This window comes from Cajanus cajan, chromosome 7 (assembly GCF_000230855.2).
Source record: "Cajanus cajan strain Asha chromosome 7, NIPB_CcT2T_4, whole genome shotgun sequence".
Classification (NCBI taxonomy): domain Eukaryota; kingdom Viridiplantae; phylum Streptophyta; class Magnoliopsida; order Fabales; family Fabaceae; genus Cajanus; species Cajanus cajan.
Window position 1 is genome coordinate 25,833,560 of NC_138523.1, and position 144,179 is coordinate 25,977,738.

At 38.1% G+C, this 144,179-nt stretch overlaps 1 protein-coding gene across 2 annotated transcripts; it reads left to right on the forward strand.

Moving 5' to 3' along the window:
* The first annotated feature begins 29,494 nt into the window (after positions 1 to 29,494).
* On the forward strand, positions 29,495 to 107,521 carry LOC109791815 (glycinol 4-dimethylallyltransferase). Of its 2 annotated transcripts, XM_083059463.1 has the most exons (13): positions 29,503 to 29,911; positions 30,102 to 30,140; positions 54,648 to 54,925; positions 55,076 to 55,159; positions 55,298 to 55,372; positions 55,712 to 55,795; positions 55,892 to 55,981; positions 84,438 to 84,539; positions 84,820 to 84,915; positions 85,022 to 85,093; positions 85,184 to 85,282; positions 86,006 to 86,110; positions 107,192 to 107,521. In XM_083059463.1, exons 1-13 carry the CDS (start codon positions 29,860 to 29,862, stop codon positions 107,231 to 107,233), a joined length of 1,218 nt encoding a protein of 405 aa, XP_082915589.1. In that variant the 5' UTR covers positions 29,503 to 29,859; the 3' UTR covers positions 107,234 to 107,521. The 2 variants fall into 2 exon arrangements, with proteins under 2 accessions (XP_082915590.1, XP_082915589.1); XM_083059464.1 differs by lacking the exon at positions 54,648 to 54,925 and having other exon boundaries at positions 29,495 to 29,911.
* The last annotated feature ends 36,658 nt before the right edge of the window (positions 107,522 to 144,179 follow it).

Below are 144,179 nucleotides of genomic sequence, written 5' to 3' on the forward strand. Positions count from 1 at the left end.
CTACATGATGACAGTTAAATATACACACAGAAAACAGTAAAAGGAAGGTCTTAAGAAGAAACCTTTGAAGCGTGCTTTTATATTCAAGTAAAACTGGGAAGCTTTTTGGCGTTCCCTCGCTCTACAAGCCCGCTCGCTCCCTCCTAGAAAATTTTAACTATGGAAATCCGGAGGATTTCCCTTCGACTCAGTTCGAGACTCAAGCAAAAAGCTCAGAACTCGAGAACTTTGTCGGATCAACTCTCCGAGTGATTTCTAGGTAGAGCACTGCTCAAAAAAACCCAGAATACTCAAGAAGAGGGTTAAAACTCAGTGTAAAAGTGTCAAATGACGTCCAATTGACGTCATATTTATAGGGATGAGGCACAGTACGGCCTCTGGGGGTCAATACGGCCCGTATTGAGTTTTTGAACTACAATACGGCCGTATTGAATTCAGTACGACCGTATTGAAGTTCAAGAAACCTCAATACAGCCGTATTGAGTTCAGTGCGGCCGTATTGAAGTTCAAGAAACCTCAATACGGCCGTATTGAGTTCAGTGCGGCCGTAGTGAACTTCAATCCGGTCGTATTGAGTTCAGTGCGGCCGTATTGTAGTTCAAAATGTTCAATACGGCCGTACTGAACTTTTGGGAGGCCGTATTGGGCTTCATTCCCTCCACTTCCTTATTTTGAGCTTATTACAAGACCTCTAGACCTACAGAGAATCCTCCTAGGGCCTTCCATGAGTCCTTCTGGCTGACTTTCCTTCAGTCCTCAAGAGTCTTCAAGCTTTATTTCCGACCCGGACAATTTTAGGGGTCTACATTGTTCTTTTAATTGGTTGGTTAATAACCTTTGGGCAATTAATAGATCACCTTCACATGGTGCTTCCTCACTAGAATTAAGAATTTCGTCTTCTTTATTTGAGAAGGATGAAGAAGATGAAGTGCTTTCTTCACTTAGGATTTCATTGCCCCTAATGATCATGGTTTTTTTGTGGGGCATTGGGAAGCTATGTGTCCCCTCTCTAAGCACTTAAAACACTTAATAGAACTAGTCCTAGTATCATTGGAAGGTTTTTCTTTTGGTTTTTCTTTTAGTGGACTTTCTTTTGAATAGGAGGGTTAACCCTCCTTCTTGAAGTCCTTTCTAGGGTATGAGGTAGATTCCTTCCTAAGGGTAGGCTTTCTCCTAAGTTGTTGTTCTACTCTCATACAAAGTTGAACTAATTCATTAATGTCTCTATGGAGTAGTAGTTCAACCTTGTCCCTAATCTCTAGGTTTAGGCCACTTTGAAACCTAGCAATGGTGGTTCTCTCCTCTTCCCTAATGCCAGCCCTCATCATAAGCAACTCCATTTGTTGCCTATATTCCTCCACAATAAGGCTTCTTTGTTAGAGTCTTTGGAGCTTGTCCATCAAATCTCTCTCAAAATAAGGAGGAATGTGCCTTCTCCTTAAGGCACTTCTAAGCTCATTCCAATATTGAATTGGAGGCTCATGATGAGTTCTTCTTTCCCTTTCAAGGGAAGTCCACAAATACATGGCATACCCTTGAAAGCTTAGTGATAGACTATGGCCAAGGCCAAGGAATCCAAGAGGTGATATCTTAAAAGAACCAAGAGGAATGGGATGATCTTAAAGACCTTTTCATTTGTTTGTACATATAGTAGTCTCTTGTATAGGTTATTTTGCCTTTGTATTTGTAAGGCACTTTACTTGCTTTTTCCTAGTGTTTGTATATTGATTTTGAGGTAGGTTACTTGGAGAGTTTAACTCCATTTAACCTCCCTAGTTGACACACTCATTCTTTATTTTTTCAGTAGGGAAAAGGGGGTGACATTTAGCAAAGCTTGGGGTGTGACAAGTAATTGGGCCAGAACTGGGCCTAGGCAAAATTTTACATATTGGACTCATTTTGCTCCTAATTTTTCATAGATTTGATTTAGCTAGGTCTCATCATCATATGATGAACCTAACTAAACCAAATCAAACATTTTTGAATTAATTCAAGGAGCAAATATGAACCAAGGCCGCCTAGCTCTCCTACTTGTTCTTTGGCCGAAATTCACTTGTTACTCTTCAAGGTTTGAAGCTTGCCTTGCAAGCTTCTAAACCTTGGAAGGTTAAGGCAACCTTACCATGGTTCTTAAGTGAACCATGGTCAAGGATGGCTTCTCCTACAAGCTTCCTAAACCGTGGGGGTTAAAGCTTACCCTACCATGGTTCCTAGTGAACCATGGTTTAGGATAGCTTCTCCTTGTCGCCACCGGCCCGAAACGGGCTTTCGGCATTCGCGAGGGATGGTTGGACTCTTTTGTTTGTTTAAAAATATGGATTGCTAGAATGACTTATTCTCAAACTGAGACCTCGTCAAACGAGCAATTTTATTAAAAGGCTCACCAATCCATGTTAATCCCAAGCGGGACCCTCCATGGATTAGCGGTTTTTATAAAAAGGAAGGGTTCATGGAGTCGCCACCAATGTTTTACTCAAAACATTGGAAAAAGAAGTTTAAGGCAATTGATTCAAAAATCGACTTCGGCCATTACAACCAGAGTCGGGTAAGGGAGTCGGTTACGCGTGGGGAAGGTGTTAGCACCCCACAGCGCCCCTTTCGGGTTCCCTATGACAGATTATTTAACAATAATAGTGCGAAATTACTAAATTACCCCTATTTATTCTAAGCAATTATACATTAACTATCTACATGATGACAGTTTAAATATGTACAATCAGAAAGCGGTAAAAGAAGGGATTTTTAGAAAAGAAACCTCTTGAAGCGTGCTTTTTATATATCAAGTAAAACTGGGAAGCTTTTTGGCGTTCCCTCGCTCTACAAGCCTGCTCACTCCTTCCTAGAAAATTTTAACTATGGAAATCCGGAGGATTTCCCTTCGACTAAGTTCGAATCTCCAAGCTAAATGCTCGGAATTCCAGAACTTCGTCGGATCGACTCCCAGAGAGATTTCTAGGGCAGAACACTGCTCAAAAACCCCAGAATACTCAAGGAGGGAGTCAAAACTCAGTCCAAAAGTGTGAAATGACGTCCAATTGACGTCATATTTATAGGGATGAGGCTCAATACGGTTTATGAGGGTCAATACGGTCTGTATTGAAGTTTTGAACTACAATACGGCCGTATTGAATTCAATACGGCCGTATTGAAGTTCAAAAACCTCAATACGGCCGTATTGAAGTTCAGTGCAGCCGTATTGAGTTCAATGCAGCCGTATTGAAGCTCAGAAACTTCAATACGGCCGTATTGAACTTCTGGGAGGCCGTATTGGGCTTCATTCCCTCCACTTTCTTATTTTTTGCTACTCTAAGACCTCTAAACCTACAGATTGTCATCCTAGGGTCTTCCAGGGTCTTCCAGGAGTCCTTCCGGGTGACTTTCCTTTGATCTTCGAGAGTCTTCGAGTCTTATTTCCGACCCGGACAATTTTAGGGGTCTACAGCTGCCCCCCCTTTACTTAGTCGGACGGCCTTTTGGTGTACCGGCTGACAAGTAAAGGAGTTGACCCAATTGTCCGGGTGATGTGCCAACCTTCTGACTTGTAGCGTCTTCCGGTGGAAAATTGTTGAGTAGCCTCTCCAGGTTGTTGCATACCTCGGCGCTTCTGACAACCTCGGTAGCTAAGTTTACCCTCTCCAGGGTCAACTTCACTCGACGCCCGAGCCGGAAGTTGAACACCAACGTGCCTCTGACGACGCTGATGGTTGAGTACCGCCTCTCCAGGCCTAGCCTCACTCGACGCCCGAGCCGGAAGCTAGACACCAGTGTTAACATCACCGATGATTGAGTACTGCCTCTCCAGGCTCTGCTTCGGTTGTTTCTGACGACCTAGGCAGCTAAGTTTACCCTCTCCAGGGTCAACTTCACTCGACGCCCGAGCTGGAAGTTGAACACCAACGTGCCTCTGACGACGCTGATGGTTGAGTACCGCCTCTCCAGGCCTAGCCTCACTCGACGCCCGAGCCGGAAGCTAGACACCAGTGTTAACATCATTGATGATTGAGTACCGCCTCTCCAGGCTCTGCTTCGGTTGTTTCTGACGACCTAGGCAGCTAAGTTTACCCTCTCCAGGGTCAACTTCACTCGACGCCCGAGCCGGAAGTTGAACACCAACGTGCCTTTGACGACGCTGATGGTTGAGTACCGCCTCTCCAGGCCCTGCCTCTTAACATGAGGTAGTTGAGTATCGCCTCTCCAGGCCCTGCCTCTTAACATTCAGCAGTTGAGTATTGCCTCTCCAGGCCCTGCCTCTTAACATTCAGCAGTTGAGTACCGCCTCTCCAGGCCCTGCCTCTTAACATTCGGCAGTTGAGTATCGCCTCTCCAGGCCCTACCTCTTAACATTCGGCAGTGTGAGTTTACCCTCTCCAGGGTTTTGAGATGATTTTTGTCTCCACAGTCCACGATGCTGCTTCGACGGTTTTTCTGATTTTGTGCCGCTGAGGGCTGGATAACGCAGGGATCCGTCTAGGGGATGTGCAGTCATTCATAGGTTCCTGTGCCCCAACTTGCATTGCATTGTTGGTACCCATGGGGAATTTCTGACTCCTTGGGGTGTAGACACAGATGCTCTCTCTCTGAGTTGAGCGATGCCTTATGTTTAGCTGACGTCCTTTGACGTTGTGGAGTATCCCGGTTATCTTTATTCGGGTGACTCTTTTGATTTTCTGATTTTTGTAGCCTCTGTATAGGCTATTATCCGCTAGGGGATTTTGTCGTGATGATTTTGTCTCCACAGTCCACGATGCTGCTTCGACAGTTGTTTTTGATTTTGATGCCGCTGAGGGCTGGATAACGCAGGGATCCGTCTAGGGGATGTGCAGTCATTCATAGGTTCCTGTGCCCCAACTTGCATTGCATTGTTGGTACCCATGGGGAATTTCTGACTCCTTGGGGTGTAGACACAGATGCTCTCTCTCTGAGTTGAGCGATGCCTTATGTTTGGCTGACGTCCTTTTGACATAGGTGGAGTATCCCGGTTGTCCTTATTCGGGTGTCTCTTTTCGATTTTTTTGATTTTTTGTAGCCTCTGTATAGGCTGTTTATCCACTGGGGATTTTGTCATTCATTTCTTGACTGGCCTCTTCTGTTAGGCAAATAATCTTGATGTTCGGTGCTTGGCTGGATGCCGCATTTCGCTTGGGGAATATTTATTGATATTTTTTGATTTTTTCCTTTTTGTAGGAATGCCTCTTGAGTAGGCGACTGGGGATTTGGGGATCTTATGTATCCCAGAGTATTATTTAGGAAGCCTCTACAGGCTTAGACTCAATCAACGCCTGAGTTGGAGAGCTATCTTCCACTGAGGAAGTTTTAAGTCCTTTGACTAGATATACTGCTTGGGCGATCGTGCTTCCATTGGGAATTTTGTCGATCTTGCTTTGATAGCTCTCGCTGGGGAATTTGGCCCGTGAGTGGGAGCTGAGATATCTCTGGGGAGTATTATTTCGGCGAGCCTCTCCAGGCTCAATTATTCTGAGAGAGTATTATTTCGGCAAGCCTCTCCAGGCTCAGTTATTCTGAAAGAGTATTATTTCAGCGAGCCTCTCCAGGCTCAATTATTCTGCGAGAGTATTATTTCAGCAAGCCTCTCCAGGCTCAATTATTCTGAGGAAGTATTTTTTCAGCAAGCCTCTCCAGGCTCAATTATTCTGAGAGTATTATTTCGGCGAGCCTCTCCAGGCTCAATTATTCTGTGGGAGTATTATTTCGGCAAGCCTCTCCAGGCTCAATTATTCTGTATAATTTGTTGGATTTTCTGTATTTTTCCTTTTTGTTGATTTTGGCTTTTTCTGTGTTTTTGCTTTTTGATTTTGGCTTTTTCTGTGTTTTTGCCTTTTTTGTTGGTTTTGGCTTTTTCTGTATTTTTTGTTGATTTTGGCTTTTTCTGTATTTTTGCCTTTTTGTTGGTTTTGGCTTTTTCTGTACAGAAATGTCTCTGAGGAGTATTATTTTGGCGAGCCTCTCCAGGCTCAATTATTCTGAGAGAGTATTATTTCGGCGAGCCTCTCCAGGCTCAATTATTCTGAGAGAGTATTATTTCGGCGAGCCTCTCCAGGCTCAATTATTCTGAGAGTATTATTTCGGCGAGCCTCTCCAGGCTCAATTATTCTGTATGATGCTGTTGATTTTCTGAATTTCTTCATTTTGTTTGCTGCTGTCATACACAAGCAATTTTCCCTATTTTTTCTATTTTATGCGACTGCCTCATGATGAGGTCTTTGAATGTGCAATTAATGTGCGTGATGCACAAATGCAAGTTTTATTATTTAATGTTTTGTTGTTTTTTAGAAAAAATGAATGGCTCCCCCTATCCTCTTCTTTTTGGAGGAATTTTGTCATCGACGTGAGGGAGGATTTCTGTTATTGCCAATACGGCCGTTATTCATTTCAGTATGCCCGTATTGAATTGAAAATTTGTTCATAACCCTAATTTTGGTACGGGCGTACTGAACATGATACGGGCGTATTGTTTTTCTGAAGTTTATATTTTTTTGTTTTTTTCAATAAACAGAGAATAAGTGATCTTCCATTACACCTATCATCTGTATGCATGTATGCAGTATGATGCACCTAATTCTATTTGATTCACTTTTCAAAAGAATTAACCGATGCGTTTCTCTGTTTGGATTTTTGCCATTCCTCTAGACGGGCTGTGCGCTGCCGATTTCTGTAACCGAGGAATGATGCATGTTATATTGAGATGGGTGTCATCAACCCAGTGATTTTTCCCTTCCTTTAGAAGACATGTCAACCCTCCTATTGACCACTATATCTCCATGTTTCCACTAGATTATTCAAAAATCGTTTGGGACAAGAGAGAAAAGAAGGAAAGGATATATTTTTTCGAAAGTTTGTGTTTTAGAGGGGATTATTTATTTTTTGAAAAATGGATTTTGTAAGAATGGCTTGGCCAATGGTAGGCTTAAGTGTTTAGGCTTGTTTGATTAAACACTTATGAAGTTAAGCACGTCTTGGTTATTAACATTTGTGATTTGACAACTTGGATAGCTTTTCTTGAGCCCCTTTGTTGAATTCAGTTGGTGGTACCATCATGGATTTATTCTGTTTTTCGATTGCCCTAACTTTTGCCTAAAACACCCATTTGTGGAGTTTTAGCGGGCTTTTGTTTTTGTTCATTATTTTGTAACCCTAATTTTTGCCTAGGTCACCCTCTTGTGGGATTCCTAGCGGGTCTTTTGCTCTTATTTTTGCGCAGTCCCCTTTTTGGGTTTCCTGCCGAGCTTTCTTTTATTTTTAGGATTTTTGTCCTGAATGGATTTCTTTTTATCCATGATGGCACTTATTGAGGCCAAGGAAAGGTGCTCCAAGTTGTCACACACTTCCACATAAAAAAGATGCGGGTTTATTTTTATTAAGACGATTTTAACCTCACTTATGTTCATTCAAACAGGGTTAAATAATGCGGTCTAGAATTTTATTGCAAGCAAGAAAAGAAGCAATAAAGAATTAATAAAGAATGATTTTATTATAATCATAATGGAAACATGTGCCCTATCGAGGCTCGGGGGTCGGGCTGTCCCCGAGGAGTAATCTCTAATAGTCATTAGGTCTATACATCCCTATCGGAAGGAGAAAAACACTTGACGACGACGACCGGCCTTAACGCTTGTGAACCGGCCTTCCTAAAGATCTGGCTTAAAGAACGTCGAGAAGGATCTTGGTTTCTCTTCGTCCTTTGATCTTTATAAGGGTTGTATCCTAACCCTTGTTTCCCTGGATTATCCTTGATAATGGGTAGCTCCGGGATTCCTTGGGAGTCCTTGCCTAATCCTTGTCCTGGCAAGTATCCGTTCTTGGTGAGCATGGAGGCTACCTTCTTCATTTCTCGGGGAAACGTTTCGACATTGGCGATTTCCAATGCTTGGAAGGCGGTTTCTAAAGCTTCCTCCGCTGCATCCACGTAAGGTATGGTGGATGGTTTGCTGATGAGTATGTCATCTTCAGCTTGTACAGTCACCAGTTTGTCACCCACTATGAACTTGACTTTCTGGTGGAGCGTAGAGGGTACAGCTTTCGCATCATGAATCCAAGGTCGGCCGAGGAGACAGCTGTATGCGGGAGTAATGTCCATCACTTGGAATTCGACATTAAAGATAGTAGGTCCAATTTGGATTGGAAGATTGATCTCTCCCACCACTTCTCTTTTAGAACCATCGAAGGCTCGAACGATCATGTTGCTCGGGCGCATTTGGACTCCCTTGATTGCCAATTGCTTGAGCGTTCTTTTTGGCATCACATTCAAGGAAGATCCATTATCCACCAAGACTTTTGCGATGTGATACTCCTTGCACTTTACAGAGATGTGCAAGGGCTTGTTATGATTCGGTCCCTCAGCGGGGATCTCTTCATCGGTGAAAGAGAGGTGATCACTAGCCGTGATGTGACTAACAATCCCCTCAAACTTGTCTTGGGAGATGGTATGCGACACATATGCCTCGTTCAAAACTTTCGACAGAGCTTGCCGATGCGGTTCGGAGCTTAGGATCAATGACAACAGCGTAATCTTTGCTGGTGTCCTATGAAGTTGATCCACAATGGAGTACTCGCTTTGTTTGATGAATTTTAACAGCTCATCAGTCTCCTCCTCGGATTCTCTATCTTCCTCGGTTTTCTCCTTTTCTTTTCCTTTATTCTTGGGAGCTTTGTCGTGCAAATCTTCGGGAGTGTAGATCCTGCCACTCCTAGTCATGCCCCCAAGTCCAGCGATGTTAGAGATATCGCTGTCGGCAGAAGAATGGATGTCGTATATCCACGGCACAGCCTTATTTGATTCGTAGGGGAAAGGTCTTGGAGCAGTGATCCTTAATGGTGTCGGACCTTCCCCTTTATTCGTCTTGATTACCAACAACGGAGTTGATGTGCGCTCGCTTGGCGCGGTTGTTGGCTTACACTTAATAACAAATGGCGTGCGATCCATCTTGAACATACGCATCGATTATTTCTTTCTTTTTATTAATATTTATTATTAAATTACCGAGAGAGATAAATGCAAATGAATGACTAATGAGATGCAAAGGCAATAAATCTCAAAAATACAATTTTTATTAATTGAAGAAAGTGTACAACTTTTATACAATGCTTTGAAGCAACTTTTTACAAAAAGAGAAAAGCCGGTAAAAACCCACAGGCGGGTTCATATGTCTTTGCCATTCATCTTCGGCTTCCTCCACATGACGGCCCATTGCTTCAATCTGAGTATGGACCGCTTGGCTCATATCATCACTGATTTTCTGAGCATCTTTCGCTTTTTGTATATGATAGTTGATCATAGCCTGCAGCTCATTAAGCTCATCCTCAACCCGATCTTTCTCCTCTTGGAGTTTGGCCATTTGTGCCAATCCTTCCCTTTCCTTTTTGCGGAAGTCGGAAAGGTTTGCGGCTTGTCGTTGAACAACTTCCCGCCATTGTTGCGCATCGGATCGAGTCAAAAGCAGATCGTCTTGCATATCCTTGATCAACTGTGCCTGCTTTGAATACTCAGCCTCAAGGTGTGCTATCTTCATGTTGACTTCTTGGAGTTGACTACTCGGTTCAACCTTTGGCATTTTGGGTGCCCGAGTAGCCTCCTCATTGAGGTTAGCACAATCATCCTTGAGCCGCTCTATCTCGTGGTCTTTCTTCTTGCATTGCCTTTGAAGACCATCAATAGTAAAACTGGATTCTTCATTTTTCTCTTCAAGAACTCTCATCTGAGCTCCCATGATTTCCAGTTTCTTGGTCAAGGCGTCGACTTGCTCTTGCAACACCTTCCTTGTTGCTGTGGTTGCACAAGAAGTGGATGGTTGAGGCACCCCCCTCTCGCTCTTCCATTCCTCATAATCAATGGAGACGGATACCCGAGGCTTTCCAAGCTCGAGATCTCCCTCATAGGTTGGTCTCTCCCACGCTCTCATGACAGCGTGCATGTCCTTCTGATGCTCGGAATCGAAGGAGAAACACAACCCTCCAAGCTCCTCTATAGTAGGAATGGTCTGAGTCCTCATCAGTTGCCTCATAACCAATCTAGGTGAGTAGGCTATGCAACCTCTGAGGCCCATCAATGGTATGCTTGGATAACTGCCGCATCTCATCAATACATGGCTTGGACGGAACCAAGGGCAAACCCACGTGAAGTGCTCGATACTCCACTGTTCCATCTCTTCCTTCCACTCAGAAGCATATCGGCGGCGTACGGGAATTTTCGAAAAACTCCTCAAAGGGTCGGGCAAGGTCCCCATATGACTAGAGGCATAGAAATGAGTGATGCTCCACACATACAGCAAGGAGGTGCAGCATCGGATGATTTTTCCTTGCTTCTGTTGAGACAGATGAACAGAGAGCAAGGTGTCGGCAAGAATAGCAGGCACGGGACTCTTCATGTGTACGTCCCAAGCGAAGAAAGCGTCCATCGCAGCATGGTCCACTGTGTTAGCGTGAAAGGGGAATAGGATCATCCCAAACACAGCTAACGCTAGAGTCTTGTTGAAAGCTAACCAATCTCCCTCACCAGCCAAGGAAGAAAGGTGGTCCTCAATCATAGCAAGCTTCCAACCTTTAATACTGCCGTTCCCCACTAAGGCAGCTGATCGTGATGGTAATTTGACCTGAGTGGCAACTCTCTCCACGGCCACATGGTTGTTATGAAAGATATAGACCCCGGCTGATTTGGGCCATCGTAGCATGAGCTCGTACTCCTCGAGAGTAGGAACTAGGTCAAACTGGGGGAACTCGAAGCAGTGCAAATCGAGACTCCAGAAGTGAACCAGTGCTCTCAGAAATGCTGGATCCACACAGATCTTCATCAAGTCGAGGACTCGTCCATATGATTTCTCAAACTTGACGCGAGCCTCTCTTGGCATCAAAGTACAGAGGTGATCCAACCTCTCAGCACGGTATAACAAGAAGTCTACTTTCTTCAATTGCCCATGCATCTCCTTAGACCTCTCCATATTCTACAATACAATGCATGATATGAGATGATGGAGATGAATATGCATGCATAGTGTTCATTCAACTAAGCATTATCATGTTTTGGGATTTTCCTAAGATGATGCATGATATTGCTTGGTTTGGATAAATATATATTTTTTTTCTTTTGGATATTTTGTATCTTTTTGTATTTTTTGGGTGAAAAGGGAAACTACCTATATGAATGCAATGAAGGTAGATGTTAACACCATGTACTAGAAGATCTTTATTTCTATTTATTCTTTTTATTTAAAAAGGAATGTTGTATGTTTAAAAGGTGCAATGTATGCTCATACAATGTCACATAAAAATGCACAAACAATTCACTCATCCACGAACAGTCACGAGCGAATCACGAGGTAGGGGTATCCTGCAGAAAAGTGCATATTCAAGGTGGTTCTAACTGTTCTCACCGGTCTGAGGCCCCCAAGGTGCCCCCATTATAGGGACCCAATTCCTGTCGTCGTAAGCCGATGGAAAGCTCCAACGCACTATCGGACTCGAGTTCATGGTTATCACCTTGAGTGATGCTTTCCGACAACGGTCTACGGGCACCTATAGACCCATTCGACAACCGGCCGTACTAACATCCACTCCCTATGGCTTACCACTCATGCCCCCGGGTATAGAGGGAACTGTTGTGTGCAAAGGTTTGTGTACAGTTTGTATTTCAAACAATTGCGGAAAATTAAACAAACAACAGTTATTAAAGCCAAATATATAAACATGTTATCATACAAACAAGGGGTAATGAAGTAATTTTAACTATTATTTGTTAAAAATAATCTATCACTAAATGGGACTGACTCTCGAGGCTTCCCCAGCGGAGTCGCCATCTGTCGCCACCGGCCCGAAACGGGCTTTCGGCATTCGCGAGGGATGGTTGGACTCTTTTGTTTGTTTAAAAATATGGATTGCTAGAATGACTTATTCTCAAACTGAGACCTCGTCAAACGAGCAATTTTATTAAAAGGCTCACCAATCCATGTTAATCCCAAGCGGGACCCTCCATGGATTAGCGGTTTTTATAAAAAGGAAGGGTTCATGGAGTCGCCACCAATGTTTTACTCAAAACATTGGAAAAAGAAGTTTAAGGCAATCGATTCAAAAATCGACTTCGGCCATTACAACCAGAGTCGGGTAAGGGAGTCGGTTACGCGTGGGGAAGGTGTTAGCACCCCACAGCGCCCCTTTCGGGTTCCCTATGACAGATTATTTAACAATAATAGTGCGAAATTACTAAATTACCCCTATTTATTCTAAGCAATTATACATTAACTATCTACATGATGACAGTTTAAATATGTACAATCAGAAAGCGGTAAAAGAAGGGATTTTTAGAAAAGAAACCTCTTGAAGCGTGCTTTTTATATATCAAGTAAAACTGGGAAGCTTTTTGGCGTTCCCTCGCTCTACAAGCCTGCTCACTCCTTCCTAGAAAATTTTAACTATGGAAATCCGGAGGATTTCCCTTCGACTAAGTTCGAATCTCCAAGCTAAATGCTCGGAATTCCAGAACTTCGTCGGATCGACTCCCAGAGAGATTTCTAGGGCAGAACACTGCTCAAAAACCCCAGAATACTCAAGGAGGGAGTCAAAACTCAGTCCAAAAGTGTGAAATGACGTCCAATTGACGTCATATTTATAGGGATGAGGCTCAATACGGTTTATGAGGGTCAATACGGTCCGTATTGAAGTTTTGAACTACAATACGGCCGTATTGAATTCAATACGGCCGTATTGAAGTTCAAAAACCTCAATACGGCCGTATTGAAGTTCAGTGCAGCCGTATTGAGTTCAAAAACCTCAATACGGCCGTATTGAAGTTCAGTGCAGCCGTATTGAGTTCAATGCAGCCGTATTGAGTTCAATGCAGCCGTATTGAAGCTCAGAAACTTCAATACGGCCGTATTGAACTTCTGGGAGGCCGTATTGGGCTTCATTCCCTCCACTTTCTTATTTTTTGCTACTCTAAGACCTCTAAACCTACAGATTGTCATCCTAGGGTCTTCCAGGGTCTTCCAGGAGTCCTTCCGGGTGACTTTCCTTTGATCTTCGAGAGTCTTCGAGTCTTATTTCCGACCCGGACAATTTTAGGGGTCTACACTCCTACAAGCTACCTTTCCCTATAAATTCCTAAACACTACATTTGTAATCACTTTTGAACATAAATGAGATTAAATCTTCAGATTTCTCTCAACTCAAGAGTCCTAAAAACCGTGAGGATTTTCTACTCTAAGAAATCCTCCAAAGTTCTTCAAACCTTAGCTTAGGTTCTTCAAGCTTCTCCATCCAAGAGAAGTAACCGAACCTTCTTCCAAGGCTTCACCTCCATTGAAGACTTCTTCATGGAGATTTCAAGATTCTTCTAAGGTCAACCTCAAGAGATTCGGTCCTAAGCATGGAGAAGTTGAAGTTCACCAATCTTCTTCAACTTAGCTCCATCACTTAGGGTAGCCATGTGAACCCTTCTCTCTTCACTTACATTGTGGCAAGTGAAGAGTTGTTCAACCTTCATCTCCCAATCTAGATAATCATCAACATTGTATTTTCCATGGAAGGGAGGAAGGTCAAACCTAGGTTCTCTAAGAGTAGTTGTTTCATGCCTAGGCCTATGTTGCCTAGGGGGTCTTTGATAGTAGTCATTGATTGAAGTCGTATCCGGTCAAATAATTGCAATTAAATGTAGTACTAGGAAGTGACTCCTAGGTCGTCTCCCAAGGACCGTCTTTTACTGTTAAAGGCTTAAACACACGAAGTGGGGGGTTTGGTTTAGATTTATTTTAGTTTGTAACACAATAAACGCAAATAACAAAGCAAGTAAAATAGATTAGCTCCTTGTTCGGATTGCAACTCTTTTATCCCTGATTCTCAAAAGATTACTCTATTTACCACTTAATCCTTGTTCCATCCGAGTTAGCCAACTAAGCGAAGATTAACTCAAGATTTCCCTACACGAATTAAGTAAACGTATACAACATCAACCTCTTCACAGATTAAGCAACTGTGGCACAGCCCATTAAGCATGGACACATTGATACAGAGGTTAAATGAAGAAGAACAAAGCAGAACAGAGATAAACACACATAACCGAACCTCAAACAGAGATTACAATCCACAACAAGAAGCTAACCTAGGGGTTTTTAGCCTTCCATTAAAATACAGAAACGAAACAGAAATGCTAGGCAGAGAAGGGAAACGAAAATGCAAGGCAGAGAAGGAAAACGAAATGAGATGAACAATCTGTATTCAAATTGAAAATGGAGTCTCACATTACAACCAGAAAAACTAAAGAAAACGTGAAGAAAAAATGGAGAGCAGCCAAAACGTAAAGGAAAGAGAACAGGGAAACCCAAAAACGTCCAGAACCTAAAGAGACCAAAACGTGAACTCTCTGGCTCCAGCAGCAAAGAAAAACGTGAATGCAATACAAAGAGAGGCTACTATTCACTTAGTCACATCAGACCCCTCATCTAGTGGCTGCCAAGTCAGCCCTACCCTAGGGTCCTATGAGCAAAAACGAATTGGGCCCAATAAAATACAAGTCTGACCCAAGTTCAATAAAATAGCCTAAAAAACTAAAAATGAATGCTGAGGTGGAAAATGGTGCAGCAGTGACATGGCAGATGACGTGGAAGCTCCACTTGAAGTCCAGAAATTAATTCCAAGCCCAAATAATTATTAAACTGCCCTGAAAATAAAATTTGGAATAATTAGATTTAGAAAATTCAAATTAGTTAAAATATGAATTACCGGTCCAATTAAAGCCCAAATAGAAAACAATGCAGAATATCAACAACTAAGCACAAATCGGAGATTAAAATAAGTACAGAAAGGTAAGAAAATAAGGGAAAATAATGACTCATCAGTCATCATCATGGTGACTACTATAAAACCCTTCACTTGTAGAATAGTGAGTGTGTGAATGTTGGCATTTGGGCCGTGATGGTTCTTCCTCATGTTTGTGTCTACGGGGCCTAGAAGGCCCATCACCATCATGTCTTTTGGGCCTAGAAGGCCCATGACGCTCATTGGCATGGGGTTTGCTAGTTTCACCCCCCACCACAAGTTTACTCAACAAATCTCTTACGGTTTCATTGTTTTTTTCATTTTCTATCTCTTTTTTTCTAATATAGTCCCCAAGTTCTTTAAGCTCATCTTTAGTACTCCTATGACTTCTAGGAGCATGATGACCATGCACACTACTTTCATGAGAATGATCACTCATTTTTGCAAGAGAAAGGTTTCCACAAATCTTAAATAATTTTGCAAATTGAGTGATAAATATTTTCACAAAAGGTTTTCTATTTTAGGTGTTAGACTAAGTACTTGGAGGTCTAAGTATACAAGTTGCACTACCAAGGGAGGTGAGCTACAAGGAGCCACTTAATAACCAAGCCTTTTCAAGTGGAAATTACTAAACCCCCTTATACTTTTCTCACAAAACAACTTTTTCACACAAGCAAGTCAAGTAGTTATGTGTGTGTGCATGCAACCCCTATTAGGCAAAGGAAGCATTCTAAACGAGCTTAGAATCAAAACAAGTTAAAGGAAAGCAAGTAAAGCATACACTAGTCCTATGGTCCTAGGGTGGAAGTCCAAGTGACACTTAGAATCCCTTGGAACACTTCCACAAGTACTAAACGGTTTATGAAAGCAAGTAAACTAGGTGTCTCCTAGTGGAAGCCCAAATGACACTTAAAGCCTTTTGGGGACCCTTCCACAAGTACTAAACGTATCTAGGAATCTTTATTTGAAACTATTTAGGAAATGGTGGGAATTAATCAAAAAAATTTCCCAAACAACCACTCTTAAATGTAAGTTTATTTTATCACAAAGAAATTAAAAAGTTAACCCAAGGTAGGGTTAAGGAGTTACAAACAATGGAAGCAACACAAATCAAGAATACTTGAAGAACTTCCACCAAGGGAGGTTGGTAACAAGCTTGGAACAACCTTGGAGTCAAGTTGAATGACCAATTTGAAGGTGGAAAATTGGTCTCCAAAAATCCGTCTCTAAGCTTCCAAATCCGTCACTAGTTCTTCAAATCCGTCTCCGAGTCCTTCCAAAATCCGTCTCTAATTTTGACCTAAAATTAATAACAAGTCTTGGCTGCAAAAAGGAACAAACAAGTGAGCCTTTCCAAGGTGTTTCACTTAAGTAATTTGTACCTCAATCTTCTTCAAGTGTTGACCCCTTTGAGATTAATCCAATGTGCCTCAATTAACTCATCCTTCCAAGTGTAATGGCTTGAAAAAAAGTTATATCCCACCAAGGCTTAACAATCAACAAGAGAGAGTAGAGCCAAAGAAATTAAAACTGAAAATGCAAAATTAGAATAGGCTACACTCTCATAGGAATTAATGTGACAAAACAAAGAAAGCCAAGAAGACACAAAGCAACAATTAAGGGTTTATTTCAAAGCTAGCACCCAAAAGTATAATCCTAGGAATGGCTCTAGAATTGATTATAAAAAGAAAAAAAAAATTGTGCTCTGATTTTGAGTATTTGAAAGTCTTTTTCCAACAACTGGACAGCAAGCAAACCTCAAGAAAATTCACACAAAAATTCAAGGCCAAGTGCTACCATTAGTGTTTTGTTTTCACATTTCTTTTTCTAGGTTTTTCTCTTTTGTTTTCTTTTCTTTTTCTTGTATTTTTGTCTCCTTCCTTTCTTTCTTTTCTTGGAATACAGAGAATAAGCACTTAAAACAGAGGCCAAACAATTAATAAAGAGGTTTCCAAGTGGTGGAGAAAAGAGAAGTAAAAAGAGTAAGAAGTGTAAGTGGACTAGTCAAAAATTTCAACCATAAAATGTTACTAGTTTTAATACTAGTTTGTTCTTATCTTTTGTACACTTTGATTTCGTTTTTAATACACTTCTAACTCTGTTTTCTTTTTAAAAACAAGCACAAGAAAACACAAGGAATTTCTGGCCACAAATTTCTAAGAAACTAATAGTAATTGAAGTTCACAAAAATTGACTCTAGAACATGTTAGGACTAATAACATGCATTCGAATAATTTTATGAGCACTCTAAGATTTATTCATGTTCAACCAGTAATGACACCATATATGAACAGAGATTAATGCATATAGATTCAAAAATAAAAAGGCAAACAAAGGATTTAATGACAAGCACAGCAACTACACATGACTTTAAGACAAAACTAGAAGATTAAGAAATGAAAAATGCTTGTATTCTTGTTTCTTTTTAGGAATTTCTTTTTGACCGAATATTATAGGAGTCCAATGAAAGATAAAAGCAATCCTAAAACATTAAAAGAACATACAAAGAATACCTAAAGGCACACCAAAGATTGATTCACAAGAAGTAGTGCATGAATAAAAAACAAGCAAGACAATGTGAGTTTGTTCTACAGATTTATAGATGTGACACAAGAACAACTCAAGGCACACAAACACAAGACAATAAAAGGAAATCCATGGAGGAACATTTTAGACACATTTTTATATGTTTTTGACCGAACAAAATTGGAAGACAAAAGCTCAAGAACAAATTTACCAAGGAGACCTAGCTCTTGATACCAAATGATGGAAACCTTGTGGAGAATCTGGATTGATGTGGAACTCCCATCAATTTCTTCCCTAGATCTTCAGCTCCTTGATTCTTCTTAAGCTTTCCTAAGGTCTCCAATGGAGAAAGAGACCTTAGAACCACCATGGTTTGGTGGAGAACTCTCCCAACAGACGCCACTCCTTGGTGAAGAGATAAGTCTCTTCAATTCTCACCACACTCTTCTAGGGAAGGGATAAGAGAATTGGATGAATATCAAAGAGGTTTGGGAATTTTAGAAGAGAGAAATCTGAACAATCCTCAAAAACAATTCTCAATATATGCCAAAAGTGTTTTACAATGAAGGAAAAACAAATATATAGGAGAAGGAAGCTTGGAGAGCAAGCTAGCCTTAACCATGGTTCACTAGGAACCATGGTAAGGTCTAGCTAACCGTCCATGGTCTAGAGGCTTGGAATGCAAGCTACTCACTTAGCTTGCTTGGTAAGAAAGCTAATGAGAAGCTTGTGCTTCAAGCTTCTAAGCTTGAGAAAGAACAAACAATCCAGCCATGTGAACACTAGGCAAGGTGGGCGGCTCATGGACTTAATTTTGCTCCAACCGGTTTTGAAAAATGTTGATTTGGTTTAGTTAGGTTCATCCAATTTGACTGGAACCTAGCTAAATCAAATCTATGAAAAATTAGGAGAAAAATGAGTCTAATATGTAAAATTTTTCCTAGGCCCATCTCTGGCCCAATTGCTAATAACTCTCTCTAGCTTGCTAGTCACACTCTCTAGCTTGCTAATGCCACTCCCAATCCTACTACTAGAAAAATAAGAAAATAGTGTATTTCTATATTAGGTTAAATGGAATCAAAGTGCCCAAGTAACCTACCCTAGAAACAATATACAATAGCTAATAAAAGGAAATAAAGTGTCTCACAAATACAAAGGAAAAAATACACCTATACAAGTATCTACTATATACAAGGTACAAGAAATCAAACTATACAATGTATGTACAATGGAAACTCAAGAGACTAATAAGAGGAATCACACTCAATACTAATATTGAGCATAGGTCTAAGAAGCACCTCCTTTGTAGAAGCCTCCTCTAGCCTCCTAACCATGGACCTAGTTAAAGGCCCAATGGTCTTCATGGGTGAGCCACCTTGGATCAACCTTCACCCTTCTTGGTCTTACCTCTTCCAAAGGGATCCTTGGGGATTAGATTTCCATCAACTATGTTTAATGAGACCAAACTACCTAAATACTTTTGGGCTGATGCAATTAACACAACATTCCATGTGTTAAATAAGGTACTAATTAGGCCTATTCTAAAAAGAGCACTGATGGAATCATGCCTAGGAAGGCAAGGGGTGACACAATGAAGGAGCCAAGAGGAGTTGGATAGACATGAAGGATTGGGCCAGTCAAGGCCCGATGGACCTGATGGGCTCAAAAGGCCCAAGTTGAGCTTTACATGGGCCTATCTTGTTATAGCCATTTTGTTCTTATGTTTTGTTAGTATCAGTTCCATATATTTTGGTCTTGTATTTTGGACCACATAGAGTAGCATTTTTTGGCCATAGGCTTATTGGGCCTAGTTTTGGGTTTCATGGGCCTTTGGGCTTTTGGTACCTAATATTGGGCATTTTAATCCTTGTAATTTTTCCTTTATATTGAATTTGATTGCCCATTGTATTTAGGCCATTAGATTAGGAATTTAGAAGGTTTTCAATATTAAGTCATTTAGGCTAAATCTAAGTTTCATTAAGATGTCATTTGGCATGAACTTAGGTCACATGTTTTAAGCTTGTATGAGCTGAACATGTGCACCGTAAAAGTCAATATTTAATGCATCTAGAACATCTCGTACTGAAATCAGAACGGGCCGTTCCAGATCAACAATTTACAAAACCAAAAATTTAAACAGAACGGTCCGTTCTGCTTGTAGAACGGCCCGTACTGCAAGTAGGACCGCCCGTTCTGCAAGCAGGACGGCCCGTACTACTTAAAGAAGGGCCGTTCCAGAGGAACAAATAGCAAAAAATAAACAAAAAAATTGAGTGGACAAGAAACTAACCTCAAACGAGCAACGTGCAGACACTTAGAGACTTGGAAACGTCCAATGTAGAAATAAACGCAGTGGGAGACTTAGAAAATAAGAGAAAAGCTAATAGATTTCGTATACACTGTGAGCGCGGGAATGGAAAATGAGACGTTGGCCAATTTAGTGGAATTTTTACGTCGGATGGGGTTGGTCCGACGTAAATTTACGTCAGACAAAAAGGGGGTCCGACGTAAATTTACGTCGGATATGGTTGGTCCGACGTAAATTTACTTCGGACAAAAGGTGTTCTGACGTAAATTTACGTCGGACGGTGTCATTTGCGACGTTAATTCCCAAATTTATGTCGGACCCCCTTTTGTCCGACGTAAATTAGTCTCCACATATTTATGAAACTGCCACCGCGTTTTTACAACGTCGGGGTTTCTAGTTTGCGACGTAAATTGGATGACGTAATAGCCCCTTTTTGCACTAGTGAAATTACCTCTTCTAGTAGATCCAGTTTGTGTATGTTTGTTTTGTGAAATTTTTGGTGTAAAAGGCATTTCATCTTCTCTGGAATTATATCTTGAATTCAAAAAAACAAAAGATTAAAAAAAAGAGAAAAAAAAACAAAACAAAGAAAAAGCCGAGAAGACCAAAAAATTGAGAATCAAAATTTCACTAAGTGTTTGGATCTACTATTTTGGTGATTGCTTCCAATTCTTTTTGGTTTTGTTAATCCACTCTAGTACTTATCTAGGAACATTCCTTTTAAGTGCTAGCTTTTCTTGAGAGTCTTAATTTTCATATTTGAATTCTTGGATATCTTTGAGTCTTGTCTAAATACACCATATTCTTTGATTTTTTGGTATAAGCTTGTTCTAATTGTGCTTTTGTTGCTAGTCCAAGTTGTCTTTTAAAAAATGATCCGTGCTAGAAGTGGCTTCAAATCCTTGCAAGATAATCAAACATTGACTCAACAAGATTAGGAGAGGAGTATTGCTAATTCTAAGACCTAAGGACTCAAAATTTGACCAAATTTGTGACCTAAAACTTCTAAATCTCCATTCACAAGAGTGAACCTTCCTAATCATTGTGAGCAGCCATTGTTTCTTCTATTTTTTTTTTTGTTTCACATTATGCAGGTTGCAAGGAGGAGAAAAGACTTCAAGAGGAGTGACGAATTAGAGCACAAAATTATTGTTGGGAAAATCCGTCACTAAAACTGTTGCCAATTCCGTCACTAAATTCTTTCTTAGTCTAGTTTAATTTCCTTTGCAATTTTATTTGATTTCATTCAAATTGTAAAAGCTTGGAGGGAGTATTAAGAAGCTAGTCAGGTATATCTAATCCCTTATAGTCACTCACGTGTAGTACTAATGGAAGTGGCTTGGAAATTTCATATCTTTCAAGCTTCCACTTAGGAAAAATCTGACTAGTTGCTTAACATTTTCTCCTTTGAATTTTGTTTTCCTTAGTGTGAATATTTTTCTTTGTTAATTCGACTAGAATGCGTAGATTTTAAATTGTTCACGTTTAGTTGCAATCAAAAACACTTGTGAAAATCATAAATCATTAAAAATTTTATGGAATCGAGAATACCACAAAGAAGTTTAGTGATTCCCACTTGAAAAGACTTGGTTATTAAGTGGCTCTTAGTAGCTCACCTCCCTTGATAGTGCAATTTGTACACTTAGACTTCCAAGTGTTAGTCTTGTTCCTAGAAAAGGCCAAAATATTTTCTTTTTGCATAGCATATAAAACTCTTTTTGTTTAATCATGAGAAAACATTCCTTAGGTATTAGTGACTGAAGCTCTTCAAAATATTTTTCACAACCTACTCAAGAGCTTAAGCCACTAACACTTTGGACAAAGCAAGAAGTGTTAAAAAGAGAAAAAGAAAAACTTGAAAGAGAAGCACAACTTGCAATTTTGGAGGAAGAAATTCTCATTCTTAAACAAAAGGAAGAAAAACTTTTAGCAAAAGAAAAATTGAGAAAAACAAGAGAAAAAGAAAGAAAAAAGGCATTTCTCTTAGGGAAGAGTAAGGAGGAAATTATCTCCTCTAAAGGACTTGTAAGTGAAAAGAGTTGTGCTATCATTAAAAACCATTTGCAAAATACTCTCTTTCCACATACAATCCTTAACTCTCACCCTTATGCTACCACTAGTCTTGAAGTAGAGATTCTAGAACAAAATATCTTAAAAGAAAAAGACTCTCAACTTCAAGATGTAGTGAAGAAGGAGTGGACTACATTTAGTTCTACTTCTTATACTACTTCCTTGGAGGTGCACAAGGAAGAAAGTATTTCTTTGGTCTTAATAAAGCACCCAATTTTTGGTTTATATTGTTTGATGGATACAAATTGTAGTGTTCTATATTCTCTGTTTGATCCTATGGGAAGTTCTTATTTCTTTGAACTTAATTAGATTCCTTCCCTACAAGACAAACATAGTTTATATGATCATGAATACCTAACAAACAATCAAATCCAAAATTGTCTAGGAAGTTTCCTAGTAGTCTTTTCTTTATATTAGGTTACCATTTAGGGTACTTTTGGCAAGATGTTTTAATTTGTAAAAATCATTCTTTCAATGGTATTAGTCTTAGTGTTATTACATTTTTAGGATTTCATTCTAGGTTATGCTTAGAAGAGGATCCTATCTTTACCTTTAGGGAGTTTAATTTCAATAGTTTAGTTTTCTTTGCTAGGCTAGATAGAAGGACTCCTCTTAGGATCCACATTCCATTTTCTTCCCATGAACGTGTCACCTCTTATACATGGTATGTTGTACATATAGGTGATGAATTTTCTCCCATGGATCCTCATGAATTGAGGACAAATCCTTTTCAAGAGGGAGGAGATGATGGAATCATGCCTAGGAAGGAAAGGGGTGACACATTGAAGGAGCCAAGAGGAGTTGGCTAGACATGAAGGATTGGGCCAGTCAAGGCCCGATGGGCCTGATGGGCTCAGAAGGCCTAAGTTGAGCTTTACATGGGCCTATCTTGTTATAGCCATTTTGTTCTTATGTTTTGTTAGTATAGGTTCCATATATTTTGGTCTTGTATTTTGGACCACATAAAGTAGCATTTTTGGGCCATAGGCTTATTGGGTCTAGTTTTGGGCTTCATGGGCCTTTGGGCTATTGGTACCCAATATTGGGCTCATTTTAATCCTTGTAATTTTTCCTTTATATTGTATTTGATTGGCCATTATATTTAGGCCATTAGATTAGGAATTTAGAAGGTTTTCAATATTAAGTCATTTAGGCTAAATCTAAGTTTCATTAAGATGTCATTTGGCATGAATTTAGGTCCCATGTTTTAAGCTTGTATGAGCTGAACATGTGCACCCTAAATACACATAAAATTAGTCTCAAATGCAACTTAGATGATGCTAGTTGCCATAAATTTCGGATGTGCACATGGTACACCAAACTTTGAAATTCAAATATTGGCGCCAAAGATGGACATTTGAATTTAGGCACCACTAGCTTGCTTATTTGGATTATATATTGACACCTTCACCCTTATGTAATCACTTTTAATGTTAATGAGAATTTTCTGAAATATCTTCAGCCAAGTTCTCTCTCAAAGTCACCAAGAAAGCCTAGTCTTAGCCTTAGGAAAATCACCTCTCCTAAGCTTAGTCCGTGAGCTTTCTCTTTGATTCTCTAGCTAGGATACTTCCTTCTTAGCTTAGGGAAACCATGTCATTCTCTTCTTAATTCCACCTTCAATCTGTGATCATCAATCAAGGAAGCAAGATCCGTGAGCTTGGAGGAGGCAAGGGAAGAACAAGCTTCACTTCACCTACCTACTTCCATCAAGCACCTTATGAGATTTATAAAGGAAGGAAGCCTAATACTCTAGAGTATTTGGTTGTAAATGTTTTGTGCTAAATAATGGTAAGGAACAACTTGGTAAATTTGATGCTAAAGCTGATGAAGCAATTTTCTTGGGTTATTCTACAAATAGCAAAGCTTATAAAGTATATAAAAGGGAACTCTAGTAGTTGAAGAATCAGTACATGTTGTATTTGATCAGACCAGCAAGCAAGAAACAAAGCAAACTGAAATAGAGGACTTAACTGATTTGCTTGATCAACCACCATTAGAAAATGAACAAAGAGAAATGCCTAAAGAGAGTGAATCAATTGAAACCATTGAAAAGACTAGTGAACAATTGCCTAAGGAATGGAAAACTTCTAAGGATTTTTCAATTGAAAATATAATTGGAAATATTGGTAAAGGAGTGTCAACTAGAAGATCCATCAAGAATATTTGTAACACTATGGCTTGTGTTTCACAAGTTGAACCCAAAACAATAGATGAAGCACTACATGATGAACATTGGTTAATGGCCATGCAAGAAAAACTAAACCAATTTGAAAGGAATGAAGTTTTGGATTTAGTGCCATTACCAAGTGATTATCCAATTATTGGAACTAAATGGGTTTCTAGGAATAAGCTTGATGAATCTGGAATCATTATAAGAAATAAGGCAAGGTTAGTGGCTAAGGGGTATAATCAAGAAGAAGGAATTGATTATGATGAGACTTTGCCCCTGTAGCAAGGATAGAAGCCATTAAATTGCTATTTGCTTATGCTTCAATAATGAACTTCAAGCTATACCAAATGGATGTAAATAGTGCTTTTCTAAATATAAGAAGAAGTTTATGTGGAGCAACCACCTAGTTTTGTTGATTTTAAATATTCAAATCATGTGTATAAACTTAAAAAGGCACTATATGGGTTGAAACAAGCTCCAAGATCATGGTATGATAGGCTGAGCAAATTTTTGATTGAGAATTACTATGTTAGAAGTAAAGTAGATAATACATTATTTGTAAAGAAATTTAAGAATAATTCAATGTATGTTCAAATCTATGTGGATGACATTGTCTTTGGATCTACTAATCTATCTCTATGTAAAGAATTTTCTAAGACCATGCAAGATGAATTTGAGATATCCATGATGGGAGAGCTTACATTTTTCTTGGGGTTGCAAATCAAGCAAAGAGTGATGGAATCTTTATAAGTCAAAGCAAGTATTGCAATGAACTATTGAAAAATTTTGGTATGGAAGGGTGTAAGGAGGTTGGAACACCAATATCAAACTCATGCAACCTTGACTTGGATGAGAAAGGGATAGTTGTTGATAACTCAAAATACAGAGGTATCATTGGATCACTTTTATATTTGATAGCTAGTAGACTTGATATAATGTTTGTTGTGTTCTTGTGTGCAAGATTTCAAGCAAATCCAAAAAAGTCTCATATGAAATCTATTAAAAGAATTCTTAAATATCTAAGAGGAACAACAAATGTAGGTCTATGGTATCCAAAAGGAGTCTCACTAAGTTTGATAAGATATTCAGATTCAGACTATGCTGGGTGTAGACTTGATAGGAAGAGTACCAGTGGTACTTGTCACCTACTTGGAAGTGCACTTATCTCATGGCATAACAAAAAGCAAGCATGTGTTTCTCTAAGTACAACTGAGGCTGAATACATAGTCATTGGAAGCTGTTATGCACAAATCTTCTGGATGAAACAACAACTAAAAGATTATGGAACTGATTTGAATAAAATTCCTTTAAGATGTGATATCACAAGTGCAATCAATCTCACAAAAAATCCAATCTTACACTCTAGGACAAAACATATAGAAATAAGACATCATTTTTTAAGAGATCATGTCCAAAAGAATGATTGTGTAGTAGAGTTTGTTGAAACAAATAAACAATTAGATGATATATTTGCAAAACCTCTACCAAAAGAAAGATTTAATCAATTGTGAATTGAACTTGGAATTATGAATGAGTCTTGTTTGAATTGATTGTGAATGTGCACTTGAGTGTGATTATTTGAATAAAACTTGATTGATGTGTGTATAAAACATTGAAGTGTGGTTTATAAAAGAGTGTTTTTAAGAGTTGAAATGGATGAGGAAAGTTTTATAAGGTTTAAAGTAGTGAAACAAAACTTTTCTGAAATAATCGATTATTGTAAAGTTTAATCAATTATTTTTAGTAAGACTAGGCAAATAATAGATTATTCTACAAATAATCGATTATCTGGGAAGAATTTGAATTCCAGAAGTCTATGGAATAATTAATTATTTGGAAAATAATCGATTATCTGGGAAGGTTAGAAAGAGTCAATCTCTGGAATAATCGATTATTCTAGAAATAATCGATTATCTAGAAGCAAAAATGAGACATGAGTCTTTGGAATAATCGATTATTCTGAAAATAATTGATTATTTAGTGCAGACAAGGTTTCCAAACTAATTTTACTTATACAAATAATCAATTATTTGTATAGATAATCAATTATTTACGTGACCCTTGGTTTTCTAGATGGTTTTTGAACGTTTTATTCGCGCCAACTTCCAACCTCCCACTTTCCTTCATAAGTGGCACCTCTTTTCTACCCAATCTGTGTCTAGGGTTTTAAAATCACTTAACCCTCTTATTTTCTACAAAACCCATTCATTCTCTCAAGATAAACACACAAACCCTAACCCTAAGCATTCATCTTCATCTTCTTCTCTTCTCTAAACCAAGAACCCGTCTTTAATCACAAAATGGCCTCATCTTCCAAGAGAACCAATAAGCTTGTAGTTCGGGGGAGCAAAAGACCTCTACCCATAGGAGCTGAGCAACTAATCTCCAAATGGTTTTCTGACAAAGAAATCCAAGACTACTACTTTGAGTGGTATACAAGTAGGAAAATCACTCCTCCAAAGACGTTGAAGTTGGAGTTGTTCAAGAGTGAGGGTTTCAGTTTTCCTCCTCTCTTGGAGCATCAAGAGCTTGGGAAGTTCTTAGAGTTGGAAGGTCCATATTACCCACAACTTATTAGACTATTTTTGTGCTTCGCCTCAAGCAACGAAGGAATAATGCAATCAATGGTGAAAGGAAAGCTCATAAAGCTTGATGGACCAACTTTGAAAGAAATGGCTGAGCTGAGTGGAACAGGAAGTATGAAGCCCCAACCTTTCAATTTTGGTGACTTGAAGAGATGACAACCTTTAGGGATTGTCAAAGAAACCCAGAGACCACAAATTACAACAAATTTTTGGTTGGAGGTATGAAGAAAAACTCTAGGTTGATTTCTTTTATAATTGCATGGATGCTTAAACCTAGGCTTCATAATCATGCTCAGATGTCTAGAAATGATATTTTGTTAATGCATGTAATTAAGAAAAAGGAAAAGATAGACTGGGTATCTGTTGTGAATGATTGTATCTGGAAGGCTAGGAGAAAGGAGGATGGTCCTATACCCTATGCTTTATTCTTGTCAAGAATATTTGAGAAGGCAGGAGTAGATCTTCAGGGGGAGAAAAAGATAATTCTCCATGCCTCAAACAAGATTGAAAAATCTTCTTTGCATCATATGGGGATGCTGAAACAAGAAGATAAATGGGTTTTCAAGGGTGATGTTCCTCCAACACCAGAACCGACAACGGATGAAGATGGAGTTCCATCTCATGATGAGGAACTTCCACCTCAAGTGGAGCCTGAACCAGAACAAGAGCAACAATTGGAGCCTAAGGAATTTTCTCCATTTGAACAAATTATGATAAATAAGCTAGATGCTGTCATGGGAATGACAAGGAAGCATGAATCATATTATTCTGACATTCTTGATTAGTTTGATAACCTTGATCATGAGATTGCGAGGATTAAGGCTCAACTTGGAATGCAAGATGATTCAGAGTGATGCGTTTAGGAGTTTTAATATTCTATTTTTAAGAGTTCTAGTTCAAATCTTAGTTTTAAATTTCTAGTTCAAAATTTCAATTGGGTTGTAATAGTTTTAAGGTCTGAACAATTTGGTTATTTTGGTTACTTTGGTTTGAACAATTTTATTTTCTGGAGCAATTTAAATTTGGTGATGTTTTTATATTGTGTTTGGTATGAATTCATCACGGTTACATTGATTTGAATTTTGATATTGCCATATTTTGATTTGAGCATTGGTATGCATTTTTGATTGAATTGATGGACATTTGTTAATGTTTGCTGGTGCATTAGAGATTATACTTATGAGAATGTGGTTGATGTATTGTGTTTGAAATACATATGTGTTGATGTTGTATCAAATTCTCTGATATAAAATCTGGTATTAATTTTGGATATATTGGAACAATGCCTATGAAAAAGATGCTTGACTGATTTCTTGTATTCAATTTATTCTTGTGGTATTGTTGGTATTTTTGAGAAAGTAACTCTTGTGCACATATCTATACATGTGCAATCTGCAAAAATTAATTCCCTATATCTGGACATATATATATACCTGTATGTTTTGTATGTTGTCCAAAGGGGGAGAAAGGTTTGAGTTATTTTACAGGTCTAAATATTAAACAAGGCATAATAAGCTACTGATATCTAACAATGTGGAATGCTGGTTTGCAAAACATATTGATTTGTCATCATCAAAAAGGGGGAGATTGTTGAGATTCATGGGGTAGTGAATCAACTTAACCCTGGAGTCTGAGAGTTTTGATGATAACAAAGGAGTTGAAGCTGACCAAGGACACAAACCAGTTAAGAAAGAAAGATTTGAATATCATGATGTGTAATAGGAGTAGCTCATGAGTTCTTATGTGTTGTATTGCTTTGATTAGTTTATTTTGAATGTGTATGCTTTGTGCATGAGTTAATCTTAATCTAAATTGACTGAGAGTGAGTGTGATGATGATTTAAAATACTTGGAAAGATTTTTGAAGTATAAAATTGAGTTTTTGAAAGCTAACTCAAAATAATCAATTATCATTAAGTGTAATTGATTATTCCAACAACAGGTGAAAAGAGCCTTGTTGTAATAATCGATTATCTGTGAAATAATCGATTATTCTAGGAAATACTCTCTAGAATAATCGATAATCCTGCAAAATAATCGATTATTCTATTCTTAAGTGGTTTCCAGAAATCATGAAGAGCAAAATAATCGATTATCCTTTAAAATAATCGATTATCTGGATCTGAAAACTTTATAAATAGCTTTCACACTTTGAAATTTTAAGAAGTGAGATGAATTGAAAACAAAAGAGAGAAAAACTGATATTGTGAAGTCTTTGTGACCTTCTCGGAGTCTTTTCTTTGTGAAACCAAGAAGAGAAACATTTTGTTGACATTAAATATAAACTTAAAATTATTTATAATATAATTTTTTTAAGAAAAAATTTCTTAAAAAATTTATAAATATCCATGGATATCCGTGGGTATTTAAGAGATTCATGGATACCCGCTTAATGGATACCCGCGCGGATATGGGGTGGGTATGGGGCCAATTTTCATTCAGCGAGGCGGGGGCGGGTTTACTATTACCCGCCCCCATTGCCATCCCTAAGCACCTATGGTGCTAGAAGAATGGCCTAGGTCACTCTTGCCCCTTAGCATCGACTGAGGGGCTTGTTCCGATATACCTAAAAAGTCCCAAATCAGTTAGGAGTCAAGACTAAGGGTAGTTTATAAACATCCTTCTTCCTTAACCCACTGAAGCACCTTTTTAAGGACAAAACTGTGACGGCCCAACAAGAATTAAAGCAAACAATACCTCGCATATATAGTTGCCCTAATGATGACAACGGACTTACAATCGGAACAACTAGTGACGAGGCTTAATCCTTGTATGAGAGTGCTTTGATAGGATTTGTTATTTTGTTGTTGAGTCGTTCCTTTCAACATAATGTTAGACTATTTAGTTATGTTTTTATTTTGAAGTTTAATTAGAGTTAGTTATACGGTATCCTCTACCAAATTTGATATTGTTCAGCTTATTACTTATAAATGAATTCATATTAAATTTAAGAATTTCTTATTTATACTCAATGTCATATATGTGGTAGAGGGTATCCCTGTTTGGATTTTAAAAGGCTAAAAAATTTTACAGAAAAATGGTCTCGTATGATACACGTGTATTTTTGTTTGACTTTATAATATTTATATACTTAACGAAAGAAACACGTTTCTAAACAATATTAATTTTCAGTAGAATTTCGTTGATGATATGTACGATGCAGTTTCCTCTATCCCTTGCTACTTGTTTTTTATTATTTCCCTACCAAAGGTCACCCATGTGTGATGGAGTGTCTATTATTATATTGCGCAATTAATTATTTTCCCCCAAAAGGAAGACATATGATTGAGTGTATCATATTTTTGGTCAATCATATTAAATCATTTTAAGTCTAATATAGTCTATAAAATCCCTCCTCTTCTCGTTTTCTTCTGTGCAGGTGTGTGTGTTTATTTTTCTAAAGGAAGTGCTTTGTGTTTGTTGGTGGGTTCAGTTTCCATGGACTCAGCGTTTGTTAGATCCTTTCCTAATGCTCCTTCACTCACAACTGGTAACTACACTTTCTCATCAAAAACAATATACATATATGCTTTCACATAACCCATTTCTTTCTTCTTTGATTTCATCTTCCTTTTTTTTTTTTGTGTAAAACTTTTTGGGTATTAATTTGGTTAAATTTTCATTCCAATTAAATTAAGTGTTTCCTGACTAATATGAAGAATTATTGGAATATATTGTAGGTGGAAATCTCAGGCACACCAAGAATATTTACTATGCAAGTATGTATCGTATAAACTTACCAATTCTTTAACTTATTAGAATGATATTATTTGTAAAACAATTCATATAATATTATTTTAGGCTATTTCTCTCTCTCCATATTATTTATTATATATTAATTATGTTTTCTATTTTCTCTCTTAATTATATTTTTTTTTTTTGCAATTTACTGGACAAATATATTTCCTTTGTCATAACAATTGGTGAAGAAAACACTTCACTCTTTAATACCGTCTAAATGTAGTTTATGTAGTCGGTATTAATTTTATTTTATTTTATATAATTTTAAAGCTTTAAAAAACTCACCATCATATGTAACAAAAATCATAAAAGTCTTTTGATACATAAGATTTTTCTTTGAATCTTCAACAAAAAAAAAAAAAAAAAAAACCGTCCACTACCTCCTATATTAACATATATGTATTAAAGAAAAGTATACGAGTGTCTTTTATCCACTAATTTATATAGTTACAAAATGTTGTGTATGAATAAGTGACTTTTTTTATATATAAATTAAAATTTCATGTACCTGGGTAATCGCTTGGTAAATCCCTTTGCCCCGGGGAATTGAGCTTCAATAATGAAACTGCTTTCTTACCATTCTCGTCATAGGTGTTGAAATTATTTTGTTTAAAAAAATTGTTTTTTTCTTTTTTTGGTAAATAATGTGGGGTCCAGAAATAAAGTTTATTAAATTGGGTGATGCTGAATTCAAATCCCTCGACCTAAATTCAGACAACAAAACTAAATCATTAAAATAATGATTTTCTTTAATACATACATTAAAATTAATAATATATATATACACATTATTTTTGGAACTAAAATAGCATATAAATATTTTTTAAAAAAATATTCACATAAATTTATTATTACTATATATAATTATTATCTAATGTTGTTGATAATTTAATACAATATAATAATATTAATAAAATAATATTACATTAAAAGATGAATAATCTTTTAAATATAAATTAATACAAATTTTTGAATGAGAATATTTTTATGAATTTTTTTAATTAGTGAGTGTAACGACTCAATTACTAACTTGGTGAGATCACCAACTCAACAATATAACCACAAAAAAAATACCTAGAAATATATCCTTGCAATACTTGGATATGTACATTATAGCATGTGTGTGTATACACACACTCACACACACATATATAGATACATACACACACACATGTAAATTGAAACAACCATACAACTACCAACTTGAGTTAGCACAAGTGGCGAGGGACTCATGTCGCTTAATCAAGTGGTTAGGGTTCAAATTCTGACTCAAGTTGGGAGGAAATGTTCACCTATTTAGTGTCTATGTCAAACCCATGAGGGAGGTTGTCCTTGTATTCGATGGAGAATATTCCTTGGTAATGAAGAAAAAAAAATCATATAAGTATATAACAACATATGTACTACAAAATATAAAATCTTAAGTTGATGGTCAAACAATATCTATAAAATAGCTACACGAGAGTAGCAACCAAAACAACCAATTGCATAACCATCTAGCAAATGACCTCCAACTACACATCTCCGTATACCTATCCCTGCTCTACTCTCATACCAAGTATGATCATCACAATCCAATCACATGAAAACAGGCAAGGGTGAGCTAGATTCCAAAATAATCAATCAAATAACAAGTATAGAAGCTAAAATAACAATACTAATCACCAACTCCACATGCAAACCAACAATAATACACCTCATGGTTCACAAAACAACATCACTCAAAGCACCTTAACATGTTTGAAAACAAACAATTCAAGAAGATCCAGCTTGCACCATAACCATGCCATTCAACCATATAAACACCAAGCATATGAACAACATCAGACCACATCACATCATATGCATTCACTTCGACTAATGCATCATCACACATTCACTTACAAAAATCTACTATAACACTTGAGCAATTTATGTGACTTGACCCTACCAAACTAACCCAATCATTTTCACCCCTTACACGTTTGCTAGATCTATAACTAAATTGGGATACCAATCCCTATCTTATGATTTCTCGTATGTTGCCACTTAAACTAGGAAAGTCTAGTACCATTGTCAAGTATAGTATAGTTTGGGTGTGGACCTACCACGACCTTAGCATGCATTAACCAAGTAACCTATGGGATTAACCTGGGATACTATGCACTTCTCCAATAATCAATTAAGGGTAATAGGACTTGACTTCATACCTTACTCTCACATTGACTAAGGAATTAAAGGAGACTTGATAATCCACTCCAAGAGTTATCACCTACTCAATAAGGGTTTTCAACAACTAGCCTCCTAGAGCACCACACCAAATTCACAAAATAGGATATTCGTTAGGCATAATGTTGAGTTATGCAATTGTAGACTCAAAAATTGGTTTCCTTTCACCTGAAAACCAATAAAACCAAGCATGCATTGCAACATTCCACATATATACATCATGTATAACTCAAATCCAACCCAAATAACTGCATGCTATCACAATTGATTAAGATCCTCTAAGTCCACCTCATACATGCTTCAACAACTCTAAACTCACTAAAACATAAATTCCATGCCAAATTCATCAACATAACCACAAATTTAGGTGCAATCTAACAACACAGAACATTAGCCAACAAATATTTAGTTTTAACTTCCCTTACCTAAAAAGTCTCCAAATCGAAGAAGAAGAGGAAGAAGGAAAAAGAAGATGGTTTTCGATCTTTAGGAAACTTCACACGACACCATTGCTATGATTCACGATTCTATAGACTTGAATCAACAAAACACAACCAAATCAATGATTTTGGGAAAAGAATCACATTCTTAAGAAAAGGTTTAGAGAAGAAGAGAACTCATAACCCATAGCATTTCTCTATAATTTATCTCTTTAGATTCCAAAGAATTGAACTTATGAAACTCAATCCTTAATAGCAACCTTATATACTCCTACCCAAAAATAGACTTACTTGAGAATAGGAATGGATATCAATCTTTGAACTACTCCTTAACCTCCTAGGTCACCTCACCAATAGCTATATCCCAAAGAACTATCACTAAGCTAATGGACTTACCCCTCAGTTCCTTTAGTTCATGATCAATAATAGTAGTGACCTCTTGTTATAAGTCAGATTCTTTCTAACTTGCACCTCATCCATCTGCACCACATGACTAAAGTCAAGGACATATTTCCTTAACTAGGAGGCATGAAACACATTATATAAGTTGGACAAAAAGGGTGGCAAGGCCTATTAATAAGCCACCAGACCTACACGATTAAGGATCTATTAAGGGTTAATGAATCTTGACATCAACTTCTTGGACCTTATCACCCTTCCCACTCCAATAGTGGGTGTTACCTTTTGAAACACATGTTCTCCCTCATCAAACTCCAGAGGCTTCCTCCTCATGTTAGCATAGGATTTATGCATACTATGGATAGTCTTTATCTTCTCCTAAATCATCTTTACCTTTTTAGTAGCCTGTAGGACCTGACTGACTCACCCTCTTGATACCAACATAATAGACGTCAACACCTCCTGACATACAAAGCCTCAAAAGGTTTCATTCCAATATTTTCATAAAAGCTACCATTTTAGTAAACTTCACCAATGGTATAACTTCCTCCCAACTACCTAAATGATCTAGTATATAAGCTTTGACTAAGTCCTATAATACTAAATATTCCTTTCCAATTGTCCACCTGTCTTAGGTGATAGGTGAAACTTAACCTCAACCTTGTTCCTATAGATTGATGAAACTCTATTAGAACCTAGAAGTGAACCTCAAATCCCTATTAAAGATAATACTGGAAGACACTCCATGCAACCATACAATCTCCCCGATATACAATTGTGTTGGTTTCTCCAAGGACCAATTCTTATCGATAAAAAGAAAATGATCACATTTTGTCAACCTATCAACAATCATCCAAATAACATCACTATTCCTAGCACACCTATGTAACCCAACAATGAAATCCATAATGATGTTATCCCATTTCCATTATAGAATCTCCATCATTTCGAGCAAGCCACCTGATTTTTGATGCTCTACCTTTGCCTTCTGAAAAGTCAAATAGACCGTCATATACTTTGCCACCTTTTTTCTTCATACTAGGCCACCAAAAATTTCTCTTTATGTTCTAATACATCTTAGTCATACTAGGATCTATGTTAAGCCGACTCTTATGACGTCCTTCTTCCAAAACCACTTTCCTCAATTGAGAACATTGAGCTAGGTAAACTCTACCCTTAAACCTCAAGATCCCATCACTACCTTACTCAAAACCAACAACTTTCTCTATGCCCAACAAATCCAAGATCCTTAACAACTTTGGATCTTGCAATTGCTTCATCCAAACTTGCTTCGAGAACTCTTTAGCTATGGCAATCCTCCCACAACTAATGTGGTCTTGAGCCAATTCCACACCTAGATTCAAATCACTAAAATTCTCCACCAATTCCAACTCTTTAACCATTAATGTAGACATATGGATCAACTTTCTATTATAAGAATCTGCCACCTCTTTGGCCTTCCAAGGATGATACATCAATTAAAAATCATAGTCCTTCAAAAACTCCATCCACCTTTTTTATCTCATTGTCGCCACCGGCCCGAAACGGGCTTTCGGCATTCGCGAAGGATGGTTGGACTCTTTTATTTGTTTAAAAATATGGATTGCTAGAATGACTTATTCTCAAACTGAGACCTTGTCAAACGAGCAATTTTATTAAAAGGCTCACCAATCCATGTTAATCCCAAGCGGGACCCTCCATGGATTAGCGGTTTTCATAAAAAGGAAGGGTTCATGGAGTCGCCACCAATGTTTTACTCAAAACATTGGAAAAAGAAGTTTAAGACAATCGATTCAAAAATCGACTTCGGCCATGACAACCAGAGTCGGGTAAGGGAGTCGGTTACGCGTGGGAAAGGTGTTAGCACCCCACAGCGCCCCTTTCGGGTTCCCTATGACAGATTATTTCTAAAAATAATAGTGCGAAATTACTAAATTACCCCTATTTATTCTAAACAATTATAACTTAACTATCTACATGATGACAGTTAAATATACACACAGAAAGCAGTAAAAGGAAGGTCTTAAGAAGAAACCTTTGAAGCGTGCTTTTATATTCAAGTAAAACTGGGAAGCTTTTTGGCGTTCCCTCGCTCTACAAGCCCGCTCGCTCCCTCCTAGAAAATTTTAACTATGGAAATCCGGAGGATTTCCCTTCGACTCAGTTCGAGACTCAAGCAAAAAGCTCAGAACTCGAGAATTTTGTCGGATCAACTCTCCGAGTGATTTCTAGGCAGAGCACTGCTCAAAAAAACCCAGAATACTCAAGAAGAGGGTTAAAACTCAGTGTGAAAGTGTAGAATGACGTCCAATTGACGTCATATTTATAGGGATGAGGCGCAATACGGCCTCTGGGGGTCAATACGGTCCGTATTGAAGTTTTGAACTACAATACGGCCGTATTGAATTCAGTACGGCCGTATTGAAGTTCAAAAAACCTCAATACGGCCGTATTGAGTTCAGTGCAGCCGTATTGAAGTTCAGTGCAGTCGTATTGAGTTCAGTGCAGCCGTATTGAAGTTCAGAAACTTCAATACGGCCGTATTGAGTTCAGTGCGGCCGTATTGTAGTTTAAAATGTTCAATACGGCCGTACTGAACTTTTGGGAGGCCGTATTGGGCTTCATTCCCTCCACTTTCTTATTTTTTGCTACTCTAAGACCTCTAAACCTACAGATTGTCATCCCACGGTCTTCTAAGAGTCCCTTTGGCTGACTTTCCTTTGATCTTCGAGAGTCTTCGAGTCTTATTTCCGATCCGGACAATTTTAGGGGTCTACAGCTGCCCCCCCTTTACTTAGTCGGACGGCCTTTTGGTGTACCGGCTGACAAGTAAAGGAGTTGACCCAATTGCCCGGGTGATGTGCCAACATTCTGACTTGTAGCGTCTTCCGGTGGAAAATTGTTGAGTAGCCTCTCCAGGTTGTTGCATACCTCGGCGCTTCTGACAACCTCGGTAGCTAAGTTTACCCTCTCTAGGGTCAACTTCACTCGACGCCCGAGCCGGAAGTTGAACACCAACGTGCCTCTGACGACGCTGATGGTTGAGTACTGTCTCTCCAGACCTTGAGTACCGTCTCTCCAGACTTTGAGTACCGTCTCTCCAGACCTTGAGTACCGTCTCTCCAGACTCTGAGTACCGTCTCTCCAGACTCTGAGTACCGTCTCTCCAGACTCTGAGTACCGTCTCTCCAGACTCTGAGTACCGTCTCTCCAGACTTTGAGTACCGTCTCTCCAGACTTTGAGTATCGTCTCTCCAGACTCTGAGTACCGTCTCTCCAGACTTTGAGTACCGTCTCTCCAGACTTTGAGTACCGTCTCTCCAGACTTTGAGTATCGTCTCTCCAGACTCTGAGTACCGTCTCTCCAGACTTTGAGTACCGTCTCTCCAGACCTTGAGTACCGTCTCTCCAGACTCTGAGTACCGTCTCTCCAGACTCTGAGTACCGTCTCTCCAGACTCTGAGTACCGTCTCTCCAGACTTTGAGTACCGTCTCTCCAGACTTTGAGTATCGTCTCTCCAGACTTTGCTTCGGTTGTCTCTGACGACCTAGGCAACTGAGTTTGCCCTCTCCAGGGTCTGCGTCCGTGTCTTCTGATCACTTCGGCAATGCGAGTTTACCCTCTCCAGGGATCTGAGATGATTTTTTGTCTCCACAGTCCACTATGCTGCTTCGATGGTTTTTTCTGATTTTGTGCCACTGAGGGCTGGATAACGCAGGGATCCGTCTAGGGGATGTGCAGTCATTCATAGGTTCTTGTGCCCCAACTTGCATTTGCATAGTTGGTACCCATGGGGAATTTTTGACTCCTTGGGGTGTAGACACAGATGCTCTTCTTGAATTGAGCGATGCCTTATGTTTGGCTGACGTCCTTTGACGTTGGTGGAGTATCCCGGTTATCCTTATTCGGGTGTCTCTCTTTGATTTTCTGATTTTGTAGCCTCTGTGTAGGCTTTTATCCACTGGGGGATCTTGTCATTTGATTCTTGATTGACCTCTTCTGTTAGGCAAATCATCTTGATGTTCGGTGTTTGGCTGGATGCCGAATTCCGCTTGGGGAATATTTATTGATATATTTTTTTTATTTTTTCTCCTTTTGTAGGGGTGCCTCTTGAGTAGGCGACTGGGGATTTGGGGATCTTATGTATCCCAGAGTATTATTTAGGAAGCCTCTGCAGGCTTAGCCTCACTCAGCGCTTGAGTCAGAGAGCTATCTTCCACTGAGGAAGTTTCAAGTCCTTTGACTGAATATTTTGCTTGGATGATCGCGCTTCCATTGGGGATTTTGACGATCTTGCTTTGATAGCTCTCGCTGGGGATTTGTTCCATGAGCTTAAGCTGAGGTTTCTCTGGGGAGTATTATTTCTGCGAGCCTCTCCAGGCTCAGTTATTCTGAGAGAGTATTATTTCGGCGAGCCTCTCCAGGCTCAATTATTCTAAGAGGGAGTATTGTTTCTGCAAGCCTCTCCAGGCTCAATTATTCTGAGAGAGTATTATTTCGGCGAGCCTCTCCAGGCTCAATTATTCTGAAGGAGTATTATTTCGGCAAGCCTCTCCAGGCTCAGTTATTCTGAAGGAGTATTATTTCGGCAAGCCTCTCCAGGCTCAGTTATTCTGTATGAAGAAGGAGTATTATTTCGGCAAGCCTCTCCAGGCTCAGTTATTTCTGAGAGAGTATTATTTCGGCAAGCCTCTCCAGGCTCAATTATTCTGTATGATGCGGAATCTTTGTCTTTTTTGTCGAATTTTGACTTTTTCTGTATTTTTGCCTTTTTTGTTGATTTTTGGCTTTTTCTGTATTTTGCCTTTTTTGTCGATTTTTTGGCTTTTTCTGTATTTTTGCCTTTTTGTCGTTTTTTTTTTGGCCTTTGTTGACTGCTGTCATACACAAGCAATTTTCTATTTTTTCTATTTTATGCAATTGCCTCATGATAAGGTCTTTGAATGTGCAACTAATGTGTGTGTGATGCACAAAAATGCAAGTTAATTTTGTTGATGTTTTTTTTTTTTAGAAAATGAATGGCTCTCCCTATCCTCTTCTTCTTGGAGGAATTTCTGTCATCGACGAGAGGGAATATTTTTGTGAGCCTTTTATGCAGGAGATTACGGATTTTATAGGAACCCCTCCAATTTTCTTTATTGACCGATTATTAAAGGAATTTCGTACAATTTTTATGAAATACCAATTTTAGAGGCATAATCACATGGTCAAGAGAGAAGAGAAAATGAATAGATATTTTATTGATATTCGCAAGTGTTTTTTACAGAAAGATATACAGAAGGAATTTCTGAAGAATGGCTGGCCAGGGTAGGCTATATACATTGGGTTTAACAATTAGATCTGTAATTGTTGCTCTTTACATTCCCCTAGTTGCTTCGGGTGAGATGCCTGAGCCAGGAGTGTAGATGCTGCAAGACGCTTGCTTCTAGAAGATAATCACTTGAGCCGCCTTTCGGTTTTCGATTCAAGTGATCGTTGCTTGCTTTGTTTTTGTATCTTATTCTTTTGCCCCTAATTTTTGCCTAGGACATATCCTAGCGGGGATAAATTCGCCTTTGTTTTGCCTAGTACCCTTGTACTGGCGGGCTTTTTATTTTGCCCTAACTTTTGCCTAGGATGCCCTTTTTGGGTTTTCATCCTAGCGGGCCTATGCAAGCAACGTCATCAAGCATAGTACTTCTTTACCACGTCAGCGTTGACTGGGTATCGAAGTTCTTTTCCATCCATGTCTGTGAGGATCAATGCTCCTCCTGAGAAGGCTCGTTTTACCACGTATGGTCCTCCGTGATTTGGGGCACACTTTCCGATTTTGTCCTTTTGAGTTGGTAGCAATTTCTTCATTACCAACTCTCCCTCATGGTAGACTCGAGGGTGGACTTTCTTGTCAAAAGCCTTTTTGATCTTCCTCTGATAGGCTTGACCATGGCATATGGCGTTCAGCCGTTTCTTTTTGATAAGGTTCAACTGGTCGTATCGGCTTTGAACCCATTCTACCTCGGAAAGTTTTGTTTCCATGATTACCCTTAGAGAAGGTATCTCGACTTCGACGGGTAGAACTGCCTCCATCCCATAGACGAGGGAGAATGGAGTAGCTCCTGTAGATGTGCGTACTGAAGTCCTATAACCATGAAGAGCGAAGGGTAACATCTCGTGCCAGTCTTTAAATGAGGCAACCATCATTTGCCCTATTTTCTTGATGTTCTTATTGGTTGCCTCGACTGCCCCATTCATCTTTGGCCGATATGGGGAAGAGTTGCGGTGTTGGATCTTGAATTCTTGGCACAGTTCTTCCACCATTTTATTATTCAGATTAGATCCATTTTCAGTGATGATTTATTTCTCCATGCTTCCACTAGATTATCCTAAAATCTTTTGGGACAAGAGAGAAAAGAAAAGAAAGATATTTTTGTTCTGAAGTTTGTGTTTTAGAGGGGATTTATTTTTCAAAAATGGTTTTTGTAAGAATGGATGGCCAAGGTAGGCTTATGTGTTTAGGCTTGTTTGATTAAACACTTATGAAGTTAAAAAGTCGTGTTGTGATTCGACAACTTGGATAGCTTCCCTTGAACCTTTCTTGAATTCGGCTCGTGGTACCATCATGGATTTCTTTTGTTTTTTTGTTTATTTTGCAACCCTAATTTTTGCCTAGGTCACCCTTTCGTGGGATTCCTAGCGGGTTCTTTGCTCTTATTTTTGCGCATCCCCCTTTTTGGGTTTTCTGCCGAGCTTCTTTTATTTTAAAGGATTTATTTTTATCCATGATGGCACTTGTCGAGGCCAAGGGAAGGTGCTCCAAGTTGTCACACACACTTCCACATAAAAAATGATGCGGGTTTATTATTATTAAGATGATTTTAACCTCATTCATGTTTATTCAAACAGGGTTAAAAATAATGTGGTTTAGAATTTTATTATAAGCAAGAAAAGAAGCAATGAAGAATGATTTTATTATAATCATAGCGGAAACATGTATCCTTATTTCATCACTGGTATGGGTCCTAATGTTGACCTCTTTTATCTCTCGGCCATGCCCCAAATTCACAGTCTCTAATTTCTCTTGACACGGTCGGAATAGACGAGCTTCTTGATCTAGCAGTCTTTGCAGATCCGGAGAGATGGTCTCCTCATCACTGTCCAACTCAACCCATTCACCTTCGGATCCCGGTCAGAGCGAACAATTACAGACATAATTATTTTATTGGTTCTGTTTAGGTTTAGAATTATTAATGTTAATGAGGAAAGAGAGAAAAGAACAAAAAAGAGAGTAATGTGTGAAAAATGCCTCTTTATTGATATGTATTAAAACTGTACAAAAACCCTTATTTACATGAAAAGGTTCTCATGATCTCGGGTACTGATCATGAGTCCCTAAAAGAGAAATATGAAGGGGCCCTATCGTGGCTTGTTCTTCTCTCTACTCCTGCTTTGGTAGAGGATTCTTGCTCACGTCGGGCGCTGTCGAATCGAAGGTGACCCACCCGGCATCAATAAGGTTTTGGACCTTGTATTTGAGAGCTAGGCAGTTCTCTGTTGAATGCCCTGGTGCCCCCGAATGGTATAAACATTTGTCTTGTGGCTTGTACCAATCGGGGTAAGGTGGGTCGATCTTCCTTGGTGGAACATAAGCTATAAGTTTGGCTTCTACTAGCTTCGGCAGGAGATCGCTATAAGTGGTCGGAAGTTTATCAAACTTCTTCACAGGGGTGAATTGCGATCTTCCCGACTTCGAAGTGAAAGTAGCCGAGGGTATGGTTATAGCATTGACTCCTCCCTCTTTCTTCTTCCCGAAGGCCTTCTTAGCTTCATATGATTGGGAAGGCTTAGCCAGCTTCCCACTTTTAAGTCCTTGTTCCACTCTCTCCCCAATGGTGATGATGTCCGAGAAGAATGTCGTTGTGTTCCCTATCATTTTATCGTAATAGGGACCAGTCAACGAGTTGATGAATAAGGACACCGTCTCCTTATCCGACAGCGGGGGCTCTATTTGTGCCGCCAACTCCCTCCATCGTTGGGCGTACGCCTTGAAAGATTCATCACTTTTCTTACTCAAGGCTTGAAGATCTGACCTATTGGGTGTTAGGTCGATGTTGTATTTATAGCGCTTGAGAAAGGCGTCGGCCAACTGCCTCCATGTATGTACTAGATTTCCATCTAGCTGCATATACCAATTGAGCGCAGTATCGGCTAAGCTCTCTTGGAAGCAATGGATCAAGAGCTTTTCATTTGTGGCATATGCAGCCATTTTGCGACAGTACATGGTGAGATGACTCTTAGGGCAAGTCGATCCCACATATTTTGGGAAATCTGGCACTTTAAATTTGGGAGGGAATTGAATATCCCTCACTAAGCACATGTCGGCGGCATCTTTAATATCGAAATCATGCCCCTCTATAGCCCTTAGCCGATCCTCTAGGGCGTGGAATTGTTCCTTTGAAACTTCGGGCTCTTTAATCATAATTCCAGCCCCAATAGGTATGGCGTGCGGAGGCTCTTCTTCATGCACCTCCTCTTCCTCATGATGGGACCCATGGTCACTGTGGCTTGATCCATGGAAGTTATGTTGACGCATGAGTTCCATCATTTGCGCCATCTGCTCTTTAAGCTGTGAAAGCTCGGTTGTGAGCTTCTTATTTTGCTCCTCCATTGCTTCCATTTTCTTGATTTTCTGCGCGCGTGTGAGGACAGAGAGATGACCAGCCACTTTCTAAAATGAATGTTTTATTCTAATTAGTTTATTCATGGTATGAATACACTCTCGATGTGAGCTTGATAAGACTCCATCTTTAAGGCGCTGCCTTTTTAAGATGAAGGTTTATCACCCTCCCTAGTCTATGATCTCTCCCCAACGGAGAATCTCAATAGTCATGGGTCCCTTTTACTCACATCGAGAGGGTATTGGTGATCCTAAAATGAATAATTGATGAGGATGCATGAGGTCTTATTGGCAATGATGTACATGCTCCTCGCTTTTTATTATATTTTCACACATGGTCTTTTCTCTCATGTCATGGCATTTTCATGCATGGGGATTTATTCTTAGACCTTATCACGAGGTTATTTATTAATGCACAAACAATTGCACATAAGCATTTACACAAACAATTCACTCATCCACGAACAGTCACGAGCGAATCACGAGGTAGGGGTTTCCTGCAGAAAGGTGCATAGTCAAGGTGGTTCTAACTGTTCTCACCGGTCTGAGGCCCCCAAGGTGCCCCCATTATAGGGACCCAATTCCTCTTGTCGTAAGTCGATGGAAAGTTCCAACGCACTGTCGGACTCGAGTTCATGGTTATCACCTTGAGTGATGCTTTCCGACAACGGTCTACGGGCACCTATAGACCCATTCGACAACCGGCCGTACTAACATCCACTCCCTATGGCTTACCACTCATGCCCCCGGGTATAGAGGGAACTGTTGTGTGCAAAGGTTTGTGTGCAGTTTGTATTTCAAACAATTGCGGAAAATTAAACAAACAACAGTTATTAAAGCCAAATAAATAAAGCATGTTATCATACAAACAAGGGGTAATGAAGTAATTTTAACTATTATTTGTTAAAAATAATCTGTCACTAAATGGGACTGACTCTCGAGGCTTCCCCAGTGGAGTCGCCATCTGTCGCCACCGGCCCGAAACGGGCTTTCGGCATTCGTGAAGGATGGTTGGACTCTTTTATTTGTTTAAAAATATGGATTGCTAGAATGACTTATTCTCAAACTGAGACCTTGTCAAACGAGCAATTTTATTAAAAGGCTCACCAATCCATGTTAATCCCAAGCGGGACCCTCCATGGATTAGCGGTTTTCATAAAAAGGAAGGGTTCATGGAGTCGCCACCAATGTTTTACTCAAAACATTGGAAAAAGAAGTTTAAGGCAATCGATTCAAAAATCGACTTCGGCCATGACAACCAGAGTCGGGTAAGGGAGTCGGTTACGCGTGGGGAAGGTGTTAGCACCCCACAGCGCCCCTTTCGGGTTCCCTATGACAGATTATTTCTAAAAATAATAGTGCGAAATTACTAAATTACCCCTATTTATTCTAAACAATTATAACTTAACTATCTACATGATGACAGTTAAATATACACACAGAAAGCAGTAAAAGGAAGGTCTTAAGAAGAAACCTTTGAAGCGTGCTTTTATATTCAAGTAAAACTGGGAAGCTTTTTGGCGTTCCCTCGCTCTACAAGCCCGCTCGCTCCCTCCTAGAAAATTTTAACTATGGAAATCCGGAGGATTTCCCTTCGACTCAGTTCGAGACTCAAGCAAAAAGCTCAGAACTCGAGAATTTTGTCGGATCAACTCTCCGAGTGATTTCTAGGCAGAGCACTGCTCAAAAAAACCCAGAATACTCAAGAAGAGGGTTAAAACTCAGTGTGAAAGTGTAGAATGACGTCCAATTGACGTCATATTTATAGGGATGAGGCGCAATACGGCCTCTGGGGGTCAATACGGTCCGTATTGAAGTTTTGAACTACAATACGGCCGTATTGAATTCAGTACGGCCGTATTGAAGTTCAAAAAACCTCAATACGGCCGTATTGAGTTCAGTGCAGCCGTATTGAAGTTCAGTGCAGCCGTATTGAGTTCAGTGCAGCCGTATTGAAATTCAGAAACTTCAATACGGCCGTATTGAGTTCAGTGCGGCCGTATTGTAGTTTAAAATGTTCAATACGGCCGTACTGAACTTTTGGGAGGCCGTATTGGGCTTCATTCCCTCCACTTTCTTATTTTTTGCTACTCTAAGACCTCTAAACCTACAGATTGTCATCCCACGGTCTTCTAAGAGTCCCTTTGGCTGACTTTCCTTTGATCTTCGAGAGTCTTCGAGTCTTATTTCCGATCCGGACAATTTTAGGGGTCTACACTCATGTTCAACTTTTTATCATCAAACAAATACGTCAACTTTTTTGATCACTAAAGACAAAAAACTTCACACTATATAGATAGTGCCTTCATATCTTTAAGGCAAACACCTCTATCATTAGGATAATTTCTCTCAAGAGTCTTCACCTGCCTTAAAGCGCATGCAACTACTCTCCCAACTTGCATCAATAGTCACCCCAGCCCTTGTAAGGGAACATCATAATATAGGTCAAATGGCTCACTAGTGTCAAGTAACACCAAAACATGAGAAGTACTCAACCTCTCACTACAAGAAAAACTGTTCTTATCTACGAAATTTTTTACGTAGATAATGTTTAATTATCTACGGAATATTACCTACGAAATTTTTTCCGTAGATAATATTTAGTTATCTACGAAATATTACCTACGGAATTAGTTATCTACGAAATTAGTTATCTATAAAATATTACCTACAAAATTTTTTCCGTAGATAATGATTAGTTATCTACGGAATTTTGCCTATAAAATTAGTTATCTACAAAATATTACCTACAAAATTAGTTATCTACGAAATATTACCTAAGGAATATTTTCTGTAGATAATTTTTAAGTTATCTAAGTGATGTAAAGAATATTTGGTAAAAACTAAATATTATTAAAAATTGTCATTTTACATTTTTTTATTTTTATAAATTAATGATGATAAAAAAAATAACATACTAATATTTGGTTTTAAATTTGATATGAAAATATTATGACATAATTAGATAAGATTTTAAATTAGTATTTTATTAATGGTTGATAATTAGAAAATAAAACAAGAATAAATACATGTTTTTAATTTTATATTATAGATTTAAGATGAATAAATATATTAAGTTAATTAATATAATTTATTTAAAATGTTAAAATTTAATTTATAAAAATAATATTTTAAAAGATAAGGGTTATAATAACACCGATGTAACTTTTACTAAGTATTATACCGTTAATAACTTTATATTAAATGTGAATTTTATAAATTCAACCGTTAGATTGAAAGTTTTTTCCTCTTAGCTCATATATACAAAATTTTATATTAGTTCAAGATGATTTGATACTTCATTCTTGTAAAATAAAATTGGCATAATATATACATTTTAAAATATACTAAATTATGAACAATTTGATTACCTTCAAGTTGTTCAATTTTAACAAATATTGATATAAACATATAAAGTGATATGAACTTTCAATCTAACAGTTGGATTTACAAAATTCACATTTAAGATAAAGTTATTGAGCGGTGTAATACTTAGTAAAAGTTACACCGATGTTATTATAACCCTTATCATTTTAAAATATATAAATTATTATTTAAACTTTTAAATTTATAATAAATAATTTAAATTGTATCATAATATTAATTTTAAATAGAAATAAGTAGATTGTTAATTATACAAGTAAGTATATATATATATATAAATATTAATTAAATATAATATAATTATTATTATTGGTAATATAATTATTATATATATTTTTATATTTTTATAGTGGTCTGGACACACCAAAATGAGAGGGATCCAAAAATAGTATAAGTATGATATTGTATAGTTGAGGATGACTTAAATGAATTAATTTGTATTACTTATACTATCAACATGCATCTGCTTTTTGGTAACTTATCTCATCAGAACTCCACATTCAGCGTGCTTGACTTGGAGTAATATAGAAATGGGTGACCTTCTGGGAAGTTTACCAGAAAATGTGCAGTAAGGACAAAACACGTTGAAAAGTGAAGTGTCATGAAATAACATCCTTGAGAGGCCAAATATAAGGGTTGTTACATTAATAAATTTATTAAAATTAAACAAATTTTTTTTGAAGGTTATCTATGGATAAAATCTATAGATAACAACTATCGTCGGTTATCTATGGAAAAATTTCCACAAAACAACAATAAAAGTGGGAACATATCTTACACATGTAAAGCACATATAAGCAACATGAATAGTATGTAAAAACATATACAAACCATTTAGGCCTCCACAAATACTCATTATTAATACTTCATAATACATGTTATACATTAATTTCATAGTCAACCAATCACAACTACTATTCAATGATTCATGTAACTTATACTTTTACTTCTACATGTATGTTGTACTAATCTCTAACATCACCAAAGGCGCTCCAAATTCAAGGTAGTATAGGAGCACATGGATCATACCATCACATAGTAGATGACCCTCTCAATCCACTCCATACTAGGAGAAGATCTATTAAGATCCAGTTGGGGCATTACAATTGACAATGGTCACCTCTTATACTCGTTGTGATGGAAATCGTAAGAAGGAACTTGATTGATGTAGCTTCTCCTTCAAGCTTCTTCTTAGATCTTTGGCTTCTTGACACTTATTAAGCTTCAAAGAGTTTTTCAATGGAGAAGAACTCATGATTCACCTTCAAAGGTCAATAACTCTCTTCAAGTGGTGTCACTTCAACGAAGAATATAAACCATTTCAAGTTTCACCACACTCTTAGTTAGAGGATAACAGAATTAGAAGTAATCAAAGAGAGAATTAAGTTTTTGAGAGAGAGGGTTATAATGGAGAATTTTGGCCAATCTCAACAAATGCTCAAAAGTGAGCACAAATGGTTCCAAACAACTATATATAAAGCTTAAGTACCTTGGAGAAGAAGCTAGACAGCTACAAGAGCCAATGAGCAAGTGCCAAATGTCCTTTTGTCTTTAGGTTGCTAGAGAAGTAGTTCCAAGGTGAGAAAACATCTAAAATGGGCAGCCAAAGTGACCTTGGGCTTGTCTTGGCTGAACCAAAATCCAAGGAATTGGTTTGCTTTGTTTAACCAAATGAAGGCCGAAGCAAACCAAATCAATTCCTTAGGACAAGAGAAGAAAAATAAGCCCAATCTCACTTTTGGCTATTTCCACATCTTTACTACTTCCACACCATCTAGAATGGTTATTGCCACACAAATAGAATGACTATTTCCACTCCAACTACTAAAACTAAAGAAAACTAAAAATGGTGACAATGACTACAAGGTCAACAGGAATACGTTTTAATAAGGAACATGCCTCTAAGTTCTAAAGGCATGACCTACAAACAACAAAACATACGCCCTTAAATACAAAGGTAAAAGTGACCTATACAATTAACTACTACATAAAAAGGAATGAAAATAAACTAAAAAAGTGTGCGAGTGAGGACAAAACATGCTAAAAAGTCTTGTGTTGATTTGTGGGGTCAATTGTTGATCCTAAAAATGGACGGACATCTTAGAAAGGGATACCCACGAAGGGTTCTGACCAACAAGGGATCTATGACAACATTTGTGTATTACAAGTGTTATCTAAATGGGTCCTACGACAACATTTGTTTAAAACAAGTGTTGTTTAAAAAAGGATTATGATAGCAGTTTTGTAAAATAAGTGTTGTCTAAAAGGGTCATACAATAGTACTTGTTTATTACAAACATTATCTATTTATGTCTTGTAATAGCACTTTTAGTTTGTTGTTAAAGGTAGATCCCCTTTAATAGCACAAGCATTGACAATTCACAAAAGTGTTGTTAAAATTAAGAATGAACTATGAAATAAGCCTATGGCCCAATAGAAGCTTAAGCCTTGTACCTTCACCTTGAGCCTACTCCTATTGCATTCTTCTTGTCATTACTTTTGTCAAAGGTCCTATAACCTTCAAGAATAGTTTTCCATCAGGGTTTCTCAATCCTCCTAACTCTATCTTAACACCTTAGAATTTCAATTAGATGATAATATATATATATATATATATGTGTGTGTGTGTGTGTGTGTGTGTGTGTGTGTGTGTGTGTGTGTGTGTGTGTGTGTGTGTGTGTGTGTGTGTGTGTGTGTGTGTGTGTTATTCATGCATACAACACTTAATCACCATCAAATTACTAAAAACCATTCAAATCACAAGAAAGCCCCAATTATCATGTAACCCTAACCCTCCAAAACTCTAAACCCTAAACTCTAAAATTCAACATACAATTATACGTAATTCACACAATAAAAAAATGAACTATGAAATAAGCCTATAGCTTAACAAAAGCTTAAGCCTTCTACCTTCACCTTGAGCCCACTCCTCTTGCATTCTTCTTGTCATTGCTTTTCTCAAAGGTCTTATGGCCTTCAAGAATGGTTTTCCATAAGGGTTTCTCAATCCTCCTAACTCTATCTTAATGTCTTAGAATTTCAATTAAATGATAATATATATATATAGATATATATGTTATTCATCCATACAACACTTAATCACCATCAAATTACTCAAAACCATTCAAACCACAAAAAAAAAACCCAATTATCATGAAACCCTAAGCCTTCAACATTCAACATACAATTATACATAATTCACACAATAGATCATAAAAGTCCTTCTTATTCAAGTTCATACAACAACAATAACCTTAGATACATTAAATGCTTATTATTTATTGAGACCAATGACAAAAATTTCTTGAATGCTTCATTCCTTAATAGATCGAACTAGAAGATTATGTTGGAACTCACAAATTTATTAAAGAGAACAAGATCATACTTTTCATCAAGACCAAGGACAAGGATCCTAAAAAATCATAGAGAAAAGAAGATAAAGTCATCTCTACTTATGCACTATACTGAGATTGCTTTTGTAAACTTCATTTGGTATGTGTAGACACTCGATTTTGTCTATGTTACCTTTACTAAAGTCAAAAGGCCACTAGGACGACAAGAGCGGCCCTCGAGGGCCCGATAAAGCATTGACACGGGATGAGATAGCACTGGGAGGCCCAAAAGACTCGAAACCCTAATCTGGGGTGAAGAACTGTCGTTCCCAACCTTGGAAGGACCGTTCCCCTATTCTAGAAAAAGGAGAAAAACTTCACGTTGGACAATGTTTTTGTTCTAATTGTATCTCTTGCTACAGATCCAATTTCAATGATTCCAACCGTTGATGTTAAAGATCAATCTATTGAGAAGATGCCATAACAAATTCAACATGATCCAACGGTTAACAAATTCTCTAGAGGCCCCACACAATAGCTAAAAAAGAGAAGTCTTATACCAAACAACTCTTTTGTTCTAATAGTATCTCTTGCTATAGACTTAATTTCAATGATCCAACAATTGAAGTTAAAGATCAATATATTGAGAAGATATCATCAAGAAACCAACACAATCTAATGGTTAACGAGTTCTATAGAGGTATCACACGATGTGACACCCTTACTACCCCAACATATATAAATATATCTTGTAAATAAACTAAAGAATAAAATATTCAACGTTGGTAAAAAGGGTTCACATTAAACCATCATAAATAACCAAAATAATTAAAAATAAAGTTTAGAAAGTAAAACTTGAGAGTTTACAAATTGTTTTCAAAAGAGAAGGTATAACTCTAAATACATATAAAAATTTATCCTATAATCCTCTGCCCCGATGTCACAATATCAGAGCACACCCATAACTCAACGGTTGACATTCTAGATGCCACTCAAAGTCGGATCTTCCTCACCTAAAACATCCACAAATTGTACGGTGAGAAAAGAAAATATTTATATGCAAAGTACATACAAACACACTACAATGTAATCTCATCATAACTCATTACTTAATAAAATATTTAGAAGCATTTATATGTATCATAATTTATCAATCATTCATCATTTTCACATCTCAATTCACAATTACATCAATCCATCACAATCCACATAAATCTTACAATTAACACTATGTTAAGGCCACGCCACAACTGACACAAGTGATACGGGTTAATTGTCTCACTCATCCCACACCATGCCAAGGGCACGCTCGTCCTTGTAGCATCACTTACCCAAGGTTCATCTCATCCCTGGTCATTAGTGTGAGGAACCACAATCACATTACAATCCACACAAGTCTTGCAATTAACCCTATGCCAGGGCTTCCATATTTGACATAAGTGATGTGTGTTAACTGCCTCACTCATCCCACACCATGCCAGGGGCACGCTCGTCCTTAAAGCATCACTACTCAAGGTTCGTCTCATCCCTGGTCATTAGTTTGAGGAACCACAATCACAATCACAATCACAATCATCATCATATCCACACAACATCTCATCTCATATCCCAATTCTATATTACATACACAATTCCATATCACATACACAACACGCAAGTCCAACAAAATAAGGGTTTATACACCCTTCGAGCAATTCACATCTACATCATAAATTCTTATCAAGCAATATAACAATAACATTCATAAATTAATATAATAATTAAGGGAATTACCAATTTAATATAATTTAATATAAACAGTAAAACCCCCAATTGTTCCAAAACCTAGCTCACAGGCACTTTTCTACAATTTCGTTCTCTCTCCCAGATCATTATTCTTACAAATTAAATATATATTTCTAATCCTCAACACATACAGAATCTAATGGAATCATCAATTCCTCAAACAGAAATAATCCAATTTTCCACAACCTAATTTACAGACACTTTTCTATAATTTCATTCTCTCTCCCAGAGCATCATTTTTACAAATTAATCATATATTCATAATCCTAAATTCGTACAGAATCACGTAAGACCAATAATTCTCCAAACAGAAATAATTATAAAATTACTCATAATCTTAAGGGACTCTTCCTCTACCCAATTCCCTCATGTAACTCTACATATAAATAATTCATTTTTCCCCCGTACCTGGATATGTAGAAGCTGAATCTACACAAGATCTGGTTGGTCTCCTTCGCTGGGTTCCCTTCGGTCTGAAGCAGAAAATAGAGGGAAAAGAAGAGAGAGAAGAAGAAAAGAAATCAGAAAATGAGAGATGTGCTTTTTGGAAGTGGCAGAGAGCTCAATTTATAGGCCTCAGGCTTCGCCGGAACGGCCCGTTCTAACCTTTAACTCACGACTAAAAATCACATCCAGAACGACCTGTTCTCAAACCAGAACAGTCCGTTCTGGGGTGCATTTAATACTCACAACGGTCATATTTTGGAACGGCCCATTCTGAAACCAGAACGGCCCGTTCTCAATAAGGTTCAAAGGCCATATCTGAATTCCGAAACGGCCTGTTCTAGTTGGGAACGGCCCGTTCCCAACTAAGAATCATAGGCAAATTTAATGATTTGGAATGGCCCGTTCCAAATCCGGAACGACGCATTCCGGGCTACCAAAAGTAGGTCTATTGAATAATTTGGAACGGCCCGTTCCAATTTTCGAACGGCCCGTTCCAATTTTCGAACGGCCCGTTCCGGCCTACTAAACCACCTTAATTGGGCTCTTGGCCTAGTGAAAATTGGGTTGTTACACACGACTCCTTAAATAGATTATTTTTTGTAGATTTAGTCCCACTTTTAAGAAACCAAAAGGATTAAGTTCCACATCAAACAATTATTTTATGATTTTGCCTCCTAATGAGATTTTCAAAATGGAGTCCAAAGCATCTGTGGGTAAGATCAAAATTTTTTGGCTTTCAACAATATGGAAAATTGATAAGTAGCCCCCTTGATCAAATAAGAGTTACCATTTGGTGAAATGTATTTAATGCTTACATTAAATGAGACAAACGGTTACCTACCATCATAAGGAAAAACGATGAAGAAAAATGAAGTAAACTTGTTAGATGGACTCAAAGTGTTGCAATGATCATCTTCTCCGAACTACTATATAAGAAGATTCAAAGCTCAACAAAATAAGAGAGAATAGACATATACATACACTTGTATAGAAATATACTCTTTCTAAATTTATTCTTTCCTGTAAACACTCATTGCTCTGTACTTGTTGTATAAGTGAGACAAACACAACACATATGTAACCTTTATAACAATTGTTATAAGGTCGAGATTGAAAAGACTTGTCTATAAAAATAGTTGTTTTGAGCCTGAAGAGACTAGACTATAAAAGAATACTTGGTTGTTAAGCCTAAAGAGGCTTGTTGATAAAAGAATACTTGGATAGTTGCTTGAAAAGTCAAGTTAAAGAATACTTAGGGTTGAGCCAGAAGTGGCTTATTGAAAGAATACTGGTATCTTTGTTTAAAGACAGTGAAAATCAATCTAGTTGGATTGAAAACTAGACATAACCTCAATGGTTAAGACCAACCAGTATAAAAATACTAAGTGTTCCATCTAACTGCTCTTCGCGTTTCATTTGACTAGGGTTACTATTTCACTATGAAAAACATGTGAGTTTTGATACACACTATTCAACCTCCCTTCTAATGTTTATCTTTTCTCCACATCAACCATACTCACTAAGAGATCAACATCACTAAGCATTTAAATCAATATCTTAACTATTCTAGCAACCTTATTAACATCACACGTCAAGTCATTAGACATTGCTATCACCAAACACCTCAAGTCATTACCAATCAACTTGCATAATGACTTATTAAATATTATTTTCGATCATGATTTCTCTCTCCTCTTCAATGATATAGGAACTTCGATTAAACCATTTATATGATCAAATAATTAAAGGGTAAAACTATTTATTATCACCATTTACTATTTGAAAAAAAAAATACAAAATCGCAACGTATCAGCCTAAATTTGACAATTTGACCTTTGCTCATTGATTTCATCATAACTAGAGTTATATGCATCCTTTTTAGGTGATTCTAATGGAATTTGAAAGATAACATCTAGGTCTAAAACTTCTATAAATATTACAACACCTAATTCTTCCATTTAAGTATCTCAAAAAGCTTACACATGTTACATTTTGCGCACAAAATATGAGGTTCATCTTTTAGCTCACATAACTCGGTCATTCCTTAATATTTTTATGTGATTCTTGAGTCTAAATTATTGTCCCAAATGTCTAATTTCTAACCCAATAATCAAAACTCAGATTCATTAATCACATAAAGAGAAATCACTTAAATACTAAAGTATATTCATTCTAGAATTTTCAAAACAAGACATATATAACTCACACCCAAACTCTCTTTTTCCAATCCAATCAGTAAAAACATAGATTAAAGTCTAATATTGCTCTACTATACCATTAGTTACTCAAATTCAACCTTAATTTCACATATTCATGCAATGAACATCAATCTTCACTTTGCTTTATGAACAAAGGGTTGCATATAGAAACTACAGACAGTCACAAATTTTCAAACTATTCAAATTACATGAAATTAATTATATATATAACTTCAAATGACATTACATATACTGCACATAATTACATACTCATATCAACTTGTCATATAATCACCAAAAATGCATTCCTTTAGGGTTCCCATAAGAACCCACGAGTTGTTCAAGATCCACAAGATTAATTCAATACATAGAATTAAGTGTACGTACCACTCAATTACATCGATTAGAGAAATGAATAATCATATAGAAGACAAAAATTAAGGAACTGATACAAATTGGGTTTCCCTCTTATACATTGTACACAATTGAAGGGAGATTAAGAGTCAATCTCACAACTCAGCAATTATCTCATATCCAGAGTGAGACTACTCATTCCTCTCTTATCTTAATGAGCACCAAAAGATGGACATAGATCTTTGAGGTGCTCTCCTACAAGCTCTGGTTCCCAAGCCAATATGTAGAGGAAGAAAAAAAGTAAAATAAAAAAAATGGTTGACTAATTTCTTTTTTAAAAAATTTAACCCCATCTTAACCTAATAGTTAAAAACAATTAACCCTAGTTACAAAACCTTTCCCTCACCAAATAAAATAATTAAATCATTTAATTATAAAAATTTATAATATTAATATATCCATTTACATATAAAATAATTAAAACAATTATTAAAACTAGCCAAATAATTATTACAAAATATAATAATAGTAATTAACAATATATATTAAAATACCATAAAAACACATTTTTCAAAATATATTTTCTCTAACTACATTCTATAACAAAATATCATAAACATACATATTTCTCTAATAAATATTATATAGAACAATTTCACAAGTATTTTCTAAAAACAGTCATAATTATTAAAAGTCTCTAATATATTTTATAAAAATCACTTTAATTAATTGAAATTTCCTTTTAATAATTTTTGAAAACTTGAGGTGTTACAATAATTATGTGACATTAATTTTCCCACCACATACATATGTGTAGGACTAATAATCACTCCTATCAAGTCAAAACTAATTTATAAAAATCTTTTTATTTAAAAAACCAATTTTCTTAAAAAAACTTAAAAAATATTTTTAAACCATTTTTTTTTATATTTCAAAATATCTATAGAAAATACTAAATAAAAGCCATAAAAATGTTTTTCTTGTTAACGTAGTAATATGAACATTTTCAAAATTGTTTAGTTCACATGATCAAGTATTAATGTTTATTAGGTACATGACTATTGAGTTTCAGAAAATTTTCAAAGAGTAATTTTTAAAATTAAATATCTACTTAATGTCTAGTCTAACAACAATTTTTTATAATGGCTTCTCTTACTTTAGGTTTTAAATTGATTATTCATCTTTTATTTGTTGTCTTGTGATCTTAATTGCAATTATTTCAATACAAGAATTTTTCTTGTTATGCATGACCATTGATACTACATTAATGTTTTCTTGGTCTAGATTGTTATGTACCAAAAGTTTTGGAGCATAAAAGTAAAACTCAAATAGAACATAAATTTTGGAGGTTGCGACAACCATCTTTGAACCATCATTACCAATGCACTGGATGGGGCTCTACATATCAAGAACGCAGTAGAAAATATGATGTGAAAGCTACTCCTGAACCATCTTTCGATTCTAAACGTTCTGCTTCTGATTCCAAAAACATTTTAGATTGCGTAAAATCTTTCTTGACTGCTTTTTATAAGTTGTCCATTCCAGTAGCAACTATTACCCGAGTATGTTTGAACTTTTCTTATATTACCCTCATAATGATTCCTTAAAGTTATGGTTAATACAAAATTTGGTTAATTTGTATGAACCACTTTTTTTAATATAATAGTTATTCTTAATGTTTCATATGAGTCAATTTTATTTGTCTTTTTCAGATATTAAGCATAATTTCTGCGTCTCTCCTCGCAGTGGAGAAATTATCAGATATATCTCCAATATTTTTTATTGGTGTATTACAGGTGAGGTCCCAAATATATTTTCCATTTTTAAATACCTAGTCATAACCTACTCTTTGTTTTAATCAATATTTTTTGAGTTCTAAAAATGTTTCACTACTCTTTGTTTTCAATATTTTTTGAGTTCTAAAATTGTTTCAGGTTATGGTACCCCACTTGTTTATGGATATCTACATCAATGGTGTGAATCAATTATTTGACATTGAAATAGACAAGGTACATAAAAATTACTATAGTAGCAATAAATAATATTTCATTGTATGTATTTTGGGTGTTTAATCCATAAAAATATACAATGAGAGAATTGTTTCCAAATATTCAAAAACATGTAAAGACTATGTGCATATAAAAGTATTTTCTCATACCCAATAATTAGAGCAATTTATATGATTTTGACAACCAAACTCCTTTGTATATTTGGGTTGGTCAAATCTCCCAAATTACTATAGCCTTTAACATGGTTGAGAGAACATAACTTTTTATAGCTTTAAAAGTTTAATGAGGATGAACAATAATCTTTATATTATTACTAATTTATATTATTTTTTATTGTAGATAAACAAGCCTTATCTTCCATTGGCATCCGGGGAAATATCATATAAAACTGGTGTTATTGTTGTTGCTTCAAGTTTAACTTTGGTGACATATAGAAACATCCCTTATTACAATTATTTTTTCAAGATGACCCTCATTGATAAAGTAGAATATAACTTATTGTTTTACTATCTTTTACAGAGTCTTTGTTTTGGTTGGATTATCGGTTCTTGGCCATTGATTTGGGGTCTTCTTTCATGCTTTTTGATATGGACAGCCTATTCAATCGATGTGAGTTTTATTTTTTAATTGTGTTTAAACCATTTTTTTCCTTTACATAGTTTCATACATAATCATGTCAAGGATATGAATGGAAGCCATGGTTGTGATACCCTTCTACCCTAAATTGTAATAAGCAACCTTTTTATAATAATTTTTTTTAATAAAAATCATTTTAAATTTCATAATTTTCAACACCCTTCATAAAATAAAAGTCTTAAATTAAAATATGATTAAACTTTCAAAATAATCAAGGTAAGGCACAATTGGTGAGTTACATAAAATTCTTACAAGGCAAAATATCATAAAATTAATGAACACAATCAACTAAAAGAAATGTAGACTCTCTAACCCTGATAACACACTATCATAACAAGATCATAAAATAACCAATGAAGCATGAAGCTCCACCTCCAACAAACTCCTCCCTTTCTACCTGATTTAAGCCTTCAAATGGGAATCAACCTAAACAAAAAATGATGGAAAATCTTTAGGAGTAACTAAATGGATTTTGCTTCTTTCCTTTCTAAATCTCTGGCTTCTTGACACTCCTCAACCTTCTTCAAAGTCTCTAATGGAGGTAGAGACCTTTGGTTTCACCTTGGAAGATGAATAACTCTCTTCAAGTGGTGTCACCTTGGAAGATGAATACCATAAGACTTAAATAATAAAATTTGAATAACACAATCTTTAATAATTGAAATACCAAATGTGTTTAGATAGAGAGTACCACATCCATGACTTATACAAATAAACTTAATCAACGAAAATTACAAGAAAAATAATGCTAAGGTTTCCAAAATAATTTAATAAGAACAACATCCTAATCTAATCCTATCTATGTCCTAATGTCACATGTCCTATTAGAGCAAAGCCCAACATAGAAGCCTATGCTTCATCACCAACATCCTTAGCTTCATGCTGATGATCACCTATATAACAGTCAAAGGAAAACAACACAAAAGAAAAGGGAGTGAGAAACATCTCACTTTGGCTCACAATGTAGGAATACAAACCGGATAGCCAAACACAAACAAGACATGTATATGTACATGGTATAGATAGATTAACAACAATCATTCCATTCATCAAAGACATAAAAAAATCACTTTAATATATAACATTAAAATGCACATGCAATGGACACGGACTACATATTATCATGCATGTGGTGCCAGTAAAACATATCACATGGTGTATTGCCGCTAGCAATACACGAGAGTAGTCCAAACCCTAAACCCTAAACCCTAAACATGCACACAATAAGCGAGACTGGGACTTCCAAATCGAGTTATCCACAAGGACTAATCCCCAAGCTATTACACAAGGGGGCCTTTCCTGGCAGTGTATTCCATATCGTACCCTTAAAAACATTTATGCAAATGTTGCATGTAAATCAAGACTCTATGCATTCTTATATCACATTATCATGTCTCATTATCATATAACATTATCACATATCCTTATATCTCATGTCTCATATTCACATTTCATATTATCTCATCATATTCACATAGTCTTCACAAGGCACTTTAATTCATATCAAAACTTGCCTATTTGCGAAATTAAACACATATTCGTATATCTCATCCAACAAGGAATACAATAAAACAATCAGAAAGAAAAACAGAAAACATTCATATTTTGCCTGTTTCTCATAGGGTTCTCTTAGGAACCCACAAAGCACTTTAATTCATACAATAAACATTTAAAACGATACAATTGACTCATATAATTGCCTCTTCAAACAATCTGATCTTACAATCACCAAAGCATTCCCTTAGGGTTTCCCATAAGAACCCAAAGGAACACCAAAGTCAGAAATTATAATCTAAACACAAACACAACTCATACATACATACTAATTACATCAAATAAAACATTCAGGGAGAAATAGAGATGAAACAGACACAATTCAAAAAAAACCCCTCATACATGAGCATACAACAAATATAGGATTGGGGACCAATCCCACTACCGAACATATATTCCCACACCCAGAGCAAGGTTTCTCACTCCCCCTTTACCTCGATAAGCAAGAGCTGAAACTAAAGTAGGATCTTGCTAGTCTCCTCCTCTGGGTTCCCTTTGGTCTTTAGAGAGTGTAGAAGAAAAAGAAGTCAGAAGTGAAAATGTGCTTTTAGGAGTGCTAGAGCATCCTATTTATAGACGTCGGGAATGGCCAAAATGGCCCATTTCGGATTCGAAACAACCTGTTTTGGACTCATTCATCATGTGTAAAATTCACATCTAGAATGGTCTATTCTTAAACCATAACAACCTGTTCTGGGGTTGAGTTTAACTCACAACGGTCATGTTTGGAACGACACGTTCTTAAACCAAAACGGCCCGTTCCCAACTAAGGTTATAGGCCATTTTAGTAGTTTGGAACGGCCCGTTCCAGTTTGGGAACGACCCGTTCTAGGCTACTAAAAATCAAAATATTATACAAAATAATTTTCATAAATATTTATTATTAAAATACTCATAATTATTGAAAACCTCTAAAATATTCTATAAAACTCATTTAATTAATTAAAACAATTATAAGAAAATAATCTCCATGTATATAAAAATAAATAATAATCAACTATTATATTAGTAGAAAATTCGGGATGTTACAGGATCCAATTGCTAGCTTCACCTACACACTTGTTATTTGCTACCCCACTACAACTACTAAAAATATGAAAAACTATGAACTTTAATACAAGGTCAAATGGAGTACAAGTCTCCAAGTAGCATACCCTAAAATCCTAAGGATATGAACCTACAAATAAAAATAAAAATGCCTTACAAATACAAAGGCAAAACTACACCTATACAAGTATTACTATGTACAAAGTACTATACAATGTATGTATAATAGAGACTAAGGAACTAATAAGAGGAATCGTACTCAATGCTCATATAAAGCATAGGTTAAAGAAGCACTTCCTCTGTAGAAGTTTCCTCTAGCCTCCTAACCATGGACCTAATTAAAGGTTTAATGGTCTTTATGTGTGAGCTCTCTGTGGATGGTCCTCCATCACTATCATGGCAAGATCTTGAAATAACCAATGAAACATTAAGCTCCACCTCCAACAAACTCTTCCCCTTCTACCTGATCTAAGCCTGCAAATAGAGATCAACCTAAACACACTCAACAACAAACACAAGGAATAAGAATATATCTCATCCATGTTATCACATATAAGGCTTAAGAATAGTGCTAAAGACATGTATCATGATCATATTTTTATACATAGAATTATTTTCACTCCCACCCTTCAAATCCATACTCAACTCAATACATTTATCACTACATATTCCTTCATCATCAAAAACTATTCATCTCATTCAAACTATCTCAATCATAAAATAAGACTCATGGAGTGCATACTCCTAGCAATACATTCATGTGTTACCAATCTTCCCCTCATCATCATTAACTTAGAATAACCTAAGAGCATGGAACAGAATCATCCCTCTTTGGTATAGAAACCACCTCCCTCGAGGATCCCCCTTGATCCATCCTCAATCACAGAACGTCTATCAAGTTCTTATTGAAGTGTTATAAATGGCCACAATTACCTCTCATTATTGTTAGAGGGTCCCCACCATAGCACCCCTAAGGCCTAGGTAGATAACCTTTGAGACCTACTTGCATGACTCTAACTATCGTGCAACAAAAAATGCATGCATGGACTCTACCAAAAACACCAGATCATCAAATACCTACAAAAACCATTAAATATAATTTCTCCATATACCAAAACCCTAAACTTTTTCACTACACACCAAGCCCTGCTTGGATATCATCAATGTCATCCTCAACCTAGACTTACATGCTCAATATCATCATCATAACATCATCACATATCATAACATCATACATTATACATTATCATTACTTATGTTATTCATTCATCACATATTATAGCATTATAACATCATTCATTAATGTCTCAAACATTACACACATCATTCTCAAGTTAAGCATCCACATTTCATATCATATAGGTATAAATTCTTTTAAACACAATTTCACACCTTTATCATAACTCACTTATCACTCATCCATAATTATCCCCTTTAAAACTTTCTCTTCTTAACTTTTGTTATTAGTATTTCAAACTATTCTCAATATTAAGCACTTAAAGAAGAAAGCAACTCACCATTACAACTCCCACATTATATATTCTTATCCTAAGCTTTTATGACATCATGTGCTCTAAACATGATATCCAAGTTTTGTCTATGTTATCAAGTTGATATTAATTTTATTAAAAATCTAAAATAATTATCAATAACTTATATGTTGACCTCAAAAGTTGATTTTACAATTTAGTATTTTTAAAATTTACAAAACTACAATATTTTAGCCTAATTTTGACAACTTGACCTTTGGTAACTAATTTGATCATAACTTAAGTTCTAGAGCTTATTTTCAGTGTTATTCCAATACCATTAAAAAGTTGACATCCAAGACTACAACTTTTATGAAGATTACAAATCTTAATTCTGCCATTTATGGGTCCTCACAAGGATTACACATTACAAATGTTACTTTTTATGCACAAAAATTGATAATCATCTTGTGTCTCACATAACTCTATCATTTCTTAACACTTTTATGAGATTCTTAAGTCTAAGCTATAATCCTAAAATTCTACTTTCCAAGCCAACAAACCAAACCCGATTTGGTTAATTACGTAGAGACAAATCTCCTAATCACCAAGGTATATTCATGCCAAAATTTTCATAACTAATTAAATCACTCCAAACCTCTCAAATCATACATACAACCCCAACCCACAAATATTAAAATGCATAACCGTACATAATTCGTCACATTTTACAATGAAAATTACAACAACATCATCATACAACAATATCAATCTCAGAAACATCAGCATTTATCAAATACATAAAGAATTTTAAGTCTTATGGAGGCTTAAGGGTCACCTCACTACTCATACTCCTCACACATGCCCATGGATGAGACATTCTCATCCTTTTACCTCAGATGACAATCTCCAACGAATCAACCACATTTTCTGCTATTTAGAGGCTACTCCACCTGTTCCTCAAGGTAATGGATTAAAAATTGATGCGTATGACCTAACTTTTCCTCCTTTCTATTATTAATAAGACTTTGGGTTGGGCTTAATAATCGAACCCAAACTCTTCTTTCTCTTCACAACCCTTTTTATTTTATTTTATTTAATAAAATATTTTAATTATATTACTAAACCAACTAATTAAGTTAGAAAGTATAATTATTTTATTAAAATATTTATTTATATTATAAACTCAGTTAAGTCTATAATATAATTTTTTAAAATAACTTATTTTATTTTATTTCTCAAAATTGGAATGTTACAATGGTGTAATGGTTAGATTTGTTATCATGTGACTTACAAGTTATCGGTTATGTTGTCTTATAAATGGAGATAAGGTTATTCAAATAAATCCACACTAATAGAAAATTTATTAGGAAGATGAAAGAAATGATACTTTTTTATACTAAATTAAAATATTGTAAACTCCCACATTATTTGAAAGAACTTGGTGTCTCTTAATTTTCTTTTACAACACTTGAGACAAAGTGAAGTTTCTTTTATAGCTATTTCTAACATTCCTCTCTCAAATATGAATATGAAGGTTGTGGTTTTGGCAAAAATGTGTTTGATTATATTCTAATATTTCTTGGAGTATTTTTTAAAAATCAAAATAATTTATATAAAAAATAATTAGAAAAAGAAGTTGTAAGTGTGTTAGAATGTAACTACCAATATTCTCATGGGAGTATCACTTTCCCATAATATTTTCATGAGAGTATCATTTTCCCAAACCCGTAACACGAATAAAAATATAAGAAACAACATAGGACAATATTCCTAGAAATGAACAATATCTGGGAATATTTTTTTGAAACTCATAAATAAACATGGAAATATTGTATTCTTATGTTTACCTTTTTGAGCATCATTTTTTAATCCCTAAAACAAATGTCCTCTATGAACCCAAATTACATGGCTATCATGTTCTTCTTCTAGCTTTGTTCTCCTTTGGTGTTTTTGATGGAGGTGGTAACAACACAACATTTTTTTGACTATCCTCTTGTGCCAACTTTAGTGGTTCTTTAATTTTCATTTCTTATTTGAAGCACCAAAATTGAATTTCAAAATCTAAAAATATTTCACTTTGTTATCATTTTATTTCTCCTCTTGTATTAGATGATTATGTATTTTTTCTAATGTAATATTTTTTTCAATTACTAGTTTTTCTTACACACTAATAACTAACCACTTCATCTTTGCCACTTTATTTCTTAGTCTCCAAAGCTTCACCCTTGCTTCTAATTTCCAAACTCCAAGACTTCCACGCTGTTTTTTTATTTTGGACAAAACCAGTAAATTTGAATGATACTTGGTTGAAATTACTTTAGTATTACCCCCAACCTTTCCTTCAAATTCTTCATTTTTTGTTTCTAACAACCCTTAATCTTTGTCTTAGGTTTTATGTTCTTTCATGTTTTTAAGTAATGACTTGAACCTGTTGACATTGAATATTGTTCCTTAATATAATACCAATTGGATAAAAATTAAAAAAGATAAAGGTTAAGATTTTTATTGAATGAAAAAATATTATGGACTCTCATGTTATTATGGAGGCTAACTTTTTTTCAATTTCCTATTTGTAACATGCATAATAATATGATTTATGTAACACCTTAAAGGATATTACCATGCCTATTTACTTTTTTAATGAGAAAGACATAAATTTAAAAAATAAAACTTCAATACTATGCGCATTAAAACAAAATACTGAATAAGTAGGGTAACCAAGGTGCCTTACATATCAAAACTAAACAATAAATATAAAGGTGCCTCAAGCAAGAGTGACTTACTTCAAAACACTATAAACTCTAAATCGACAAAAACCAAAGAAATGTGAAGCTCTTGGAATTACTCTTTAATAAAATATGAAAGCTCCAAACTTGCTTAATTTAGAAATTTTAACTTAAACTAACATGGTCATAAACTCATTGATTTCTCTAAAAACACTCAAACATCATATGAATGACATACAATATAACTTGCATATACATTGGTTATGGTTAGCAGAGACGTGACATTTAAAACATATAATCATCCATATTCTTCATAGGGCATAATAAGTCATACCTACACCATCGTTAATCATACTTTAAACATCATATTATTTTATTTTATTTTCTTTCTTTTTTGTTCTTTTCACAAATTTGAGCTCATAATATCAAGAGACACCAATCATGTTTTTGTCACTTATCCTTTCCTTGTGAAAAAAGAATTGGGAGACCTTTGAGAATCAAAGAAGACAAATATTCTACCTTTTATATAAAAGATGATACATAATAAACATTATTTAAAATTCATATTTGGTCATTCTTAAAGGATCGAAAATGGGTAATAACATTTCCCTTGTCAAAGATGACTTTTTGTATGGTTATATATATTAAATTACATTCACTCATGATAATGGAGAAAATTATACCATTAAGATACATCAGTTGTTATACAATTAATGTAAAAATAAAATAAAAAAAGTATGGTGGCATTTTTTTTAATTAATGATTTTTTTCATTGGTTAAATTTTTAAATGATATAAAAATTCTTTTATATGTCAGTTATATGACATCCTCTACCCCGTGTATAAAACTATAAAATAAAATTTTTTAAATAAGAATATTGTATTGATTAATTTGAAATAAAGATAAAAGGTATCATATTTTCAAACTAAACAATCAAATGGAGGGAAAGGAAAGCCTAAACTATTGTAATAATTTCATAAACAAGTTTGAAGAAAATAAACTAAAATTCCTAGTGTAGAAACATATTCCTAATAACCCCAATGTCATAGGTATTAGAGTTTTCCCTTCCATCAACTAAACTCCTCCAAAAAGGAAGTCTTCTACAAACACATGTAAAAAACAAAAATAAGAAAAATACAAAGTGAGAATATATCTTACTTAGCTACCGGTGTAAAATAAGGTCGAGTAACCACACACAAACAAAAAACACTTAAACAAAATACTCATAATGTTAGTCAATCCAGATACATATATAGAATGGCAATCAAAGCCCTACTCCACAATTCATATTTTAGCACATTACTACATAAATCACATTATAACTCAAATACAACATGTTATGATTATGCAATGACTAACTTTCCTAATTATATGCATGTGGTACCAGCAAAACACTTTATCCCTACTTGAAGGTTGAGTAGTCTATGAGTACATATTGAGTCAAGCCATTACAATACTCTCACTAGAATGACATACTACTAGGATCTTGTTGGGATAACTGAGCCGTGCAAGATACAACCCATGCACATATTGGGCGAGACTAGGGTTTCCTAAACCAAAATATCCCCAAAGACTAATCCCTAAGCTTTTACACAAAGAGGCCTTCCTTAGTGGTGTATTCCACATGATATCCATCACAAAAACACATAATGCACATGATGCATGTCACACAAAATTTATACATGTTAATCACATTCATAGTACACACATACATTGTTTCTTATCACATTAGTCACATCACTGCTAGGCCATTCACTCAGACTTTCACACTGCTAAGATATACTTAGGCATATTCGCATGATCACTTACACATATCATATATCACATATCTCACAATTTCATAGGTTTGCATCAACATCATATACATTCTCAATTTTCAACACCATGCATATAATTCTCATCTCAATCATTAGTTCATAAAGATTATCAAATAATTGGTTCACACGCATAAAATAATCCTAAGGAATTAAAATGAAATCATGAATCATCGACGCATTCAAAATTTACATTGAGTACAAATATATAACAAAGATCAAATATACACAATTCACATGCATATACACACATAAAAATTAAGTCTAGAAATAGGGTTGCACATGTTGAGGCATACATAGGGAATTAACACAAATATAAGTTCTATAATTTCTACGATTTTAATTCATTAAAAAGGTATCCATAATTTAATTAATTCTCATTTTTAATCATATTTCAACACAATTCCTAATTAAGGGTTTAGATACATCCTTAAGGTTCTCCTGAGAACCACAAGCACTCACAAATTCACAATCACATCATTGTCACAATGCATGTAGATATCACATACTCATTTTATTCCAATCACAACATTCACACATTGCAAATTCATATAAGGTTCAAGTTTAATTCCTCACCTATAAACATGCATACAACCTACAGATTGGTGGTCAATCCTACTACCCAACAGTTATCCTACACCTCGGAATGAGGTTCTCACTCCCCTTTACCTTGATCAACGCTAAACTCAAGATTTTCATCTTTAAGCTCTTTTCTAGTTGCCTCAATTTCCTCTTCTTTTTGCATACCATAATATGTATGATCAAGTTTTTGTGAGATGAGACATACCTAGCACTACTGGTGCATTTAAAAGAAAACCCTAACCCTCACCCACATGCATTTACCATCAAGAAAAGTCAACTTTAGTTAACCTCACAAATTTGAATTTTAAAAAAGATAAAAACTAATCATATCTTATCATATCTCATAGAATATATTATAAATTAATTAATTAAAAATCTTTTAAAAGATAAATACATAATTATCAAAAAAATTAAATCAAGAATATATCTATTGAAAATAATAAAATAACTAATTATCTTATAATATCTCTCAGCATATATTAGTACCCTAATTAATTAAATAAAAATATTTTACTAATTTATTATGAAAAATGAGATGTTATGAGTTAAAATGTTAACCTTTATAAAAACACATTTTTAAATCAATTAACTTTTCTCCCAATAATAAATCCTATTGTTATTGTTTTGAGCTCTACACTTAAACCTTCCCCAAAACGAACTACCTTCCCTAGTACTCATTGCTTCGCCTCTTTGACGAACCACCACCCTCAATGAACTACCCTCCTTAGTCTTCCTTTCCATCATAATTGTTATATAGACACTTGCTACGACAACAAAGTACGTTATTTTTCCTCAACCATTTTTTTTTCTTTCTTTTTTCTTCTCGATATTATACTTACGTTTGTGCATTTTTTATTTTGGGTAACTTGGCTTTGAAGCCTCATAAGTTACGTGTGTTTTAGAAAAGTGTGCATGTTTAGCAACACCACATACTTTGGATTTTTTGAACAATCTTCACCACAATGAGATGGACAAAACAATATTGGACTTCTTCATCCTAGATTCAATTTGATGCATTGATCTCATGATTTGTTAGTGAGAAATTTGTTTTGGAGAGTGAGGGATCAAGTATAGATTCTTTTTTCATCAATGCTAATGGTGGTTTATGTCCTCCATATTGTTTTTTTTTGTGTTGCCTTCTTACATCAATTATACATATAACTAATATAAAAATGTTTTTTTTATATTAGTGCAATAACTGCTGTATAAAAGTTGCCACATTTTATATCGTTTAGATCTATAACAAATGCCCAATCGATATAAAAAGTTTCATTCAATAATAGAGATAACATATGTTGATGGCATCCTTACTTGCATGAACGTGAGATGATGAGCAACGAAGAGGACGCCTACTCCAAGGATCAAGTTCTTCAAAGGTGACACAAGGTTTTAGGGTGGATGATGATGGAATGGACGAAAATGGAGGTTGGGTAGAAAGTGTTTGAGGAAATGCTTCAGAATGGTACTCTAGGGTTGGCTTACTTCATGATATGAAGGCCACTTCTAGGGTTGTTTCTCTCAAGGTGGAGATGGGAGGGAGGTGGCCGAATTAGCCAAGGGTGACTAAGGAAAGATATAAAGGCACAAAAGGCTCTCTTTATATTCAATATCCAAAGTATTTACAAGGTGTGGTGCCTAAGGTATTTATAGGAGTGGGAGACATCTAGAGTTGCATGGCCGAAATTCACAATGCCAAATGCACACCAAATGAAACCCAAATTAACACTAGATGCAACTTGGTTGCCAAGGATGGAATCTTTGGGTTTGGTTAGGCTACATCTAGGTGCATGATAAGACCATGCAACCTAGTGCTCTCCACTTGGGCTTAAGCCTTTCCAAGTCCAAAAATAGGTCCAAACACCACCAAAAATGTGTCTAGCTTTTATCCCACCCTAATCAAATACCTTAGCCCAAAAATAAAATCCTATGATCTAAAACACCCCATAATACAAGGGTAAAATGAGAAATACAAAAGAAAATAAATCCTATGACTAAGATACCCCAAAATACAAGGGTAAAATGGGAAATACAAGTAAAATAATACCCCAAGATACAAGGGTAAAATAGGAAATCAAATACAAGGGAAAAATAGGAATAAAAATAAATGTTATGCTAATAAAAACTTAGGAGTTAAGGTCCAAAAGTGGCCTCACTCCTCTTATGGTTTTTCAACACTAACCCATTCCTTTTGCTTCCTTTAATACATCACCTCTTGAACTTCTTGGCCATAGTGTTATTCCATCGTTCCCTCCCTCTTGAAAAGGATTTGACCTCAAATCAAGAGGTTCCTCATGGTGGGCATCATGACCAACAAAAACATAAAAATAAGCTTTAGAGGTAATAGTATACGATAGAAATGGAAAGTGTATCCTAAGAGGAGTTCTACTAAAAATGCTAAAAAGATTGTCTAAATTAAAAGGACTAGACTCTCTAATGCGAAAGATAGGATCCTCCCCATGGTGAAGTCTAGATGTATAACCAAAACCTAAAAAGGTAAAAAGACTAAAACTATAGCACACTAATGCATTAGTCCTAAAAAATAAAATATCTTGTTGGAGGTACCCAATGTAGTGACCTAGGTATGTACTAGAAAATAAAGAAAACTTAACTAAACAATTACCTAAACAACTTTGTATTGCATTATTTTTTAGATACATATGAGAAAAAGGTGTTAAGAGGAGTCTAGAAAACTCATATAATCTAAGTTTGTCTTGTAGGGAAGTAAACAAGTTAAGTTCAAATAAGTTTGAACTTCCCTCAAGATCAAAAATAGAAAATAGGACACCATGAGATGTATCCAACAAATCATACAAATCAAAAGTTGGGTGCTTTATGAGGACAACTAAAGTAGAAAGAGTCTTAAAGAAAGAAGGCTTATCTTCCTTGGGCACCACCAAGGAAGTAGCACAAGAAGTGGGATTAAGTGAAGTCCACTTCTACTTCACTAAATCTTGAAGTTGAGATTCTTGTTCTTTAAAAAGGATTTGTTTTTGAATCTCCACTTCATGACTAGTGGCAACGTGAGAGAAATAGTTAAGGTCTTGATGAATGAAGAAAGTCTTTTTTAAATCATTTTCAATGGGAAAGTGACTCTCTTCAAGCATAAGCCCTTTGGAAGAAACATTATCCTACTTACTCTTCTCTAAGAGTGTTGGTTGTTGTTTTTCATTTACTAACCACTCTTGAACTTTTTCTATACTTTTCTTTATTTTTTTCTTTCTTTTCTATTTTCTTTTCTATTTTCTTTTCTATTTCTTTTCTTCTAAGTTCTACCTCTCTTGTTGTATTTTCTTCCTCATGCATACTCCTAGGGACTCTAACTTCTTTGCCTATTTGAGATCTAGTTGGAACAATCCTAGGTTTGGATCCACTAGTTCCTCTCCCCTCAACTAATTTTGCAAGTAATTGTTTTATTTCCTCCTTATTCCTAGCATTTTCTTTTTCCCTTTTTCTAATTTCTTCCTCTCTTTTTATGTGTTTCTCTTCTTTTTTTCTTATGTACTCTTTTAACTCTCTAATATCATCTCTAACACTAGACCTAGTACTACAAGAATTATGACCATGTACACTAGAATGAACACTCATCTTTGATCAAGAAAAGGTTTTCACAAATTAGTTTTCAAAAGGTTGGTAAAAAGGTTTTCACAAAGAATGAGTGATAAAAAGGTTTTCACAAAAAGGTTTTCAAGATGTAAGATTGGTACGAAAAGGCCTAAGTGTACAACTATCAAGGGAGGTGGACTACTACGAATCACTTAAAAACCAAGCCTTTTCAAGTAAAAATCACTAAGCCTTTTCACACTTTTCTCACAAAAACAATTTTGCACAAGAATCAAGTGTATGGTGTGCACGGCCCCCCTAGTAGGCAAATTGAATCCTTCTACAAAAAAAATAAACAAAGTAAAGTCCTAGGCATAAATACTACAAAACTTTAAAGCATGCAAAGGAAATCACTTAAATCATATGCTAGTCAGTTTCCAAAGTGAAGGTTTTCAAATCACCTTCAAACTACACGAAATTACTACCCAAAAATGAAGAGGTTTAAAATGGCCAATTACAACCAAAAATGAAATAAAGCAAAGGCCAAAATACAGAAAGGCCGAAAATTTAATAAGAAAGAAACAAGTTGAAAAGAAAATTTGCAAGTCTTTAAGTCTTCAACTCTCCACCCCTTCACATGGAAAACCCAAGGTTAGCTTTTCAATGGTGTTTGCACTCTTTGATTTAGTGTAATCCTCCAAAGCTCCTTGGACTCAAATCGGAAAGCCCCTCCACTCAATCCGCCAAGAAAGGGTGTGGTGTTTAGAAGCTTCCATCATCTAGGTCAAGAAGAAACCAAAACCCAAGAGTACAAGAGGCCAAGAAAGAAAAACTAAAAAGGTACAATTAAAAAGGCTAAACTCAAGTGGAATTTGATAAGACAAACTTAAGAGTAGAAAGTAGACACAAAACTAAAATTAAGGCACATTAAGAAAGGTAAGCACACAAAAGAATAAGTCCTAGAATGGCACAGGAATGGAATTTATCAAATAGGCTTAAAAGGAAAATGATGCACTTAACATGTTTGATTTAATGTCTCATTCAGCCATTAAGTTTTTACCATAAGTCCAAAATAACTCCAAGTGTCAAAGTATGAAAATTTGGTCCAAAAAACTTCACAAGTCTAGCAAAGGTTCCCTTTTTCTTTTGTCTTTGATTCTTTGGTTCCTTTTTAGGCTTGGATAGGTTCGGTTTTATGTCCAAATGTCCAGCCACAATATGCTTTTTATTTTATTTTTTATTTTGTAGTCTTCCTTTTCTTGGGTTTTACACTTGTGAAAATTGATTTGATTAGCAATTGTTTGGAGTATCCTTCATTGTAACTTATGATGGCTCAATGAGATAAAATTTGAGTGTTTTCTTAAAGTTTTAGTGTGCAAAAGTACAGAAACAAAATATGCACATCAAAGTTATATTTTCACACTCAAATCATCAAACAACATATAGGCATGTAAGTGCATTAGGAAATAGTCAAGAATGGCCGAAAATTTTAAAGCAAGAATGTGTAAAGGATATAATCACACATGATATTTTAGTGATATGGAACATGCTAGAACTAATTAGCATGCATGATTGACTTCTCTAAAGCACATATAAGTCACGGCCAATTCATCAAACATATGGCATGCATGTCATATTTTTCTCATTTCAATGGTTAGGCATAAAAACTTGGAATTTCATTTCAAGGTAGTTCAAGAGACAAGCTTATGACAAAACCAGATGGATTAAAAAAGTAAAAAGCATTAATATAGCATGCAGCCCAAAATTTCCAGCAACTCAAAAATTTAAAGAAAAAGGCAAGAACCTAAATAAGAAAGCCTAAAATGCCAAGATGATTCACAAGGAAGATATGGTATGAATCAACACAAGAAAGGATATTTATGGATCATCAAAATATGGAAATTATGATGATTCATTTAAGCACACTTAGAAGACATTCAAGGAAGACATGACATGACCAAAAATATTTAGAGACAAAGAAAGTGTTACCCTTGAAGAACCAAGGCTCTAGAAACCACATGATGGCATCCTTACTTGCATGAACATGAGATGATGAGCAAGGAAGAGGACGCCTACTCCAAGGATCAAGTTCTTCAAAGGTGGCACAAGGTTTTAGGGTGGATGATGATGGAATGGACGAAAATGGAGGTTGGGTAGAAGGTGTTTGAGCAAATGCTTGAGAAGGGTACTCTAGGGTTGGCTCACTTCATAATGATGAAGGCCACTTCTAGGGTTGTTTCTCTCAAGGTGGAGATGGGAGGAAGGTGGATGAATTAGCCAAGGGTGACTAAGGAAAGATATAAAGGCACAAAAGGCTCTCTTTATATTCAATATCCAAAGTATTTACAAGGTGTGGTGCCTAGGATGTTTATAGGAGTGGGAGGCATCTAGGGTTGCATTTAGGGTTGCATGGCCGAAATTCATAATGCCAAATGCACACCAAATGAAACCCAAATTAACCCTAGATGCAACTTGGTGGCCAAGGATGGAATCTTTGGGTTTGGTTATGCTACATCTAGGTGCATGATAAGACCATGCAACCTAGTGCTCTCCACTTGGGCCTAAGCCTTTCCAAGTCCAAAAATAGGTCCAAACACCACCAAAAATGCGTCTAGCTTTTATCCCATCCTAATCAAATACCTTAGCCCAAAAATAAAATCCTATGATCTAAAACACCACATAATACAAGGGTAAAATGAGAAATACAAAAGAAAATAAATCCTATGACTAAGATACCCCAAAATACAAGGGTAAAATGAGAAATACAAGTAAAATAAAATTCTAAGACTAAAATACCCCAAGATACAAGGGTAAAATAGAAAATCAAAGACAAGGGCAAAATAGGAATAAAAATAAATGCTATGCTAACAAAAACTTAGGAGTTAAGGTCCAAAAGTGGACTCACTCCTCTTATGGTTTTTCAACACTAACACATTCCTTTTGCTTCCTTCAATACATCTCCTCTTGGACTTCTTGGTCTTAGTGTTATTCCATCATATGTACATTCATCTTTTATGCATACATTTTACCTTAGACTTAATGGAATAAACATGCATCTTATTTTAAATATAAGATAAATATACATTTTACATCTTATGTGATAAATATATATTTTATCTCTTACTTATATAATAAATATTCAATTTAATTATTACCTATGAGATATGTATACATTTTATCTCTTACCTATGATATATATATATATATATATATATATATATATATATATATATATATATATATATATATATATATATATATATATATATATATATATATATATATATATATATATATATATATATATATTAATAACTCAACAAGTCACTATTTTTACTTCAACACAAAGACTAATTAGTGGAAAACCTAAACATCATCTAACCTTAGATTCTCATGCAAGAAATACCTAAATATACATGCAACAATATATGTATATGAGCATAAAACTTTAAACAATCCCTACTTATAAACATGGCATTTTTTTTGCACACACTATGTAGAAGACATAACCCACTCTATAGAACATGTGCCTGATGCGATTGATGTTACACCTAACATTAAACTATGTAAGAACGACATCAAATGATGCCTAAAGAGGCCCATTTGATGCGCAATACAATATGATTTCATGATAGACTTACAAAATGTGCGAAATTCACACATTACGAACCCAAAACCCCAAAAGTCTAAGCCAAACGGTAAAACTCACAATTAAAGGTTAATACTACTCTATTATACCATCAATTACTCAAATTCATCATCAATTTCACATTCCCAAATACTCATCTCAATTATCCCACATTAAATCAATATGTATGTTCCCAATGGTTCCCACAGGAACTCAAACAATCCAAAATCACAAGATTATTTAATTAATATACACAATTGAACATACACATACACAACATCAATTAGAATACTAAAGAATCATATGGAATTTAGAAACACAAGTTATGGTCAGAAATTAAGACTTCTCCCTCATACAATGCATATAATAGAGAAAGAGATTGGTGGTAAATCTCACCACCCAATGTATACCCCATGTCTAGAGTGAGACTACTCATTCTTCCTTACCTCGATGAGCACTCACAAATGAATGTAAATTTGTGGGGTGATCTACCCTCACAAAAACATTTCTTTTAAAACTTTAACTCCCTTTTCTTTTAGTTAAAACAAATATTAAATTTATTAATACATAAAATAAAAATAAAAAAAGTACTATAACTTAACGCATACTTCTCCAACAAAATATATGTATCAAAATATCATAAAAAACACACATAATTATTAAAAGTCTCTAAAATATTTATAAAATCTATTTGATTAATTAAAACAATCTTTTAAAAATTTTAAAAAACTTGGAATGCTACACCAGTCATAGTCAATAAGAGATCAACATAAAACTAAGAACTTTAATCAATAACTTAATTTGTTTCACATATTAATTCAACAAGCATCGCTATCACCATACCATCTCACATCGTCAACCTATATCATAACTTGCACAAGGCCACACAACATACATCTTCATTCAATCAATATCTCAATATAGACACTAAACATTAATTGATGGAAAAACTTGTTGGAGACCCGGATTGATGTTGAGTTTCCTTCAAGCTCCTCCCTAGATCTTGAACTCCTTGATTCTTCCTATGCTTGGTTAAGGTCTCCTATGGAGGAGGAGGCCTTATGACCACCACGGTTGGTGGAGAAACTCTCCCAAGAGGCGCCACTCCTTGAAGAAGAGATAAGCCCCTTCAATTCTCACCACACTCTTCTATGGAAGGGATAAGAGAATTGGATGCACTCAAAGAGGTTTAGGGACTTTTGGAAGAGAGAAAATCTGAACTCAATTTCAGAAAATGAATTCTCAATACATCAAAAGTGTTTTACAAAGAAGGAAAAACGAAATTATAGGAGTAGGAAGCTTGGAGAGTAAGCTAGTCTTAACCATGGTTCACTAGGAACCATGGTAAGTTCTAGCTAACTACTCATGGTCTAGAGGCTTGGAGAGCAAGCTTCTCTCTTAGCTTGCTTGGTAAGCTTGCTAAAGAGAAGCTTGTGCTTCAAGCTTCCAAGCTTGAGAAGCACCAAGCTATTTGGCCAAGTGTGAACACAAGTGTGAACACAAGTGTGAACACAAGTGTGAACACAAGTGTGAACACATCTAGGTGGGCGGCTCTTTGGAATTATTTCACTCCAATCACGTTTTAAAATTGTTAATTTGGTTTAGTTAGGTTCATCCAATGTGAATGGAACCTAGCTAAATCAAATCTATGAAAAATTAGGAGTAAAATGAGTCCAATATGTAAATTTTAGCCTAGGACCACCTTTTGGCTAAATTGCTAGGAACACTCTCTAGCTTACTAGAGACACTCTCTAGTTTGCTAATGCCACTCCTATTCCTACTACTAGAAAACTAAGAAAGAGTGTATTTCTAGGTTAGGTTAAATGGAGTCAAAGTGCCCAAGTAACCTACCCTAGAAACAATATACAATAGCTACTAGAAAGGAAATAAAGTGCCTCACAAATACAAAGGCAAAAATACACCTATACAAGTATCTACTATATACAAGGTACAAGAAAACAACTATACAAGTATGTACAATGGAAACTTAAGAGACTAATAAGAGGAACTATAATCAATGCTCATGATGAGCAAAGGTCTTTGAAGCACCTCCTCTTTAGAAGTCTCCTCTAGCTTCCTAACCATGGACCTAGTTAAAGGCCCAATGGTCTTCATGGGTGAGCCTCCTTGGATCAACCTTCGCCTTTCTTGGTCTTACCTCTTCCAAATGGATCCTTGGGGATTAGATTTCCATCATTAATGTTGACTAAGCACCTACTTAACTACTCTCGCGCCATTATGAAAATCACATGTCATACTCTTAAACTAAACATCTTGAAATACACCTCAATCCATAATTAAGAACGTACTCAAGTTCCAACGGTGGTGCCCAACGAGACTCATCTCGTGCCTGACACCATCACTCTAGAGAGCACCTTGTTCTTCCCAAGGGGTTCCTCGCCTAGCATGGCCATTCCCGCATCAGGCATTACAACCATAGAGAGCTTTCAAAGCTTTTATGCTCAATGTGACCTTGTTGGTGCCCACACTATTAAGACAAGGAACACACTTGCTATCAAATGTCACGGTGCCCAACACTATGTCTCCACACCTAGTGAGTCAACAATTTTGTGCCTTACTATAGAAATTGTGAAAATCATCCAAGTCTCCAAATCTTAATCCTAACTCATTTACTCATATTACACACCAATTTCACAATTATCATCCAATTACATCAATCTCCAACCTACTTTATAATAAAGATTTCCCATAAGAGCTAAGGGTTCCTCACAAATTCACAATTCACATCAATAATCTTCAAATACTTAATATAAACAATTAACATCAAACAAAAGTAATTAGAAACAATCACTCAAAATGCAAGCAAATTAGGAGACTCGCAAATTACCCTTATAAAGTAATAGAAGTATAAACAATGGGATTGAGGCTATACCCAATACCCCGCACCCCAAAGCAAGATCATTCACTACCCCTTTACCTCGATACATTTCTAACAATAATAAAAGATCTCCAAGGTTCGTTCTTGCAGCTTCGACATTCTCTTTGAATTTCTCTTAGTTTTGAGACCAATAGTTTAATCCCTTTATATAAAACTTCCTAACTCAATGACGACTCTTGGTTAAAGAGTTAACCCAAGGTTAGAATACTTCATTTTTCTCTTTATTCAATAAAACAAATATCTAACCCAAAATAACATTGTTCCGGCCAAAGGGTAGACTAGGGTTTCTGCCTAGGTCAAACCTCAAAGCTAGAGCATTCAAAAGTGTAATCTGCCTTCTCAACTCTAGGATTTTTTCTTTTATAGTTTCTTGTTTACGGGCTTTATGGGCCCCGAGAATGTAGGGATTTCCTTAACCTTTTTGATCTGGCTAATATTTGGTGAGGGACAGTGGGACCTTGCCCTTACTATCGGGTAGTCCCTGTATACGAGAGTTGTGTCAGCCCCCGACCGACCATACCCGTACTGAGGGTACAGTCGGGTATTGGCCGAGTTGGTTCTTGTAAGCGGAAGGAATCGGAAATATACCGACCAGGTTAAGTAGAGAAACCAAGTCGAATAATAACTGAACCACTCTTAGAGGGGTGATCGACGAGAGCTACAGTCGGCCTGGCATATTGGCGAGAGCTACAGTTGGCCTGGCATATCGACGAGAGCTACAGTCGGCCTGGCGTATCGGTGAGAGCTACAGTCGGCCTGACATATCGGTGAGAGCTACAGTCAGCCTGACATACATAGTAGGCAGGTCGGAATCCGACCTGGACCGTACACTAGCCCTCCAGCGCTGAGCCTATAAGGCGGAAGGGCTTTGCTAGATAGGGGGTCGACTTAGCCATGGCCGACATGTCCCTCGTGGAGGCCCCTAGTCGGATTTCGTCCTGGACCGTACATTAGCCCTCCAGCCTTGAGCGTGCAAGGCTAGAAGGCTTATCCTCAGCCGATACATACAATCAGATTCTTGTTGAGCACACTTTTATGGCTAAGGCAAGGGACAGACCAAGAAGATTCACTGACTCGTTATCTCAATTCGTGGCTTCTCGGGCTCTGGTAGGGGATGTGAGAAAATTCACCCAGTTAAAAAGCTTCAAATGGAGTAGTCGGTTAACTATCTGACTCAGTCACCTTGGGTCACCGAAATACCGAGTCGAAATTCACCAAAATCAAGTCGCCTAATTTCTGACTATAAATGATGAGACAATTTTTTTGTTACAATCAAATTCGACAATCCGATAGGCGAAATACTAACTCACAAAATGAGTGGAAAATTTTCCGAGTTAAAATGAATCCAACTAATAGCCCCCATGCCCACCATTCCGAGAGTGAAATAAAAAGATGTTCTTCTAGCTAAGATGTGGCGTTTTTGGCGGAGGTGTGGGACATGATAAGCCTACGGGTTAGACAAATGTCGATCTCCCTAGAATGATTTAGTATTTTGGGTGTTCTCTGATGAGTTTTGCTTCCCCCTAGTTTGGATTTTTACCGAGCGATCATGAATTTGTGTCTTCAAGTTATTTTATACTCGCCTAGTCGGATTTTTACCAATCAATCACAAGTTTGGTCTTCGAGTTATTTATACTCGCCCAGTCGGATTTTTACCGATCAATCACGAGTTTGTCTTCGAGTTATTTATACTTGCCCAGTCAGATTTTTACTAATCAATCACGAGTTTGTCTTCGAGTTATTTATACTCGCCCAGTCGGATTTTTACCGATCAATCACGAGTTTGGTCTTCGAGTTATTTATACTCGCCCAGTCGGATTTTTGCCGATCAATCATGAGTTTGGTCTTCGAGTTATTTATACTCGCCCAGTCAGATTTTTACCGATCAATCACGAGTTTGTCTTCGAGTTATTTATACTCGCCCAGTCAGATTTTTACCGATCAATCACGAGTTTGGTCTTTGAGTTATTTATACTCGCCCAGTCAGATTTTTACCGATCAATCACGAGTTTGTCTTCGAGTTATTTATACTCGCCCAGCTGGACTTTTGCCGACAATCACGAGTTTGTGGTGCCTTCAAAATAACACATGTTAGAAATCATATAAGATAAATAAGGGATGATGTTTATTAGGATTCAGGAATTATTGGTTTGCGGTGCCTCAATAAAAACCTTCTCAGCAAAAAAACCCTTTCACATTTTTATATGGAATAAAAATCTCTTGGGACGACCCCAGCTTCTCGGCTTTCAGCTGCCCTTTTGTTGATTTGTCCCTCCTCCATCTTGATGTGACTCAGGGCGAAAGCTCTCACCTCCGACATCGTTTGACAACTCATTTTCTCTAGCGCGATGTCAAAAGCTCTAGACCTTAAGCCCTTCTGGAACGCGATGACTGCCATCCTTTCATCCAAGGACGCTATTCTCAAGGCGACTTCATTGAACCTTTGCAGAAATTCCTTCAACGACTCCTCCTACTGCTGTTTGAGATCGAACAAGTCTGATGGAGTAGTTCCTTCCATGGATGATGATAGTGGTTGAAAGGAGACTCCTTGCCCTTGATCTAGGTTCACCAAGGGGTAGACAAAGGAAGGTTTTTGTGGGACAAAAGGGAGATGGGCGTGAAAGGAGGTGTTGGGCGGAAGTGTTTGGTGAAATGGTGTTTGGTGCTCACAAGGTTGGCTCACTCCAAGTGTAGGTGGAGGCCACTCTAGGGCTTCACTCTCCAAGGGTGGAGATTGAAGGGGGCTAGCCGAAACTAACCTAGGGACTAAGGATAGATTTTGAGGCACAAAAGGCTCACTCAATATCATATAATCCAAAGTATTTACAAGTGGTGGGGTGTTGGGTATTTATAGGAGGGGAGGCATCTAGGGTTGCATTTGGAGTGTGCATGGCCGAAATTCACAAGGCAAATGCACTCCAAATGACATGCCAAATGAACCCTAGATGCTACTTGGTGACCAAGTTTGGAATCTATGGGTCTAGATTGGCTACATCAAGGTGTATGATATGATCATGCAACCTTTGCCCTCCACTTGGGCCTAAGCCTTTCTATCACCGAAAATAGATCCAAAACTCACCAAAAATGCATCACCCTTCTAGTGTAATACCCTAGCCCAAATTAAAAACCTAATCATCTAAAGCACCCCATAATACAAGGGTAAAATAGGAAATACAAAGAAAATATATCCTATAACTAAAATACCCCAAAATACAAGGGTAAAAATAGAAAATAAAATAAATGCTAAAAACATAGGAGCTAAGGTCCAAAAATGGCCTCACTATCCCATTCCTCTTGCCTCCTTTAGTATATCACCTCTTGGTCTTCTCGGCCTTAGTGTTATTCCATCATTTCCTCCCTCTTGAAAAGGATTTGACCTCAAATCAAGAGGTTCTTCATGGTGGGCCTCATGACCAATAAAAACATAAAAATAAGCATTAAAGGTGACAGTATATGATAGAAATGGAAAGTGTATCCAAAGAGGAGTTACACTAAAAATGCTAAAAAGATTGTCTAAACTAAAAGGACTAGACTCTCTAATGCGAAAGATAGGATCCTCCTCATAGTGAAGTCTAGGTGTATAACTAAAACCTAAAAAGTTAAAAAGACTAAAACTATAGCACACTAAAGCACTAGTCCTAAAAACTAAAATATCTTGTTGGAAGTGCCTAATGTAATGACCTAGGTATATACTAGAAAATAAAGAAAACTTAACTAAACAATTACCTAAACAACTTTGTATTGCATTATTTGTTAAATACATATGAGAAAAAGGTGTCAAGAGGAGTTTAGAAAACTCATATAATCTAAGATTGTCTTGTAGGGAAGTAACCAAGTTAAGTTGAAATAAGTTTGAACTTCCTTCAAGATCAAAATTAGAAGATAGGACACCATGAGATGTATCCAACAAATTATAAAAATCAAAGGTTGGGTGCTTTATGAGGACAACTAAAGTAGAAAGAGGCTTAAAGAGAAAAAGGCTTATCTTCCTTGGGCACCACCAACGAAGTAGCACAAGAAGTGGCACTATGTGAAGTCCACTTCTTCTTCACTAAATCTTGAAGTTGAGATTCTTTTTCTTTAAAAAGGATTTGTTTTTGAATCTCCACTTCATGACTAGTGGCAACGTGAGAGAAAGAGTTAAGGTCTTGATGAATGAAGAAAGTCTTTTTAAAATCATTTTCAATGGGAAAGTGACTCTCTTCAAGCATAAGCCCTTTGGAAGAAACATTATCCTCCTTACTCTTCTCTAAGAGTGTTGGTTGTTGTTTTTCATTTTCTAGCCACTCTTTAACCTTCTCTATACTTTTCTTTATTTTTTCTTTCTTTTCTATTTTCTTTTCTTCTTCTTTCCTTCTAAGTTTTTCCTCTCTTTTTGTATTTTCTTCCTCATGCACACTCCTAGGAATTCTAGCTTCTTTCTCCTTTTGAGATCTAGATGGAACAATCCTAGGGTGGGATCCACAAGTTTCTACCAACTTTGCAAGTAAATTTCTTATTTCCTTATTATTCTTTTCAAACTCTTTTTCTTTTCTTCTCAACTCTTCCTCTCTTTTTATATTTTCCTTTTCTTTTTTTCTTAGGTACTCTTTCAATTCCCTAAGTTCATCCCTAACACTAGACCTAGTACTACGAGAATTATGACCATGGACACTAGAATGATCACTCATCTTTGATCAAGAAAAGGTTTTCACAAATTGTTTTCAAAGGGGTTAGAAAAGTTTTCACAAAGAGTGAGTGATAAAATGGTTTTCACAAAAGGTTTTCAAAGTGCAAGATAGGTAGGAAAAGGCCTAAGTGTACAAAGTGAACTTTCAAGGGGAGGTGGACTACAAAGAATCACTTAAAAACCAAGCCCTATCAAGTAAAAATCACTAAGCCTTTTCTACTTTTCTTTACAAAACAATTTGGCACAACAATAAAGTGTGTGTGTGCATGTTACCCCTAGTAGGCAAATAGCAAGCCTTCTAAACGGATTTGAAGACAAAGATAAAAGCCTAAACAATTATACTACCAAAAGCTATAAAGCATGCAAAAGAAAAACACTTAAAACATAGTCTAGTCGAGGTCCTAGGTGAAGGTTTTCAAATCACCTTCAAACTACACGAAGCTAAACCAAAATGAAGAGGTTTAAGAATGGCCAATTACAAACCAAAAGAATGAAAACAAGGCCAAAGAACACAAAAGGCCGAAAAGAACAATTCAAGCAAAAATTATGAAAAACAAAAGTCTTGGTCTTCAAACTCCTCCACTTGGGGTTCCTTCACAAAGAGCAAACTTGTTAGTCCTCTCCAAGTGTTTAACACTCCTTTTGTATGGTGGAAATCCCTCCAAAGGCTAGGTTTGGATTCGGTTCACTCCTTCACTCAAATCCACCAAAGGTGTGCTAGTTTGCTAGATAGGTTCTTCACCTACAAACAAAATGAAACCAACCCAAAGAGCAAGAGCCCAAGAAATAAAACTGAAAAGCACAATTAGCGAAGGCTAAACTCAGAGAGAATTAGTTGAGACAAAACAAAAGAGGCCAAAGAAAAGACAAACTAAAATTAAGACTCAATCAAAAATAGGGAGCACACAAAAGAGTAATCCTAGAATGGCACTAGAATGGATTAGTGTTTAGTCCACTTGCTTAAGTCTTTTAATTGATTCGTTCCAGCCACCTTTAAGGTCTCAAAATAGGTCAATAATGGTCTTAAGTCCAACTCCAAAAAGCATAGGTATTGGTCCAAGTCCACAAGTCTAGCAACAAGTCCTTTTTGGTCAAAAATTTCTTTTTTTGTTTTTTCTTTTCCTTTCTTTTCACGTCATTTTCTTTTATACTTTGGGTCCAAATTTTTTTTTTAATGTTCCGCCCAATTGTTGCTTAGGTTTTGCACTTGTGGGTGGAGAGAAATTAGGTCAAATTTTAGGAGAAGGAGAGGAGGACAAGTGGCGGTTTCTTAGTGGTGCTTAGGGAATCTTTTGAGTGGAAATTGATTTGTACTATCTAGTACAAGTTGTTTTGCACAAAATTTTCAGCACACCTCTTAGATTCTTTTAGGGTTATTAAGCATCAAATAAAGACCATAACAAGTGGAATGCAAGGGAAAAGTGGGCAGCAATTTTTATGCATGTGCAAGGAAGCATTTCACACATGGAAACTCAAAAATACAAAGAACATGCTAGGATTAAGTAGCATGCATGAATGACTCCTAGATGGTAGCTATATGTCACGCCCACTATATATATCATGCACTATGGTATTTTTTTTGTTCATGTATTCATGCAAAGGTGTTTGGCACATACATGGAATTTTGAAGACAAAATATAGGAAACAAGACTTGACAAAACTTCAAAAGATTCAAAAATCAAAAAGCATGTTCATCATGTTAATATGAGACTCAACCTAAAAAATAGGAAAGCATGGAAAACACCTAAAAATGGAAACCTAAAATGTTCAAGAAAGGTTCACAAGGACAAGAATATGAACCCAAAGCATTCGGCCATTCAAAGAAAGGCAAAAGGGGAGACAAAGACCGAATGAAAAGAAGACACAAAGACAAGGAAGACAACGTTTACCCTTGATGATCCTTGGCTCTAGATACCACTTGATGGAGTAGTTCCTTCCATGGATGATGATAGTGGTTGAAAGGAGACTCCTTGCCCTTGATCTAGGTTCACCAAGGGGTAGACAAAGGAATGTTTTTGTGGGACAAAAGGGAGATGGGCGTGAAAGGAGGTGTTGGGCGGAAGTGTTTGGTGAAATGGTGTTTGGTGCTCACAAGGTTGGCTCACTCCAAGTGTAGGTGGAGGCCACTCTAGGGTTTCACTCTCCAAGGGTGGAGAATGAAGGGGGCTAGCCGAAACTAACCTAGGGACTAAGGATAGATTTTGAGGCACAAAAGGCTCACTCAATATCATATAATCCAAAGTATTTACAAGTGGTGGGGTGTTGGGTATTTATAGGAGGGGAGGCATCTAGGGTTGCATTTGGAGTGTGCATGGCCGAAATTCACAAGGCAAATGCACTCCAAATGACATGCCAAATGAACCCTAGATGCTACTTGGTGACCAAGTTTGGAATCTATGGGTCTAGATTGGCTACATCAAGGTGTATGATATGATTATGCAACCTTTGCCCTCCACTTGGGCCTAAGCCTTTCTATCACCAAAAATAGATCCAAAACTCACCAAAAATGCGTCACCCTTCTAGTGTAATACCCTAGCCCAAATTAAAAACCTAATCATCTAAAGCACCCCATAATACAAGGGTAAAATAGGAAATACAAAGAAAATAAATCCTATGACTAAAATACCCCAAAATACAAGGGTAAAAATAGAAAATAAAATAAATGCTAAAAACATAGGAGCTAAGGTCCAAAAATGGCCTCACTATCCCATTCCTCTTGCCTCCTTTAGTATATCACCTCTTGGTCTTCTCGGCCTTAGTGTTATTCCATCAAAGTCCGACGTGATCGGTGGTTTCTTCTTGTTAGCGGCGAACTGTGTCATGAAGAGCCGACTAAAGACATCAAAGTCGGTGATTGATCGGTCAGGGAGACCACTAAACCAATCCAGTGCTACTTTTTTGAGTGTACCCATGAATAATTTGCAGCAGACTTCCATACTTCCTCCACAAATCAACATTTGAGCGCGGAAATTCGTCAAGTGCTGACTGGGATCCTGAGTTCCATCAAAAGGTTCGACTTGGGGAATCCGATGATCCCTCGGGATGGTCTCGGCCTCTATGGCCTCTGAAAAAGGTCGAAAATCCCTGGGGACTTCCATCATGACATCTTCCTCCATTCTCCTCCCTCAATCCGTTGATCAATGCCATCATCTCCTCCATGGTAAGGTGTTGTGAGTCGTTGTTGGATGTGCCACCTCTCGCCATGGTAAAGTGCGGGTTCTCCTGTGTTACTTGGGGCGTAGGAAAAGTTTCACCGTAGCTCCACGATGGGCGCCAAAATGTTCCGGCCAAAGGGTGGACTAGGGTTTCTGCCTAGGTCAAACCTCAAAGCCAGAGCATTCAAAAGTGTAATCTGCCTTCTCAACTCTAGGATTTTTTCTTTTATAGTTTCTTGTTTACGGGCTTTATGGGCCCCGAGAATGTAGGGATTTCCTTAACCGTTTTGATCTGGCTAATATTTGGTGAGGGACAGTGGGACCTTTCCCTTGCTATCGGGTAGTCCCTGTATGCGAGAGTTGTGTCAGCCCCCGACCGACCATACCCGTACTGAGGGTACAGTCGGGTATTGGCCGAGTTGGTTCTTGTAAGCGAAAGGAATCGGAAATATACCGACCAGGTTAAGTAGAGAAACCAAGTCGAATAATAACCGAACCACTCTTAGAGGGGTGATCGGCAAGAGCTACAGTCGGCCTGACATATCGGCGAGAGCTACAGTCGGCCTGGCATATCGATGAGAGCTACAGTCGGCCTGGCATATCGGCGAGAGCTACAGTCGGCCTGACATATCAGTGAGAGTTACAGTCGGCCTGACATATCGGTGAGAGCTACAGTCGGCCTGACATACGTAGTAAGCAGGTCGGAATCCGACCTGGACCGTACAAACATAATTACATGACTATATTTTCACACAACCTTCCATAACTAGTAAATACACATAGCCCATAATAACATAACATATATATAACATAATATATTTTCTCAACTCTTTCTTAATTTAATAAAAACACATTTAATTATTTCCAAAAACATATATTATTATTTCCAAAAATTCTTTCTAATTTAATAAAACTCTTTCAATTATTCCTCGAAAACATAGTTTTATTAATGTTATCTATTTTCAAAAAACTAGAGTGTTACATATCCCATCTATGGATCTGCACCAACATCTTAACTAGTTTTCTCAATCACCTATAATGTTTCTCAGACTAGACATTTCAAAGTACACTTTAAAAGAGGGGAAATTCATATAATTTATTTTGAGTTAAAAATATTGTCTTATAAAAATACTTAATATTTATAAATGAAAAACTTATATTTGATATCCAAGTAAGATATTTTATTATAAACTATTTAAAACTCCTTGGAAAAAAATTATTTACATGTTAAAATTCATTATTGAAATTTAAACTAAGTTATTAGATTAATATACATGAAAATTTCTAACATACATTTTGAAAAAATTGTTTGATGGTGATAGTAGTGCTTTAAAGCTTTTCAGGTGCCCTTATTGAGATGGAAGAAATATCCACTACTTGCGGCAATGTGCATGTTTGTTACTTGGGCATTTGTTTGTCCTATCGCATTTTTCCTTCATATGCAGGTTATGTTCTATAAATAATTGTGATTTTTAAAGATCTCTAGCTTTGGATGATCATGTATCAACTTTTATGCACACAACAATAATCACTAAACCTTCTAGCAAGATTTAATTGTTGGTTTTGTTAGATTCATGATTAACTATTTGCAAACACTAATTAGAATCATCATGAGTTGTAAGTGAGAAATTAAGTTTATGAATTAAAACAAGAAACGTGAAAAGAATTTTTTTTTATTATTATTATTTATATATTACTAATACTAATTCATATAACGTTGTCCAGACTTTTGTGTTCAAGAAGCCAGTTGTCTTTCCAAGATCATTGGTTTTTGTTGTTGTATTCATTAGCTTCTACTTTGTAGGTATGGCTTTGTACAAGGTAAATATACATTTAGTTTCTTTGAGAATATTTTTGTTTCCAACATCAAACTTTTGGTTCAATATACACATGTACCAAATATAAAAATTTTATTTGTTTTGCCTAGGATATACCTGACATTGAAGGAGATAAAACATATGGCATCAATTCTCTTCCAACACGTATAGGTTTGAAGCGGGTAAGCTTTATAAATTTCAATATCTTAATAGAATTGGTTATCCTTTCTTATTTGTCCTTTGATTAATTGTTACTAACTAATCATTATTAGGCATTTTGGATTTCGATTTCCCTTCTTGAAATCCCTTTTGGAGTTGCACTACTAGCAGGAGCAACATCTTCTTCTCACCTTTGGATAAAAATCATAACGGTAAAATACTTATGACAAGTATAGGTTGCAATTATAGGTGTTATATCCTTATTCCACTTAAGAAGTTATTTCTATCACATTTACCATAAAGAAATATTTGTTATGCACTTGAGAATGGAAATGTGATTTCGATTAGCGAGGGTTCTAGAATATATAACTAATGTCTTACAATATCTTAGTTGTATCTTAAATAATTTAAATAATCTTATATTAGTATCTCAAAGGATTAATTTTCTTTTTATCATATATCATGAATTATTTTTTATTTAATAAGAAAAAAAATGTATTAATATAATAGAGCTTTTTTTTTAATCTTTTGTGACACATCAATATTATTACAATTTTATTCCTATTTCTAGAAGAAAATATTTTAACTAATGATTCTTATAAGAAAAATTACTATCCAACAAGTTAGACTATATTTTTAATAAGAAAATATAAGGAAAAAAAATAAAGTAAATGCTCTAAGCTAAGGTTCCCAAATGTAAGTTGGAAAAATAATAGAAAGTGCACACAATTTCTTTCCCCTTTGAACCTCTTTGTATATACTAAGATTATTGGAGTGTTGTAGATTCTGTTTTTATTTAATATTTTCAACTTATGACATGTCTATTGTTTCAAGAGAAAGCATTTGTCTATTGTTTCACATGTTGACATAAGTTAGTATAAACTTGTTTAAACCTTCCAACCATACTTTAACTTTATTTGGAGATAATATTTTAGGGTTTCGGACATGCTGCTCTTGCTTCACTCCTCTGGTACAAGGCCAAATCTGTAGATTTGAAAAGCAAAGCATCCATAGCATCCTTCTATATTTTTATTTGGAAGGTAATTTTCTTAAAGACTATTTATCGTTTAAGGATTTTGGTATCAAAATTATCTTTCAAAAGAAAAATCGGCTAATTTTGTTTCCCTGTTTTAACAAATAAAGTTGTTAGTTTTTTGCTCACTTCCAATTTCTAGCTTAAGTACAAAACACAACGCTAATTTAGCAAAATTGAAGTTATAATTTTTTTTAAATATGTTTTTGGTTTCTGTATTATATTACTTTTTTTGTTCATACTGTGACACGCTCTACCTTGCATTGCATAACACATAATATAATATAAAACTGAATAACCTCAAATATAATAAATAGACTCAAAATTTACACAGGTAGAGGATTACTTTGTTAACAGAAAATAGACATGGAAAAAGTAAAAAATTACAAAAGAATTAAAAATTAAACTACTTAAATTAAGTAACATGGATCAAATCCTAACTAGTCCTAACTAATTTCCCGATATCACATGTCCTACCAAAGTAAAATCCAATATTGAGAACTAAGTCTCATCACCGACATTGTTAACACCATGCTAATGATTATTTGCAAAAATCACAAGAAGGCAACACAAAAGAAAAGGGAGTGAGAAATACCTCCCTCTGACTCATGGTGTAGGAATGCAAACCAGTTAGTCAAACACAAACAACACATATAATATGATATAACATACACAATTACACATCATCATCATACATAGCTCATCCATAACAGAATAACAGATATAATTATAATGCCTATGTAATGGACACAAACTACATGTTATCATACATGTGATACCGATAAAAACATCACACTTGCGCATTGCTTCTAGTGACACACTAGAGTAATTTAGGAGTACATGTCAGGTCACACCTTCTGCGCACTCTCACTAGAAAGACATATTACCAGGATCAGATCGGGATAATTAAGTCTTGCAAGATATCTCATGCTCACGAGGACAAGACTAGGACTTTCAAAGCAAGTTATCCCCAAGGTTTGTAACGACCCGCCGTGGTCCCTACACTTAGTGGAATCGCATTACTACTAGTGAACTAAGAGAAATATTAAGTTGAATAACTCATACATACAGGTATAGATAAGAATAAAATAACTAATTTTTTTTTTAAATACAAAATAGAACGCCATATATGTACGGTCATCCCAAAAATAATATTTCCTATTACCTGTCAAGCACAGACAAAACTGTTACCCAAAATGGTAACCCTAGCACGAGGATCAAACTCCCTGTCTCGCAGCGGTCACCTCAAATCCAACCTAGCCCTGACCTGCTCCCATACCAAGTATGATCATCGCAGTTCCACCACATGGAAACAGAAGGGTAAGCTAGAATTCACAAATCAATCATACAAGTATAGAACAATAATCTATACTACATAATTGTCCAACTATCAATCATATTCATAGAGTCACACCAAACACTCTATCCAATACTACTCATGCATAAGATACAATCCACCAATCATGAAGTCAAACACCACACTTCATCATATTAATAATCATGCAATAAATGCATCTCATGGCAGATATCAATGCATATCAATCATCTAATGCGTCGTCACGCATACACCTAGGAGATCTTCATAACAACAAAGCTGTATAAGTGACATTCCATCCTACCGAAACCACCCCAACCGTTTTCACGCCCAATGCGCCCACTCGATCACAGCTAAACAGGATATAATCCTCGCTCGGGTTTACTCAAATGATGTCACTTACACAATTGGAAGTCCAGATCCACCGTCAGTGATAGCAAAACTAGGAGAAGTGAAAGATGTTCTTCTCCACGGATTTGCTTAGGCCGGATTTTCTTCAATGGATTATGAATTCTTCAACTCAAGAACACTTGCAAGCTATGAACTCACGGATGAACTCAACCTAGAACTAGGAGGGAAGCATCCAAGCTCAAGCATCAATGGAGAGCACACTTCAAAGAGAAGGATTCTAGGTGAATTCCTAAGGCTTTTGAAGATGAACTCAAGGAGACTTTGAGAGGGAAACTCAGCACTATGGCTCACAAATTTCATTAATCATTCAAAGTGAATACAAAAGGTGAAAGAATGGCTTAAGTATGCATGGAATTGTGACCCATAGGTGCCTAAACTAAAGCCTCACAAAATGGCGCCTAAAGTTTGAATTCAAATTTGAATTTTGAATTCAAACTTTGGTGCACATGTGTAAGTCCGAAAATTTAGGTACCAAGGTGCATTTAGGTGTGATTTGAGAGTCATTTAGGGTTAATTTGAGTGGCACATGTTCAGCCACCCAAGGTGCTTAACATGTGACTCAAATGTAACTTAAATGACTTCCAAATTAAACCTAATTTAACCTAATTAGCATACTTTAGTATTCCTTGTATTTTCCTATTTTAATGACCTAATTACATTGGTCAAACAATTACAATGGAAAGGAAAAATTACAAGAATGAAAATGAGCCCAATATTGGGTACCAAAAGCCCAAAGGCCCATGAAGCCCAAAACTAGGCCCAACTAGCCTAAAACCTAAAATGCTACTCTATGTGGTCCAAAATACAAGACCAAATTATATGATACCTATACTAACATGATGTATACAAAACATATGAAAATAGCTATAACAAAATATGGCCCATGAAAAGTTCAACTTGGGCCTTCCCAGGCCCATCAGGCCCATTGGGCCCTGACTGGCCCAAACCTTCATGTCTAGCCAACTCCTCTTGGTTCTTTGAGTATGTCACCTCTTGCACTCCAAAGCATGATTCCATCAGTCAGGTATAGCACAGCTGGGTACAAGCTTACCACGACCTTGGCATGCATAACCAAGTCAATTATAGAGTTCGCCCACCAACTATCCGCAAGGATCCACGCACCTTCTCGAGTACTTGGTTAAGGGAATAACCTTTGACCTCATACCCCGCTCCAACACTAGCTAAGGACTTAGAGGAGACTCACCCAACCCAGTGGCCTATCCGAGTACCACTCTCCCAAATCCAGTGGCCTCCCTGAGCACCACTCTCATATATCAGTGGCCTATCCAAGCACCACTCTCAAGAGACTCTTTGTGAGCTCTTCCAGTTCGAAAATATTTTTCCTCTCCTCAAGTCCTAGGCTAGACTCATGCCATAAGGCATCACATGCAATTATGCGTCACACATCATACATGGTCTGCCCACCATCATGATCAACAATCATACACATGTCATAAGACATCACATGCAATAGTGCATCATACATCATAAATGATCTAACCATCATTATGATCAATAAACATACCCATATGAACATATACACATGTCATATCATATTCGAACATTCATAAGTATCATCACAAAGCATACATATGAATCACACCTCACTATACATCATATATCATACATACATGATCTAAAACTTCAACTTTAAACATGCATAAGCATCAATTCATTCATAAACATATTCACGTTCGGCGTAGCCTGAGCTCGCCCAGCCTAATCCCAACTTGAGAGTCCTAAGACTCATCCACGCCCAGTGCGTTCAACTCACGATCGGTGTCCTTGAAACAGAGACTCCTAAGAGTATCCACGACTGACGCAACCAAATCACGTCTGGCCCAACATCCAACCTGAGAGCCCTAAGCTCTTCCACGCCTAGCGCGCTCAACTTGCTCCTGGCCTAAATCCCAGTCAGAGAGTTCAAAACTCTTATCCAAACTAACAAATTCAGCCACATGCAAACACAAAACACAATGCATAGGCTCCATACAACTTAAAATAAACTTAAATCTCACATGCATCCAACCTATGCATCAAAATCCTCCTTTTTCTCAAAACCCCAAAAATGAGATTTTCTTCAATCCATCTATGGATTCTCAACATTCATGCACCTATTGGGTCTCTAAACTCACATGCAACCTAAACAACAAACATTCTAGCATCCCTCACCTGAAGGTTGGCTCAGAATAGCCAACAACTGTGATGAAAAAGAATTCCCTTCCAAAGCTCAACCCAGAACTTCAATCCTCCCAAAGCAAGCTTTCTAATCTAGTGACCTTCTCTCTAAAACTTCTCTCTAAAAACTCATTCTCTTGAAGGCCCCCCAACCCCTATTTATAGACATTCCGGAGTGGTCAAAACGGCCTGTTCTCCTTCAGTAGTTTGGAATGGCCCGTTCCAATTTGGGAACGGTCCGTTCTGGCTACTGAATCAGTTTTTTTTAAACAACGTTACAATACTCCCCAACAAACAAGAATTTTTGTCCCCGAAAATAGGTCTACCTGAAAAGAGGAATGGATATTGTTCCTTGAACTGACTCTCCTCCTCCCAGGTAACCTCACAAGTAGCTGCATCCCAAACGATCCTCACCAAGCTGACGGACTTGCCTCAAAGCTTCTTCAACATGTGATCAACCACAGCTACCGGTCTCTTCTCATAGGTCAAGTTCTCTCTAACTTGCACCTTATCCATCTCTACCACTTGACTCGGGTCTCTAATGTAGTTCCTCAACTATGAAACGTGAAACACATGCTCTCCCTCTTCAAATTCTAGAGGTCTCCTCCTCCTATCAGCATAGGATTTTTATTGACTCTGGGTAGCCCTCAACCTTTCTTGAATCTATCTCACCATCTTAGTAGTCTAAAAAACTAACTCTGGACCAACCATTACTGACTCACCTTCCTGATACCAACATAATGGAGTCCTACACCTCTACCATACAAAGCCTCAAAAGGCGCCATGCCAATACTCGAATGATAACTGTTATTGTAGGTAAACTCTACCAATGGAAACACCTCCTCCCAACTACCCAGATGATCCAACACACAAGCTCTCAAGAGATCCTCCAATGACTGAATTGTCCTCTCTGACTGACCATCTGTTTGTGGATGATAGGCGGAGCTTAACCTCAACCTCATCCCTAAAGCCTGATGCAGAGTCTGCCAACCTGGAAATAAACCTTGGATCTCTGTCAGAGATAATACTGGAAGGCACTCCATGCAACCGTACTATCTCTCTAATATACAACTGTGCAAGCCTCTCCAAGGACCACTTCTTGACAGGAAGAAAGTGCGCACACTTTGTCAACCTATCAACAATCACCCAGATAGAGTCACTGTTCCTAGCTGTCCTAGGCAACCCAACCATAAAGTCCTTAGTGACACTATCACACTTCCACTCGAGAATCTCCATCAGCACGAAGCTCAAAACCAACTTCCCTCTCGGTACCAAGCAACCCCAAAATCCTCAACAGCTTTGGATCCTATAATTGCTTAGTTCCCATCTGTGTCAAGAACTCATTAGTTATGGTGATCATACCACAACTAATGTGATCTTGAACAACCTCCACCTCTAGTCTCAAATCTCTGTACTGCTCAATCAGTTGCAACTCCCTAATCATCATAACCGATACATGAATGGATTTCCTACTCAATACATCTGCTACCACACTCGCCTTCCCAGGATGATACATCAACTGGAAATCAAAGTCCTTTAGGAATTCCATCCACCTTCTCTACCTCATATTCAACTCCTTCTGATCACTAAATACACTGAATCTCGCACCATACAAATAACGCCTCCATGACTTCAAAGCAAACACCACAGTTGCAAGCTCCAAATCATGAGTAGGATAATTCCTTTCATGAGTCTTAAGTTGCCTCGAAGCATACCCTACTAATCTCCCTTCCTGCATCAACACACAACCCAACCCCTGGTGAGAAGCATCATAGAACACATCAAAATACTCACCAGTGTCAGGTAACACCAAAACTAGAGAAATAGTCAATCACCCCTTCAATTCTTGAAAACTCTGCTCACAAGCGTTCATCCAAACAAAAAGCTAATCCTTCCGAGTTAGTTAAGTCAAAGGCATTACTATTCGAGAGAAACCCTATATGAATCTATGATAGTAAGTCGTTAACCCAACAAAACTCCTAATCTCCGTAACAGTCCTTGGACGCTCCCACTTAATCACAGCCTCCACCTTGACTGGATCCACTAAAATCCCCTCTGCCGATATCACATGCCCCAAATCCCACCTCAGACAATCAAAACTCACACTTGGACAGCTTGGCATACAACTACCTCTCCCTCAGCACCTCTAAAACCAACCTCAGATGCTCACGGTGATCCTCCAAAGATCTAGAATACACCAATATATCATCAATGAAGACCACCACAAACCTGTCCAAGAATGACCTGAAAATCCTATTCATGTAATCCATGAACACTGTTGGAGAATTAGTGACACCGAAACGCATCACTACGTACTCACAACGACCATACCTAGTCCTGAAAGTAGTCTTCGGTATGTCACTCTCCTTTACCCTGATCTGATGGTATCCAAATCTCAAATCAATCATCAAAAACACCGAATCTCCCCTCAGCTGATCCATCAAATCATCAATCCTTGAAAGTGGATACTTATTCCTTATCGTCAACTTATTTAGTTGCCGATAATCAACAAGCAAACGGGCCCCACCATCTTTCTCTACTAACAATACCAGGGCACCCCAAGTAGAAACATTGGACCTCACCATCTGTTTCTTCAGCTCTACCAACTCATCTTGAACCATCGTATAAGAAGCCAATGATATTGGTCTTGCATTGTCGCCACCGGCCCGAAACGGGCTTTCGGCATTCGCGAAGGATGGTTGGACTCGTTTATTTGTTTAAAAATATGGATTGCTAGAATGACGTATTCTCAAACTGAGACCTTGTCAAACGAGCAATTTTATTAAATGATTCACCAATCCATATTAATCCCAAGCGGGACCCTCCATGGATTAGTGGTTTTCGCAAAAGGAGGGGTTCGTGGAGTCGCCACCAATGTTTTACTCAAAACATTGGAAAAAGGGATAAGGCAATTGATTTTATAAATCAACTTTGGCCATTACAACCAGAGTTGGGTAAGGGAGTCGGTTACGCGTGGGGAAGGTGTTAGCACCCCACAGCGCCCCTTTCGGGTTCCCTATGACAGATTATTTCTAAAATAACAGTGTAAAATTACTAAATTACCCCTATTTATTATAAGCGATTATACTTTAAATATCTACATGATGACAATTAAATATGCACACAGAAAGCAGTAAAAGGAAGGATTTAAGAAGAAACCTCTTGAAGCGTGCTTTTATATATTGAGTAAAACTGGGAAGCTTTTTGGCGTTCCCTCGCTCTACAAGCTCGCTCGCTCCTTCCTAAAAACTTTTGACTATGGGAATCCAGAGGATTTCCCTTCGACTAGGTTCGAATCTCCAAGCTAAGTGCTCGGAATTCCAGAACTTCGTCGGATCGACTCCCAGAAAGATTTCTAGGGCAGAACACTGCTCAAAAACCCCAGAATACTCAAGGAGGGAGTCAAAACTGAGTGTGAAAGTGTGGAATGACGTCCAATTGACGTCATATTTATAGGGAATAGGCGCAGTACGGCCTACAGGGCCAATACGGCCGTATTGAAATTTTTGAACTTCAATACGGTCGTATTGGAGTTCAATACGGTCGTATTGAAAGTAAAAAATTTCAATACGCCCGTATTGAGTTCGCAGCGGTCGTATTGAAGTGTCAATACGGTCGTACTGACTTCAGTACGGCCGTATTGAAGCTTCAATACGGCCGTATTAAGTTCAGTACGGCCGTATTGGGCTTTTTCCCTCCACTTCCTTATTTTTTAGCTATTCTAAGACCTCTAGACCTACAGAGAACCCTCCTAGGGCTTTCCAGGAGTCCTTCTGGCTGATTATCCTTCAGTCTTCGAGAGTCTTCAAGCTTTATTTCCGACCCGGACAATTTTAGGGGTCTACAGCTGCCCCCCCTTTACTTAGTCGGACGGCCTTTTGGTGTATCGGCTGACAAGTAAAGGAGTTGACCCAATTGTCCGGGTATTGTACCGACCTTCTGACTTGTAGCGTCTTCCGGTGGAAAAATGTTGAGTAGCCTCTCCAGGTGGGTGCATACCTCGGCGCTTTTGACATCCTCGGTAGCTGAGTTTACCTTCTCCAAGGTCAACTTCACTCGCCGCCCGAGCCGGAAGTTGGACATCAACGCGCCTCTGATGACGCTGATGGTTGAGTACCGCCTCTCCAGGTTTAGCTTCACTCTTTGTTTGAGCCGGAAGCTAAGTACCCTTGCGACGACGGTAGCAGTGTGAGTTTTGCCTCTCCAGGCCTAGTCTCGCTCTTTGTTCGAGCCGGAAACTAAGCACCTTTGCGACGACGGTGAGCAGTGTGAGTTTCGCCTCTCCAGGCCTTGCTTTGCTTGTTGCCCAAGCTGGAAGCTGTAAGTACCCGCCTCTCCAGGCTTAGCTTCACTCTTTGTTCGAGCCGGAAGCTAAGTACCTTTGTGACAACGGTAGGCAGTGAGTACCCTCTTTCCAGAGATAGCTTCGCTCGTTGCTCGAGCCGGAAGCTGCATACCTCCGTGTTTGTGACGACGGGGTAGCGTGAATATCTCCTTTTCAGGGATTTGTGATGATTTTGTCTCCACAGTCCACGATGCTGCTTCGACGGTTGTTTTTTGATTTTGTGCCACTAGGGGCTGGATAACGCAGGGATCCGTCTAGGGGATGTGCAGTTACTCATAGGTTCCTGTGCCCCAACTTGCATTGCATTGTTGGTACCCTTGGGGAATTTCTGACTCCTTGGGGTATAGACACAAAGATGCTCTTTCTGATGTGAGCGGTGCCTTATGATTGGCTGACGTCCTTTCGACGTTGGTGGAGTATCCCGGTTATCCTTGTTCGGGTAACTCTTTTTGATTTTCTGATTTTTTGCTGCCTCTGTGTAGGCTGTTATCCACTGGGGATTCTGGATGTTGATTTTGTCTCCACAGTCCACGATGCTGCTTCGACGATTGTTTTTGATTTTTGTGCCACTGAGGGCTGGATAACGCAGGGATCCGTCTAGGGGATGTGCAGTCATTCACAGGTTCCTGTGCCCCAACTTGCATTGCATTGTTGGTACCCTTGGGGAATTTCTGACTCCTTGGGGTATAGACACAGATGCTCTTTCTCTCTGAGTTGAGCAATGCCTTATGTTTGGCTGACGTCCTTTTGACGTAGGTGGAGTATCCCTGTTATCCTTATTCGGGTAACTCTTTTTAATTTTTGGATTTTGTTGCCTCTGTGTAGGCTGTTATCCGCCAGGGGATTTTGTCATTGGTTGTGATTGGCCTCTTCTGTTAGGCAGATCATCTTGATGTTCAATGATAGGCTGAGAGCCGGATCCCGCTTGGGGAATGATTATTGATCTTTTCGATTTTTTCTCTTTTTTGAAAGAGTGCCTCTGAATAGGCGAATTATCTTGATGTTTGATGATTGGCTGAATGCCGAATTCCTCTTGGGGAATGGTTATTGATCTTTTTGATTTTTTCTCTTTTTGAAGGGGTGCCTCTTGAGTAGGCGACTGGGGATTTGAAGTTCAGTGTTCGGCTGAGTGCCAAATTCCGCTTGGGGAATGGTTATTGATGTTTTTTTGATTTTTCTCCTTTTGCAGGGATGCCTCTGAGTAGGCGACTGGGGAATGTGGGATCTTATGTATCCCAGAGTATTATTTAGGAAGCCTCTGCAGGCTTAGCCTTACTCAGCGCTTGAGTCAGAGAGCTATCTTCCACTGAGGAAGTTTTAAGTCCTTTGACTAGATATACTGCTTGGGTGATCGTGCTTCCATTGTGAATGTCGTCGATCTTGCTTTGATAGCTCTCGCTGGGGATTCGTTCTGTGAGCTTGAGTTGAGGTTTCTCTGGGGAGTATTATTTCTGCGAGCCTCTCCAGGCTCAATTATTCTTTGATGTGGAGTATTATTTTGGCGAGCCTCTCCAGGCTCAATTATTCTGAATGAGTATTGTTTCGGCAAGCCTCTCCAGGCTCAGTTATTTCTGAGAGAGTATTATTTCAGTAAGCCTCTCCAGGCTCAGTTATTCTGATGAGAGTATTATTTCAGCAAGCCTCTCCAGGCTCAATTATTCTGTACAGTTGGGGGAGTATTATTTCTGCAAGCCTCTCCAGGCTTTAGTTATTCTGAGGAAGTATTATTTCTGCAAGCCTCTCCAGGCTCAATTATTCTGAAAGAGTATTATTTCAGCAAGCCTCTCCAGGCTCAATTATTCTGAGAGTATTATTTCGGCGAGCCTCTCCAGGCTCAGTTATTCTGAAAGATGTGAAATCTTTGTCTTTTTTGTCGACTTTTGACTTTTTCTGTATGTTTGCCTTTTTTGTCATTTTTTGGCTTTTTCTGTATTTTTGCCTTTTTTGTCATTTTTTGGCTTTTTCTGTATTTTTGCCTTTTCTGTTGTTTTTCGGCTTTTTCTGTACAGAAATGTCTCAGTTATTTTGAGAGAGTATTATTTCGGCGAGCCTCTCCAGGCTCAGTTATTTTGAGAGTATTATTTCGGCGAGCCTCTCCAGGCTCAGTTATTCTGAGAGTATTCTTTCGGCAAGCCTCTCCAGGCTCAAGTTATTTTGAGAGAGTATTATTTCGACAAGCCTCTCCAGGCTCAGTTATTCTGTGGGAGTATTGTTTCGGCAAGCCTCTCCAGGCTCAGTTATTCTGAGAGTATTCTTTCGGCAAGCCTCTCCAGGCTCAGTTATTCTGAGAGTATTCTTTCGGCAAGCCTCTCCGGGCTCAGTTATTCTGTATGACGCTGTTGATTTTCTGAATCTTTGCATTTTGTTTGCTGCTGTCATACACAAGCAATTTTATATTTTTTCTATTTTTATGCAATTGCCTCATGATGAGATCTTTGAATGTGCAATTAATGTGCGCGATGCACAAAATGCAAGTTTAATTATTTTATTAATTTGTTGTTTTTTTAGAAAAAATGAATGGTTCCCCCTATCCTCTTCTTCTTGGAGGAATTTTGTCATCGACGTGAGGGAGGATTTCTGTTATTGCCGATACGGCCGTTATTCACTTCAGTATGCCCGTATTGTATTGAAAATTTGTTCATAACCCTAATTTTGGTACGGGCGTACTGAACATGATACGGGCGTATTGTTTTTCTGAAGTTTATATTTTTTATTTTTTTGTTTTTTCAATAAACAGAGAATAAGTGATCTTCCATTACACCTATCATCTGTATGCATGTATGCAGTATGATGCACCTAATTCTATTTGATTCTTTTTTTTCAAAAGAATTAACCGATGCGTTTTTGTGTTTGGATTTTGCCATTCCTCCAGACGGACTGTGCTCTGCCGATTTCTGTTACCGAGGAATGATGCATATTTGATTTTGGTGTCATCAACCAAATGATTCTTCCCTTTCTTTAGAAGATGTGTCAACCCTCCTATTGACCACTATATCTCCATGTTTCCACTAGATTATTCAAAAATCGTTGGGACAAGAGAGAAAAGAAGGAAAGGATATATTTTCAAAAGTTTGTGTTTTAGAGGGGATTATTTTATTTTTGAAAAATTGTTTTTGTAAGCATGGATGGCCAAGGTAGGCTTATTGTGTTTAGGTTTGTTTGTTTAAACACTTATGAGGTTAAGCACATCTTTGTTATTAATGATTGTGCTTTGACAACTTGGATAGCTTTTCTTGAGCCCCTTTGTTGAATTCAATTGATGGTACCATCATGGATTTATTCTGTTTTTTTCTTTTTTGATGGCTCTTACTTTTGCCTAAAACACCCATTTGTGGTGTCTTAGCGGGCTTTTGTTTTTATTCATTATTTTGTAACCCTAATTTTTGCCTAGGTCACCCTTTTGTGGGATTCCTAGCGGGTCTTTTGGTCTTATTTTGGCGCAGTCCCCTTTTTGGGTTTCCTGCCGAGCTTATTATTTTTAGGATTTCATGATGGCACTTATTGACGCCAAGAAAAGGTGCTCCAAGCTGTCATACACACTTCCACATAAAAATGATGTGGGTTTATTTTTATTAAGATGATTTTAACCTCATTCATGTTTATTCAAACAGGGTTAAAATAATGTGGTCTAGAATTTTATTGCAAGCGAGAAAAGAAGCAATAAAGAATTAATGAAGAATGATTTTATTATAATCATAATGGAAACATGTGCCCTATCGAGGCTCGGGGGTCGGGCTGTCCCCGAGGAGTGATCTCTAATAGTCACTGAGTCTATACATCCCTATCGGAAGGAGAAAAACATTTTGACGACGACGACCGGCCTTGACGCTTGTGAACCGGCCTTCCTAAAGATCTGGCTTAAAGAACGTCGAGAAGGATCTTGATTCCTCTTCGTTCTTTGATCTTTGTTAGGGTTGTATCCTAACCCTTGTTTCCCCGGATTTATCCTTGATAATGGGTAGCTCCGGGATTCCTTGGGAGTCCTTGCCTAATCCTTGTCCTGGCAAGTATCCGTTCTTGGTGAGCATGGAGGCTACCTTCTTCATTTCTCGGGGAAACGTTTCGACATTGGCGATTTCCAATGCTTGGAAGGCGGTTTCTAAAGCTTCCTCCGCTGCATCCACGTAAGGTATGGTGGATGGTTTGCTGATGAGTATGTCATCTTCAGCTTGTACAGTCACCAGTTTGTCACCCACTATGAACTTGACTTTCTGGTGGAGCGTAGAGGGTACAGCTTTCGCATCATGAATCCAAGGTCGGCCGAGGAGACAGCTGTATGCGGGAGTAATGTCCATCACTTGGAATTCGACATTAAAGATAGTGGGTCCAATTTGGATTGGAAGATTGATCTCTCCCACCACTTCTCTTTTAGATCCATCGAAGGCTCGAACGATCATGTTGTTGGCGCATTTGGACTCCCTTGATTGCCACTTGATCAAGCGTTCTTTTGGGCATCACATTCAAGGAAGATCCATTATCCACCAAGACTTTTGCGATGTGGTACTCCTTGCACTTTACAGAGATGTGCAAGGGCTTGTTATGATTCGGTCCCTTGGCGGGGATTTCTTCATTGATGAAGGTGAGGTGATCATTAGCCTTGATGTGACTAACAATCCCCTCAAACTCGTCTTGGGAGATAGTGTGCGACATGTATGCCTCGTTCAAGACTTTCAACAGAGCTTGCCGATGCGGTTCGGAGCATAGGATCAACGACAACAGAGTAATCTTTGCTGGCATCTTATGAAGTTGATCCATGATGGAGTACTCGCTCTGTCGGATATATTTTAACAGTTTGTCTGTCTCCTCCTTGGATTCCTTATTTTCCTCGGTTTTTTCCTCTTTTTCTTTCCCTTTATTCTTGGGAGTTTTGTCATGAAGATCTTCGGGAGTGTAGATCCTGCCACTCCTAGTCATGCCCCCAAGTCCAGCGATGTTGGAGATATTGCTGTCGGCAGAAGAGTGGATGTCGTATATCCACGGCACAGCCTTATTTGATTTGTAAGGGAAAGGCCTTGGAACTGTGATCCTTAATGGTGTCGGACCTTCCCCTTTATTCGTCTTGATTACCAACAACGGAGTTGATGTGCGCTCGCTTGGCGCGGTTGTTGGCTTACACTTGATGACGAACGGCGTGCGATCCATTTTTGAAAATACGCATCGATTTAATCCTTTCTTTTTATTTATGTTTATTACTGAATTACTAGGAGGGATGTATGAAATGAATGATTCCTAGATCCCTCCATGATCTATATGCATGAGATGATGATGTTGAATATGCATGCATTGTGTTTATTGAACTAAGCATTATCATGTTTTTAGGATTTTCCTAAGATGATGCATGATATTGCTTGGTTTGGGTAAATACATATTTTTTCTTTTGAATATTTTGTATCTTTTTTGTATTTTTTGGGTGAAAAGGGAAACTACCTATATGAATGCAATGAAGGTAGATGTTAACACCATGTACTAGAAGATCCTTATTTCTATTTATTCTTATTTTAATAGAATAGGAATGTTGTTTGTTTAAAGAATGCAAATGTATGCTCATACAATGTCACATAACGAATGCACAAACAATTCACTCATCCACGAACAGTCACGAGCGAATCACGAGGTAGGGGTCTCCTGCAGAAAAGTGCATATTCAAGGAGGATCTAACTGTTCTCACTTGGTCAAAGGCCCCCAAGGTGCCCCCATTATAGGGACCCAATTCCTCTCGTCGTAGGTCGATGGAAAGCTCCAACGCACCGTCGGACTCAAGTTCATGGTTATCACCTTGAGTGATGTTTTCCGACAACGGTCTCATAGGCTCCTATAAACCCATCAACCGGCCGTACTAACATCCACTCCCTATGGATTACCACTCATGCCCCCGGGTATAGAGGGAACTGTTGTGTGCAAAGGTTTGTGTGCAATTTTTATTTCAAACAATTGCGGAAATTTAAACAAACAACAGTTATTTAAAGCCAAATATATAAAGCATGTTATCATACAAGCAAGGGGTAATGAAGTAATTTTAACCTTTATTTGTTAAAAATAATCTGTCACTAAATGGGACTGACTCTCGAAGCTTCCCCAGCGGAGTCGCCATCTGTCGCCACCGGCCCGAAACGGGCTTTCGGCATTCGCGAAGGATGGTTGGACTCGTTTATTTGTTTAAAAATATGGATTGCTAGAATGACGTATTCTCAAACTGAGACCTTGTCAAACGAGCAATTTTATTAAATGATTCACCAATCCATATTAATCCCAAGCGGGACCCTCCATGGATTAGTGGTTTTCGCAAAAGGAGGGGTTCGTGGAGTCGCCACCAATGTTTTACTCAAAACATTGGAAAAAGGGATAAGGCAATTGATTTTATAAATCAACTTTGGCCATTACAACCAGAGTTGGGTAAGGGAGTCGGTTACGCGTGGGGAAGGTGTTAGCACCCCACAGCGCCCCTTTCGGGTTCCCTATGACAGATTATTTCTAAAATAACAGTGTAAAATTACTAAATTACCCCTATTTATTATAAGCGATTATACTTTAAATATCTACATGATGACAATTAAATATGCACACAGAAAGCAGTAAAAGGAAGGATTTAAGAAGAAACCTCTTGAAGCGTGCTTTTATATATTGAGTAAAACTGGGAAGCTTTTTGGCGTTCCCTCGCTCTACAAGCTCGCTCGCTCCTTCCTAAAAACTTTTGACTATGGGAATCCAGAGGATTTCCCTTCGACTAGGTTCGAATCTCCAAGCTAAGTGCTCGGAATTCCAGAACTTCGTCGGATCGACTCCCAGAAAGATTTCTAGGGCAGAACACTGCTCAAAAACCCCAGAATACTCAAGGAGGGAGTCAAAACTGAGTGTGAAAGTGTGGAATGACGTCCAATTGACGTCATATTTATAGGGAATAGGCGCAGTACGGCCTACAGGGCCAATACGGCCGTATTGAAATTTTTGAACTTCAATACGGTCGTATTGGAGTTCAATACGGTCGTATTGAAAGTAAAAAATTTCAATACGCCCGTATTGAGTTCGCAGCGGTCGTATTGAAGTGTCAATACGGTCGTACTGACTTCAGTACGGCCGTATTGAAGCTTCAATACGGCCGTATTAAGTTCAGTACGGCCGTATTGGGCTTTTTCCCTCCACTTCCTTATTTTTTAGCTATTCTAAGACCTCTAGACCTACAGAGAACCCTCCTAGGGCTTTCCAGGAGTCCTTCTGGCTGATTATCCTTCAGTCTTCGAGAGTCTTCAAGCTTTATTTCCGACCCGGACAATTTTAGGGGTCTACATGCATCCAGTACCAGATCAATGCTAAACACAACATCACGCATAGGTGACAATCCCGGCACATCATCTGGAAACACCTCAAGAAACTCAGTAAAACTCTCAATCCCAGTGATGGCCCTCTCCGTCTCAACATTCAAGGTGACAAACAACATGAAGCACTCAGCTCCATCTCTCATCAACTACTCAGCCTGACCCGCTTAAAACAACACCTCATCCTACAACTAAGGAAATACCAACTCTCTTGAGCACAATCTATAAGGATGTGATGGGCAGATAACCAATCCATCCCTAAGATTATGTCGATATCCACCATGAGCAACACAATCAGGTTCACTCGAAACCTCTTACCAAACACCTCTATCGGGCATCTCACACACATCTCCGATGTCACCAAAAATTTGAAGCCAGATTAAATACATACAAATCAGCGTGCCATGCAAACACTGACAACCTAATCTCCCCACACAATCAACAGAAAAAAATAAAAGTGTGGCACCGAAATCAAACAGGAAAAAAACATCCTCACCTGCTGCCTTCCCCTCCCTTTTCACCAAATTTGATGAAGTGGAAGCCTTTACACCTGATAAAGAAAATTACTCTCCCTCAACCGTAGGCCTGACTAGCCTCGGGGCACTCCAGATTGAGTCGGTGGCATTTGACAATCTCTGAAAAGGTGGCCTAGCCTGCCACATCTGAAAAAACATTTCCCCAAATGTGAACAATCTCTAACCATGTGGGTTTCTCCACATCTGTAACACTGCACTGACTGTGCTCCACCTTGACGAGTAGCAGGACGAGGTCCCTTACTAACAACACTCCTCTAAGACTGAACATGCCTGTCTTAGGGTCCTCTCTGCAAACTTTCTACATCTCCAAGCCTCAGGTACCCCCTAAGAGTAGAAACGACCCAGATGCTCGAACCTCATAGCATAATATGGAACATACATGCTCCCCTACTGCAGTTCCAGCCTCCTTAGCATATCTAACACTGTTCGAGAAATACTTCTCCAAGAAAACTCTCTTGAAGCAATCCCAATCTACAACCACACCTCTACTCTCTATCATCTACCTGGTTCCTCTCCACTAGTACACAATCTCGCCCGCCAGCATGTATACTGCATAGGCCAACTTCCTCTTCTCAGAAAATCCCAAAACACTGAAGATCTTCTCATCTAACACAACCAAAAATCTGTCACATCGGGATCTGAATCCCCCTTGAATTGAGGAGGCTAACATTTCCTGAACTCTGCTAAATCTCTCCCATACTAAGAGACCACCGATCTAGCTGCCTCAACTGCAACTCTACCCGCCTCCATCTGAGAAAAGTGAGCACTTTGCTGCTGCATCACCGTGGCCATCATCTCCATAGCCCTGGTGATCTGATCAAACTGAGGCCTCACCATACTAAAAGAATTCAAACATTCTTTTACAAACACTTCACCACTACAACTCCCCAACACTAACACATATCAGAGATATGACACAACAGAAACCTAGAAGGATCACTCCTCACAGAGTATCCCAAAAGAATCGACCGGCTCTGATACCATAAAAGTGTAACGACCCGTCGTGGTCCCTACACTTAGTGGAATCGCACTACTACTAGTGAACTAAGAGAAATATTAAGTTGGATAACTCATACATACAGGTATAGATAAGAATAAAATAACTAATTTTTTTTTTAAAATACAAAATAGAAGGCCATATATGTACAATAATCCCAAAAATAATATTTCCTAGTGCCGGTCAAGCACAAACAAAACTGTTACCCAAAATGGTAACCCTAGCACGAGGATCAAACTCCTTGTCTCGCAGCGGTCACCTCAACTCCAACCTAGCCCTGACCTGCCCCCATACCAAGTATGATCATCGCAGTTCCACCACATGGAAACAGAAGGGTAAGCTAGAATTCACAAATCAATCATACAAGTATTGAACAATAATCTATACTACATAATTTTCCAACTATCAATCATATTCATAGAGTCACACCAAACACTCTATCCAATACTACTCATGCATAAGATACAATCCACCAATCATGAAGTCAAACACCACACTTCATCATATTAATAATCATGCAATAAATGCATCTCATGACAAATATCAATGCATATCAATCATCTAATGCGTCGTCACGCATACACCTAGGAGATCTCCATAACAACAGAGTTGTATAAGTGACATTCCATCTTACCGAAACCACCCCAACCGTTTTCACGCCCAATGCGCCCGCTCGGTCACAGCTAAATAGGATATAATCCTCACTCGGGTTTACTCGGATGATGTCACTTACACAATTGGAAGTCCAGATCCACCGTCAGGTATATCACAGCTGGGTACGGGCTTACCACGAGCTTGGCATGCATAACCAAGTCAATTGTGGAGTTCGCCCACCGACTATCCGCAAGGATCCACGCACGTTCCCGAGTACTTGGTTAAGGGAATAACCCTCGACCTCATACCCCGCTCCAACACTAGCTAAGGACTTAGAGGAGACTCACCCAACCCAGTGGCCTATCTGAGCACCACTCTCCCAAATCCAGTGGCCTCCCTGAGCACCACTCTCCCAAATCCAGTGGCCTCCCTGTGAACCACTCTCATATATCAGTGGCCTATCCAAGCACCACTCTCAAGAGACTCTATGTGAGCTCTTCTAGTTCAAAAATATTTTTCCTCTCCTCAAGTCCTAGGCTAGACTCATGCCATAAGGCATCACATGCAATTATGCGTCATACATCATACATGGTCTGTCCACCATCATGATCAACAATCATACACATGTCATAAGACATCACATGCAATAGTGCATCATACATCATAAATGATCTAACCATCATAAGCATCAAATCATTCATAAACATATTCACGCCCGGCATAGCCTGAGCTCGCCCAGCCTAATCCCAACTTGAGAGTCCTAAGACTCATCCGCGCCCAGTGCGTTCAACTCACGCTCGGTGTCCTTGAAATAGAGACTCCTAAGAGTATCCACGCCTGACGCAACGAAATCACGTCTAGCCCAATATGCAACCCAAGAGCCCTAAGCTCTTCCACGCCTGGCGCGCTCAACTTGCGCCTGGCCTAAATCCCCGTCAGAGAGTTCAAAACTCTCATCCAAACTAACAAATTCAGCCACATGCAAACACAAAACACAATGCATAGGCTCCATACAACTTAAAATAAACTTAAATCTCACATGCATCCAACCTATGCATCAAAATCCTCCTTTTTCTCAAAACCCCAAAAATGAGATTTTCTTCAATCCATCTATGGATTCTCAACATTCATGCACCTATTGAGTCTCTAAACTCACATGCAACCTAAACAACAAACATTCTAGCTTCCCTCACCTGAAGGTTGGCTCAGAATAGCCAACAACTGTGACGAAAAAGAATTCCCTTCCAAAGCTCAACCTGGAACTTCAATCATCCCAAAGCAAGCTTTCTAATCCAGAGACCTTCTCTCTAAAACTTCTCTCTAAAAACTCATTCTCCTGAAGGCCCCCGAACCCCTATTTATAGACATTCCGGAGTGGCCAGAACGGCCTGTTCTCCTTCAGTAGTTTGGAACGGCCCGTTCCAATTTGGGAACGGTCCGTTCTGGCTACTGAATCATTTTTTTTAAACAACGTTACAAGGTTGGTTCCCAAGCTTTTTCACAAGGGACCTTTCCTGACAGTGTATTCATAACATACCCTTTCAAAAACATTTTATGCATATGATGCATGGAAAACATACTCTACATAACATTCACAAGATTTCATAATCTCACATTTAACACATTCATCATGTCTCATTAATCATCACATGCCTTTATATATTAATCAACAAAGTTCAATTCACATCCATATCAGTATTACACATTACAAGAGTTATAACATAGGGTTGAATAGTGGAACAATATAAGAATTACAAGTAGGACAACACCTAGTAGCAAACTCCCTATGCCTAGCACGAGTCCTCTCTAGAGGACCACACTGGTTTCTATCTGAATTGCACCCGAAATGACCAAGTTCACGCCCAATGAGAACACCATCGAGAGCTCTCCAAAGTGTCCACGTCCGATGAAAGTCAACTCACAGCAAAAGATTTATAGGGAACCCTTGGAGCTTTCATGCCCCATGAGGATCATCCCATGCCCGCGTGAGAGACCCCAAGAGAAGACCTTGCTTTCAGCCTTAATGACACCCGACGCAACTCAAGTAGCACCCATCGACGTATTAGAAATAACACACATAGCAAAAAAGGCATAATTGTAACTTGCATATCAATTCACCAAAACATGCCATTCAATGAGTAAAAGTATTATATAACGAGTAATTAACATCCAATATCATCCAATTCACATATACCATTACTATCCTTTCCCTATCATCACAACAAGTTCCCTTAGAGTTTCCCATGGGAATCCACAAGGACATAAATGATGTAATTTTCCATCCAAAACATGAAATTAATATTCCATTCAAACAACTCATGCAATTAATTATGAGTGAGAAGAATAAGGAACAAAATAGAAACACTAGGGGAAACACCTCATTCATAGGCACACAACATACACAGGAATAGGGATCAATCCCACTACCTGACATATAAACCCACACCCAGAACGAGATTTCTCACTCCTCCTTACCTTATTAAGTAGAAAAAGATGGGTGCATAACTCCAGGGTGATCTCCTTCTCTTTCAGGTCCCCCAAGCTCTAAAGCGTAAGCACGTACATGAAAAGTGAGAACGTAAAAATTGATCAACTCTTTTTAAAACTTAACCTCTCTTTATAACTCTCTAGTTGAAACATACTAATCATAGTTATCCCAAAGATTCATTCCCTTATTAATAAAATATTATATCATCCTTTAATAAATACCATATATTATATTCTAAAATATATTATATAATTAAAATAAATATTTAACAACTCCTATTAATAAAATAAAAATATCAAAATTATTAATAAAATATTTATATTATCTTTTATGAAAAACGGGATGTTACACATAAAGTTATTTTTTAAAAAAATCCTTGTCCAATTTACTTATTTTTTTTAATATTTTGATCCTTGTTATTTTAATTTATTTGTTATATATATATATATATATATATATATATAGGTTAGTCTTTATAATTTCTTGTTAATTTTGAGCTAATCCATGTAAAAATAAATTGGAGGGGACAATTATTAAATTATCCACATATTACAAGGATAAAAACAAAGAAAAATGAGTATATTAGAAAGTAACAAAGACCAAAATAATTTTTTTTTACAAGTATCATTTAAAAAATGATTTTATAAGAACAGAACAAAACATATATATTATAGCACTGAAATTATAATTAAGTTTATCTTTTAATATGAATTTTGGTGACTATATTAATGGTCTAAATCAAATATCAGTCTAATTTCATTTTTAGGTAAAAAATTTATCACTATTTAAAGCGTGGAATGTACTAAGATGTGAACTATTGCTAGTTTACCAATATATTTGTTTTCAAATTGTTTGTAATAATTTTATGTCTTTTTCATACAAAGTGGAACATTTGTTGTCTCTTTTTGCAGGTATTAAGCATGGAGTACTTCCTCATGCCTTTTATTAGATAAGGATGTAGTTGAAGGTTAAAACAATGTTCAGAACATATATATATATATATATATATATATATAATAAAAGCGCTCATTTTTTGTCTAAAGTTTATTAAAATGGTAAAACTAGATAGACATGTGTTCCTAGATAATAGTTATTGTATCTCATTAATATTTCTCAAGAACCATTTAGACTTTCATTTAACAAGATATTTGGATACAATAATGGAAAACCCTTTGAACATGTACAAAACAATGTACACTTACTTCTCGTCAAGTAAAAGGGAATTGGACATTTATATCTAATTTTCTTCATTGGATGGTGAACTCATTGCACAACTTAAGACAACTTGGTCAAATTATTAAAATGTAAGTAAAAACTATTATTATCATCAAAACATAGGATTAAATTTTATGGGTTCGACATTTCATATGTCTTTTGTTCAATGGTTTAGAGTTTAGAAAACATCTCATTTTTTTGTTCATTTATTCAAGTTAAGAGAGGTAGTCACACATCATTCTCTCTTTTAGAAATGTAATTTCCATTTTTAATAATGTTTCGTGTAACATCCTAAATTTTAGAAGTAAAATAAAATAAATTGCCTTTAATAAAAATTATATCATAGACTTAGTTAATTAATTAATTAAATCTATAATGTAAATAATATTTTGATTAATTAAATGAAATAATTACATTTCTGACTTATTTAATTGAGTTGTTGATATAATTCAAAAACATTTAGAAAAAATAGGTAGTGGGTTAGAGAGGAGTCTTTGGTTTATCTCTTAAGCCCAACCAATAGGCTTACTAATAATAAGAAGGAAAAAAAAAGGGTTAGATCATATATAGACATCATATTTTAAAATCCTAAGAATTCCTTTAGAGAAAAACCTAAAAGAAAGCCTCGACGAGCGCATTGAGTAGCCTCAAAATAACATAGATCGTTCTCGTTACCTTAGAGGTCGTCATTTGAGGAACTAATCAGGATGTACAAGTTGTCAATTTTAAGGAGGGCTTTTGTTGTGGAATCATCACTCGAGATGAGAGAGGAGTGAGAATGTTTCATTGATGGGTAAGTATAAGGGGTACATATAGTAAGATGATCCCTAAGCTTCGTAGGCCTCTATTGAATCTTTAAGGGTGTTTATGTGTAAATTTGCATTATTAGTATTGTAATTGCACTTTTAATTTTGTGTAGAAATTTTGATGTGAGTAAATTTGACAATGAATTGATAATTTGAGGGTTAGGGTTAGGTGAATGATAAGAGAGTTTGGTGCGGAATGTTTAACTCTGAAAATTCTAGTGTGAGCATATCTTGAAATTTAGGTAATTTCTCTCTAGGTGATTAATCAAATAAATATTAGGTTGTTAGGTTGAAAACTAGTCATTTGGAGATAGAGTTTAGACTTAATAATCACAAAAAAATATTAAGAAATGACTAAGTTATGCAAGTCATAAGATGAGCCTCACATTTTGTGCGTTAAAAGTAACTTACGAGTCTTGTAAGCATTTTAAAAACCCTTAGATGACCTTGTTAGCTTTCATGGTAATCACAAGCGTTGTAGTCTTGGATATTATCTTTCCAATTGCACAAGAATAACCAAAAATAGAGCCCTAAAACCCAAGTTATGATCACATTAGTGAGTAAAGGTCAAGCTATAAGAATTAGGTTAAAATATTGCAATTTTGTCATTTTTAAAAATAGTAGATGGTAAAACTAACTCTTGTACTCAACAAAAGATCTTTACATAATTATCTTAGGTTTCTAATAAAATTAAGATCAACTTGAAATCATATGTATAACTCTAGATATCATATTTAGACCACATGATATATAAAAGCTCTAAATAAGAAAAAATAATTTGTGATTGTCACTACACCAAAAAAATATTTTTATTGAAAATTATTTTATGATAATCAATTGATTTGTTTCTTGTCTAATAAAATTATTTATGGCTAATAAATTAATACTTCTAATATATCTATCAATAATGTCGATTATAAAAAAATTGCCAATAACATAAACTACATTTTTTTACTTATTTTACAATTCACGTTGCGTTAGGTTCTTTTCTAGCTCATCTCTCTCACTTATCACTTATGGATCATTTTTTCCATTCCAAGATTTCTATTAATAAAGTTTATCTTTTCGCTTTCTCTAAAGAAATTAATCATCTTACTTACTCACTTAGTCATTCCTTATTTGTTGCTCAAATTCATTGAAAATCTCAGTGATGTTAGTATCATCCATGAAGACTATTGGAACTTTGACTAAAGTGAACCATTGGGTGTGTGTTTAGGAGTATGTAGGAGAAGTCTTATTAAGTGTACACTAACTTGACTTAGGTTCATCTAACTTAGGTTAAGTTAGCTAGCACTCCAAGACTCATAGGCATATAAATTCATTTTTCCTTTTGTATTCACTCACTTTTGCTTAATAAGAACAAAATTTTCCTTAGAAAGTCTCTTTAAAAAAGTCTTAGTTCTCCGTAAAGAGAAATTTGTCCTTAAGTTTTTCATCAAGGATTCCTCCTTATGTCAAGAACTCTCACTTGCTCATCTTCAAGATTTGGTGTGGTGCGCCCATTCTCTTCTATTCACCACATTTTTTCGGTCAGAGTTTGAGTCTTAAATCAATCGAAAAGATTAGGAGCTTCAAATGTTACTAGAAGAGGAGAAACAACAAGCATCTTTACCACTAGTTTCCATCATCTTTGGCATCAGAGCCAGGTTCTTCCATGGAGGTGTTTTCTTTTCTCATTTTTGTTTTTTCTATGTGTCTTATTATATGTCTTGAGTTCATTAGTTCTTAGACCTAAACATTTTGCACATTAATTGATACATATAAAAATTGTCTCAAAATTTTGATTCAAATGCATGCTAGACTAGTTTTTACGGACAAAATATTTAGTATGTTATATTAGGTTCCTTGTACCTTAAGCTTTTTGTATGTTTTCAATTTGTTTTTGACATTGAAAATTTGTTAAAAATATTCGTGAAGTTTGAGTTCTAGGAAGTGATGGAAACCTACTTCCCAAGAATCCCTTTGGAAGAGATAAGTCTAAGAAGGGTGAAGGTTAAAAAAGTTGGTTTGAAGAATTGTAGAGTATTTACCCTTATTTTGTAAGGTACCCTAGCTTTGGAAGCTTATCCTGCCTTAAAGGACTCTTATTGTTGTTATATATTTTTTTACTTGTAATTCATTTTAGTAGTGTTCTTATTTACCTTGTATTTTGGGTCAAGTAGTGTAGGTAATTTTGTTCTTGTATTACTTGAGGGTGTAATTAGTAGATTAGGGAAGGAGTAACGAGCAAAGTTGATGGAGGAGGCCCATGGGCCAAAGGCCCAACTACTAGGGCTACGGCCAAGAGGATACAGGAATAATGGGCCCATGCTCAAGAAAAGCCCATAGTACTTTTCAGTTGGGCTTTGACTCAAGCCCTGTAGACACCCAATTTCGTCCGGGGGGCATACAAACAAAGAAATAGACATCTATCATCAAAGAAATGAAGCTCCCAAGCATGGAAATAACAAGATAGGACATTAGAGGGCCCAAAGGCCCAAATCAGCTATTGTTAGTGGCCCGGAATGGGCCGTTCCAAAATCAGAACGGGTCGTTCCCAAGTCTGGAACGGGTCGTTCTTGAATTGGAACGGGCCGTTCCGAGACTCCTAAAAGGCCTAAAATTATAAGTTGGAACGGGCCGTTCCAGACCAGAACAGGCCGTTCCAAACCAATCAAAGGACCTAAAATATTTGGTATGGAACGGGCCGTTCCAATATTAAAACGGGCCGTTCTGGTTCCCGGAACGGGCCGTGTTGATTTTAGAACGGGCCATTCCGAGACTTTTAAAAGGCCAAAAATATTTGGTCTGGAACCGGCCGTTCCAGTTACAAATTTAACCCACAACGGCCATATCCAGAACGGGCCGTTCCGATTTTGGAACGGCTCGTTCTGGACCCTTTCTGAAGTCTATAAATAGACAGCTTGGGCTCATTTCTCAAGACTCGAAATTTTTGTCCAGACTCCTAAGGGGCTCGAAATTTCTCTCTTTTTCTCTCTCTTTCTCTCTTTTGTATTTCTTGAGACTTTGTGAGGCATTATAGTGTGAAAGGTTGCCACAAAGCACCTAAATCTCCATATTTGAAGATTAATAGAGCTCGTTCAAGAGGTATTTCAGCTAATTTTCTTCTCTCTCTTTTATTTCTTATTTTTGATAAATATTGTGTATAATAAAAACAATCATGTAGACATTTTAGGGTCAATCGTATAATTTAAATTTCAAGCATGTAAATAGTTATTAATAAAATGGGATTTAATATTTATATTATTGTTGTTTATAATGCTAACTTCATCATAGGGTGCCAATTGAGGGCATTGTAGGGGTGCTTAATACCTTCCCTACACGTAATCGACCCCCGAACCCAATTCTGGTTATCAAGGCCATTATTGGATTTTTAAAAACCTTTTCTTTTTCCAATGTTTTGAGTAAAATATTGGTGGCGACTCCATGAACTCATTTTTTCAAAACCATTAATTAATGATTAGTCTGGTGTCCGGACATTCCTTAATTGATGAGACTTTTAAAAAGATGTCTAAACCATTAGTCGCGAGATTGGAAATTTTCGGGTTGCGACAGATGGTGACTCCACTGGGGACGTTTTAAGAGGGTCAGGCTCATTTAATTGATGAAGTTAATAAAATAAAAATAATAATTTAAATATTTTTCCCCTTTACTTTGTTTTCTTTATTTGTTTGGCTTTAATATCTATTTGCTTGTTTAAATTTTGCACTTTTTGAGATAAAAATTGTACACAATCCTTTGAACACAATAGTTTCCCCTACACCCGGGGGCATGAGGGTAATAAACATAGGGAGTGGTTGACGTACGAACGGCCCAAGTTTGGCCTTGGAGCATGCGAGCCTTGTCGAAAATCACACTCAAGGTGATAACCGGTTACTCTAGCCCAAAATACTGTGACAGACCTTAGAGTTTGCCAGGTGACGGCGACAGAGATACTGGGTCCCTATAATGGGGGCACCTTGGGGGCCTTAAGATTGGTGAGATTAGAACTATCCTATACAACACACTTTTCTTAACAGGGTGATGGAGGTGAGTAGTAGGAGTGAAACTCAAACTCTTCCTAAGCTCCTCCTAGGCTCGGATCTTCTTCAATGGAGATAGAGACACACTTGAAGAACTCGTGAAGATGAAGAATACTTGCGGAAATGGAAGAAGGAAGAATCCAAGCTCATGAACTCAAGGGATTGCACACTTCAAAGGGAAGGAAACTAGGTTTTCCTAAGGATTTTGAAGGCATTCTCTTAGGTTTTCTCTCTTGGAATTTTCGGTGACTCTTGAGGGAATTGGCTGAAGTAAATGTTCAGAAATTCTCATATATTCAAAAGTGTATACAAAAATGTGAAAGAACACTTAAGTAAGCACGGTTTTGCACTCTTTGGGCGCCTAAATCAAAAGATGACATGTGGCGCCCAAAATTTGAATTCAAATTTGAAATTTGAATTCAAATTTTGGCTCCCATGTGCTACTCCGAAAATTCAGGTACCTAAGGTGCATCTAAGTGTAATTTGGAGTGTCATTTAGGGTTAATTTGAGGTCACATGTTCAGCCACCAAAGGTGCCAAACATGTGACTCAAATGTAACTTAAATGGCTTCCAAATTAAACCTAATTTAACCTAATTAGCCTACTTTAGTATTCCTTGTATTTTCCTATTCTAATGACCTAAATACATTGGTCCAACAAATACAATGGAAAGGAAAAATTAAAAGAATGAAAATGAGCCCAATATTGGGTACCAAAAGCCCAAAGGCCCATGAAGCCCAAAACTAGGCCCAACAAGCCTAAAACCTAAAATGCTACTCTATGTGGTCCAAAATACAAGTCCAAAATATATGATACCTATATTAACATGATGTATACAAAAAATAGCTATAAAAAAATATGGCCCATGAAAAGTTCCACTTGGGCCTTCCCTGGCCCATCGGGCCCATTGGGCCCCGACTGGCCCAAACCTTCATGTCTAGCCAACTCCTCTTGGATCTTTGAGTATGTCACCTCTTGCACTCCAAAGCATGATTCCATCATCCCCTCCCTCTTGAAAAGGATTTGTCCTCAAATCTCGAGGATGAATGGAAGAAGAAAAATTAATACCTACATATAAAACATGCAAGGAATAAGAAGTAACATGGTGAGAGAAAAGATCATGGATCCTAAGAGGAGTCCTAGTATCTAACCTAACAAAGAAAGATAAAATATTAGACTCTCTAGAAATAGGCTCCTCTTCTAAGCATAACCTAGAAGTAAAACCTAAAAATGTAAGAACACTATGACTAAGACAATGAAAAGACTGATTTTTAAACACTACAATATCTTGCCTAAAGTACCCTAAATGGTAACCTAGGCTTTTCCTAAAATATAAAGAAAAAATTAATAGAAAACGTCCTAGACAATTTTGGATTTCATTGTTTACTAGATACTTATAATCATATAAGCTATATTTATCTTGTAAGGAAGGAAACATATTAAGTTCAAAAGAGTAAGAACTTCCCATAAGATCAAACATAGAATATAGATTATTACAAGTTATATCTACTAAACAATGTAAACCGAAAATTGGGTGCTTTATTAAATCCAAAGAAATACTTCCTTCCTTGTGCACCTTCAAGGAAGTAGTATAAGGAGTAACACTAGGTATAGTCCACTCCTTCTTCACTATATCTCGAAGTTGAGAAGAATTCTTTGCTTGAAATTCATTTTGTTCCTCATTCTCAACTTTAAGATAAGTGGCAGCATTAGGATAAGAGTCAAGACTTTTATGAATAAAGAGAGTTCTTTTCAAGTCTTGTTTGGTCATAAAATAACTATCTTTCGTCACAAAGGTCTTAGTGGAGTCCCATTTATCCACACTCTTTCCTTCTTTCTTTTCTTTGTTTCTTTTCTTTTTCATTTGCTTTTGATCCTCAAACACTTGGGGTGGTGTTAAAGGATTAAAAACAATTTCCTTATTTTTATGAGTAAAGGATATTTTGTTAGTGAGGCCATCATGTATAGTTTGTTTATCAAATTGCCATGGCCTACCAAGCAAAATATGACAAGCTTCCATAGGGATCACATCACATAAAACTTTGTATTTATAATCCCCTATAGAAAACTTGACCTTCACTTGTTGATTCACCTCCAATTCCTCACCTTCATTGAGCCAATGAAGTTTATAAGGGTGAGGGTGAGGAATGGTGATAAGTGCTAACTTGTTAACCAACCTTGTACTACAACAATTTGAACATGATCCACTATCAACAATGAGAGAACAAGTTCTTTTAGAAACTAAACATCTTGTGTGAAACTTGTTCTCTCTTTGTGATAGTGAAGTGGGACAAGGTTGACTTCCAAGAAACCTTTTGACCATAAGAAGATCACCATCAATATGATATAGCTTTTCAATTTGAGGGTTTTCCTTACTAGTCTCACTATCACTTGAAGTGGTAGAACTAGATTCATCAAGGCTACTATAAATGTCTTGTCCTCTCAAAATCATGACCTTTTGATGGAAGTTAAATGAAGAAGATTGATGTTCTCCACTTGTTCCATGCTTGGACTGTGATGCTTTGAGGTTATCTTCTTGAAATTCCGGAAATCTCCATTGAAGAAGCTTCAAAGGAGGTGAAGTCTATGGAGGAGGTTCGGTTACTTCTCTTGGATGGAGAAATTTGATGAACCAAAGCAAGGTTGAAGGAACCTTGATGAAAACCTAGGAGGAATAGGTTCTCATGGATTTTGGTGACTCTTGATTGAGAGAAAATTCAGAAGTTGATTTCTCATATATGTCAAAAGTGAGTACAAGTGTAGGAAAATCAAATATATAGGGAATAGTAGCTTGTAGGAGAAGTTATCCCTAACCATGGTTCATTAAGAACCATGGTAGGATTAACTTAAACTCCTACGGTTTAGCTAGCTTCTAGGAGAAGCTAAACCTTGACCATGGTTCTTTTAGGAACCAAGGTAAGGTTAAGCTAACCTTGCTTGAGTTTAGAAGCTTGCAAGACAAGCTTCAAACTCAAGTAAGAATGCTTGAAAAATTCGGCCAAGGAGAAGGAAACAAGCTAGGCGGCCCATGGTTCAAATTGCTCCTTGATTTAATTTGAAATTATTTGATTTGGTTTAGTTAGGTTCATCATATGATGATGAAACCTAGCTAAATCAAATCTATGAAAAATTAGGAGCAAAATGAGTCCAATATGTAAAATTTTGCCTAGGCCCAACTCTGGCCCAATTTCTAAGCACACTCCCTAACTTTGCTAAATGTCACCCCCATTTTCCTACTGAAAAATAAAGAATGAATGTGTCAACTAGGGAGGTTAAATGGAGTTAAACTCTCCAAGTAACCTACCTCAAAATCAATATACAAACACTAGGAAAAGCTAGAAAAGTGCCTCACAAATACAAAGGCAAAAATAACCTATACACAAGACTATGTATAAACTGTACAATATAAACAAGTAGAACTAAGGCCTTCTCTTCATGATAGAGCATTCCAAGTGAAGATTATCTTGGGCCTGACAAGCCCATTAGTCTTCTCTAGATCCAGCTCTTCCTGTATCCTCCTAGCCATAGCTCTGGTCACTGGGCCCTTGGCCCATGGTCTATCATCCCCTCCTTCTTGAGAAGGATTTGTCCTCAAATCTGTAGGTTCATCTTCTTCACCATAGCCTGTAAAAGGAATAAGATCACTCACATTAAAAGTGTTACTCACTCCATAATTGTAGACCCCTAAAATTGTCTGGGTCGGAAATAAGACTCGAAGACTCTCGAAGATCAAAGGAAAGTCAGCCAAAGGGACTCTTAGAAGACCGTGGGATGACAATCTGTAGGTTTAGAGGTCTTAGAGTAGCAAAAAATAAGAAAGTGGAGGGAATGAAGCCCAATACGGCCTCCCAAAAGTTCAGTACGGCCGTATTGAACATTTTAAACTACAATACGGCCGCACTGAACTCAATACGGCCGTATTGAAGTTTCTGAACTTCAATACGGCTGCACTGAACTCAATACGGCTGCACTGAACTTCAATACGGCTGCACTGAACTCAATACGGCCGTATTGAGGTTTTTTGAACTTCAATACGGCCGTACTGAATTCAATACGGCCGTATTGTAGTTCAAAACTTCAATACGGACCGTATTGACCCCCAGAGGCCGTATTGCGCCTCATCCCTATAAATATGACGTCAATTGGACGTCATTCTACACTTTTACACTGAGTTTTAACCCTCTTCTTGAGTATTCTGGGTTTTTTTGAGCAGTGCTCTGCCTAGAAATCACTCGGAGAGTTGATCCGACAAAGTTCTCGAGTTCTGAGCTTTTTGCTTGAGTCTCGAACTGAGTCGAAGGGAAATCCTCCGGATTTCCATAGTTAAAATTTTCTAGGAGGGAGCGAGCGGGCTTGTAGAGCGAGGGAACGCCAAAAAGCTTCCCAGTTTTACTTGAATATAAAAGCACGCTTCAAAGGTTTCTTCTTAAGTCCTTCCTTTTACTGCTTTCTGTGTGTATATTTAACTGTCATCATGTAGATAGTTAAGTTATAATTGTTTAGAATAAATAGGGGTAATTTAGTAATTTCGCACTATTATTTTTAGAAATAATCTGTCATAGGGAACCCGAAAGGGGCACTGTGGGGTGCTAACACCTTCCCCACGCGTAACCGACTCCCTTACCCGACTCTGGTTGTCATGGCCGAAGTCGATTTTTGAATCGATTGCCTTAAACTTATTTTTCCAATGTTTTGAGTAAAACATTGGTGGCGACTCCACGAACCTTTCCTTTTTATGAAAACCGCTAATCCATGGAGGGTCCCGCTTGGGATTAACATGGATTGGTGAGCCTTTTAACAAAATTGCTCGTTTGACAAGGTCTCAGTTTGAGAATAAGTCATTCTAGCAATCCATATTTTTAAACAAATAAAAGAGTCCAACCATCCTTCGCGAATGCTGAAAGCCCGTTTCGGGCAGGTGGCGACAGATGGCGACTCCGCTGGGGAAGCCTCGAGAGTCAGTCCCATTTAGTGACAGATTATTTTTAACAAATAATAGTTAAAATTACTTCATTACCCCTTGCTTGTATGATAACATGTTTATCTAATTGGCTTTAATAACTGTTGTTTGTTTAATTTTCCGCAATTGTTTGAAATACAAACTGCACACGAACCTTTGCACACAACAGTTCCCTCTATACCCGGGGGCATGAGTGGTAAGCCATAGGGAGTGGATGTTAGTACGGCCGGTTGTCGAATGGGTCTATAGGTGCCCGTAGACCGTTGTCGGAAAGCATCACTCAAGGTGATAACCATGAACTCGAGTCCGACAGTGCGTTGGAGCTTTCCATCGGCTTACGACGAGAGGAATTGGGTCCCTATAATGGGGGCACCTTGGGGGCCTCAGACCGGTGAGAACAGTTAGAACCACCTTGAATATGCACTTTTCTGCAGGATACCCCTACCTCGTGATTCGCTCGTGACTGTTCGTGGATGAGTGAATTGTTTGTGTATAGGTTTATGTGATATTGTTTGTACATTAATAATAAACCTCGTGATAAGGTCTAAAGAATAATCCCCATGCATGAAAATACCATGACATGAGAGGAAAGACCATGTGTGAAAATATAATAAAAGTGAGGAGCATGTGCATCATTACCAATAAGTTATCATGCATCCTCATAAACCATGCATTCTAGGTTCACCAATAAACTAAGAAGGGTTATCAAGCTCATGTCAAGAGCGTATTCATCCCATAAATAAACTAATTAAAATATTCATTTTAGAAAGTGGCTGGTCATCTCTCTGTCCTCACACGCGCGCAGAAAATCAAGAAGATGGAAGCACTGGAAGACCAAAATAAGAAGCTTACAGCCGAACTCTCACAGCTCAAGGAGCAAATGGCGCAAATGATGGAACTCATGCGTCACCACAACATACACGGGGCTGAGCACAGTGACCATGAGTCCCATCATGTTGGAGGAAAAGTGGAACAAGAGCTGAAAAGTGGGAAGCTAGCTAAACCTTCCCAATCATTTAAAGCTAAGAAGACCTTTGGGAAGAAGAAGGAGAGAGGAGTCAGCGCCATAACCATTTCCTCGTCTTCCTCCACTTCAAAGTCAGGAAAGTCGCAATACAACTCTGTGAAGAAGTTTGATAAACTTCCGACCACATATAGCGACCTCCTGCCGAAGCTAGTGGAAGCACGTCTCCTAGCTTACGTTCCACTAAAGAAGATTGATCCACCTCATCCCTATCGGTACAAACCGCAAGACAAATGTCTATACCATTCGGGGGCATCGGGGCATTCAACGGAGAACTGTAGAGCTCTCAAATATAAGGTCCAAAACCTTATCGATGCTGGGTGGATCACTTTTGATTCAACAGCGCCCGACGTGAGCAAGAATCCTCGGCCAAAGCAGGATTAGAGAGAAGAACAATCCACGATAGGGCCCCTTCATATTTCTTTTTTAGGGACTCATGATCAGTACCCGAGATCATGAGAACCTTTTCATGTAAATAAGGGTTTTTGTACAGTTTTAATACATATCAATAAAGAGGCATTTTTCACACATCACTCTCTCTTTTGTTCTTTTCTCTCTTCCCTCATTAACATTAATAATTCTAAACCTAAACAGAACCAATAAAATAATTATGTCTGTAATTGTTCGCTCTGACCGGGATCCGAAAGTTGAGGATGAATGGGTTGAGTTGGACAGTGATGAGGAAACCATCTCTCCGGATCTGCAAAGACTGCTAGATCAAGAAACTCGTCTACTCCAACCGTGTCAAGAGAAATTGGAGACCGTGAATTTGGGGCAAGGCCAAGAAATAAAAGAGGTCAATATTGGGACCCATATCAGTAATGAAATAAGGACACATGTTTCCACTATGATTATAATAAAATCATTCTTTCTCATTGCTTCTTTTCTTGCTTATAATAAAATTCTAAACCACATTTTTTTTAACCCTGTTTGAATAAACATGAATGAGGTTAAAATCATCTTAATTATAATAAACCCACATCATTTTTATGTGGAAGTGTGTGTGACAACTTGGAGCATTTTCCCTTGGCCTCGACAAGTGCCATCATGGATAAAAAGAAATCCTTTATAATAAAAGAAGCTCGGCAGGAAACCCAAAAAAGGGGCTGCGCAAAAATAAGAGCAAAAGACCTGCTAGGAATCCCACGAAAGGGTGACCTAGGCAAGAGTTAGGGTTGCAGAAATGAACAAAAACAAAAGTTCGCTAAAACACCACAAAAGGGTGTTTTAGGCAAAAATAAGGACAATCAAAAAACAAAAGAAATCCATGATGGTACCATGAACCGAATTCAAAAAGAAAGGTTCAAGGGAAGCTATCCAAGTTGTCAAAATCACAACGTCAATAAACAAAGATTTTCTTAACTTCATAAGTGTTTAATCAAACAAGCCTAAACACATAAGCCTACCTTGGCCAAACATTCTTACAAAAACCATTTTTGAAAAATAAATCCCCTCTAAAACACAAACTTCAGAATAAAAATATCTTTCCCTTCTTTTCTCTCTTGTCCCAAAAGATTTTAGAATAATCTAGTGGAAGCATGGAGAAATAAATCATCACTGATAATGGATCTAATCTGAACAACAAAATGGTGGAAGAACTGTGCCAAGAATTCAAGATCCAACACCATAACTCTTCCCCATATCGGCCGAAGATGAATGGGGCAGTCGAGGCAACCAATAAGAACATCAAGAAAATAGTGCAAAAGATGGTTGTCTCATTTAAAGACTGGCACGAGATGTTACCCTTCGCTCCTCATGGCTATAGGACTTCAGTACATACATCTACAGGAGCTACTCCATTCTCCCTCGTTTATGGGATGGAGGCAGTTCTACCCATCAAAGTCGAGATACCTTCTCTAAGGGTAATCATGGAAACAAAACTTTCCGAGGTAGAATGGGTTCAAAGCCGATACGACCAGTTGAACCTTATCAAAAAGAAACGGCTGAACGCCATATGCCATGGTCAAGCCTATCAGAGGAAGATCAAAAAAGGCTTTTGACAAGAAAGTCCACCCTCGAGTCTACCATGAGGGAGAGTTGGTAATGAAGAAATTGCTACCAACTCAAAAGGACAAAATCGGAAAGTATGCCCCAAATCACGGAGGACCGTACGTGGAAAAACGAGTCTTCTCAGGAGGAGCATTGATCCTCACAGACATGGATGGAAAAGAACTTCGATACCCAGTCAACGCTGACGAGGTAAAGAAGTACTATGCTTGAAGACGTTGCTTGCATAAGCCCGCTAGGATGAAAACCCGAAAAAGGGCATCCTAGGCAAAAGTTAGGGCAAAACAAAAAGCCCGCCAGTACAAGGGTACTAGGCAAAACAAAGGCAAAATTATCCCCGCTACGATACGTCCTAGGCAAAAGTTAGGGGCAAAAGAATAAGATGTAAAAGCAAAGCAAGCAACGGTCACTTGAATCGAAAACCGAAAGGCGGTTCAAGTGATTATCTTCTAGAAGCAAGCGTCTTGCAGCATCTACGCTCCTGGCTCAGGCATCTCACCCGAAGCAACTAGAGGAATGTAAAGAGCAACAATTACAGATATAATTGTTAAGCCCAATGTATATAGCCTACCCTGGCTAGCCATTCTTCAGAAATTTCCTTCGGTATATCTTTCTGTAAAAACACTTGTGAATATCAATAAAATATCTATTCATTTTCTCTTCTCTCTTGACCATGTGATTATGCCTCTAAAATTGGTATTTCATAAAAATTGTACAAAATTCCTTTAATAATCAGTCAATAAAGAAAATTGGAGGGGTTCCTATAAAATCCATAATCTCCTGCATAAAAGGCTCACAAAAATATTCCCTCACGTCGATGACAGAAATTCCTCCAAGAAAACGAGGATAGGGAGAGCCATTCATTTTTCTAAAAACATTAAATAATCAAACTTGCATTTTTGCATCACACACACATTAGTTGCACATTCAAAGACCTTATCATGAGGCAATTGCATAAAATAGAAAAATAGAAAATTTGCTTGTGTATGACAACAGTCAACAGAAAAGGCCAAAAAACGACAAAAAGGCAAAAATACAGAAAAAGCCAAAAAACGACAAAAAAGGCAAAAATACAGAAAAAGCCAAAAAACGACAAAAAAGGCAAAAATATAGGAAAAGCCCAAAAACGACAAAAAAGACAAAAAATTTAGAAAATCAATCGCATCGTACAGAATAACTGAGCCTGGAGAGGCTTGCCGAAATAATACTCCCACAGAATAATTGAGCTTGGAGAGGCTTGCCAAAATAATACTCGTACAGAATAATTGAGCCTGGAGAGGCTTGCCGAAACAATACTCCCACAGAATAACTGAGCCTGGAGAGGCTCGCCGAAATAATACTCAACAAATTGTACAGAATAATTGAGCCTGGAGAGGCTCGCCGAAATAATACTCCCCAGAGATATCTCAGCTTCCACTCACGGGCCAAATTCCCTAGTGAAAGCTATCAAACCAAGATCAGCAAGATTCCCCAAGGAGGGTTTGATCGTCTAAACAGAATATCCAAGTCGAAAGGACTTAAACTTCCTCAGTGGAAGGTAGCTTTCCAACTCAAGTGATGAGTGAAGCTAAGCCTGAAGAGGCTTTCTAAATAATACTCTGGGATACATAAAATCTTCAAACCCCATTCGCCTACTCAGAGGCACCCCTTCAAAAAGCAAAAAATCAAAAAACATCAATAACCATTCCCCAAACGGAATCCGGCACTCAGCCGAACACCGAACATCAAGATCATTCGCCTACTCAGAGGCACCCCTTCAAAAAGAGGAAAAATCAAAAAGATTAATAATCATTCCCCAAGCGAAATTCGACACTCGGAACATCAAGATCATTCGCCTACTCAGAGGCACTACTTCAAAAAGCAAAAAATCAAAAACATCAATAAACCATTCCCCAAATGGAAATCGGCTCTCAGCCAAACATCAAGCGTCAAGATGATCTGCCTAACAGAAGAGGCTAATCACAATCAATGACAAAATCCCCCAGCGGATAATAGCCTACACAGAGGCAACAAAATCAGAAAAACAAAAAGAGTCACCCGAATAAGGATAACCGGGATACTCCACCAACGTCGAAAGGACGTCAGCCAATCATAAGGCATCGCTCACATCAGAAAGAGCATCTATGTGTCTGCATCCCCAAGGAATCATAAATTCCCCAGTGGGCACCAACTACACAATGGAAAGTTGGGACACAAGAACCTATGAGTAACTGCACATCCCCTAGACGGATCCCTGCGTTATCCAGCCCTCAGCGGCATCAAAATAAAAAACAACCGTCGAAGCAGCATCGTGGACTGTGGAGACAAAATCATACGACAGAATCCCCTAGTGGATAACAGCCTACGCAGAGGCAATAAAACCAGAAAATCAAAAAGAGTCACCCGAATAAGGATAACCGGGATACTCCACCATCGTCGAAAGGACGTCAGCCAACCATAAGGCACCGCTCACATCAGAAAGAGCATCTTTGTGTCTGCACCCCCAAGGAATCAGAAATTCCCCAGTGGGCACCAACTACGCAATGGAAAGTTGGGACACAAGAACCTATGAGTAACTGCACATCCCCTAGACGGATCCCTGCGTTATCCAGCCCTCAATGGCACAAAAATCAAAAACAATCGTCGAAGCAGCATCGTGGACTGTGGAGACAAAATCATCACAAATCCCTGGAGAGGGCAAACTCACGCTACCCCGAGGTTGTCAAGAACACGGAGGTATGCAACTGCCAGTGTCGTCAAGAACACGCTGGTATAGCCTGGAGAGGCGGTACTTGGCTACCCCGAGGTTGTCAAGAACACGGAGGTATGCAACTACCACGAGGTTGTCAAGAACACGTTGGTATAGCCTGGAGAGGCGGTACTCGGCTACCCCGAGGTTGTCAAGAACACGGAGGTATGCAACTACCACGAGGTTGTCAAGAACACATTGGTATAGCCTGGAGAGGCGGGTACTCGGCTACCCCGAGGTTGTCAAGAACACGGAGGTATGCAACTACCACGAGGTTGTCAAGAACACGTTGGTATAGCCTGGAGAGGCGGTACTCAGCTACCCCGAGGTTGTCAAGAACACGGAGGTATGCAACTACCACGAGGTTGTCAAGAACACGTTGGTATAGCCTGGAGAGGTGGTACTCGGCTACCCCGAGGTTGTCAAGAACACGGAGGTATGCAACTACCACGAGGTTGTCAAGAACACGTTGGTATAGCCTGGAGAGGCGGTACTCGGCTACCCCGAGGTTGTCAAGAACACGGAGGTATGCAACTACCACGAGGTTGTCAAGAACACGTTGGTATAGCCTGGAGAGGCGGGTACTCAGCTACCCCGAGGTTGTCAAGAACACGGAGGTATGCATGAGCCTGGAGAGGCGACGACTAATACTCACCCTGGAGAGGGCAAACTCAACCTGGAGAGGCTACTCAACAATTTTCCTACCTGAAGACACTACAAGTCGGAAGGATGGCCTTATTCCCCGGACAATTGGGTCAACTCCTTTACTTATCAACCGGTACACTAAAAGGCCGTTTGACTAAGTAAAGGGGGGGCAGCTGTAGACCCCTAAAATTGTCCGGGTCGGAAATAAGACTCGAAGACTCTCGAAGATCAAAGGAAAGTCAGCCAAAGGGACTCTTAGAAGACCGTGGGATGACAATCTGTAGGTTTAGAGGTCTTAGAGTAGCAAAAAATAAGAAAGTGGAGGGAATGAAGCCCAATACGGCCTCCCAAAAGTTCAGTACGGCCGTATTGAACATTTTAAACTACAATACGGCCGCACTAAACTCAATACGGCCGTATTGAAGTTTCTGAACTTCAATACGGCTGCACTGAACTCAATACGGCCGTATTGAGGTTTTTTGAACTTCAATACGGCCGTACTGAATTCAATACGGCCGTATTGTAGTTCAAAACTTCAATACGGACCGTATTGACCCCCAGAGGCCGTATTGCGCCTCATCCCTATAAATATGACGTCAATTGGACGTCATTCTACACTTTTACACTGAGTTTTAACCCTCTTCTTGAGTATTCTGGGTTTTTTTGAGCAGTGCTCTGCCTAGAAATCACTCGGAGAGTTGATCCGACAAAGTTCTCGAGTTCTGAGCTTTTTGCTTGAGTCTCGAACTGAGTCGAAGGGAAATCCTCCGGATTTCCATAGTTAAAATTTTCTAGGAGGGAGCGAGCGGGCTTGTAGAGCGAGGGAACGCCAAAAAGCTTCCCAGTTTTACTTGAATATAAAAGCACGCTTCAAAGGTTTCTTCTTAAGTCCTTCCTTTTACTGCTTTCTGTGTGTATATTTAATTGTCATCATGTAGATAGTTAAGTTATAATTGTTTAGAATAAATAGGGGTAATTTAGTAATTTCGCACTATTATTTTTAGAAATAATCTGTCATAGGGAACCCGAAAGGGGCACTGTGGGGTGCTAACACCTTCCCCACGCGTAACCGACTCCCTTACCCGACTCTGGTTGTCATGGCCGAAGTCGATTTTTGAATCGATTGCCTTAAACTTATTTTTCCAATGTTTTGAGTAAAACATTGGTGGCGACTCCACGAACCTTTCCTTTTTATGAAAACCGCTAATCCATGGAGGGTCCCGCTTGGGATTAACATGGATTGGTGAGCCTTTTAACAAAATTGCTCGTTTGACAAGGTCTCAGTTTGAGAATAAGTCATTCTAGCAATCCATATTTTTAAACAAATAAAAGAGTCCAACCATCCTTCGCGAATGCTGAAAGCCCGTTTCGGGCAGGTGGCGACAATAATCACTGGGAAGATCTAACCTATAAGCATTATCATTTATTCTTTGGAGGACTTGGAAAGGACCATCTCCTCTTGGGTTGAGTTTAGACTTCCTTTGAGAAGGAAATCTTTCCTTTCTCAAATGAAGCCAAACCCAATCCCCTTCCTCAAAAATGAGGGCTTTCTTTCCCTTGCTTCTATCTAAAGCAGTTCTCTCATTTTGTTGTTGTATTTGAGTTTTAACCTTCTCATGCAATTTCTTAACAAATTCAGCCCTCGATACCCCTTCTTTATGAAAATAATGAGAAGAATCTGGTAGGGGTATTAGGTCTAAAGGAGTAAGAGGGTTAAAACCATATACAACCTCAAAAGGTGAGATTTTGGTAGTCTTATGGACTACCCTGTTGTAAGCAAATTCAATGTGGGGCAAGTACTCATCCCAAGATTTATGGTTACCCTTAAGGACTGCCCTTAACATTGTAGATAGGGATCTATTAACTACTTCCGTTTGCCCATCAGTTTGTGGGTGACAAGTAGTAGAGAAAAGTAATTTAGTTCCTAGCCTACTCCAAAGAGTTTTCCAGAAATGACTAAGGAACTTAGTATCCCTATCTGAGACAATAGTTTTGGGTAGACCATGAAGTCTAACCACTTCCTTGAAGAAGAGTCTTGCTATGTTGCTTGCATCATCTATTTTGTGGCAGGGTATAAAGTGGGCCATTTTACTAAATCTGTCCACTACCACAAAAATAGAATCCATGCCTCTCTGGGTCTTGGGCAAGCCCAAAATAAAATCCATACTGATATCAACCCATGGAGAGTTAGCAACAGGTAAGGGTGTATAGATGCCATGAGGAATTACTTTAGACTTTGCTTGTAAACAAGCTATACATCTAGAGCAAAACCTCTCAACATCTCTTCTCATATGGGGCCAAAAGAATTTTTCTTTTAGAAAACTTAGAGTCTTTTCAACTCCAAAGTGCCCCATGAGACCACCCTCATGACTTTCTTGAACAAGGAGTTTTCTTATAGATCCTTGGGGTATACAAATTCTTCCCTCTTTATATAAGTACCCCTCAGAAATATAGAAACCTCCTTGAGGCTTTGCTAAGCATTGGGTATAATTTTCTTTGAATTCGAGATCATTAGTATACAATTCCTTAATGTGATTAAATCCTAAGATTTGAGATCCAAGGGAGATTAACAAAGTGTGTCTCCTAGAAAGGGCATCAGCCACAACATTATTTTTCCCTTTCTTGTATTTAATCACATATGGAAATTGTTCTAAGAACTCTACCCACTTAGCATGCCTTTTGTTTAGCTTGCCTTGGCCCCTCAAATATTTAAGTGACTCATGGTCACTATGAATGACAAACTCTTTGGGAATAAGGTAATGTTCCCAAGTTTGAAGGGCCCTAACCAAGGCATAGAGCTCTTTGTCATAGGTATGATAGTTAAGGGAGGCACCTTTGAGTTTTTCACTGAAATATGCAATAGGGTGCCCACCCTGTAACAAAACCGCCCCTATACCAACTCCAGAGGCATCACATTCTAACTCAAAAGTTTTTGAAAAATCAGGTAGAGCTAGAAGTGGTGCATGGGTAAGCTTATGCTTCAAGGTTATGAAGGCATTTTCTTGTTTCTCTCCCCATATAAATTCCACATTCTTCTTGACTAAGTCATTTAATGGGGAGGCTAGTGTGGAGAAATTAGGAACAAACCTCCTATAGAAGCTTGCCAAACCATGGAAGCTCCTAATATCTCCAACACTTTTAGGAGTGGGCCATTCTTGGATGGCCTTGATTTTCTCGGGGTCCACATGAACCCCTTTTTTACTAATTATAAACCCTAGAAAAACTACACTATCTACACAAAAGGTACATTTTTCTAAATTTCCAAAAAGTTGATTTTTCCTAAGAATATCAAAAACTTGCTTTAAGTGTCCTATATGATCACTTAGACTCCTACTGTATATGAGAATATCATCAAAATAAACTACTACAAATCTACCTATACAATCCCTAAGGACATGATTCATGAGACGCATGAATGTACTAGGAGCATTGGTGAGCCCAAAAGGCATCACTAACCACTCATATAATCCAAACTTGGTCTTGAAAGCGGTTTTCCATTCATCTCCTTCTTTGATTCTAATTTGATTGTATCCGCTTTTAAGATCAACTTTAGAAAATATGATGGCTCCATGAAGCTCATCTAACATGTCATCAAGCCTAGGGATGGGGTGTCTATATTTCACAGTGATGTTGTTGATGGCTCTACTATCACAACACATTCTCCACTTGCCATCTTTTTTTGGAACCAACAACACTGGAACAGCACAAGGACTTAAGCTCTTTCGAACCCAGCCCTTCTCCAACAAATCTTGGACCTGAGACTCAATTTCTTTAGTTTCTTGGGGGTTGGTCCTATAGGCAGGCCTATTAGGTAGGCTAGCCCCAGGCACCAAATCAATTTGATGTTCTATTCCTCTAGAAGGAGGAAGGCCCATTGGACCCTCGGGAGGAAATAGATCATCAAATTCTTTTAAAAGTGTTTTTACCCCCTTAGGTAAAGTCTCATGTCCACTAGATGTGGCAGTGCAAGAAAGAGTTCCTTTACAGAGAAGGAAATAAGAGGGTTGTTGAATCAAGAGGGTTTGTTTGGAAATTTTATTCTCTTGATTAACGACCTCTAGGGAGGGAACTCCTTTCTCCCTAGATTCCTCTCTATCCTTAAGTTTCACAGACTTTTTTTTTTCTCTCTTTTCTTTTTTTTTTTTTAAATCTCTTTTCACTATCTCTTTTGAGTTTCATTTGTGCTTGATCCTCAGCCACCTGTTGAGGAGAAAGAGGATGAAGCACAAACTTTCTTTCCTTATGAGTAAAGGTAATCTCGTTAGTAAGGCCATTGTGCATGGTTTTCTTATCAAATTGCCATGGCCTTCCTAATAAGATGTGACAAGCTTCCATTGGTACTACATCACATAGCACCTCATCTTCATAGTTCCTGTCGCCACCGGCCCGAAACGGGCTTTCGGCATTCGCGAAGGATGGTTTGGACTCGTTTATTTGTTTAAAAATATGGATTGCTAGAATGACGTATTCTCAAACTGAGACCTTGTCAAACGAGCAATTTTATTAAATGATTCACCAATCCATATTAATCCCAAGCGGGACCCTCCATGGATTAGTGGTTTTCGCAAAAGGAGGGGTTCTTGGAGTCGCCACCAATGTTTTACTCAAAACATTGGAAAAAGGGATAAGGCAATTGATTTTACAAATCAACTTTGGCCATTACAACCAGAGTTGGGTAAGGGAATCGGTTACGCGTGGGGAAGGTGTTAGCACCCCACAGCGCCCCTTTCGGGTTCCCTATGACAGATTATTTTCTAAAATAACAGCGTAAAATTACTAAATTACCCCTATTTATTCTAAGCAATTATAAATTAACTATCTACATGATGACAGTTTAAATATGCACACAGAAAGCAGTAAAAGGAAGGATTTAAGAAGAAACCTCTTGAAGCGTGCTTTTATATATTGAGTGAAACTGGGAAGCTTTTTGGCGTTCCCTCGCTCTACAAGCTCGCTCGCTCCTTCCTAAAAACTTTTAACTATGGAAATCCGGAGGATTTCCCTTCGACTAGGTTCGATCCTCAAGCAAAATGGCTCGGGGCTCAAGAACTTTGTCGGATCAACTCTCCGAGTGATTTCTAGGGCAGAACACTGCTCAAAAACCCCAGAATACTCAAGGAGAGGGTTAAAACTATCTCAAAAAGTGTGGAATGACGTCCAATTGACGTCATATTTATAGGGAATAGGCGCAATACGGCCTACAGAAGCAATACGGCCGTATTGAAATTTTTGAACTTCAATACGGCCGTATTGAGTTCAATACGGCCGTATTGAAATTCAGAAATTTCAATACGGCCGTATTAATTTCAATACGGCTGTATTGAAGCTTCAATACGGCCGTATTGATTTCAGTACGGCCGTATTGAAGTTTCAGAAACTTCAATACGCCGTATTGAGTTCACTGCGGCCGTATTGAAGCTTCAATACGGCCGTATTAAGTTCAGTACGGCCGTATTGGGCTTCATTCCCTCCACTTCCTTATTTTGAGCTATTCTAAGACCTCTAGACCTACAGAGAACCCTCCTAGGGCCCTCCAGGAGTCCTTCTGGCTGATCTTCCTTCAGTCTTCGAGAGTCTTCAAGCTTTATTTCCGACCCGGACAATTTTAGGGGTCTACAGCTGCCCCCCCTTTACTTAGTCAAACGGTCTTTTGGTGTACCGGCTGACAAGTAAAGGAGTTGACCCAATTGTCCGGGTGATGCGCCGACCTTCTGACTTGTAGCGTCTTCCGGTGGAAAATTGTTGAGTAACCTCTCCAGGTTGTTGCATACCTCGGCGCTCCTGACAACCTCGGTAGCTAAGTTTACCCTCTCCAGGTCCTGCCTCTTAACATTCAGCAGTGTGAGTTTACCCTCTCCAGGTCCTGCCTCTTAACATTCAGCAGCGTGAGTTTACCCTCTCCAGGTCCTGCCTCTTAACATTCAGCAGCGTGAGTTTACCCTCTCCAGGTCCTGCCTCTTAACATTCAGCAGCGTGAGTTTACCCTCTCCAGGTCCTGCCTCTTAACATTCAGCAGTGTGAGTTTACCCTCTCCAGGTCCTGCCTCTTAACATTCAGCAGTGTGAGTTTACCCTCTCCAGGTCCTGCCTCTTAACATTCAGCAGTGTGAGTTTACCCTCTCCAGGTCCTGCCTCTTAACATTCAGCAGTGTGAGTTTACCCTCTCCAGGTCCTGCCTCTTAACATTCAGCAGTGTGAGTTTACCCTCTCCAGGTCCTGCCTCTTAACATTCAGCAGTGTGAGTTTACCCTCTCCAGGTCCTGCCTCTTAACATTCAGCAGTGTGAGTTTACCCTCTCCAGGTCCTGCCTCTTAACATTCAGCAGTGTGAGTTTACCCTCTCCAGGTCCTGCCTCTTAACATTCAGCAGTGTGAGTTTACCCTCTCCAGGTCCTGCCTCTTAACATTCAGCAGTTGAGTATTACCTCTCCAGGCCTGCTTCCGTGTCTTCTGATCACTTCGGCAATGATTTGATATGATTTTCGTCTCCACAGTCCACGATGCTGCTTCGACGGTTTTTCTGATTTTGTGCCGCTGAGGGCTGGATAACGCAGGGATCCGTCTAGGGGATGTGCAGTCATTCATAGGTTCTTGTGCCCCAACTTGCATTGCATTGTTGGTACCCATGGGGAATTTTTGACTCCTTGGGGTGTAGACACAGATGCTCTCTCTCTGAGTTGAGCGATGCCTTATGTTTGGCTGACGTCCTTTTGACGTGGGTGGAGTATCCCGGTTGTCCTTATTCGGGTATCTCTTTTGAGTTTTCTGATTTCGTTGCCTCTGTGTAGGCTGTTATCCGCTAGGGGATTTTGTCATTAGTTGTGATTGGCCTCTTCTGTTAGGCGTATCAGCTTGACGTTCAATGATTGGCTGAAAAGCCGAATTCCGCTTGGGAAATTGTTGTTGATTTTTCCGATTTTTCTCTTCTTTGAAGGAATGCCTCTGTGTAGGCTGTTACCCGCTGGGGGATTTTGTCGTTGATTTTGATTAGCCTCTTCTGTTAGGCATATCATCTTGATGTTCAATGATTGGTTGAGTGCCAGATTCCGCTTGGGGAATAATTATTGATATTTTTTATTTTCTTCTCCTTTTTGCAGGGATGCCTCTTGAGTAGGCGATTGGGGATTTGGGGATCTTATTGTATCCCAGAGTATTATTTAGGAAGCCTCTACAGGCTTAGCCTCGCTCAGCGCTTTGAGTCGGAGAGCTATCTTCCACTGAGGAAGTGTTAAGTCCTTTGACTTGTATATACTGTTTGGATGATCGCACTTCCATTGGGGATTGCGTCGATCTTGCTTTGATAGCTCTCGCTGGGGATTTTCCCGTGAGCTTGAGCTGAGGTTCCCTCTGGGGAGTATTATTTCTGCGAGCCTCTCCAGGCTCAGTTATTCTGCATACTGTGGAGGATGTGGAGTATTATTTTGGTAAGCCTCTCCAGGCTTAGTTATTCTGTACAAACTGTTTGTTGGATTTTCTATATCCTTGCCTTTTTTCATTTTCGGCTTTTTCTGTATTTTGCCTTTTCTTCTGATTTGGCTTTTTCTGTATTTTGCCTTTTTTTATGTTTTTGGCTTTTGCTGTACAGAAATTAAAAGTGCTAAAGAAATTAAATTCAGTTATTATGAGAGAGTATTATTTCGGCGAGCCTCTCCAGGCTCAGTTATTTTGTAGGAGTATTATTTCGGCAAGCCTCTCCAGGCTCAATTATTCTGTATGACGAGGGAGTATTATTTCGGCGAGCCTCTCCAGGCTCAGTTATTCTGAGAGTATTCTTTCGGCAAGCCTCTCCAGGCTCAGTTATTCTGAGAGTATTCTTTCGGCAAGCCTCTCCAGGCTCAGTTATTCTGAGAGTATTATTTCGGCAAGCCTCTCCAGGCTCAGTTATTCTGAGAGTATTCTTTCGGCAAGCCTCTCCAGGCTCAGTTATTCTGTATGAGTATTGTTTCGACAAGCCTCTCCAGGCTCAATTATTCTGAAAGAGTATTCTTTCGGCGAGCCTCTCCAGGCTCAGTTATTCTGTACAATTTTCTTGTTGGATTTTTTGTACCCATGCCTCTTTTCCGTTTTCGGCTTTTTGTTGACTGCTGTCATACACAATCAATTTTTCCTATTTTCTATTTTATGCAATTGCCTCATGACGAGGTCTTTGAAAATTTCTTTATGGCCAATACGGCCGTATCCATTTCAGTTCGCCCATGTTGAGTTGAAAATTTGTTCATAACCCCAATTTTGGTACGGGCGTACTGAACATGATACGGGCGTATTGTTTTTTTCTGAAGTTTATATTTTTTGTTTTTTTTTTTTGTTGTTTTTTTTTTTTTTTTTTGTTTTTTCAATAAACAGAGAATAAGTGATCTTCCAGTACACCTATCATCTATATGCATGTATGCGGTATGATGCACCTAATTCTATTTGATTCTTTTTTCAAAAGAATTAACCGATGCGTTTTTCTGTTTGGATTTTGCCATTCCTCCATACGGACTGTGCTCTGCCGATTTCTGTTACCGAGGAATGATGCGTATTTTGATTTTGGTGTCATCAACCAAATGATTCTTCCCTTTCTTTAAGAGATGTGTCAACCCTCCTATTGACCACTATATCTCCATGTTTCCACTAGATTATTCAAAAATCGTTGGGACAAGAGAGAAAAGAAGGAAAGGATATATTTTCAAAAGTTTGTGTTTTAGAGGGGATTATTTTATTTTTGAAAAATTGTTTTTGTAAGCATGGATGGCCAAGGTAGGCTTATTGTGTTTAGGTTTGTTTGTTTAAACACTTATGAGGTTAAGCACATCTTTGTTATTGTGCTTTGACAACTTGGATAGCTTTTCTTGAGCCCCTTTGTTGAATTCAATTGATGGTACCATCATGGATTTATTCTGTTTTTTTCCTTTTTTTTTGATGGCTCTTACTTTTGCCTAAAACACCCATTTGTGGTGTCTTAGCGGGCTTTTTATTTTGTAACCCTAATTTTTGCCTAGGTCACCCTTTTGTGGGATTCCTAGCGGGTCTTTTGGTCTTATTTTGTAACCCTAACTTTTGCCTAGGTCACCCTTTTGTGGGATTCCTAGCGGGTCTTTTGGTCTTATTTTGTAACCCTAACTTTTTCCTAGGTCACCCTTTTGTGGGATTCCTAGCGGGTCTTTTGCTCTTTAGGATTTCTTTATCCATGATGGCACTTATTGATGCCAAGAAAAGGTGCTCCAAGCTGTCATGCACATTTCCACATAAAAATGATGCGGGTTTATTGATTATTAAGACGATTTTAACCTCATTTATGCTTATTCAAACAGGGTTAAATAATGTGGTTTAGAATTTTATTGCGAGCAAGAAAAGAAGCAATAAAGAATTAATGAAGAATGATTTTATTATAATCATAATGGAAACATGTGCCCTATCGAGGCTCGGGGGTCGGGCTGTCCCCGAGGAGTGATCTCTAATAGTCACTGAGTCTATACATCCCTATCGGAAGGAAAAAAACATTTTGACGACGACGACCGGCCTTGACGCTTGTGAACCGGCCTTCCTAAAGATCTGGCTTAAAGAACGTCGAGAAGGATCTTGATTCCTCTTCGTTCTTTGATCTTTGTTAGGGTTGTATCCTAACCCTTGTTTCCCCGGATTATCCTTGATAATGGGTAGCTCCGGGATTCCTTGGGAGTCCTTGCCTAATCCTTGTCCTGGCAAGTATCCGTTCTTGGTGAGCATGGAGGCTACCTTCTTCATTTCTCGGGGAAACGTTTCGACATTGGCGATTTCCAATGCTTGGAAGGCGGTTTCTAAAGCTTCCTCCGCTGCATCCACGTAAGGTATGGTGGATGGTTTGCTGATGAGTATGTCATCTTCAGCTTGTACAGTCACCAGTTTGTCACCCACTATGAACTTGACTTTCTGGTGGAGCGTAGAGGGTACAGCTTTCGCATCATGAATCCAAGGTCGGCCGAGGAGACAGCTGTATGCGGGAGTAATGTCCATCACTTGGAATTCGACATTAAAGATAGTGGGTCCAATTTGGATTGGAAGATTGATCTCTCCCACCACTTCTCTTTTAGATCCATCGAAGGCTCGAACGATCATGTTGTTGGCGCATTTGGATTCCCTTGATTGCCACTTGCTCGAGCGCTTTTTTTTTGGCATTACGTTCAAGGAAGATCCATTATCTACCAAGACTTTAGCGATGTGATACTCCTTGCACTTTATAGAGATGTGCAAGGGCTTGTTGTGGTTTGATCCCTCGGCGGGGATTTCTTCATCGATGAAGGTGAGGTGGTCATTAGCCTTGATGTGACTAACAATCCCCTCAAACTCGTCTTGGGAGATAGTGTGCGACACATATGCCTTGTTCAAGACTTTCAACAGATCTTGTCGATGCGGTTCGGAGCTTCGGATCAACGACGACAGCGTAATCTTTGCTGGCGTCTTATGAAGTTGATCCTCGGTGGAGTACTCGCTCTGTCGGATATACTTTAACAGCTCGTCTGTCTCCTCCTCAGATTCTTTTTCCTCGGTTTTCTTTTCTTCTTTTTCTTTATTCTTGGGGGCTTTATCATAAAGATCTTCGGGAGTGTAGATCCTGCCACTCCTAGTTATGCCCCCAAGTCCAGCGATGTTGGAGATATCGCTGTCGGCAGAAGAGTGGATGTCGTATATCCACGGCACAGCCTTATTTGATTTGCAAGGGAAAGGCCTTGGAACTGTGATCCTTAATGGTGTTGGACCTTCCCCTTTGTTTGTCTGATTACCAACAACGGAGTTGACGTATGCTCGCTTGGCATGGTTGTTGGCTTACACTTGATAACGAACGGCGTGCGATCCATTCTTTGAACATACGCATCGATTATTTCTTTCTTTTTATTAATATTTATTAATGGAATACTGTAGACCCCTAAAATTGTCCGGGTCGGAAATAAAGCTTGAAGACTCTCGAAGACTGAAGGAAGATCAGCCAGAAAGACTCCTGGAAGGCCCTAGGAGGGTTCTCTGTAGGTCTAGAGGTCTTAGAATAGCTCAAAATAAGGAAGTGGAGGGAATGAAGCCCAATACGGCCGTACTGAACTTAATACGGCCGTATTGAAGCTTCAATACGGCCGCAGTGAACTCAATACGGCGTATTGAAGTTTCTGAAACTTCAATACGGCCGTACTGAAATCAATACGGCCGTATTGAAGCTTCAATACAGCCGTATTGAACTCAATACGGCCGTATTGAAATTTCTGAACTTCAATACGGCCGTATTGAACTCAATACGGCCGTATTGAAGTTCAAAAATTTCAATACGGCCGTATTGCTTCTGTAGGCCGTATTGCGCCTATTCCCTATAAATATGACGTCAATTGGACGTCATGAGGGACTTTCACACTCAGTTTTGACTCCCTCCTTGAGTATTCTGGGGTTTTTGAGCAGTGTTCTGCCCTAGAAATCTCTCTGGGAGTCGATCCGACGAAGTTCTGGAATTCCGAGCACTTAGCTTGGAGATTCGAACCTAGTCGAAGGGAAATCCTCCGGATTTCCATAGTCAAAATTTTATAGGAGAGAGCGAGCGAGCTTGTAGAGCGAGGGAACGCCAAAAAGCTTCCCAGTTTTACTCAATATATAAAAGCACGCTTCAAGAGGTTTCTTCTTAAATCCTTCCTTTTACTGCTTTCTGTGTGCATATTTAAACTGTCATCATGTAGATAGTTAATTTATAATCGCTTATAATAAATAGGGGTAATTTAGTAATTTTACGCTATTATTTTAGAAATAATCTGTCATAGGGAACCCGAAAGGGGCGCTGTGGGGTGCTAACACCTTCCCCACGCGTAACCGACTCCCTTACCCAACTCTGGTTGTAATGGCCAAAGTTGATTTATAAAATCAATTGCCTTATCCCTTTTTCCAATGTTTTGAGTAAAACATTGGTGGCGACTCCACGAACCCCTCCTTTTGCGAAAACCACTAATCCATGGAGGGTCCCGCTTGGGATTAATATGGATTGGTGAGACATTTAATAAATAAGTTGGATAAGATCGACAAGGTCTCAGTTTGAGAACAAGTCGTTCTAATAATCCAATACATTTTCAAAACCAAAATAATAAGCGAGCTCGACCGTCTTCGCGACCGCCGAGGCCCGTTTGGGCCGGGTGGCGACAGATGGCGACTCTGCTGGGGAAGCCTTGAGAGTCAATCCCATTTAGTGATGGATTATTTTCAAAATAATAGTCTAAAATTACTTCACTACCCCTTATTTGTATGATAACATGATTTATTATATGGCTTTAATAACTGTTGTTTGTTTAATTTCCGCAATTGTTTGAAATACAAACTGTACACAAACCTTTGCACACAACAGTTCCCTCTATACCCGGGGGCATGAGTGGTAATCCATAGGGAGTGGATGTTAGTACGGCCGGTTGATGGGTTTATAGGAGCCTATGAGACCGTTGTCGGAAAGCATCACTCAAGGTGATAACCATGAACTTGAGTCCGACAGTGCGTTGGAGCTTTCCATCGACTTACGACGAGAGGAATTGGGTCCCTATAATGGGGGCACCTTGGGGGCCTCAGACCAAGTGAGAACAGTTAGAACCTCCTTGAATATGCACTTTTCTGCAGGAGACCCCTACCTCGTGATTCGCTCGTGACTGTTCGTGGATGAGTGAATTGTTTGTGCATTGCTTATGTGACATTGTATGAGCATACATTGCATTATTTAAACATACAACATTCCTATTCTTTTAAAATAAGAATAAATAGGAATAAAAATCTTCCATTACATGGTGTTAACATCTACCTTCATCACATTCATATAGGTAGTTTCCCTTTTCACCCAAGAAATAAATACAAAAACAAAATACCCAAAGAAAAAAGAAAAAAGGGTTATTTATCCAAACCAAGCAATATCATGCATCATCTTAGGGACATCCTAAAAACATGATAATGCTTAGTTGAATAAACACAATGCATGCATATTCATCGCCATCATCTCATATCATGCATTCTTATCAAAGATCATGGAGAGATCTAGGAGTCATTCATACATCTCTCCTAGTAATTCATTAATAAACATTAATAAAAAGAAAGAAATAATCGATGCGTATATTCAAAGAATGGATCACACGCCGTTCGTTATCAAGTGTAAGCCAACAACCGCGCCAAGCGAGCACACGTCAACTCCGTTGTTGGTAATCAAGACAAACAAGGGGGAAGGTCCAACACCATTAAGGATCACAGTTCCAAGGCCTTTCCCTTACAAATCAAATAAGGCTGTGCCGTGGATATACGACATCCACTCTTCTGCCGACAGCGATATCTCCAACATCGCTGGACTTGGGGGCATGACTAGGAGTGGTAGGATCTACACTCCCGATGATCTTCATAACAAAGCCCCCAAGAATAAAGAAAAAGAAGAAAAGAAAACCGAGGAAAAAGAATCCGAGGAGGAGACAGACGAGCTGTTAAAGTATATCTGATAGAGCGAGTACTCCATCGAGGATCAACTTCATAAGACGCCAGCAAAGATTACGCTGTCGTCGTTGATCCGAAGCTCCGAACCGCATCGACAAGATCTGTTGAAAGTCTTGAACGAGGCATACGTGTCGCACACTATCTCCCAAGACGAGTTTGAGGGGATTGTTAGTCACATCAAGGCTAATGATCACCTCACCTTCATCGATGAAGAAATCCCCGCCAAGGGATCAAACCACAAACAAGCCCTTGCACATCTCTATAAAGTGCAAGGAGTATTACATCGCTAAAAGTCTTGGTAGATAATGGATCTTCCTTGAATGTGATGCCTAGAAGAACTCTTGATCAAGTGACAATCAAGGGAGTCCAAATGCGCCCGAGCAACATGATCGTTCGAGCTTTCGACGGTTCTAAAAGAGAAGTGGTGGGAGAAGTCAATCTTCCAATCCAAATTGGACCCACTATCTTCAACGTCGAATTTCAAGTGATGGACATCACTCCCGCATACAGCTGTCTCCTCGGCCGACCTTGGATTCATGATGCGAAAGCTGTTCCTTCTACGCTCCACCAGAAAGTCAAGTTCATAGTGGGTGACAAACTGGTGACCGAACAAGCTAAAGATGACATACTCATCAGCAAGCCATCCAACATACTTTATGTGGATGCAGCAGAGGAAGCTTTAGAAACCGCCTTCCAAGCATTGGAAATCGCCAATGTCGAAACGTTTCCCCGAGAAATGAAGAAGGTAGCCTCCATGCTCACCAAGAACGGATACTTGCCAGGACAAGGATTAGGCAAGGACTCCCAAGGAATCCCGGAGCTACCCATTATCAAGGATAAATCCGGGGAAACAAGGGTTAGGATACAACCCTAACAAAGATCAAAGAACGAAGAGGAATCAAGATCCTTCTCGACGTTCTTTAAGCCAGATCTTTAGGAAGGCCGGTTCACAAGCGTAAAGGCCGGTCGTCGTCGTCAAATGTTTTTCTCCTTCCGATAGGGATGTATAGACTCAGTGACTATTAGAGATCACTCCTCGGGGACAGCCCGACCCCCGAGCCTCGATAGGGCACATGTTTCCATTATGATTATAATAAAATCATTCTTCATTAATTCTTTATTGCTTCTTTTCTCGCTTGCAATAAAATTCTAGACCACATCATTTTAACCCTGTTTGAATAAACATGAATGAGGTTAAAATCATCTTAATAATAATAAACCCACATCATTTTTATGTGGAAGTGTGTGTGTCAACTTGGAGCACCTTTTCTTGGCCTCAATAAGTGCCATCATGGATAAAGAAATCCTAAAGAGCAAAAGACCCGCTAGGAATCCCACAAAAGGGTGACCTAGGCAAAAGTTAGGGTTACAAAATAAGACCAAAAGACCCGCTAGGAATCCCACAAAAGGGTGACCTAGGCAAAAGTTAGGGTTACAAAATAAGACCAAAAGACCCGCTAGGAATCCCACAAAAGGGTGACCTAGGCAAAAATTAGGGTTACAAAATAATGAATAAAAACAAAAACCCGCTAAGACACCACAAATGGGTGTTTTAGGCAAAAGTAAGAGCCATCAAAAAAGGAAAAACCAGAATAAATCCATGATGGTACCATCAATTGAATTCAACAAAGGGGCTCAAGAAAAGCTATCCAAGTTGTCAAAGCACAATCATTAATAACAAAGATGTGCTTAACCTCACAAGTGTTTAAACAAACAAACCTAAACACAATAAGCCTACCTTGGCCATCCATGCTTACAAAAACAATTTTTCAAAAATAAAATAATCCCCTCTAAAACACAAACTTTTGAAAATATATCCTTTCCTTCTTTTCTCTCTTGTCCCAACGATTTTTGAATAATCTAGTGGAAACATGGAGATATAGTGGTCAATAGGAGGGTTGACACATCTCTTAAAGAAAGGGAAGAATCATTTGGTCGATGACACCAAAATCAAAATACGCATCATTCCTCGGTAACAGAAATCGGCAGAGCACAGTCCGTCTGGAGGAATGGCAAAATCCAAACAGAAAAACGCATCGGTTAATTCTTTTGAAAAAAGAATCAAATAGAATTAGGTGCATCATACCGCATACATGCATACAGATGATAGGTGTACTGGAAGATCACTTATTCTCTGTTTATTGAAAAAAAAAATATATATATATATATATATAAACTTCAGAAAAAAACAATGCGCCTGTACCATGTTCAGTACACCCGTACTAAAATTGGGGTTATGAACAAATTTTCAACTCAACATGGGCGTACTGAAATGGATACGGCCGTATTGGCCATAAAGAAATTTTCAAAGACCTCGTCATGAGGCAATTGCATAAAATAGAAAATAGGAAAAATTGATTGTGTATGACAGCAGTCAACAAAAAGCCGAAAACGGAAAAGAGGCATGGGTACAAAAAATCCAACAAGAAAATTGTACAGAATAACTGAGCCTGGAGAGGCTCGCCGAAAGAATACTCTTTCAGAATAATTGAGCCTGGAGAGGCTTGTCGAAACAATACTCATACAGAATAACTGAGCCTGGAGAGGCTTGCCGAAAGAATACTCTCAGAATAACTGAGCCTGGAGAGGCTTGCCGAAATAATACTCTCAGAATAACTGAGCCTGGAGAGGCTTGCCGAAAGAATACTCTCTCAAAATAATTGAGCCTGGAGAGGCTCGCCGAAATAATACTCTCTCAGAATAACTGAGCCTGGAGAGGCTTGCCTAAATAATACTCCCGCAGAATAATTGAGCCTGGAGAGGCCTGCCGAAATAATACTCCTTCAGAATAATTGAGCCTGGAGAGGCTCGCCGAAATAATACTCTTTCATCATAACTAAAGCCTGGAGAGGCTTGCCTAAATAATACTCCCGTAGAATAATTGAGCCTGGAGAGGCTTGCCGAAATAATACTCCTTCAGAATAATTGAGCCTGTAGAGGCTCGCCGAAATAATACTCTTTCATCATAACTAAAGCCTGGAGAGGCTTGCAGAAATAATACTCTCAGAATATTTGAGCCTGGAGAGGCTTGCAGAAATAATACTCTCAGAATAATTGAGCCTGGAGAGGCTTGCAGAAATAATACTTCCTCAGAATAACTAAAGCCTGGAGAGGCTTGCAGAAATAATACTCCCCCAACTGTACAGAATAAATGAGCCTGGAGAGGCTCGCAGAAATAATACTCCCCAGAGAAACCTCAACTCAAGCTCATGGAACGAATCCCCAGCGAGAGCTATCAAAGCAAAATCGACGCAATCCCCAATGGAAGTGCGATCATCCAAACAGTATATCCAAGTCAAAGGACTTAAACTTCCTCAGTGAAGATAGCTCTCCAGCTCAAGCGTTGAGTGAGGCTAAGCCTGCAGAGGCTTCCTAAATAATACTCTGGGATACATAAGATCCCTCATTCCCCAATCGCCTACTCAGAGGCATCCCTGCAAAAAGAGAAAAATCAAAAATATCAATAAGTATTCCCCAAGCGGAATCTGGCACTCAGCCGAATACTGAACTCCAATTCCTCAGTCGCCTACATAAGAGGCACTCCTTCAAAAGGAAAAATCATAAAAAGATCAATAATCATTCCCCAAGAGGAATCCGGCTCTCAGCCTATCATTGAACATCAAGATGATCTGCCTAATAGAAGAGGCCAATCACAAACCAATGACAAAATCCCCTGGCGGATAACAGCCTACACAGAGGCAACAAAATCCAAAAAATTAAAAAGAGTTACCCGAATAAGGATAACCGGGATACTCCACCAACGTCCAAAGGACGTCAGCCAATCATAAGGCACTGCTCGTCTCAGAAAGAGCATCTTCGTGTCTACACCCCAAGGAAACAGAAATTCCTCAATGGGCGCCAACTACTCAATGGAAAGTTGGGACACAAGAACCTATGAGTAACTGCACATCCCCTAGACGGATCCCTGCGTTATCCAGCCCTCAGTGGCACAAAAATCAAAAACAATCGTCGAAACAGCATCGTGGACTGTGGAGACAAAATCAACATCCAGAATCCCCAGCGGATAACAGCCTACACAGAGGCAGCAAAAATCAGAAAAATCAAAAAGAGATACCCGAATAAGGATGAACCGGGATACTCCGCCAACGTCAAAGGACGTCAGCCAAACATAAGGCATCGCTCAACTCAGAGAGAAAGAGCATCTGTGTCTACACCCCAAGGAGTCAAAAATTCCCATGGGTACCAACTAAGCAATGCAAGTTGGGACACAAGAACCTATGAATGACTGCACATCCCCTAGACGGATCCCTGCGTTGTCCAGCCCTCAGCGGCACAAAATCAGAAAAACAAACCGTCGAAGCAGCATTGTGGACTGTGGAGACAAACTATACTCAACTACCTCATTTTGAGAGGCAAAGTCTGGAGAGACGATACTCAAACAAGGTCTGGAGAGACAGTACTCAAACAAGGTCTGGAGAGACGGTACTCAAACAAGGTCTGGAGAGACAGTACTCAAACAAGGTCTGGAGAGACAGTACTCAAACAAAGTCTGGAGAGATGATACTCAAACAAGGTCTGGAGAGACGGTACTCAAACAAGGTCTGGAGAGACAGTACTCAAACAAGGTCTGGAGAGACAGTACTCAAACAAGGTCTGGAGAGACAGTACTCAAACAAGGTCTGGAGAGACAGTACTCAAACAAGGTCTGGAGAGACAGTACTCAAACGAAGTCTGGAGAGACAGTACTCAAACGAAGTCTGGAGAGACAGTACTCAAAGAAGGTCTGGAGAGACAATACTCAAACGAAGTCTGGAGAGACAGTACTCAAACAAAGTCTGGAGAGACGATACTCAAACAAGGTCTGGAGAGACGGTACTCAAACAAGGTCTGGAGAGACGGTACTCAAACAAGGTCTGGAGAGACGGTACTCAAACAGAGTCTGGAGAGACAGCACTCAAACAAGGTCTGGAGAGACAGTACTCAAGGTCTGGAGAGACAATACTCAAGGTCTGGAGAGACAATACTCAAGGTCTGGAGAGACAATACTCAGCCATCAGCGTCGTCAGAGGCACGTTGGTGTTGAACTTAGCTACCGAGGTTGTCAGAAGCGCCGAGGTATGCAACAACCTGGAGAGGCTACTCTATAATTTTCCACCGGAAGACGCTACAAGTCAGAAGGTTGGCACATCACCCGGACAATTGGGTCAACTCCTTTACTTGTCAGCCGGTACACCAAAAGACCGTCCGACTAAGTAAAGGGGGGGCAGCTGTAGACCCCTAAAATTGTCCGGGTCGGAAATAAAGCTTGAAGACTCTCGAAGACTGAAGGAAGATCAGCCAGAAAGACTCCTGGAAGGCCCTAGGAGGGTTCTCTGTAGGTCTAGAGGTCTTAGAATAGCTCAAAATAAGGAAGTGGAGGGAATGAAGCCCAATACGGCCGTACTGAACTTAATACGGCCGTATTGAAGCTTCAATACGGCCGCAGTGAACTCAATACGGCGTATTGAAGTTTCTGAAACTTCAATACGGCCGTACTGAAATCAATACGGCCGTATTGAAGCTTCAATACAGCCGTATTGAACTCAATACGGCCGTATTGAAATTTCTGAACTTCAATACGGCCGTATTGAACTCAATACGGCCGTATTGAAGTTCAAAAATTTCAATACGGCCGTATTGCTTCTGTAGGCCGTATTGCGCCTATTCCCTATAAATATGACGTCAATTGGACGTCATGAGGGACTTTCACACTCAGTTTTGACTCCCTCCTTGAGTATTCTGGGGTTTTTGAGCAGTGTTCTGCCCTAGAAATCTCTCTGGGAGTCGATCCGACGAAGTTCTGGAATTCCGAGCACTTAGCTTGGAGATTCGAACCTAGTCGAAGGGAAATCCTCCGGATTTCCATAGTCAAAATTTTATAGGAGAGAGCGAGCGAGCTTGTAGAGCGAGGGAACGCCAAAAAGCTTCCCAGTTTTACTCAATATATAAAAGCACGCTTCAAGAGGTTTCTTCTTAAATCCTTCCTTTTACTGCTTTCTGTGTGCATATTTAAACTGTCATCATGTAGATAGTTAATTTATAATCGCTTATAATAAATAGGGGTAATTTAGTAATTTTACGCTATTATTTTAGAAATAATCTGTCATAGGGAACCCGAAAGGGGCGCTGTGGGGTGCTAACACCTTCCCCACGCGTAACCGACTCCCTTACCCAACTCTGGTTGTAATGGCCAAAGTTGATTTATAAAATCAATTGCCTTATCCCTTTTTCCAATGTTTTGAGTAAAACATTGGTGGCGACTCCACGAACCCCTCCTTTTGCGAAAACCACTAATCCATGGAGGGTCCCGCTTGGGATTAATATGGATTGGTGAGACATTTAATAAATAAGTTGGATAAGATCGACAAGGTCTCAGTTTGAGAACAAGTCGTTCTAATAATCCAATACATTTTCAAAACCAAAATAATAAGCGAGCTCGACCGTCTTCGCGACCGCCGAGGCCCGTTTGGGCCGGTGGCGACAAATACTAGGAGAGATGTATGAAATGAATAACTCCTAGATCCCTCCATGATCTATATGCATGATATGAGATGATGGTGGTGGATATGCATGCATAGTGTTTATTCAACTAAGCATTATCATGTTTTTAGGATGTTCCTAAGATGATGCATGATATTGCTTGGTTTGGATAAATAACCCTTTTTTCTTTTTTTTTTTTTTTTGGGTATTTTTATTTATTATATTTTTTTTTGTATTTTTGGGTGAAAAGGGAAACTACCTATATGAATGTGATGAAGGTAGATGTTAACACCATGCAATGGAAGATCCTTATTCCTATTTATTTTTATTTTAAAAGAATAGGAATGTTGTATGTTTAAAGAAATGCAATGTATGCTCAAACAATGATGGAATATCAATAAGGCCACGAAGCCCAAGGGGTGACATTTTGAAGGAGGCAAGAGGAATGGGTTAGACTTGAAAACCCATGAAGAGGAATAAGCCTACTTTTTGGGCCTTAACTATGTTTACTTCCAAATTTTACCTTAGGGGTATTTTAGGTATAGAATTTATTTTCTTTGTATTTCCA

Excerpts from the sequence above, each read along its gene's own strand:
- LOC109791815 (XM_083059463.1), top strand. The coding sequence starts at position 29,860 with ATGGACTCAGCGTTTGTTAGATCCTTTCCTAATGCTCCTTCACTCACA. Across the intron at positions 54,926-55,075 it reads CAGTAGCAACTATTACCCGA|ATATTAAGCATAATTTCTGC; the intron begins GTATGTTTGAAC and ends TGTCTTTTTCAG. Across the intron at positions 85,094-85,183 it reads CACGTATAGGTTTGAAGCGG|GCATTTTGGATTTCGATTTC; the intron begins GTAAGCTTTATA and ends AATCATTATTAG.